Source organism: Glandiceps talaboti, chromosome 18 (genome assembly GCF_964340395.1).
Source record: "Glandiceps talaboti chromosome 18, keGlaTala1.1, whole genome shotgun sequence".
Taxonomy (NCBI): Eukaryota; Metazoa; Hemichordata; class Enteropneusta; family Spengelidae; genus Glandiceps; species Glandiceps talaboti.
The window spans coordinates 21,483,456-21,627,634 of NC_135566.1; the positions used below are offsets into that span (position 1 = coordinate 21,483,456).

General features: G+C 36.2%; 7 protein-coding genes across 8 annotated transcripts in view; 4 read left to right on the forward strand and 3 right to left on the reverse strand.

Annotated features, from left to right (window-relative positions):
- The window catches only part of LOC144448897 (tRNA (uracil-5-)-methyltransferase homolog A-like), a 54,632-nt gene extending 53,299 nt beyond the window's left edge, over window positions 1-1,333 (reverse strand). Inside the window, exons 1-3 of the mRNA XM_078139240.1 lie at window positions 1,250-1,333; window positions 693-1,105; window positions 255-346 (exon numbers count right to left, since the gene is read on the reverse strand). Of these exons, the coding sequence (XP_077995366.1) occupies window positions 255-346; window positions 693-977 (377 nt within the window). The 5' untranslated portion in view covers window positions 978-1,105; window positions 1,250-1,333. The remainder of the gene's footprint in view (window positions 1-254; window positions 347-692; window positions 1,106-1,249) is intronic.
- A 255-nt stretch (window positions 1,334-1,588) lies between these two features.
- On the forward strand, window positions 1,589-14,853 carry LOC144449129 (ran-specific GTPase-activating protein-like). Its single transcript, XM_078139590.1, has 6 exons — window positions 1,589-1,688; window positions 6,267-6,376; window positions 8,729-8,889; window positions 9,344-9,472; window positions 9,899-9,955; window positions 11,788-14,853. The coding sequence occupies exons 1-6, from the start codon at window positions 1,674-1,676 to the stop codon at window positions 12,033-12,035; spliced, it is 720 nt and encodes a 239-aa protein (XP_077995716.1). The 5' UTR covers window positions 1,589-1,673; the 3' UTR covers window positions 12,036-14,853.
- Window positions 14,854-16,730: 1,877 nt separating this feature from the next.
- Window positions 16,731-40,123, reverse strand: LOC144449028 (endoplasmic reticulum resident protein 29-like). 2 transcript variants are annotated; one of them, XM_078139431.1, is made up of 3 exons: window positions 39,980-40,123; window positions 35,868-36,006; window positions 16,731-19,481 (listed from the first exon to the last, which is right to left on the reverse strand). In XM_078139431.1, exons 1-3 carry the CDS (start codon window positions 40,094-40,096, stop codon window positions 18,982-18,984), a joined length of 756 nt encoding a protein of 251 aa, XP_077995557.1. In that variant the 5' UTR covers window positions 40,097-40,123; the 3' UTR covers window positions 16,731-18,981. The 2 variants fall into 2 exon arrangements, with proteins under 2 accessions (XP_077995557.1, XP_077995558.1); XM_078139432.1 differs by lacking the exon at window positions 35,868-36,006 and adding an exon at window positions 36,035-36,173.
- Window positions 40,124-40,505: 382 nt separating this feature from the next.
- LOC144449121 (TBCC domain-containing protein 1-like) lies at window positions 40,506-82,472 on the forward strand. Its single transcript, XM_078139582.1, has 17 exons — window positions 40,506-40,874; window positions 42,349-42,470; window positions 43,140-43,237; window positions 43,973-44,084; window positions 44,745-44,805; window positions 45,036-45,111; window positions 47,056-47,146; window positions 65,022-65,088; window positions 69,406-69,526; window positions 70,021-70,096; window positions 70,663-70,711; window positions 71,704-71,783; window positions 72,713-72,835; window positions 74,364-74,539; window positions 79,409-79,506; window positions 80,542-80,691; window positions 81,565-82,472. The coding sequence occupies exons 1-17, from the start codon at window positions 40,785-40,787 to the stop codon at window positions 81,637-81,639; spliced, it is 1,665 nt and encodes a 554-aa protein (XP_077995708.1). The 5' UTR covers window positions 40,506-40,784; the 3' UTR covers window positions 81,640-82,472.
- A 10,804-nt stretch (window positions 82,473-93,276) lies between these two features.
- LOC144449828 (sulfotransferase 2A1-like) lies at window positions 93,277-94,221 on the forward strand. The gene has a single exon (XM_078140402.1). It carries the CDS (start codon window positions 93,277-93,279, stop codon window positions 94,219-94,221), a length of 945 nt encoding a protein of 314 aa, XP_077996528.1.
- An 8,723-nt stretch (window positions 94,222-102,944) lies between these two features.
- LOC144449829 (sulfotransferase 1B1-like) lies at window positions 102,945-103,858 on the reverse strand. The gene is made up of 3 exons (XM_078140403.1): window positions 103,612-103,858; window positions 103,266-103,469; window positions 102,945-103,168 (listed from the first exon to the last, which is right to left on the reverse strand). The coding sequence occupies exons 1-3, from the start codon at window positions 103,856-103,858 to the stop codon at window positions 102,945-102,947; spliced, it is 675 nt and encodes a 224-aa protein (XP_077996529.1).
- An 8,924-nt stretch (window positions 103,859-112,782) lies between these two features.
- LOC144449022 (eukaryotic translation initiation factor 4H-like) lies at window positions 112,783-142,542 on the forward strand. The gene is made up of 8 exons (XM_078139422.1): window positions 112,783-112,853; window positions 122,990-123,182; window positions 130,376-130,424; window positions 130,916-130,980; window positions 131,766-131,859; window positions 132,213-132,308; window positions 136,308-136,547; window positions 138,474-142,542. The coding sequence occupies exons 1-8, from the start codon at window positions 112,783-112,785 to the stop codon at window positions 138,641-138,643; spliced, it is 978 nt and encodes a 325-aa protein (XP_077995548.1). The 3' UTR covers window positions 138,644-142,542.
- The last annotated feature ends 1,637 nt before the right edge of the window (window positions 142,543-144,179 follow it).

Consider the following 144,179-nt stretch of genomic DNA (forward strand, 5'->3'; position numbering starts at 1 on the left):
AAACAAATGAGATGAGGCAAATAAAGACATCTAGTCACTTTCACCACATCAGATTTTAATCAGATTGGGTAAACTAGTGAGTGTTTTGGGCTAGATACACTAATAGTACAATTGCAACTTTATCACGATTTGTCCAAGAAAAACTTAACAGTAAGATCCATCATGTCAGTCAGCCAGTCTCTTTTATCCTTATATATTGGTTGACCAATTTATTATTAAGATTATCTCAACATTAGAATACATAATAGTCCTACCTGAATGTTACAAAGCAGTGTGTAGCTCTGTTGAAGATTTTGATTTTATTTGGTTTTAGTTTCAGCTGATTAGTTAGCATTTTCTTGAGTTGCTGTAAAAGAATTAAACAATATGGTTTACAAGATTAACTTAAAAAACCACTTCATTCTACACAACACTGTATCAAACAGCCAAACTGGTCTCAAACTGGCAACTACAGAAGGTGTTACTAAGCCATCCACATTTATTTATTTATTTGTATTTATATCTTTATTACTTCAGTGTATTTAGTGCAAGGGTTCACAAATCATGTTAGGAAACACAAACAGTTGTCTTTTCTCCTCTGTCTATGGTTAGGAACAGCACAACAAAAACATCGATAATTAAAAGATTTCTGACATGTATCCTTACTGTAGTCACATCCGCTAAATTGAAAACTTTAAAATATCATACCATACCCCATGGCCATAATGTTTGGGTAAATTTGAAACTTCAATTTTGTAAATTTCCGATGTAAATTGTTTTCGCCTGGTATAGGAATATGGGTCATCCTCATCATTTCCTTTCACAGGATTTCCCTCAATTCCATCATCTCTTTTCTCTACAATTTTTGCGTCTGGTGCTTCTCTATCTCTGGAGCTGCTCGAGACTAAGAGATTCGCATCACCGCTCACTGTTTCCATGGAAACTGTTTCCTCATTGCTACATTCGTCGGTTATCTTAGTGGGAGGGCCACTTTCCATTTTCTGCACTTTAACGGTTCTGGGCTATAATATAAGATCGAAACATTCCCTGGTCCAGACAACGTTCCCTGGCCTATAAAATAAACGACCAGAACCGAGTGATCACTTCGCAGCCTCACACAGGGATCCTGATGATGAATAAAAACCGGAAGTAAATTGCGCAGTATCGGAAACAAGGTCTGTATATTATCCACGAAAGTATTGTGATAGCATTTTCGTACGCTACATTGCAATGGACCATTGCTGATGACGACATGTGGTACAGTACTTACCCCTCAAACACCAATATGTAAATATCGAATTGGATAAAAATATCCCCGCATACAAAACACGTGTTGATCAATGTTATACTTTACCTCGTTTTGGACCACAACCCCCTTGTTTAAACCACCTAAGTTGTTTAAAAAACAATCCATAATTCTGTGAGTTTTTAATGGAATCTTAGTCTTTTCTGCAAGAAATCTACTTAGAATTCAGAGAAAGTAAGTATTTTCTCTATTTGTTCTTGTTTATATGGTAGAAAGTGGCACTTTTCGAAAATAAGCCGTGTCAGCATGAATAAGAAATAATGATTTCTTCATTTTCCTAGGGGTGCTATTACTAGCGGGAACGTCGCCATTCTGGAAACTTTACGGAAGAAGTACGCCTGTCAAGTTTTTAAAAACGTATAATCATCCGTCATCATCGTACAGAATCATGGCTGAAAATAAGGTAAGACTCCATATTTCTTTTCTATGGCGTTTTGTTAGGCCGTATAACTTATTTTTAGAATAATCCTTCTCTTACTTGCAAAACAATTTTCATTCATTTGCCGGTAGTCGAAACCATGAGTTTTCATAGAAACGACCTACTGCAAGATGACGCAGTTGAATATCGACCGTATGCATTTATGGACTGTATACCATGGCAAAGATAATTTTCATCCTATACCATGTATGGAGTTGAAGCAAAACAAGATATCTGCGTTTCGAAATCTTGCGTTGGCAAAACGTATTACTATGGGTATCGTAGTATCGATGTAATGATACAAAGGCCCAAACAGCTGACTCAGTGACTGGATTGTAATGAAAAGTACACAATCAGGGTTGATATCCAAAATATTGAAATTTATCGCCATTTTATTCTAAATCGGCAAGTAAAGAAAATATGTACAAAGAAGACAAACTTGGACACAAGCAGTATAACATGTACATTCAGTAACAACAGAAATTGAGACAATCTCCAGCGATGTTTGACGAGGGAGTTGAACATCTTCAAGACGTTGGGAGTAAAAACATTCGTCTTCTGTATATTATCTATTTCAACGACCCTTGCATGTCATGACCTCGTTGTAACGTTAATAGTGAAACGCCCTTCTAAATACCCATCACCTTTTTACAGTGTCAACGTTTGTATTAATTATTATTGTGTAAAGATAACAGCGTACATGTAGGTTTTCAGACAGGAATGTCATCTATACAAACAAACATGACAAATGAAATCCCCATATAATTACTAATGTATGTATGTGTAAACAGTAGTGCATGCAAAAAACATTTAATGATGTAGGTTGATAGAATTATTATATTTTCTAGCATGTGCAATTTGTTACAAAATTGTGATTTAGCCAGCATAGTTGATGACATTCCCACCAGTTCCTTCAGTTGATGAAACCTAACTATTATTTTAGAAACTGACAAGTCTTAGGCTTATGTCTTATACCACATCAACAACAAAATTTACCCTTCTCTGAAATAATATACTTTCTTGTTCAAAAATGTACTACGTACATCTCTTGTACCATCGTTATCAAAACTTGACAACTTTTCCTTAGAATTATTAACTACATTTTGTTCAACAAATCTAATACAATTTCATTTTTATGTTGTCAATAAATATAAGTTCATGTACAAATTGGAATGAGAAATTTCTTACATATCGACATTAGTCAGATTTTATCATTTATTTGGATGTTTAGTGCTTCCAATCAAAGTATGAATGAAGTACTGCAACATACATGCATTGATATATGTACATGGGTACATTTAGTTTTGTGTCTTTGTACAAAGTGTAGTAGTGTCAGATCAAAGGAGTGTCATTATTAATAAGTGTAATCATAACAAATTCCAAATTTGGTGCTTCATATACAAGGACTCATTCAAGTAGGGCTCTGACTTGAGTACATAGATATATTTAGTCGGTATGACTTCTCAGTCAGAGGTCCAAGTGTTCTCAAACTTGCAATTAAACACTGATGCCGACACTTGTGAGTTCAGCACTGATTTTCTCCATGTAAAATATGTTAAGGTGTCCTTGTACTTCTCTTCCAACCTTCAAAGCAACGTATCAAATGATTTCCAGTCAATTTTGTGAACTGCACAGCTCAAGAAAGATGACTTTTCTCTCCAAAAGTTGACTTCTGGTTTTGAATGATAATGAGATGTTGTAATCACTAATTATTATGTGTAATTAGAACAACATGGCTCTATCGTACATGTACATGTATAGTACATCACCTTATCGTACACATACATGTACAGTACATCACCTTATTGTACATGTACATGTACAGTACATCACCTTATCATACACCTACATGTACATGTACATCACCTTATACACCTACATGTACAGTACAGCACCTTATACACCTACATGTACAGTACACCACCTTATCATACTTCTACATGTACAGTACATCACCTTATCATACACCTACATGTACAGTACAGCACCTTATCATACACCTACATGTACAGTACAGCACCTTATACACCTACATGTACAGTACACCACCTTATCATACTTCTACATGTACAGTACATCACCTTATTGTACACCTACATGTACATGTACAGCACCTTATACACCTACATGTACAGTACATCACCTTATTGTACACCTACATGTACAGTACATCACCTTATCATACACCTACATGTACAGTACATCACCTTATCATACACCTACATGTACAGTACAGCACCTTATCATACACCTACATGTACAGTACAGCACCTTATACACATACATGTACAGTACATCACCTTATCATACACCTACATGTACAGTACAGCACCTTATACACATACATGTACAGTACATCACCTTATCATACACCTACATATACAGTACAGCACCTTATACACATACATGTACAGTACATCACATTATCATACACCTACATGTACAGTACAGCACCTTATACACATACATGTACAGTACACCACCTTATCATACACCTACATGTACAGTACAGCACCTTATACACATACATGTACAGTACATCACCTTATCATACACCTACATGTACAGTACATCACCTTATCATACACCTACATGTACAGTACATCACCTTATCATACACCTCCATGTACAGTACATCACCTTATTGTACACCTACATGTACAGTACATCACCTTATCATACACCTACATGTACAGTACACCACCTTATCATACACCTACATGTACAGTACATCACCTTATCATACACCTACATGTACAGTACATCACCTTATCATACACCTACATGTACAGTACATCACCTTATCATACACCTACATGTACAGTACATCACCTTATCATACACCTACATGTACAGTACATCACCTTATCATACACCTACATGTACAGTACATCACCTTATCATACACCTACATGTACATGTACAGTACATCACCTTATCATACACCTACATGTACAGCACATCACCTTATCATACACCTACATGTACAGTACATCACCTTATTGTACATGCATGTGTCTGTGTAGGCTTGTCAGTGAATGGGGGCCCATTGTCTCATTCAATTATTGATGTTCAAATGCATTGTTCCGAAGGTTAAGACCACTTGGATCCCTGACTGAGAATGGAGTCATCCGAACCAAATATATCTGACTCTGTACTCAAGTCAGAGCCTCCTGTAAGTACATATACATGTACTGCAGGTACCTAGATTTCTTGTTTTTTTTATTGCTCTATGCACCTAGACATGATGATGTCCAGTAGACCGTGTTTAATTGCAAAAATGAATAATTGCGTGTCTATTTGGAAGAGTTATAGAAATAATAAACTGTTATTAAATTTTGCCACTGTGATTACTTTGCACGTACATGTAAATGTAGCTAAATTTGTGTCAAGTTCAGTAACATATCAATATGACATAGTACATTATTGTTCATACTATGATTGGAAGCACTAGTTCGTGGCACCTAAAATAAAATAATACTGCTTCAATGCATCATAAAAATATTGATCATTTGATTTTTTGGTCAACACCATACAATGCAACTTCCGCTCCACACACTTCACATGCATTAGTATACATGTACTATATCCACACACTTCACATGCATTAGTATACATGTACTATATCCACACACTTCACATACATTAGTATACATGTACTATATCCACACACTTGACATACATTAGTATACATGTACTATATCCACACACTTGACATACATTAGTATACATGTACTATATCCACACACTTCACATGCATTAGTATACATGTACTATATCCACACACTTGACATACATTAGTATACATGTACTATATCCACACACTTCACATACATTAGTATACATGTACTATATCCACACACTTCACATACATTAGTATACATGTACTATATCCACACACTTCACATACATTAGTATACATGTACTATATCCACACACTTGACATACATTAGTATACATGTACTATATCCACACACTTCACATACATTAGTATACATGTACTATATCCACACACTTCACATGCATTAGTATACATGTACTATATCCACACACTTGACATACATTAGTATACATGTACTATATCCACACACTTCACATACATTAGTATACATGTACTATATCCACACACTTCACATACATTAGTATACATGTACTATATCCACACACTTCACATACATTAGTATACATGTACTATATCCACACACTTGACATACATTAGTATACATGTACTATATCCACACACTTGACATACATTAGTATACATGTACTATATCCACACACTTCACATACATTAGTATACATGTACTATATCCACACACTTCACATACATTAGTATACATGTACTATATCCACACACTTCACATACATTAGTATACATGTACTATATCCACACACTTGACATACATTAGTATACATGTACTATATCCACACACTTCACATACATTAGTATACATGTACTATATAGGTGACCTTATTCTGTTTGGACTCTTTAGCTTCAGGCAAAATACTACATGTACTGCAGGTATCAAGAATTGATTTGTTATATTGTTTTGTCTATATTAGCATGAAGAAGTGCCACCAAGTAGCCCAGATGTTCATTTTGAACCGGTAGTACAGCTTGCACCAGTGGAAACCAAGACAATGGAAGAAGACGAAGAAGTCATTTTTAACATGTAAGTCTGTTCATATGAATTTGATATTTTTACCTAATATTGTGTTTATGAGCAGAGGAAAATACCATTGACATATTAAAAGGTCTTTTCTCCCAGTCAAAGACTTAATAGCTAGAAACCATTATGTCATATATACATTTATTTGCCTTTGAAAAATAAATATTAGAGAATAATATATTTAAGTATATCTGTGCAAACTTAATTCATGAAAAATCAGGGAAATAATTGCAATACTAAATGAATGTATGTGTATCTAGAGCACCACACAAGCAGTGATGTAAATACATGAAGGGTTCTCCAAGATTTGAAAAATAAAGGGGTGTCCTAATTTGCATTTTATTTGCATATCATTAGCATATTTCCAGATCATAATATTAGGAAGTGAGAAAAGTTTTCAAAATCAAAAACTATTTTATCCATTCAGGAAACTAAAATGCACTGAAATGTGTTTGAGATCACCAATTTCCAAACCTTTAACATTATTCACAATGTAAAAATTTCAGGAAGGAGGTTGACAGTTACACAGACGATGTTACAGTAATGTTGGCAAGCATGTTTTACACACACAACACATGACATTGTTGATGTATGCACCTCTAGGCGAGCTATCACTTTGAGTTTTGAGTTGTTGGTTTCACCTTGTAAATATGCATGTCATTCATAAAATTAATTGAAAACAATTCATTTCCCTTTATTTCTCTAAAATTTGATATCTTTTTAATTTTCATGAATGGAAAATGATTTTTCATCAAAATTTGACAGAAATCCGTACATTTTTAATGTGTGAATTTGGGCTAAGAATAACCGAATATGTGCAAATGTACAGTAACAAACATGGCTGCCACATCAGAGCTACCTCGTGGCGATTCACATCCAAACGTGATCATTTAGGACATTAATTTTACGGTGGAACTGTCTCGGAGTAGTTATTTCTAAAGAACATGTATAAATTTTAGGTTTTTGTTCATATTCATCGATACAATGCGAAAATTGCTGTGACATCATACATTGTATGCGTACTGTATTACGTATATGGGAAGGCTTGGAAATTACCGGGTTGATATACCCGGCCATAGAAACTACGATGGTACTACATGTACTGTTTTTGTTTCGGCTACCATTGTTATAATGAAGGCGATAAATAAGTTCATAAATGATGATAGACACAGTGTCGCTGTTTACTTCCTTCATTGACGGCATTGAATATAATTTCTTGAAGACGTTCACGCCAAAACAAAGGGGCGATGAACGCAAACAAAGGGGTGGTGCTGTAAACAGAGGGGGTCCATGAAAACAAAGGGGCAGTGTGCCCCTCAAAAACCCCTCGTGGAGAACACTGACATGTACATTGTTATGGCATAGAGCACCACAGAAGCAGTGATGTACATTGTAAATGTAGGAACATTTTGTAAACATTGTTATGGCATAGAGTACCACAGAAGCTGTGATGTAAATGTAGGTACACACATTTTTATGGCATAGAGTACCACAGAAGCAGTGATGTTAAATACACATTGTTATAGCATAGAACACCACATACATTGTAAGCTGTGATGTAGATACATTGTTATGGCATAGAACACTTGGAGAATAGAACAACTTTGTGGTCAGCCATGTACATGTACCATTTGATATAGAATGTGTAGATGTGTTACACTTTCAATAAATTCAGTAGTGAATGAGTACAAGAGAAAGTTAGTAATTTGAATACTTAGAACTGTAGGGACACTAATTTGAATACTTAGAACTGTAGGGACACTAATTTGAATACTTAGAACTGTAGGGACACTAATTTGAATACTTAGAACTGTAGGGACACTAATTTGAATACTTAGAACTGTAGGGACACTAATTTGAATACTTAGAACTGTAGGGACACTAATTTGAATACTTAGAACTGTAGGGACACTAATTTGAATACTTAGAACTGTAGGGACACTAATTTGAATACTTAGAACTGTAGGGACACTAACTTGAATACTTAGAACTGTAGGGACACTAATTTGAATACTTAGAACTGTAGGGACACTAACTTGAATACTTAGAACTGTAGGGACACTAATTTGAATACTTAGAACTGTAGGGACACTAATTTGAATACTTAGAAATCTAAATAAAACAAGGCCAATGAGGAAAATGATTGACAATATCAGAAATCAAGATGTATTTTTATATATCATTTGGATGGATTGTATGTCTGTTGGGTGTATATGTGTGCGTGTGTGTGTGTGTGTGTGTGTGTGGTGGGGGGGGGGGGGGGTTAATGTCTATGTGTGTCTTTGTGCTTAGGCAATCTTGTATACAGGTCAGTTTGCCAGAAATGAGAAACCTTCTTATTTTTGTTAATTTCAGGAGAGCAAAGCTGTTCAGATATGCAAATGATGCAGATCCTGCTGAGTGGAAAGAACGTGGAACAGGGGACTTGAAAATTTTAAAACATAAAAATGATTCAAGTAAATTACGACTTTTAATGAGAAGAGACAAAACACTTAAAGTTTGTGCTAATCACTATAGTAAGTATTGTAATATATCGATAGTAACCACTCTAGTAAGTATTGTAATATATCGATAGTAACCACTCTAGTAAGTATTGTAATATATCGATAGTAACCACTCTAGTAAGTATTGTAATATATCGATAGTAACCACTCTAGTAAGTATTGTAATATATCGATAGTAACCACTATAGTAAGTATTGTAATATATCGATAGTAACCACTGTAGTAGGTATTGTAATATATCGATAGTAACCACTGTAGTAAGTATTGTAATACAGTATTAATTTATTGACATTTCTGATTTGTTCAGATGCATATAGAATATTGAAATCCGAGTACTTTCTATTCCAGTAAGTTACATGACAGTTGACATTTACAACAGAATCATTCAAAGTCAAATGCAAATGCAACTTTATTGCAAAAAAACCCTGAGTGTAGAAATGAATGTTTAGGTTTATCTGTATTTCAGTAACAAAAGCCATGGACTTGGTACCAAACTGTGGCAGTGATAGGGCGTGGGTATGGAATGTTTTAGCTGATTTTGCAGATGAAGAACCAAAACCAGAAACCTTAGCAGTTAGATTTGCAAATGCAGAAAGTAAGTTTATATCTGTATTCCATATATCTAACATGGTAATGTAATGGTGTTAGGTTGCTATCAGGATTTCGCCTTCTGTTTTATCCATTTTAAATGAATGTTGTGTGTGAAAATTAAGAATCACATCAGGTGTATCTATGGCCAATATTGATAATCGACAAATAGAACTTGTAAGACTTTCATGATGAGAAATTACAAAAGGGAAAATCTGACACAATCTGTGCTTTTTTCAATTGTGAAAATTCATAAGATTTGAAGTTCATCTAATGATGATTGATGAGACGGGCGGACTGAAGCCAACTGTACAATTATGGCACAAACCGTGTTGAATGTCTCAATTCTGAACTTGGAAGAGAATTTATGAGTGATAGCAAGACATCAATTGCCCAGACTATTTGATCTAATCTTTTGATGTCTCTCCTACAGATGCGCAGAAATTCAAAGCAAAGTTTGAGGAATGTCAAAAATCACTTTCTGAAAAAGGTAACAGTTTATATCATCATATCATAACCAGTGTTTTTGTTAAGAGCTGGGAACCCTGGTAACAGGTAGGGGTAAAACTGGGTAATTTCACATCCCATAATATTGGTAGGGAACCCTGGTAACAGGTAGGGATAAAACTGGGTAATTTCACATACCATAATATTGGTAGGGAACCCTGGTAACAGGTAGGGATAAAACTGGGTAATTTCACATACCACAATATTGGTAGGGAACCCTGGTAACAGGTAGGGATAAAACTGGGTAATTTCACATCCCATAATATTGGTAGAGAACCCTGGTAACAGGTAGGGATAAAACTGGGTAATTTCACATACCACAATATTGGTAGGGAACCCTGGTAACAGGTAGGGATAAAACTGGGTAATTTCACATCCCATAATATTGGTAGAGAACCCTGGTAACAGGTAGGGATAAAACTGGGTAATTTCACATACCACAATATTGGTAGGGAACCCTGGTAACAGGTAGGGGTAAAACTGGGTAATTTCACATACCACAATATTGGTAGGGAACCCTGGTAACAGGTAGGGATAAAACTGGGTAATTTCACATCCCATAATATTGGTAGGGAACCCTGGTAACAGGTAGGGATAAAACTGGGTAATTTCACATCCCATAATATTGGTAGAGAACCCTGGTAACAGGTAGGGATAAAACTGGGTAATTTCACATACCACAATATTGGTAGGGAACCCTGGTAACAGGTAGGGATAAAACTGGGTAATTTCACATCCCATAATATTGGTAGAGAACCCTGGTAACAGGTAGGGATAAAACTGGGTAATTTCACATACCACAATATTGGTAGGGAACCCTGGTAACAGGTAGGGGTAAAACTGGGTAATTTCACATACCACAATATTGGTAGGGAACCCTGGTAACAGGTAGGGATAAAACTGGGTAATTTCACATCCCATAATATTGGTAGGGAACCCTGGTAACAGGTAGGGATAAAACTGGGTAATTTCACATCCCATAATATTGGTAGGGAACCCTGGTAACAGGTAGGGGTAAAACTGGGTAATTTCACATACCACAATATTGGTAGGGAAACCGGGTAAAAGTGGCATAGTACTTCCCTACCATACATGGTGGTTGGAGGAAAGTGGGTTATTATGTAATATACACATGTATAATAAATGTCAGCCTTTTTTCAGCCTTGTTTTAAGATAAAATGTCCTGTGTTGTGTTGTGTATTCTTATCTAATGATGATTGATGAGACGGGCGGACTGAAGCCAACTGTACAATTATGGCACAAACCGTGTTGAATGTCTCAATTCTGAAGACAAATTTGTATATGACTATAATCATTAATTGGGAAGACATCAATTTGCCAGACTATTTCAAAGATAACAAGTCCTCACTACAATAAAGATGATCCTTCAAAGAGCTAAGTCCTCTGAAAGTGTATGATAGATATTACTAGTAGTAAAAAACACTTACTTTCATGTTTTGACCTTTTTTATCAAATGTCAAAATCAACCCCTTTCGCTTTTCTTGCATATCACATTGTAGGTTTCATACGCGACAACCAGTATTGGTGGTTGTATGTCTACAATACAGATACAGAAGCAAGTTTAGCTGGTTTCTTGTCAATCTTGTAGGATGCAAGTTTAGTTAATTTCTATTAAATCTTATACAAATGTAATGTTGGATATATGTATATGAATATCATGTGACTGATATCACTATTGATTGAAGGACAGATATACACTTTAGGACAGTAGGTTGGTTACATGTAACACTTGTTACTGTGGTAGGTAGCATACATCTAATACTTCATTACTCATTTGGTATTGTTTACCATCAGGAGAACTCGAAGCAAATACATCAAAAGATGAAGATGCAAATAAGGTTGCCGAGAAACTCGGCGGGTTGTCTGTCAAAGATGAGGAGACAAAAACAACAGAAACAGATAAATCAGAAGAAAGGAAAGAGGAAATATCACAAGAAGATAAGGAAGATGACAAATCAGAAGAGACAAAGGCAGAAACAAAAGATGACTCAAAACCCAGTGAGGAAAGTGAAGAGGAGAAAAAAGAGGAACTTGCATCATAGTATTTGGGTAGACTTACTCATGTCAGTTTCACCTACTCTAGTGTCACTACAGCTTACCCAACTTGCATCATAGTATTGGGGCAGACTGGTCATGTCAGTTTCACCTACTCTAGTGTCACTACAGCTTACCAAAACAAGCCATCATACCAAACTTTGATTTGGCATTGCTAGCTGTTTCTCATGCATCACAGACAACTTGTAGCAACTCTTGTTTGGTTTTTGTTTCTTTTATAAAAAATGTACCACTCAACTATCACTCTTGTGTTAAATCTTTTATGTGCTGTGACATCATTGTGGTCTGGGTACAAGTCAAATTAGCCATCCCACATTTATCATCGTATCTACAGCAACTGAAGATATTGCGTTCTCTGTGTTTTTACTCACCTGTTTTAAAATGTAATGGTTGGTGCATGTCTTGTATCTGAACTTGAAATCCTATGTAAAATCAATTGTAATGACTCCTTCTTTGGTTATTTTATTAAAGTTAGGAATAATACACAATAGTGAATAATACCATGAAAAAAAAACCCACCAAGATGTCTTACTGGAATATACCTTCACTTGTCATCATCAAGTTATATATATATTAGGTAAATAATTGAATGTACCTTTATCGAGTATTTCCTTTGATTTTGGTCATTATCAATTCTGCTTGGAGGGATGGGTCCAACCTTTTTCTGTGCTAGTTTGACTTGTGGGATGCCCAGGTCTTTTTCCGTGTTGCTGAGATTTCGTTTAGAGAATGAACAATTGTTACAATATTTCCATAGTCTCCCCCAATTCAATGCAGGAGTACATGTATACTGTTATTGCTGCATTCTATGTTCTTGTATGTATTTTTGAAAAAAGCTATCATTCAGAAAAATTCCACATCATCCGTAGGAAATGTTGGTCTGTCAACATGCTGCAGTTATTGTACTCAGCTTGGACAGACACATGAAAAAAAACCTCCTTCAAATCACAAGATTTGAGAGACAGTGCTGAATAAGAATACTAATAATAAACAGGTATAATCTTGTTGAGCTGACTTTAGAAATGTTTACCTTCAGATATCCACACAAAATTATAGAAACAAGACTTTATACCTAGTTGTAGTATTATCCACGCTGGTTTTGTCGTGTGTTACCTTTCATAACATTCATGTAGTAGTATTATCCACGCTGGTTTTGTTGTGTGTTACCATGAAATGGTAACAGTACAATACTTTATGGCCCAGATATGGGTTTTGTTGACCAAGGTTATACGTTGGAAGGGCTTGTAAGCCAGTACTAGAGTTCAGCACAACCCATATCCAGGCCGTATACCCTGTGTACAGAAACCTTACTTGAATCACATGACCACATAAATTGATAGTGAAACATAAATTACTAAGCAAACATATTGACAAGCACGCCACTGACCATAAAATGATTGCATCATGGGTTCAATGTGTGCATGTTCTCCATTGAATTAAATAGGAAAAGATACATGGTATATGATAAACTCATTCAGTGTTCAGATCAGCATGGTATATTTGGCATATATGCATGACATCCAAGTTCACTGTTGGTGAAGTGTTTTGTGAACTATGTAAAGTAATACTCTGACAAAATTGACTTGCTAGCCCATGGTGAACTGCTTCTTTCAAATAAGTCAAATTCAACCAGTTTGGTGACAATCTTAGATGCAAGTATTTGAATGCTGTGAATGTACCTCCAAGGTTCTAGCTATGTCTCAAGTCTTTCAAACAGAATTTTTAGTACTCTAAATTTATAATCACACAGTATAGGGTTAAAATTCAACTCGTCTGTCTACCTGGGGTATTTGTTACTTTGGACACTAAAATCTACAAGTTGTCTGTCTACCTGGGGTATTTGTTACTTTGACAGTAAAATCTACAAGTTGGGGAAAAACAGGATTAAGAATAGTTGATTGTAAACGTGAGAGGTGTATTTATATAGCAATGTATTTGTATAAAGAAGACTAAGATGTTGTAGTTGATGTAAAACAGTAACATTGCACACATGTCAACTCTCCCATCAGATTGTTATCAAAACAATGATGTAATAAAAGAAATATGTCTTTGAATGTTCTCAATTATCCAGGTATGAAGTTAATAACAAAGTTAGTAGTAAAAGAAACTTGTATACTATTGCTGTCTCTACAGATTTTTACATGTCCTTTAATAATGTTGACAAAAATGCAACACGGTAGCGTAATTGTGAAATGTAACAAATCAGATGTTGTAGACAGTGCATCCGAATTTACTTTTTATATGTCAATAGATTTACATTGAGAATTTGAAATGCAAGTACCTGCAGCACTTCTTATATCTTGTCTGTTTAGTCTAGAAGAATTGTGAGAAATATCAAATTAGAAATGGTAAGCTGTACATGATGACAAGTTTTCAGAAATTTACTAGTCCCTTCATTGTTCAACTAATGTAACTTTTCATAGCCGGTCAGGAACATTATCCCAACACCCTTTGTACAAGTCACCAAGTTTGAATCTGAAGGGCTGAGAAAAACAAATAAAGATTTGTAATTGAAACCAAAGCTATCAACACTGCTTTCTGCTGACTTTTTTTAATTGTAAAGAAAACCTAATTCATATATAACTTAAAATGGAGGGTTTAATGTCAAAAGCTGTTCACGTTTTCACATTGTTTTTAAACATTAATAGTTGTTTTTGTTTGCCAAGTTTGTCCAATAAGTTTCATTTCTTTCTGTTTTGGCTACAACAATGTGAAAGGAAAAAAACAAGTTAGACTGCATAGTCAGAGTTTTATTTTATATTTGGCACCATTTAAAATTGCCATTGTAATAAATTATACTTCCAGAAGTGAAAAAAATAATAAAATTGTTCCTTTTAAGTGTATGCAGTGATGTCATTTATTAGCCCCCAACAGGCACTGCCCAGAGGGGACTTGTATGGTGGGTTGTGTCTGTACATGCAGTGATGTCATTTATTAGCCCCCAACAGGCACTGCCAAAATGGGACTTGTATGGTTGGTTGTCTGTGCATACACTCATCCTCCTATGCACCAACTGATTTCAACCAAACCTGGCACATACTATGTGAGATATACGCACCTCACTTTGTTTTACGATCGAATCAAATATGGCTGAATGGCAGCCATATTTGTTGTTAAATTTCACAATATGCATCATAACTTTGGAGGTACCGGGTATAATATGTAGTGACTCCATTCAAGTACCTTGAAAGTCTTCAGGGATAAATAGCCAAATTTGGGTTATGTTTTATAGCTTTATGAATCAAAACATTTCATGTGATGTGAGGCATGTGTAGATCACTTAATTTCACAACCTTGACCTGAATAGCAAAATGGTGGCCATATTTGTGAAACAGAAACATTTTGCCAGTTATCACCAAAAGTTTGATACATATGGACACCATTCAAGAGTATATACCCTCACATTGTGAGTGATGAGCTTTCTGATGAGACTTTGACCTTGACAAACATTTTCAAGGTGAAATGACCAAACTTTTCCTTTCTATGTTAACTCAAGAAATTGAATAAACAAGACCCCATTATGTCTATACCCCAAATGTCAGCTTTCTTTTTATATCTTGACCTTTGCCTTTGATCTCCACGTTCAAGGTCAGATAGTTTTGTACCTAGAGACAGCTGTATAATTGGGAACCTGGTAGGATAGAGGTTGCAATGTGAAGGTTTTAATCTCAATGGGCTTAGAGACTAGTGGTTTGTATGTCTCCCAGGGAGTTGAAGTATGAAAAGGAATTGTTGTAATTTAAAGTTGTGCAAGGAGTTAAAATTATAAAGCACTGAGCAATATATAAAAAGTAACATCATCACTTCCTTTGGCAATTATGTGGGAACAACAGCCTGATCAAAGTATTCCAGTGTGAAAGATAAAAGATTTTGTACTTTGGTCACTGGGGGCGCTATCCAACCGCCATCCAACATTTGGTAAGAGATGATGTTCAACTACAACATTGAAAGTTTAACATTCTTCTTTCATATTATTTCACAAATGTCTGCTTCTCTCTTTAAAAGGTTTGCTTTTACCTTGTTGATGGTACAATATTGAATTCAAATGACTTGTACATTCCTGCATTGTAAAAAGACTATTATAATATACTAACGTATTTTTAGCTAGCACCAATTTTCCCCTGCCATGGCTGGTGAAGTTTAGCACAACTTAGTTGGGTGTCCAGTAGTACTAGAGGTTTGGTAAAGTAAGAGTGTGTGTGTGTGATTGACCTGATCACAAACCAAGTGTCTTGACACTTAGTTTTAGATTCTACTTTTAGATGGGTTCCTGACAAAATCAGTGATAGGACATACGACTACTTGATTGTCAAGAATTTATCAAAACAAGATAATCCCAACAATGATAAAACTGAGATGTGAGCAGGTGAAGAATTTATCAAAACAAGATAATCCCAACAATGATAAAACTGAGATGTGAGCAGGTGAAGAATTTATCAAAACAAGATAATCCCAACAAATAAGACCTTAAAAATGTAAGATTGGAACAATTAATCTGAAAAGTTCAGTAGCATACTGATAAATCTAAATAACCCATAATATAATCATACATTCTCGACTCAATCTGATCAAAATATCACATAGGTCTAATTCTAGACATTCTGACATTGGCATACACATTTCTACAATAACTTAAATAAGTGCAATACAAACAATGTTTTAATACCAATAAATTCCTTTATTTTACCCAATTCTCAGAAAACCCATTCAATTATATACCATACACATACCCTAGGTATATATATATATATTGCCCCACTATCTGATACATGACACGTGTACACATAATTGCACTAAATATGTAAAATTAAAACCAATATCAACTTATGCTGCAGTATAACAAATGTTATAGGGACATCCATGTGATCATTTTCTGGCATAAATATGTGATATATATGTGAAAAATGTTTTGTTTTTTTAAAAAGCGCCGATGGCTATAGCACAACTCTAGGGTTTATGTTTATCAAAGTAGCAGTCCAATTATGCTTAACTTGACCATATATTAATAGACATCAAATCTATACCCTAGACCAACACTGACATTCACAACTATCAATTCTTTGTATGATTTCACAACTTTTACAACTTTTGTAACCTAACATTGTTTTGTTATACAACAAAATGACAATTATCTTTCTTTGGAAAACTTCTCACATAGTGCTCAGAACAGTAACACAAAGTTTATGGTAGGTAAGGACAATGCAGCTAGAGTTGTGATATCATTAATACATCTTTGCAATTTTGACTAAAAGTGTACAGAAAATGTACACCATGGGTTGGATGTTTTCCACCCATTTAGTATTTTAGAGTTATGACATACTGGTACAAACTACTAAATGATAACTTTAAGGCACCTTATATCAGGATTAAAACTTAGGTGAGAAAGAAAAAAAATTGTCTAACAAAGTTAAACAAAACATTGGTCCTGGACAAAGAAATGTTCCTATGTCATCCTTACAGCACTACTGATAAGTTAACACTAGTGCAATGTTCCTATGTCATCCTTACAGCACTACTGATAAGTTAACACTAGTGCAATGTTCCTATGTCATCCTTACAGCACTACCGATAAGTTAACACTAATGCAATGTTCCTATGTCATCCTTACAGCACTACTGATAAGTTAACACTAGTGCAATGTTCCTATGTCATCCTTACAGCACTACTGATAAGTTAACACTAGTGCAATGTTCCTATGTCATCCTTACAGCACTACTGATAAGTTAACACTAGTGCAATGTTCCTATGTCATCCTTACAGCACTACTGATAAGTTAACACTAGTGCAATGTTCCTATGTCATCCTTACAGCACTACTGATAAGTTAACACTAATGCAATGTTCCTATGTCATCCTTACAGCACTACTGATAAGTTAACACTAGTGCAATGTTCCTATGTCATCCTTACAGCACTACTGATAAGTTAACACTAGTGCAATGTTCCTATGTCATCCTTACAGCACTACTGATAAGTTAACACTAGTGCAATGTTCCTGTCATCCTTACAGCACTACTGATAAGTTAACACTAGTGCAATGTTCCTGTCATCCTTACAGCACTACTGATAAGTTAACACTAGTGCAATGTTCCTATGTCATCCTTACAGCACTACTGATAAGTTAACACTAATGCAATGTTCCTATGTCATCCTTACAGCACGACTGATAAGTTAACACTAGTGCAATGTTCCTATGTCATCCTTACAGCACTACTGATAAGTTAACACTAATGCAATGTTCCTATGTCATCCTTACAGCACTACTGATAAGTTAACACTAGTGCAATGTTCCTATGTCATCCTTACAGCACTACTGATAAGTTAACACTAATGCAATGTTCCTATGTCATCCTTACAGCACTACTGATAAGTTAACACTAGTGCAATGTTCCTATGTCATCCTTACAGCACTACTGATAAGTTAACACTGATGTAAAAATCTGAGACTGAATCATGGGGGGCCTTTTAAAAGCTAGTTAAGTACTGACATGTCAACATCATTTACATAATTTTAGCCTATTCTTTCCACTGTAAAATACGGGTGTAAGACTATACTAGTAATCATTTTCAGGTTTACTGTGCCTCGATATTGAATCTTTAATGAGCACGACCATATATGGGTATTGATGCCTAACAAACTAATTAGTAAGATTCCAAACTAAGATTTCAGTTGAGATTTACATCTGTCACTACACTATCACTACATTACATTATGTATAAAAGTGGCCATTGTTACAATGCCTTTTTTATAAACAGTGAACAATTTTTAGTGAATACATCTTTGGTTGCTTGATGGATGTCCCTATTATATTGACCTTTACCATTAGCTGCAATATTAATAATCAAATCAGCATATAATTAAAGAACAACTAAGTCAAAATTTGGCTCCCTTCTTGCTATCTTACTTTGAAGTGTGGCTGTACTTTCAACACATGTTAGAGTTCATCTTTGTTTTCAGATTTGACACTGAATGAATTCAAAATATTCAAACGATCCTTAAATTGCTCCTTTTTCTCTGCCTTCACTTTCTTCTCTTGCATGTTCTTCACTCGTTTGATTTCAGTATCGATGAAAGCATATCCTTTCTCAAGCACTTTTTTCATAGTTTTCACATAGATCTCACCTCTGGCCTTTGTGTCACCTCTGAGTGCTTCCACTTCTTTTTCAGCATCTGACATAATCTTCTGTCTTTCTGCATTGTCACTGGTAGCCATAAACTTCATGGCCTTTTTGTCCAGTGTTTCTATACAGCCAGGCAATCCAATCCATAACCCTGCTTCTTTTTTGATAAATGACAGGATCTCATTGGCTTTGATATCACCATCATACTCAATTTCTTTGTCTCGTCCCTGGATAAATAACTTGTACAGTGGATAGTCTTTTTCTGTCACTCCAAACCGTTCTGCCATGTCACTGTTTTCTTTGTCTCCATACTCTGTAACAAACAAACAAACAAGATATATATATATATATATATATATATATATATATATATATATATATATATATATATATATATATATATATATATATATATATATATATATATATATGTATATATATATGTATATATATATGTATATATATATATATATATATATATATATATATATATATATATATATATATATATATATATATATATATGAAAGTTACTGATAATTATGACTAGTCTGCTACTATGTCATCAGACTACTGTTCATCTACTGTTGTTGTGATGGTGGTGCTGGTGCTGGTGGTGGTGGTGGTGGTGGTACGTGGGGGAGGGCGCTCTGTTGTGACTGGACTAATACTGCAAGTGAACACATTGTTATAGACTTGACACAATGTAGTGAAAGATAAACAAGTCATTGAAAATGACATAGTCCCCACTGTGATTGAATTTTAAGGAACTGGCAGTTTATGTTGTCATTTTCAAACCTGGTTAATGTTGTTTGGCCTCATATGGTTGTTTTTGATATCACTACTCAAGCATGTCTGAGTTATGGCTTTGGACATGAAAACTGCGCCAACAAAATGACTGCCAGGCAGCCATATCGGATTGTATCAAGACGAAAATGGATATGCACATGTATGTCACAGAACACTGTGCTAATACCAACTTTGAATGAGATCTGTTCAAGCATGTCTGAGTTATGGCTTTGGACATGGAAATTTCGCAAACAAAATGGCTGCCAGGCAGCCATATTGGATCGTATCACAACAACAATGAATATGCACATGTATGTCATATAACACTGTCCTAATACCAACATTGAATGAGATCTGTTCACGCATGTCTGAGTTATGGCTTTGGACAGGGAAAATTCACAAACAAAATGGCTGCTAGGCGGCCATATTGGATCGTATCATAAAACAAATTGACGTGCATATGTATGCCATAGTATGTTGCCTCTGTACCAAGCTTGAAAAAAATCGGTCCAGGCATCTCCAAGAAATGGCTGCGGACGGACGGATGGATGGACAGACGCACTGACGCACAGACGCATACACAGACGGAACCCAATCCATAAGTCCCCGTCCGGACTTCGTCTGGCGGGGACTAATAAGCTTTGACTCCTACATTCTTTCCCATATCAGTATCTCAGTGTTTTCTTTCCTTCCTACCACTAACCAGTATGGCTTATATTTTGGTCAAAGTTTGGTGTATGAGATTATTGACTGACTCATGATTGGCTGATGTACTCAGTTGGACATGTCAATCACACTGGTTACATCTACCTTGGCTACAAATATATATAAAACAGCCACTAATAATTCATTGCATACCATTTACCTGGCTCTATGATTTTATTTTGTGACAAATACTTAGAGCATTTATGCTGTACAATGTTACAGATCACTTTCTTTTATCCAATGTTTACCACTGCTGAATGCAATGTAATACATACAAAACCTATGTACCTTGGTAAAACATTTATAGTTGAGTAAAGTAAACTGAATGGCATGATATCAGTATCGATAGTAGTGAAGTAACTTTAATCAAATGATGCAAAGGCTCAAACCTTACCACAGGGGTAAGAGAAAAGTAGTTTAATCAATCACTTAGCCACTGACAAAAATAATTAAGATGTATTCTATACAAAACTTGTTGATAAAGATAAACTATCAATCTGACTGATTAAATAAAGATCTTGCCACCAATTATTAATTAGTTTTAATTGAAGTTTTACTGCTGTTTTTCTAGTATAAGTTTTCCTTTTTATTTTTTTTGATGTCATATACCTGAACATATGAAGTTTTAGTTGCTTGGCATTACGAAATATCACACACACACACACACACACACACACACACACACACACACACACACACACACACACACACACACACACACACACACACACACACACACACACACACACACACACACACACACACACACACACACACACACACACACACACACACACACACACACACACACACACACACACACACACACACACACACACACACACACACACACACACACACACACACACACACACACACACACACACACACACACACACACACACACACACACACACACACACACACACACACACACACACACACACACACACACACACACACACACACACACACACACACACACACACACACACACACACACACACACACACACACACACACACACACACACACACACACACACACACACACACACACACACACACACACACACACACACACACACACACACACACACACACACACACACACACACACACACACACACACACACACACACACACACACACACACACACACACACACACACACACACACACACACACACACACACACACACACACACACACACACACACACACACACACACACACACACACACACACACACACACACACACACACACACACACACACACACACACACACACACACACACACACACACACACACACACACACACACACACACACACACACACACACACACACACACACACACACACACACACACACACACACACACACACACACACACACACACACACACACACACACACACACACACACACACACACACACACACACACACACACACACACACACACACACACACACACACACACACACACACACACACACACACACACACACACACACACACACACACACACACACACACACACACACACACACACACACACACACACACACACACACACACACACACACACACACACACACACACACACACACACACACACACACACACACACACACACACACACACACACACAGAGTATATATACTGTAGGGAGCGAGCGCATAGTGTGTGGTCTTTGCATCCAGCACACGATTGTGAATATATCGCTACATTGAAAAGATTGCATACTCTATGCTTTAATCAGCTGTAACAATGCAGCATCTCATACATTCATTAAGACCATAAAGAGATGTCTATTCCACCTGTGCTGGCATGGGATCTCCCGACTATCACAAATGTGGTGGCTTCCACAGTGATTTTATAGAAACATGGTAAAATTGTACGAGTGTATTTTAGTGGTCATGCACATTCTACCAAATGCTATTGATATTTTCACTAGAAATAATTGCTTTCACAGTGGGAGAGTCTGTACATGTAGTTCTGTAATTCATTACTTATACATGATGTACATTGGACACAAATTAATGGCTATAACTCAATGCACATAATAATCATTATAGCATACCCATAGTTATACTACAATATCAAACTTCTAAATTTTGTAATTAGTGGGTTTCAAAACAATTACAGTAGTACATGTAATTGCTTTAATAAGTGAGTCTCCACTAGTACACACACACACACCCATATACATTATACACTTTAAATAAATCTAATCCATGCCATAGACACTGACCATACCCAATTTGGCAAGTTTCCCCTCCAGCAACATGAGATATATTGCAACAGATGGCTATTAAAACAGGATAATTCTGTACAAATACATAGTGTGTGTAACAGATTGCAAAGTCTGTGTACTACATGTACATGAGTGCATCAGATAAGATTACCAATATGTGAATAATCGTTTTCAATACAAAACACAACAAATATTGACATGTTATCCATGACCATACATTCTAAATTCCAATGAAACTTCAGTAACATAAAGTGAATGTATCAGTGGTCCTGCATTCAATAAGTTGGAATATCTGTCTAAATGCATTATGAGATAGTAACAGATACCTTTGTATATATTTCACTGTGTCTGTAGTAACAACAGAGATCTTTGTATGTATTTCATTGTGTGTCTGTAGTAACAACAGATACCTTTGTATGTATTTCATTCTCTGTCTGTAGTAACAACAGAGATGTTTGTATGTATTTCACTCTGTCTGTAGAAACAGATATCTTTGTATGTATTTCACTGTGTCTGTAGTAACAACAGAGATGTTTGTATGTATTTCACTGTCTGTCTGTAGTAACAACAGAGATGTTTGTATGTATTTCACTGTGTCTGTAGTAACAACAGAGATGTTTGTATTTCACTGTGTCTGTCTGTAGTAACAACAGAGATGTTTGTATGTATTTCACTGTGTCTGTCTGTAGTAACAACAGAGATGTTTGTATGTATTTCATTGTCTGTCTGTAGTAACAACAGAGATGTTTGTATGTATTTCATTGTCTGTCTGTAGTAACAACAGAGATCTTTGTATGTATTTCACTCTGTCTGTAGTAACAACAGAGATGTTTGTATGTATTTCATTGTCTGTAGTAACAACAGAGATGTTTGTATGTATTTCATTGTCTGTCTGTAGTAACAACAGAGATGTTTGTATGTATTTCACTCTGTCTGTAGTAACAACAGAGATGTTTGTATGTATTTCATTGTCTGTAGTAACAACAGAGATGTTTGTATGTATTTCATTGTCTGTCTGTAGTAACAGAGATCTTTGTATGTATTTCACTCTGTCTGTAGTAACAACAGAGATGTTTGTATGTATTTCACTGTGTCTGTAGTAACAGAGATCTTTGTATGTATTTCACTCTGTCTGTAGTAACAACAGAGATGTTTGTATATATTTCATTGTCTGTCTGTAGTAACAGAGATCTTTGTATGTATTTCACTCTGTCTGTAGTAACAACAGAGATGTTTGTATGTATTTCATTGTCTGTCTGTAGTAACAACAGAGATGTTTGTATGTATTTCATTGTCTGTCTGTAGTAACAACAGAGATGTTTGTATGTATTTCACTGTGTCTGTCTGTAGTAACAACAGAGATGTTTGTATGTATTTCATTGTCTGTCTGTAGTAACAACAGAGATGTTTGTATATATTTCATTGTCTGTCTGTAGTAACAACAGAGATGTTTGTATATATTTCATTGTCTGTCTGTAGTAACAAGAGATGTTTGTATGTATTTCACTGTGTCTGTAGTAACAGAGATGTTTGTATATATTTCATTGTCTGTCTGTAGTAACAGAGATGTTTGTATATATTTCATTGTCTGTCTGTAGTAACAACATATCTTTCTTTGTATTTCACTGTCTGTCTGTAGTAACAACAGAGATGTTTGTATGTATTTCACTGTCTGTCTGTAGTAACAACAGAGATGTTTGTATATATTTCATTGTCTGTCTGTAGTAACAGAGATCTTTGTATATATTTCATTGTCTGTCTGTAGTAACAACAGATATCTTTGTATGTATTTCATTGTCTGTCTGTAGTAACAACAGAGATGTTTGTATGTATTTCACTGTCTGTCTGTCTGTCTGTCTGTAGTAACAACAGAGATGTTTGTATATATTTCATTGTCTGTCTGTAGTAACAACAGAGATGTTTGTATGCATTTCACTGTCTGTCTGTCTGTCTGTAGTAACAACAGAGATGTTTGTATATATTTCATTGTCTGTCTGTAGTAACAAGAGATGTTTGTATATATTTCATTCTCTGTCTGTAGTAACAACAGAGATGTTTGTATATATTTCATTGTGTGTCTGTAGTAACAACAAAGATCTTTGTATGTATTTCATTGTGTCTGTAGTAACAACAAAGATCTTTGTATGTATTTCATTGTCTGTCTGTAGTAACAACAGAGATCTTTGTATGTATTTCATTGTCTGTCTGTAGTAACAACATATATCTTTGTACATGTATGTATTTCATTGTCTGTCTGTAGTAACAACAAAGATATTTGTTGAGTTGTACAAATCACAGTTGCACAACATGCTCCTTAAACAATATAGAGTATGATTTGGACTGTCTGACATCAATATACAGTATGATTTTGACTTTCTGACATCAATATAGAGTCTGATTTGGACTTTCTGACATCAATATAGAGTATGATTTGGACTTTCTGACATCAATATAGAGTCTGATTTGGACTTTCTGACATCAATATACAGTATGATTTGGACTTTCTGACATCAATATAGAGTATGATTTGGACTTTCTGACATCAATATAGAGTCTGATTTGGACTTTCTGACATCAATATAGAGTATGATTTTGACTTTCTGACATCTATATACAGTATGATTTGGACTTTCTGACATCAATATAGAGTATGATTTGGACTTTCTGACATCAATATAGAGTATGATTTGGAGAGAGTTTATGGGTCTTAGGTTTGGACATAGATGTTGGATAGAGTTTATAGGTCTTAGGTTTGGACATAGATGTTGGAGAGAGTTTATAGGTCTTAGGTTTGGACATAGATGTTGGAGAGAGTTTATAGGTCTTAGGTTTGGACATAGATGTTGGATAGAGTTTATAGGTCTTAGGTTTGGACATAGATATTGGATAGAGTTTATGGGTCTTAGGTTTGGACATAGATGTTGGAGAGAGTTTATAGGTCTTAGGTTTGGACATAGATGTTGGAGAGAGTTTATGGGTCTTAGGTTTGGACATAGATATTGGATAGAGTGTATAGGTCTTAGGTTTGGACATAGATGTTGGATAGAGTTTATAGGTCTTAGGTAAATGGACATAGATGTTGGATAGAGTTTATAGGTCTTAGGTTTGGACATAGATATTGGATAGAGTGTATAGGTCTTAGGTTTGGACATAGATGTTGGAGAGAGTTTATGGGTCTTAGGTTTGGACATAGATGTTGGATAGAGTTTATGGGTCTTAGGTTTGGACATAGATGTTGGATAGAGTTTATGGGTCTTAGGTTTGGACATAGATGTTGGATAGAGTTTATAGGTCTTAGGTTTGGACATAGATGTTGGATAGAGTTTATGGGTCTTAGGTTTGGACATAGATGTTGGATAGAGTTTATGGGTCTTAGGTTTGGAGATAGATGTTGGAGAGAGTTTATAGGTCTTAGGTTTGGACATAGATGTTGGATAGAGTTTATGGGTCTTAGGTTTGGAGATAGATGTTGGAGAGAGTTTATAGGTCTTAGGTTTGGACATAGATGTTGGAGAGAGTTTATGGGTCTTAGGTTTGGACATAGATGTTGGATAGAGTTTATAGGTCTTAGGTTTGGACATAGATGTTGGAGAGAGTTTATAGGTCTTAGGTTTGGACATAGATGTTGGAGAGAGTTTATGGGTCTTAGGTTTGGACATAGATGTTGGAGAGAGTTTATGGGTCTTAGGTAAATGGACATAGATATTGGATAGAGTTTATAGGTCTTAGGTAAATGGACATAGATGTTGGATAGAGTTTATGGGTCTTAGGTTTGGACATAGATGTTGGAGAGAGTTTATGGGTCTTAGGTAAATGGACATAGATGTTGGATAGAGTTTATAGGTCTTAGGTAAATGGACATAGATGTTGGATAGAGTTTATGGGTCTTAGGTAAATGGACATAGATGTTGGATAGAGTTTATAGGTCTTAGGTTTGGACATAGATGTTGGATAGAGTTTATGGATCTTAGGTAAATAAACATAGATGTTGGAGAGAGTTTATGGGTCTTAGGTTTGGACATAGATGTTGGAGAGAGTTTATAGGTCTTAGGTTTGGACATAGATGTTGGATAGAGTTTATAGGTCTTAGGTAAATGGACATAGATGTTGGATAGAGTTCATGGGTCTTAGGTTTGGACATAGATGTTGGATAGAGTTTATAGGTCTTAGGTAAATGGACATAGAAGTTGGAGAGAGTCTATGGGTCTTAGGTTTGGACATAGATGTTGGAGAGAGTTTATGGGTCTTAGGTTTGGACATAGATGTTGGATAGAGTTTATGGGTCTTAGGTTTGGAGATAGATGTTGGATAGAGTTCATGGGTCTTAGGTTTGGACATAGATGTTGGATAGAGTTTATAGGTCTTAGGTAAATGGACATCGATGTTGGATAGAGTTCATGGGTCTTAGGTTTGGACATAGATGTTGGAGAGAGTCTATGGGTCTTAGGTAAATGGACATAGATGTTGGATAGAGTTTATAGGTCTTAGGTAAATGGACATAGATGTTGGATAGAGTGTATAGGTCTTAGGTTTGGACATAGATGTTGGATAGAGTTTATAGGTCTTAGGTAAATGGACATAGATGTTGGATAGAGTGTATAGGTCTTAGGTTTGGACATACAGTACAGCTCTAACGCAACTTTCCAAGCTCGCTAGCCCGGCGCTGACGCCGGGCCACAGTGGCCCCGGAAAGTGTTGACTGATCGGATTAACCGGCATTATAGAGCGCCTATGCATAACAAAGCAATGTGATTGACCGGTGCTATAGTACGAGGTGCATAACAAAGCAATGCGTTAAATGGACTACATTGACAGGCGCTACAGTGTGTCAATGCATAAACAAAGAAATTGCGCTCTGTGGCGCAACACTACAGAGTGGCAACAGCACTGATAATGTTCATTTCACTAAGTACAAATGTAGACACATAGTCAGAAAGATGAGTGGCATTATATTGTTTCGATTGATTGATTGATTGATTACTAGTATTATAATATTCCAGTTTTCATGAATTAAAAAAAAATAGATGAGTGCCAGTATCTTTAGTGAATAAAAATAAGAATGTGAAAAACATTCTGTATTTTTGAATTTGTGAATTGACAAAACTACGGTTGACTGTTCTCTCCAATTTGATACAATTGATATCAATGTTTATACATGTGCACCTGTTGTTTGTTTTTGTTAGACTTCTGTCATGTCACAGCCGGAAGCAAAATCAGCCATCTACTTGCCGCCTAGACTAGTTGTACCAGAACTGCATCAAAGAACGATTGACATTCTAGGGGATGTTTTTGAATGGTATCTTTCACTTTTTCTCACAATAGTTTTTTTACAAACCCATTGAACTTTGGATGAGTTTTAATACAAGGTGCGATACATGAAGCAACGCGTTGAATGCCTGGGCAAGCAACTGCTTCCATGCTTCATATTATCACAACACGCCATCACTCTTGAATGCATAAATGGGCATGGAAAAGTCATGAAAGGAATGTCTGAACGATGTTCAAAATTTGTTTCCTAATAAATACTAAGTTTTTATAAGTTGATAGGCCAATTTCAGCAATCTAGACTCAGTCTGGTATCCGGGGTGTGGTATTTGATCGACAGAGTACCCCCTCCCCCTCAAAGTTAAATTATGTTCATGCTACTGTTCCATCGAAATGACTATCCAACCCGAAATGGTGTGGCCTTCTACATGTACCCTGTGGCGCTGATTATTGTGCATGTTTCCAATACCAGTAGTTTTTTTTTACATACAAAACAAAGAAGTATACAACACACCGGGAAAGGCAAAATAGGATAATACAGAGAGACAATATTAGACTTGCATCCAATGAGTTTGATTTTGTGAAATAAAACTTCCACTAATTATGTGTTCTTCTTGTATTGTGCACAGAATTGAAGTTGGAATTATGCCAGAAGTGGAGAGTGCACCCACAGTTTCCAATCGGAGAAACCAAGTTGTTTTGACGAGTAACGAACTCTCGTATGTGAACAAATTAGTCGACAAATACGCGGCGGAGCACAACATTAGGATATCAAGTTCTGTAGGCACACAGACAGAACAACATACACATAATGCAGAAACACAGACTGACTTTTATACAGTAATTTCTTTAAACCATGTTGACAACGACAACGACAGAAGACGATTGACAGTATTAGAAGACAAACTTGACATAGTGTTATCGAAACTAGAAGGTATCCAGGGACCATCAGCAACATCCTCACCGTTGTCCGATGTTATCATATCACCACCATCAATAAACCTGCAATATCCACCACCAATGCACCCGCAATATCCACCATCAATGCGCCCGCAATATCCACCACCACCACCACCGCAATATCCACTACCACAATCGCAATATCCACCACCACAATCGCAATATCCACCACCACCACCACCACCACTACAGTTTAACAGCAACCACAACATGTCAAATGATATCGTCCATCTTGATGAAGACTACGTCGTACCAAAGGAGCTGGCAGAGGGAGAGTTGGCGTTGGCTACCAGCTTTACGAACTACGCCAAGAGGCTAGTTTACGCGGTATTTGCACCCGACGAAAGACGTAACCGAACCGTATCCGGAAATTCGACCAGGGGATTGGCCAAAAACCCTCTTTGCCCAATAAAAATGAGGGCAGTCAGAGAGGCACTCTTCGCATACCACCCACAGTATGTTCCGGCCGATAAGAGAGAAACAGAGTGGAAGAGATGCATTGTTGGAATAGACAAAGCGTTAAGAAAATATTAGTTAAAAGTACTAGTAGTTAGAAAAAATTATTCGCTGAATCAAAAAGGCCTATTGAGTTGAAATTTTGAGTGGTGTCTTTAAATGCCCGGATCTAAGTTTGTTTGTTTTGACGAAGTTTTTAGAAATAATATTGAATGACTTGTACATGATTTTTTCCCTTTAACTTTGCTTTGATTTTAAATGTGTTGTTTTTTTTATTACTAATGATTGTGTTATGTCTCATAGTAATAAATATGTTTTGTTACTGTAAACTACTGGTAGTCGTGTGGATGTTTATTAATGATATTCAAAATCCTATCATAATGACTGTATGGAATCGGAGTATCATGTTTGTGTTGTGAACTAGGATCTTCACATCGATCATGTCTAATGACGAATCAAATGTTCCGTTTTCAATAATCAATGAAATTTCCCTTAAACATGTCAGGGAAAATTAACTGAAACGAGTCCTCTCGGTCTTTGTCTTGAATCAGACCTTATGGTAGTGAAGGGGCCTGAAGTGATAATTTGTTTCCTTTTTTAAAAAAAATCTCATAGCCATGCACTTCTTTCGTGCGCTCAAGAAAATCGTGCTCAGGCCACGACCCCCCCCCCCCCCCCCCCCATTACATATGGTTGTGCAGTTAATTGCTGGCTCGCAGGCGTTAGCAACAAAGTTGATCTCTATTCAGTCTGAATACCCCAATGTCTTAGGTCTCCATTGCCGTACATGTATGTAGTTCATTGACATCTGGCAAGTTATCAAGGGCCTGTGTCCCCGATATAAACTACAGCTTTCGTATAGCCCCAACCCCGGCTACACATACTGGTACATGACATGTGTTATTTCAAAGAAGCCCCGCCACTACTATAACACTAACAGTATGGTAAATTATAGGAAATCAACTGTAGCAACCACACATGACGAGATGTTTTGTTACAATTAATATACGTAGGATTTGTGGGGAAAATATCTGAAATTGGGCTATAAACTGAAAAGTATCACATATTACATTGTTAAAACAAATTAAGTTACGTCAAATAGACTACTAGTATTCCTATTGCGAGAGTTCGGAACGCGACAAACACTGAAGTGGTAAGTACTGACGTATGTGAAATGCGGGGCGAGCATCAATGAAAGGTTGTGAATTAATTTCCCGTCTTCCATTTCTGATTTTATTCCCTAGTAAGTTATCTTGATGAAATGCCAAGTTTATTTCGCTTCTTGGTGGAATATATACCAGCTGCAACTGAACCGAGGCACAACGCGATGTCATGGCTGAATGAACTTTATGGGGTGAACGAACTATGTTTCGATGGATCGTCAACATTCAACGAGTGCACGCATTTACAAATATTACATACCGAACGTATAATGTAACAACCCAAAGTCTCTTGTCAGTTGTATTCAACAGGCGCTCTTTCTGACAACTCACCCGAGCGTACTGAACATTTTTTTTTCAATGACCTATTCTAAACTTTTGAATAATGTCATACAAAGTACACATACACGTAAATGTAATGTCTTGTTAGTTTCAGATTGCGAATTTTGATGACGAAGCGTAAATGCTGCACCAACAATCTTTATTCTACTTATTAATCAAAGCACGCATACGTGTATATCATTTTCATGGCCGTCTCAGGAGAAAGCTGCACAAGTGAAAGGACTGGGTATACGCCAACATCGCCTGTCATACACAAAAACCAATGATCATTTAGATAATAAATAAATATTGTTCACATGTAATGTCTTCGCATACCACCCACAGTATGTTCCGGCCGATAAGAGAGAAACAGAGTGGAAGAGATGCATTGTTGGAATAGACAAAGCGTTAAGAAAATATTAGTTAAAAGTACTAGTAGTTAGAAAAAATTATTCGCTGAATCAAAAAGGCCTATTGAGTTGAAATTTTGAGTGGTGTCTTTAAATGCCCGGATCTAAGTTTGTTTGTTTTGACGAAGTTTTTAGAAATAATATTGAATGACTTGTACATGATTTTTTCCCTTTAACTTTGCTTTGATTTTAAATGTGTTTTTTTTTTTATTACTAATGATTGTGTTATGTCTCATAGTAATAAATATGTTTTGTTACTGTAAACTACTGGTAGTCGTGTGGATGTTTATTAATGATATTCAAAATCCTATCATAATGACTGTATGGAATCGGAGTATCATGTTTGTGTTGTGAACTAGGATCTTCACATCGATCTTGTCTAATGACGAATCAAATGTTCCGTTTTCAATAATCAATGAAATTTCCCTTAAACATGTCAGGGAAAATTAACTGAAACGAGTCCTCTCGGTCTTTGTCTTGAATCAGACCTTATGGTAGTGAAGGGGCCTGAAGTGATAATTTGTTTCCTTTTTTAAAAAAAATCTCATAGCCATGCACTTCTTTCGTGCGCTCAAGAAAATCGTGCTCAGGCCACGACCCCCCCCCCCCCCCCCATTACATATGGTTGTGCAGTTAATTGCTGGCTCGCAGGCGTTAGCAACAAAGTTGATCTCTATTCAGTCTGAATACCCCAATGTCTTAGGTCTCCATTGCCGTACATGTATGTAGTTCATTGACATCTGGCAAGTTATCAAGGGCCTGTGTCCCCGATATAAACTACAGCTTTCGTATAGCCCCAACCCCGGCTACACATACTGGTACATGACATGTGTTATTTCAAAGAAGCCCCGCCACTACTATAACACTAACAGTATGGTAAATTATAGGAAATCAACTGTAGCAACCACACATGACGAGATGTTTTGTTACAATTAATATACGTAGGATTTGTGGGGAAAATATCTGAAATTGGGCTATAAACTGAAAAGTATCACATATTACATTGTTAAAACAAATTAAGTTACGTCAAAACTTGGCAATCACTATATTATTATTGACGATCAAAGTAATGACGTGTTGTATTTACATGTAGTGCAGGTGAATTACCGTCAATACCGATATTTTTAAAATATCGTAAATTCAACTAATAATGTCATTATTTTATATAATACAAATCATAGACAATATAGTCTCTCTCTAATGTCTATGGGCACATCAAAAGGAAATAGTATTCATCTACTACGTCTCCAGATCTACATATTTTACATACTCTGAGTTGTGAGACAATGCCTTGGTGACGCCGCCCCCCAACTTTGGCGGTAGTCCCATGAGAGTTATGTGAATACATTAAAAGTGTAGCTTGTCAATCATTCAGCTAAAGTCTCTTATTTTTATACAGTCTCTATTGCTATTCGTATGCCGTTACACAACTATAAACTTGTTGCAAAGGAGAACGACAACTTTAGCGGTAGTCGCAAAATGCCCATGAGAGTTATTTGTACAACTTACATGAATAAATTAAAAGTGTAGCTTGTCAACCATTCAGCTGAAGTCTCTTATTAATATTATTATACAGTCTCTCATTATAGCAACACACCCTAACACGGTATCTCACAGAGGGGACAAACAACTTTGGCGATACGTCGAAATTGCTAATTTTCGATGAATAAATTGAACATAATGTCAATCATTCTGCTGAAATGTTTTGATTGGTTGCTATCACTATAAAATGCAACTTTCCAGAGACAGATACAGTAGTGTTCGAACTGCATTCACATCACAGCGTGAAATACAGTATGGTCCATGTCATAACCAAGTTAATTCCTGTTGTCTGGATGTTGCTACGAAAGCAAGGAACTTTGAGTCGGCGGTGTCTATACCATTCACATCAACATAACAATCTTCATGACAAAAATGCCGTTGCTGTACACGCGAAACTTATGTCTGCTCTGATGGATGCCAAACTGTCGTCTAACACCAAATACTATTTAATAAAGCTGAAGAAAACAGCATCCTATCACTCACCCACATTTGGCATGTTGCAGTATTGCAATGTTGCCAAAACTAAAGAAATAATACGGGACAGTTCGCCCGAAATTCAGTGTCCTTTACCACTGAAATCACTGATTGTATCAGCACAAACCAAAAGGCCCTTTTCAGCCCACTACATACTCCAAAAAGAGAACTACCAAACCATCTCAATGTTAGCACAAACAACAAATCTACAATAGTATTTTACATCATTCTTTTACTAGTCACACATCCATCCATTGTACAACCACTTCCAGTGAAATTTGTAATGGGAGGGATGAGCTTATGTTTCCATTGAATAGACTACTAGTATTCCTATTGCGAGAGTTCGGAACGCGACAAACACTGAAGTGGTAAGTACTGACGTATATGTGAAATGCGGGGCGAGCATCAATGAAAGGTTGTGAATTAATTTCCCGTCTTCCATTTCTGATTTTATTCCCTAGTAAGTTATCTTGATGAAATGCCAAGTTTATTTCGCTTCTTGGTGGAATATATACCAGCTGCAACTGAACCGAGGCACAACGCGATGTCATGGCTGAATGAACTTTATGGGGTGAATGAACTATGTTTCGATGGATCGTCAACATTCAACGAGTGCACGCATTTACAAATATTACATACCGAACGTATAATGTAACAACCCAAAGTCTCTTGTCAGTTGTATTCAACAGGCGCTCTTTCTGACAACTCACCCGAGCGTACTGAACATTTTTTTTTCAATGACCTATTCTAAACTTTTGAATAATGTCATACAAAGTACACATACACGTAAATGTAATGTCTTGTTAGTTTCAGATTGCGAATTTTGATGACGAAGCGTAAATGCTGCACCAACAATCTTTATTCTACTTATTAATCAAAGCACGCATACGTGTATATCATTTTCATGGCCGTCTCAGGAGAAAGCTGCACAAGTGAAAGGACTGGGTATACGCCAACATCGCCTGTCATACACAAAAACCAATGATCATTTAGATAATAAATAAATATTGTTCACATGTAATGTAATACAAGCATATTCTCTCTCTCTCTCTCTCTCTCTCTCTCTCTCTCTCTCTCTCTCTCTCTCTCTCTCTCTCTCTCTCTCTCTCTCTCTCTCTCTCTCTCTCTCTCTCTCTCTCTCTCTCTCTCTCTCTCTCTCTCTCTCTCTCTCTCTCTCTCTCTCTCTCTCTCTCTCTCTCTCTCTCTCTCTCATAAGCATGACTTTACTTCACTCTGCTGTTTCCAAATGAACATGCTTTTGACACTAATTTTCAAAGTAGACACAGCACACAGGACGCGTCACTAGTCAACATTAGTGATGCGTCTTTACACTGATTGCGATAGGAATATATCCTTATTTTGAATAGAAAAAATCGACTCTCAGTACACGTCGGACATCTGAACATACAATCAGACAACAAACCGCATTTTGCACAACATATCCATCACACACTGCAGATGATTTACTATAAACTTACCTTCTAGTAGTCAAGAAACATCCATTTACAAAGCAATATGTCTGTATTCTGTTGTTCTGCTTTAAATCATAGCCAAATCAAGTAAATTGATGAGGAACCCCTGAAACTTGCATAGACTAAACTAGCCTTAAAAGCACTGACTGGATTATTTATTATACATATTTGTCATGTTATATTATTGTTTCACAATTTATCGTCATCATTCATGTCACCGTCATACGTGATTTTCAGGTCGATTTGATAGTGGGGTTGTACTTCCATGATAGTACAAAGTTGCACTTATAATGAGGTCAGTATTTGCATATGAACAATGGACACATTCAAAGAGTTACGTTAGCCTTTTGTGTTGCGCCTCTTCTTTCGCCAGCACTCAATTAATGAGGTTGATATTTGCATATGAACAATGGACAATTTTTAAGCTTAGCGTTAGTCACTAGAACACTTTGTGTTGCGCCACTGCTATTGTGAACGTGCGTTAACCCGGCGCTAGCTAATCGGAAACTTGCGTTAGAGCTGTACTGTAGATGTTGTAGAGAGTCTATGGGTCTTAGGTTTGTACATAGATATTGGATAGAGTTTATGAGTCTTAGGTTTGGACATAGATGTTGGATAGAGTTTATGGGTCTTAGGTTTGGACATAGATGTTGTAGAGAGTCTATGGGTCTTAGGTTTGGACATAGAAGTTGGAGAGAGTCTATGAGTTTGGATCATATTCACACAATGTACACACTTCAGGAAAGAATCCCACTAGGTCCTCTGTCACTGCTTCCAACAATCCTTACAGTAATAAAAAGATTCTCTTGGTTCAGAAAAGTACAATTAGTGACACTGACTGGTCAAGAGAGGACTTGGAGGAAGTGTTACCATGGTAACTTACTTGAAATAGGGATTTCAGCAATAAGAAGATCTTCTTGTGAGGATGCCATACCAGCTATGGTTTTGAATTCATCTTGTTTTTCACCGTAGGCATAACTTTCATCAAATTTCACCAAAACTGCTTTGTGTTTGGAAATGACCTGAAAGTGGAACACCATGTTAACTTACTTGAAATACCAACTTCAGCAATTACAAGATCTTCCTCAGTAGAAGCCATTTTGGCTAAAGATTTAAATTCATCCTGTTTTTCCCCATAAGGATATTTTTCATCTATTTTGACCATAACAGCTTTATGTTTTGGAATAATCTGGAAGTGGAAGAATACGATTCCATTTATTCTGTAAACTTTAACAATGAGTTGTACACCAAGACTATCGATACTTTTACTTCAACATTTTTACTTTCTCTTTTACTTTTAATATTATATGAAAAATTCTTCCACAGCATGACACAAGACAGCACAACACTGTTACAGAGCACAAATTTCAGGCCACAAGATGCACACAACAGTACAAATGTGCAAATTAAGCAAACTAACATGCAAAGACTTGAATAAAATAAGACTATCTGAACCAAGATTGATCAGGCAACGAGTTCTTGAAGATTAATTGATGACATTGGTAACAGTTACAACAGCTCTTTCCTTCCAAAGCTAAAACCTTTCAATGTTTACTTCATTTTTTTTTTAAATGACTCTATTGAACAAATATTCCTTTAACTGAATGGGTTCAATAAAACATTAGCTATCTAAATGCATGACTGTTTTGTGTATTAATTTACTGCAGCAGTAGATAGAGAAACATATACATTGTGTAGTAATTTACTGCAGCAGTAGACATATAGAGAACGATATACATTGTGGAGTAATTTACTGCAGCAGTAGTAGACATATAGAGAACCATACATGTATACATTGTGTAGTAATTTACTGCAGAAGTAGACATATAGAGAACCATATACATTGTGTAGTAATTTACTGCAGCAGTAGACATATAGAGAACCATATACATTGTGGAGTAATTTACTGCAGCAGTAGACATATAGAGAACGATATACATTGTGTAGTAATTTACTGCAGCAGTAGTAGACATATAGAGAACCATACATTGTGGAGTAATTTACTGCAGCAGTAGTAGACATATAGAGAACCATATACATTGTGGAGTAATTTACTGCAGCAGTAGACATATAGAGAACCACATACATTGTGTAGTAATTTACTGCAGCAGTAGACATATTGAGAACCATATACATTGTGGAGTAGTTTACTGCAGCAGTAGACATATAGAGAACCATATACATTGTGGAGTAATTTACTGCAGCAGTAGACATATAGAGAACCACATACATTGTGGAGTAGTTTACTGCAGAAGTAGATATATAGAGAACTATATACATTGGGTAGTAGTTTACTGCAGCAGTAAACATATAGAGAAACATATACAGTACAGAACAGTTCATATGTATTGTTATCCATACAAAACTAAACCCTTGTATTAGAGAGTCTATTTTATCATTTATTTTTGTCAAATTGTACATAAGTTTTTAGACTGGTGCCACCATCATCCTGCCCTATTAGGTAGCACGATTCCATTTACTACAAAATGGAAATATCTTAATGAATTAAACTCCACCAAGGAAGTAGAAGTATGATCCTCCCACATTGACTGACCACATCACATATTGTCAATTCTGATCCATGACATTTTTAAAAGCTCAATAAAGAGTTGGATTAAAATTCAGATGTCAAAAATAGTTCTTTCACTATTTGTAGAAAAAGTTGATCAAAAAAGAGAATGAGTTTTTGTAATATTGTTGGCTAAACTGATATTTTATACTAATGCAAGAACCTGTGATTGAAACCCAGGCTGCAAGAACCTGTGATTGAAACCCAGGCTGCAAGAACCTGTGATTGAAACCCAGGCTGCAAGAACCAGTGATTGAAACCCAGGCTGCAAGAACCTGTGATTGAAACCCAGGCTGCAAGAACCTGTGATTGAAACCCAGGCTGTAAGAACCTGTGATTGAAACCCAGGCTGCAAGAACCAGTGATTGAAACCCAGGCTGCAAGAACCTGTGATTGAAACCCAGGCTGCAAGAACCTGTGATTGAAACCCTGGCTGCAAGAACCTGTGATTGAAACCCAGGCTGCAAGAACCTGTGATTGAAACCCTGGCTGCAAGAACCTGTGATTGAAACCCTGGCTGCAAGAACCTGTGATTGAAACCCTGGCTGCAAGAACCTGTGATTGAAACCCAGGCTGCAAGAACCTGTGATTGAAACCCAGGCTGCAAGAACCTGTGATTGAAACCCTGGCTGCAAGAACCTGTGATTGAAACCCAGGCTGCAAGAACCAGTGATTGAAACCCAGGCTGCAAGAACCTGTGATTGAAACCCAGGCTGCAAGAACCTGTGATTGAAACCCAGGCTGCAAGAACCTGTGATTGAAACCCAGGCTGCAAGAACCAGTGATTGAAACCCAGGCTGCAAGAACCTGTGATTGAAACCCAGGCTGCAAGAACCTGTGATTGAAACCCTGGCTGCAAGAACCTGTGATTGAAACCCAGGCTGCAAGAACCTGTGATTGAAACCCAGGCTGCAAGAACCTGTGATTGAAACCCTGGCTGCAAGAACCTGTGATTGAAACCCAGGCTGCAAGAACCTGTGATTGAAACCCAGGCTGCAAGAACCAGTGATTGAAACCCAGGCTGCAAGAACCTGTGTTTGAAACCTTGGCTGCAAGAACCAGTGATTGAAACCTTGGCTGCAAGAACCTGTGATTGAAACCCTGGCTGCAAGAACCTCTGATTGAAACCCTTTCTGCAAGAACCTGTGATTGAAACCCAGGTTGTAAGAACATGTGATTGAAACCCAGGCTGCAAGAACCTGTGAGTGAAACCTTGGCTGTAAGAACCAGTGATTGAAACACCACACCCCCCACCCCCCCACCCCCGGCTGCAAGAACCAGTGATTGAAACCCAGGCTGCAAGAACCTGTGATTGAAACCCAGGCTGCAAGAACCTGTGATTGAACCCCAGGCTGCAAGAACCTATGATTGAAACCAAGGCTGCAAGAACCTGTGATTGAAACCAAGGCTGCAAGAACCTGTGATTGAAACCCTGGTCTTTAAATGCCTTACAGAATGAAATTCAAAGTTCCCTGCAACAGATGTTTGTTATCTGCATAATTAGTTGTGACACTTCTGTACTCTTAATACTGACAACTAGACATGTAAATGATGTAGGGACAATTCTATCAAATACTTCAATTTATTACATTTATACTTCAATCTCAATATTTTAGTTTTAGTTTTTTAAGCTGTTTCATACGTTATTTAATTACCTTACTCTGTCAGTTAGTTGGTAAAAACTGGATTTTCCCTTATCAAATTAAAATTTTATTTTCATTTCTATGATAGAACTATTGTAGTTTTATAGCTATATATATATATTTATTTTCTCATGAGCAAAATTTGTTTACATAGCACAGCCACTTTACACTTACATGTATACACAACAAGCATCAAGGTTTTTTTTAATGAAACAAAACAGCAAATATTTGTTTAAAAATCTATTATTTACTTACGAAACACAAAACAATCACTGAAAATAACACTACAATGAATATATAATATTTTACAGTGAAATTAATATAATGATTTACATTTATTGAGTATATGTCGCAATTCGACATCTTCAAGATACAGCAACGTTTGCATTTTACAGCATGTGTTCACCAATCAGAGACGACCACGTGTGTGACCAGTCTGTATCGAGTTTATACCAACTGCTGATACTCGCTAAGTAGCCATTGATAATAATTTAACACATTGCATTGTATATTGTAACAGTTGTACACAAAAACTCTTACAACCGTGTCTTCATTCGTGTGACGGTTAGGACAGAATCGCTTTAATAATAGTAGCGCTTTATACATACATGTATGTGAGATATTTTTAGCTTGAAAAATACACAATGAATTGGAGAATGATCATCTCGCGACTTCCGCGTTGCCGTTGTGTTCGTTGTGTCGTGTCTGTCTCACCACCAAAATCACGACCATAAATTTTGGTACCGTACAACGATAAAATACATGAGAAAATATCGAGCTTACCTTGTCGAAAGTGAATGAATCAAGTTGCACTGACCCTTTAACGTTCAATGTCAGTGCATCATTGAATAGAGAACAAATCAGTAAAAGAGATACAATAACACATGATGAGTTCGCCATGGTTTGTAGTTTGAGATGCTCTTGTCTGCTACATGCACTGAAAAAGAACATCTAGGTGACTGAAATTTAACAACTTTGAGGTCACACCGGGGTCAATAATATCACCAGTGCCTGCAACTATCAGTTAGTTTAGAGTATAGAGATATAGTTAAATCCGTAGGATTGTATATTTGATATGCTAATATTAGAGTTGGATTCAATGGTGAGATGTGTCATAAAGAGTGTAAGCAGAGAATCAAAACGATGGAACTTTGAGGATAAAATATGTTAATTTAGGGACTCTCAGTTTTTAGCCAATAGAAACACGCTATATAGATTGACAGATTGCATATCTCAACGACGTTACGCTCATTATGATTCGTTTAGACTATTTGACATGGCGATCGCCGCTCAGGTGTGAATGTGTAGATCTAATAGTAATAGGAGAAAAGACGATCCACTTGACCGGCTGAGGTTGTCATCCTCCGTAATTCACACAGGGAATATCAAGTACAGTGAAACAATATTTCATTCAATCATACTAGTGTTCAAACCCGGTTTTGGTGACGCTGGACGGACGATGATCGCAATCCACGTTTTACCTCAGCACCGATACGTCTAACGGTAACGGTGTCAGTATCGGCGGTACATTGAAGTGTTATTTTAGTACTGTATATCGTTTCAAGTGTGATCAACCAAAGTTAACACTATGGCGTTGGGGTTCACGCTATGGGTTCGACCAGAACCCTTCAATTTCGGTGCATTACAAATCCCACCTCATCCAAAATTGTCGTTGCACGTAAGTAGACACAAATACATGTATAATATCATGATGTAAACATGAAAAGACATGCCCTTGTATCATGCAGTGAATAATTTTTAAGAAGTTGAATGAGGCGAAGTTAGCATACCTACCCAGGGTGTGAGGGAATGATTGGCCTATAGTATAAGAAGATATAGAATGAACTATCAAATTTATAAATAACACAGTGAAAAATTAATTAAATGTTGCCATATAAGTGGAAGAATGAGTCAATCCAAGCTTTCATATATTAACTTAACTACATCCATCATTGTGCAATTATGACAGAGATGTATTTGTTGTGTAATCAGAAATTGTGTCAGAAGTATTATTGAAATATTGTGTTGTGAAAATAGTTTGTCATATTACAAGAAAGTTGAATTATAGATGTATATGAATACAATAGCTGTGACTGCTGTAACAGGTGGTTGTCATGGATGATGGGGGGGGGGGTGTTGATTGCAGTGGTACAGATAGTAGGCTATCTACAGGTATTGTTGTGTTTTGAACTCAATGTGAAAAAGTCAGCCTGTTTGTGTTAAAGTTGAAAAATGAATAAAGTTGTTGAACTAATAATAATCGACAGAAAATTACTATCGAGTATAACTTAAGTGTGATCAATGCATTCAATAGGAATAAATATTATGTGAAGGGGAATGTCAGGATATCACTACAATCTACAGGATATCACTTTCTTCCAATCTTGGCAGTCATGTTTGTTATCTTATATATTTTACTTGTTATGATTTAATTTAGAGAGATCTATGTATTTGCCAACCATACTGCATTTCAATATCATCAGTGAAATGTGAACATTTTGATATATTGCCTGCCTACATGTGTACATTGTGATGTCATTTTGCTTTGCAATGCTAGTAACAACAGATTAATTTAGTCACTGCAGTTACTGAGTTATCAGCATGCTTGTTTGTAAATTGTAGATATTTACATAATATTCACTATATGTAAATTATGTCACTTGTGTTCACTGAGGGCACATTTACATATTGACTTCATTTGAATATAGTCAATTAGGCTGACGTACAAGGTATCACTCCATATTGTGACCAATCAGTTTGAGAGTATAATTTTCAAACAACATTAATTGTTTACCTTTTCTAGCAATACAAGCAGTTTATGAGAGTGAATCACAGATGGCAATATAAACAGGCCAGTCAGTATAATGATATAATTACAATACTTAAACGAAACAGTTACAGTTCACAGTACTAATCTATCAGCATAACATGTAGAAGGCTGAGTTCCCCTACAGAAGGACCTGCCCTACATTTGACCATTGGTCTAGTGGTAGTAATGGTACTTATGGTGATAGTGGTAATGGTAGTTATGGTGATAGTGGTAATAATTGCATTACTGGTAGTATTTATGATGGTGACCAGTGTGATTATCAATCCTAATTTGTAGTGAATTACGTAATCAATAAAATGACAACAAATTGTGTATTTTGTAGTACCTGAAGAAAGTTGCTGCATATGCTAAAACCAAGCAGACAGGCTTCCCAAGGATGAGTTATACTACCTGGAAGTATATTGCATGTAATAAAATGGGATTGAAAGAAGAAGATGCATGGCTGTAAGTTCACATCACTTTTCACATGATTAGTTTGTATGGTTGTAAGTTTACATCACTTTTCACATCATTAGTTTGTATGGTTGTAAGTTTACATCACTTTTCACATGATTAGTTTGTATGGTTGTAAGTTTACATCACTTTTCACATCATTAGTTTGTTAGTGCATGAATCTTGTGTATTCAGCTCATGTGGTAACTGGAACAAAGGTGTGTACTAAATTTCATTTCAGTCTGCCCCGGCATTGTTTTGAAGAGTTATCGTGTATATTCAGTATACACACAGATGGACATACAGAGTGCAAACTACATAACTTCTCTGATTGTGAGAGAAAAGTGCCCTCATCTACAATATATGAATTCATGTAAATTGTGACAAAATTGACTTTCATTCTGACAAGGTACAGGTTTCTGGAATGAATTCTTAATACTTAGATAAAACAATATTTTGGAATAATATGTAGTGATAATATGATGGAGAAAAATGATGTATTGGCAGATTTTTTGTAGCAATTGTAAGTGAAATTGTTGTTTATTGTTGTTGTTTTTTGTCGTTGTTTTCTTAGATTTAACAATAAAAGTTCACAGTGAATTGAAAATCCATTCACAATTCCCTTTTTTTCTCAACACAAACATTTTAAAACACAAAAATTAAAAAATTTCCAATTTACAGATATTTTGAAGGTTTTGATTTACTGTGTGAGCATACAGCAGTAGAGAGATTACAACTTGCTGAAAAATTCACTGACTGCAAATCACAGGAAGATACAGGTATGGCAAATACTATGACAAATATGTTATCAGTTTGAATGAGTACTACCCTCTTCTATGAAATTCCTCATTACTTCCTAAGATAATATGCACTCAGTTTATAATATAATAATAATAATAATAATAATAATCTTTATTTATACTCCTAATACTGGATAGTTCTTTAAGTATATAAACACTGTCTCCCAAGAAGTCCAGTGAGGGCCATCCCTCATGGGTTCAGTGTAAGTGCAGGAGGAAACCGGAGTACCCGGGAAAAACCTGCGTTGTTCGATAGAGTCAAACTGAACGACACTCTTCTTACTAACAGCGTGGTAAATTTAATCGAACTCTGAATGGGGGTTCAAACCCGACTGCAGTGGTAAGAGGCAAGTGGTTTAACCACTCGGCCACCGATGCCTTTTAACTGAAACTTTGCCTTCTTGTGCTGAAATCATATTTTGTAGGACTTCCCAGAGCATAAATAATTTATGTAGTACATGTATATTCATTTCACAAGTCAATAACAGTTGAAGAAGGCTGAGAGACTCAGTTGAAATGTACTTCAGGTAATTTCAGACCATAAATAATGTACATTTTTAGTACGGAACTAATGCAAGGAATTGTTACTAACATTATTAATTTGTTAATGTACACTCTGAGAATGGAACTATTGCAAGGAATTATTAATTTGTTATAAATGTATGGTCATTGCAATATTGTTTAATTTTTGTTTTCTTCATCTTCTTTTTCCAGAAAAAGTGAAAAGCCAACTATCAGTGAGCACATTCCAATTTCTTTTGTATTTATTTATCCAACAAATTTATAAAATATCGCTGAGAGTTTCACTAGTCACTTCAGGAGAAGAGTATCCTTTTACTACAAGAAATCTGAGCTCATTATACATTTTATTTGTTCGTAAGTCTGTTTTCCTTGAGGGCAGGGCGTTGTTTCTTGAAAAAAATGGTTTAAAAATCAGATCGCACCACAAAACTAGTATTATTAACATGACACTAACTAACTAACATCTACCTGTGCCACATATTTCAAGTATAGCCATTTATTTGTTGTTTTGCACTGAATGTAATCCTAGATTTACTGATTTGCTGTATCAATTTGTACATTTTTTACCGAACAGAAATAAATCAACCATGGCTAGAAATTAGTGAAATATTAATAAATGTGATAACTTTTAAACCATGATTTTGACAAAAATGAATAACTAAACATTAATTTTGTGACTCCAGTCACAAATTGAGTAAAAGATTTAGAGATATGATATAGAAAAATAAGAATTTATTTACCTTAATTTTGACGGGAAAAATATCATTCAATTTTGAAGAATAGTTTGATAAATTTGATCACTTTTGACCTCAGTTCTAACACGGATGAATATGTAAAAGTAATTTCTCTAACACCTGTCAAAATTGAGTAAAATAGTTAAAAATATTATAGAAATTCTATCATTTGGTCACTCTAGTTTTGGCGGGAAACTGATTAGTATGCAACCTTAACTGTACACGTTTAGATGGCCAATGAGGGCACGGTCTCCAGACATAGAAGGAAGATCCTCAGGAGTAGGTGCTAAGGTAAGACATGCACAGCCTGTGACTCTTCAGATTTATGATTAAGAATTCAATTTATAGTGTAGTGTATGTGAGGATGAATGTTCATAATCTTTGACTTCATAACTTTGCAAATGAAAATTTCTACCCACAGAGTCAAATCACAAATTTTCAACATCATCAACTGTCATCATGTGATTTTATAATATCTGGTTTTGTAAGTTATTTCTGTATTTTATTCTACTCCCTAATAGAGTCTGGATGAAAATGCTCATATGACATTTATATTGAATAATTTGACTGATATCCTGCAGTTGTTGGTTGAAGCAGGTAAGTAGACTAAAGTGAGTTATGTATTAAAGAGTCAGTAAGATAAGAACTTTAGGTAAGTAGACTAAAGTGAGTTATGTATTAAAGAGTCAGTGAGATAAGAACTTTAGGTAAGTAGACTAAAGTGAGTTATGTATTAAAGAGTGAGTGAGATAAGAACTTTAGGTAAGTAGACTAAAGTGAGTTATGTATTAAAGAGTGAGTGAGATAAGAACTTTAGGTAAGTAGACTAAAGTGAGTTATGTATTAAAGAGTCAGTAAGATAAGAACTTTAGGTAAGTAGACTAAAGTGAGTTATGTATTAAAGAGTCAGTAAGATAAGAACTTTAGGTAAGTAGACTAAAGTGAGTTATGTATTAAAGAGTCAGTGAGATAAGAACTTTAGGTAAGTAGACTAAAGTGAGTTATGTATTAAAGAGTGAGTGAGATAAGAACTTTAGGTAAGTAGACTAAAGTGAGTTATGTATTAAAGAGTGAGTGAGATAAGAACTTTAGGTAAGTAGACTAAAGTGAGTTATGTATTAAAGAGTGAGTGAGATAAGAACTTTAGGTAAGTAGACTAAAGTGAGTTATGTATTAAAGAGTGAGTGAGATAAGAACTTTAGGTAAGTAGACTAAAGTGAGTTATGTATTAAAGAGTGAGTGAGATAAGAACTTTAGGTAAGTAGACTAAAGTGAGTTATGTATTAAAGAGTGAGTGAGATAAGAACTTTAGGTAAGTAGACTAAAGTGAGTTATGTATTAAAGAGTGAGTGAGATAAGAACTTTAGGTAAGTAGACTAAAGTGAGTTATGTATTAAAGAGTCAGTGAGATAAGAACTTTAGGTAAGTAGACTAAAGTGAGTTATGTATTAAAGAGTGAGTGAGATAAGAACTTTAGGTAAGTAGACTAAAGTGAGTTATGTATTAAAGAGTCAGTGAGTTAAGAACTTTAGGCAAGTAGACTAAAGTGAGTTATGTATTAAAGAGTCAGTGACATAAGAACTTTAGGTAAGTAGACTAAAGTGAGTTATGTATTAAAGAGTCAGTGAGATAAGAACTTTAGGTAAGTAGACTAAAGTGAGTTATGTATTAAAGAGTGAGTGAGATAAGAACTTTAGGTAAGTAGACTAAAGTGAGTTATGTATTAAAGAGTCAGTGACAAAAACTTTAGGTAAGTAGACTAAAGTGAGTTATGTATTAAAGAGTCAGTGAGATAAGAACTTTAGGTAAGTAGACTAAAGTGAGTTATGTATTAAAGAGTGAGTGAGATAAGAACTTTAGGTAAGTAGACTAAAGTGAGTTATGTATTAAAGAGTCAGTGACAAAAACTTTAGGTAAGTAGACTAAAGTGAGTTATGTATTAAAGAGTCAGTGAGATAAGAACTTTAGGTAAGTAGACTAAAGTGAGTTATGTATTAAAGAGTCAGTGAGTTAAGAACTCCACATATGTAGACAAAAGTGAGTTATGTATCAATAAGAGAGTCAGTGAATTTTTTAAATAGGAGTGCCACCAAACAGTTATTACTAGTCAGTATGTGTTTGTTGACACACACACACTTCGATAGTGAATAAGAGATCTGTCACTTTCTTCCTTGCAATTACTATAGGTGAAATCTACCCGAGTATCATAGTTACATTTCATACCAGGGTTCACCTTGAAAATACTGATGGTTGAACAGATGAGAAACAGTATGCACTTATTAGTATTCCAGCTTTCACTAATTTTTCATACCTTTTTCAGAGATTCTGTTTATAAATATAAAACTGTATAATGTATATATAAGGAAAACAACACTATAGAAAGGGGGTACCCGTTCTGATATATACAAATATGTACCAAGTCAGTGAATTTAGTTTTATGTTATATAAAAATTATTCAGTATGTAAAGTTTATGTTGATAAAATACTAGATAATATATGTATATGTATTTAATTGGACTCAATGAATGAATTCTTTTACAGATTCCTACATTAGTCCCAATGATATGTTGATCAGTATACCAGCTGTTGAAGCCCTAGGTTTCCTGATTGCAGCCTGTACAGATAGAACCAGGTTAGTCAATAATTTTTACTTCAAGGTTTTATCTCTGATCATTGGAAGCTATATCAGGTTACTTGTTTGTAGTATCATCTGTCTAACTCTGCAAGTTAATATTTTCAGAAGAGATGTGTTCGTGGGTGAAAGTCTGTGTGTGTGTGTGTGTGTGTGTGTGTGTGTGTGTGTCTGTGTGTGTCTGTGTGTGTTTGTGTGTGTGTTTGTGTGTGTGTGTGTGTGTCTGTCTGTCTGTCTGTCTGTCTGTCTGTCTGTGTCATCGTTTTCTCCAAAACGGCTGGCTCAATTCAAACAAAATTTGGCACAACTGTTCCATTGAGTAATGGCAAGAACTGAATATTAATGAGCAATTTGCGTAATTAATCGATCAATCGTCTGGTCGCACACGCGCTTCGTTTCGAAAGTGCGCCACCAACGTCGATGTAAGGTAAACCTGAAGCTAGAGAATAGATACAAACTGTTGTTCTACACTGAGAAAGACTCTGTTTTCAGAGGTTTCAAGTGTTTGTATTGATATTTTCATTTAATCTGAAGATTATTACATCAAAGCAAGGAGGTGAGCACTGAAAATATACATCATATGTAAGCTTTATTGCAAAAATAAACAGTCACGATTGTCTGCTCACTTCACACCTTTCACGCATGTATGCGATTTGGAGCAGATGGTGCATCTGTCAATCTTGATCGAAACAAGAATGTGTACACTTTACCCAGGGACGAAGTAGGGCAATAATACCTTATCACTTCACTGTATTAAAGTTGTTCAACTGTTATGATGCGTACCATGAAGTATGTAAACTTTCTGATGCGTAATAGTAATGTTATGTGGGTTTCAATTTCGTTTATTATTTGCCATGGAAACGGGTGTACATATCCCGGGTATGTAGGGGATCACGAAAGCCGAGTGTAGTCGAGGATGGCATGCTGTCCTGGCATTTAAAGCGGAGTGTCGGGTATAAAAGGCCCCCTAACTTCGCAGGGGTTATTGTCATATTTGAATGCAGACTGTTAACAACGTCTTGATTCCTCTCTGAAAAGCCGTGATAATAATTAGCAGCTGGTGATTTTCGTAAAAAAATTTGTATGTGTAGACTTGTGAATGTCTGTTGAATGCGGGTATGGTCACAGAAAGGTGATATTTAAACATGGTAGAGACAATTTCGTACAAAACACGGTCAAACTGGGTCTGTTCGTTACTAGTGAAAAGCCGTTACTTTTCAAACCCGGGATTAAAACGCCTGCCAATCACACTTGTTCAAATACGGGTACGTAAATCCACGAAAGTTTGTGAAGCGATCAATGTTATCTTGAAGTAAACATGATTTGTAATTAGTACCTCTCCATGCCCAAGCATAACGGTACATGCATGTTTGCTTTCATGAAGCATTGGCTTATATTTACGGTGTGTATGCATAAAGTAACGTTGTTGAAACGAAAGACTTCAAAAACATGAATAGCGAACACTACTACAAGTCACTATCACTGTAGGCCTATAGAGTTGATTGTACTGTTCAAGGAAACAATATTTTTTCAACAAGATTTTTGTTGATAGTGTTTACACTGAGCCATGTACTTCCACTGATACAGAACGTACAGGGATAGTCCTGGAGTTGTACTAATTGTCCAATTAGAATAGTAAATAAATGAAACTTGTTCCGGTATACGGCATTTCTCTTTTTGGGATATACAATGCTTTCGCACACGTTGTATGGCAAATTACAACGTTGTACTATATATAACCAACGTACGGTCATATCGTAAGACGTATAGAGAACCCATTGATTCGATGACGCACTCTGGCATCACATCTCTTTCGACAACGCAAACCATTCGCATTAGACGCCCATTTACTTTCAAGTAGCGGTCGTCTCTTTATGCCCCACGTCTATCCATGAGGGTCCAATACTTTTTATACCCGATTTTACGGAGAAAGGTATTGTGATCGTGTGCTGGCTGACCTGTGCCGAACCAACTACATGCCTGTGAACTTATCAGAGATATGGTAAGCACAGGCAGTATCTGCAGACATCTGCCGCGATACGTCGAGATACATATATAGTTCTGGTTCAGAGCTGGTTATTTTGACTTGGATCTTCAGGGCGGTCTTTTGACCTGTCAGCTATATGTAAGCCGAGTCCCAATCAAAAAGGCTAAAAAAAATGCCATCGCACATTGTCCTTTGCTGACTCAGGATTATTATGGTTTGCGATGTTTTTATGGAGACAGCAGGGCACCAATTTACTCTGCAATTTACCACGAAAGTGAAATACAATTTACTCTGCAATTTACTACGAAAGTGAAATACAACACATGTAATACTTTTTTAGAAATCATGAATAACTGGTGTGAGAATTTGTTTACATTTTGTTTGTTTGTTTTGATTCAGTAAAACGAAAATGATATCTCGAAATATATTTTTATTTTGCTTTGGATGGGCGAGTTGTAATGTTAGATTTCAGAAAACGAACGGCAATGTTATATCCGGTCTTGTGAATTTTTCCTTTACATTTTAAAATAATCTCGAGGTAGCTTTTGCATTCACAAATTGACGTTATCTCGAATATAAGTTGCTTTCGACCGGAAAATGATTAAACTTGTTGACTCTCTTGATAACAAGAAGGTTTCTCGACGTCTCTATATCTTGAGGTCAGATTATGTATTTGTTGCCGTTTCTGTTGAGATGTGAAGTACAGGCCGTTTGCGTAAAACAGCAGACCTAACCACACATTTCGTCGTTTATAAATCCTTGGGGCATATGTATCATGGGTAGGGTTCTTTATTTTTATGAATTACAATATGGACAATTGTATGTTTATATTTGTTTCCCCATTTGACCCGTAGTGTCATGTTCGATTGAATGTCAACCGCCAACACATATGGAACATGTACTAAAATGTTGTATAGAACACGCAGGCCGGTGGTGATAATTGGTCGATCATTTATACATTGTCATAAGTGTAATGAGATGATAAACAAGTGGTCCCCACATATTGTAGATTTCCTGTGCATTGAAATATAGACAAAACTTTCCCACTATGGACAAGTTTATCTATCAAGTAATATAAAAGTCGAGTGTAAACCTATAGTCTTCCTGGTCCTAAAATAAACTTACAGTGTATGGTTGAGTTTTGGGCTGAAAATCGCCACAGAACATGACCTTACAGCAGGACATAGAAACATCTTCACTGAATAATTCCAACAGATGTGCTCGTGGAGTTTGTATTTTAGCAACTCCGCTTGTGCACGGTGCTGACTGGTTGGGAGAATTTTTTCTAAATCTCTTTAACAGAAAAAACTTTATTGTGAACTCGGTTTTGAAATCTAAACAAAAGAAGTCATCTGAGTATTTCAGAAGAACCGGGTCAATACCATTTACAAAGGTGTCAACCGTCTTTTGCCGTAGCGTATTGTAGTGTCTATGGTACCTGTTGGTTCTGACTCAGACCACTAACAGTTTGATAGTGACATAAAGTAGACTTTTTTCGGCACCCTCAAAGCCAATTTTCATTGTCCATCACTGATACAACTACGTTCGGATCAGAGGCGTTTCTATATAACTCCAGCAATGGTTGTATTTGTGACAGCCCGGAGTGGCTGATAGTACGAACATGTAACAGTTTGATCGATCAGACCGTGTAACTCTCGGTATGCACACTCGCGTACTCATATACATTAATCGTAATAATAATTTATTTTTTCTGGTATTCATGGAGTCGGCATGCTCAACACTTCAAACTTGGACAACAATATTTTTATTTTTATGTCATAGTTTTGGTCGGTAGTCTTTTGGGAGGCTTTTACAAAATTCCCAAATGTCCATCTTGTTCTGTGTTGATGAACTTGTAGCCACATTGACGTTGTTACACCGTGTGCTGGGTCTATGGTCACATGGACGTTCTCTATATGTTTGATTCAATGCAAATTCTCGCAGTTTCTTGTAATAATGTTATGCTCTGACATCGAAAAGACTCATCAAGAATCAAATCAAACTCTGAAAAAAAATTATTTTATGTGACAATCGAGCATGTTGGTGGTAATCATGATCAGAACCTAACACTGGATGTATTTGCGCCGCGATACTACGACATATGATTGGACTATCGGAACACACATTATAGGACTGAGAGCTAGATCAGAACAGGCCACAGTAAACAGTTGTCAACACATAGCTCAGTAGCATGCGTTTGCGATATAATTATTGGCTCGGAATGTTTTGGGTATTTTGACAAATGACACAATGTCTTGGAATATTTTTAGTCAAAAAGTTTGAACGGTAACTTATGGAACGTGGAAAAAAAACATTTAGTGTTCTGTACAACACAGCCGTGTGAATACTCGAGTCGCGGGACATGCAAGTACATTTACAGTTTATAAATTATATAAACGCACAGTATACAAACCTGTATTCAACTCATTCAGTATATTTCAACCAGGTAAACAGCACTGTTACTCTCGGTAATCCAATTCAACCCTTGTTTTATTTCTTTTTGTCTTACGTCTTACCAGTATTTACCGAGAAAGATAGTGATTCTCAGCTTGGTCGTTAATTATTCAGGATTACGTTAGGATTACGTCGTTTGGGTGGAGAAGTGCATAATTGCATGCGTAATGAACCCATGTGATAAACTTACAGCCCTTTAAACAACATTTTTGACAACTAACTTTCATTGGGATTTGAAAAAATCACAGATGTAGAGCTAAATTTCTTGCATAAATCATGAAATTGAAAGACTACCCTACTGGAAGGCATTCACTTTAAATCTGGTCTTCTCTTTTTTTTCTTTTTCATTTCTTTAGTAGTATTAGTATAATCATTGTTAGTGACTGTTCAAATTTTTGTACATGGGTTTCTATAGATAGTACAAATTTTAAATATTTTATGTAAATTCTACAAATTTTAAATTGTTATTCTATATTGTTGTGCAAGAATCAGATGTCAAAAGTCAGTTTAAGCATTTAAATGCTAAAAAGGCTCCAGGACCAGACGGCATTTCACCTCGTCTACTAAAGAACTGTGCGGATCAACTGTCGGGTGTCTTCACAAACATATTCAATTTGTCTCTTGAACTAGGTAAAGTTCCTGAATGCTTCAAAAAATCAGTCGTCATTCCTGTTCCTAAGAAACCGTCCATATCGTGCTTAAATGACTATAGACCTGTAGCATTAACATATGTTGTTATGAAATCATTCGAACGTTTAATTCTAGCATTTCTGAAAACCATTCTAAGTCACAAGTTTGATGCTTTTCAATTTGCATACCGCCAAAATCGATCTGTTGAAGACGCAGTCTCGCTTGGTCTCCATTTTGCTCTTGAGCACCTTGAAAAGTCAAATAGATATGTTAGGATCCTTTTTGTTGACTATAGTTCAGCTTTTAATACAATTCTCCCATTCAAATTACTAGAGAAACTTCAAGAAATAGGTTTTCCCCAATCCATTAATTTGTGGATTCTCAATTTTCTATTGAGGAGACCTCAAATTGTCAAAATCGGCAATAACGTGTCGTCGTCAATTGTCCTTAATACAGGTGCACCGCAAGGGTGTGTTCTGTCCCCACTTCTATATTCATTGTACACATACGATTGTGTTTCCAGTCAACCAAGTACATCAATAATTAAGTTCGCGGATGATACTACTGTGGAAGGTCTTATTGAGAACTCAGACGAAAGTGCGTATCGCAATGAAGTTAATAATCTCGTTAGCTGGTGCTCAGAAAATAACCTTGATCTCCATGTTTCAAAAACAAAAGAAATGATCATTGACTTCCGGAAAAACAAATCCCAGCTAGAACCACTTGCAATCAATGTCAACCCCATAGAAATTGTGAACAACTTCAAGTTCCTAGGATCTATCATTTCGGACGATTTAAAGTGGGATAAGAATACTGATAACATCCTGAAAAGGGCACAGCAACGTCTTTACTTTCTGAGGCGATTAAAAAAGTTCGGAATCAACAAAAGTATAATGGTTCAATTCTATAGAGCAGTTATTGAAAGTTTACTAACTTTTTCGATAACAGTTTGGTTTGGAGCCGCATCCAAAAGTGATAAATTGAAGCTGAACAAGATCGTGGTCACTGCATCGAAAATAATTGGCACAGATTTGCCATCTCTTGAAAATCTCTACCACCAACGAATTGTCCGCAGAGCCTCTCTTATTGCTACTGACAGTACGCATCCCGCAAATGACCTTTTTCAGTTGCTCCCTTCTGGCCGCCGCTATCGATCCTTAAAAGTCAGGTCGGTACGTTTTACCAACAGTTTCTTCCCACGCGCAGTTCAGTCACTGTCATGATAATCTTTTAATTCACTATGTATAGTTTTAACAGTCTTAACAGTTTTACTCTTGTCTTATGAATGTCACCAGTTTTGGTGTTGTCTTGTATGCATTGTAGATTGTTTGTTCTGAGCGACATCGCAACATTTTCCTAGTGTATTCTTTTTAAATGATGCACAATGGCAATACATATATTATTATTATTATTATTATTATTATTATGTTATTTTGTGTAAATTGTTCTACTTTTATAAGAATTTTATAAATGTTGTAAAAAAGTGAGTTTAATTATTAATTATAATTATATACTTTATTGTCATCCTAAATTTACATGAAATTTGATGTACATTGGCAGGTGGAAAGGGAAGAACACACAGAGACTAATTCAAGTTACTTTACCGACATACATATACATAAACACACGTCAGGCTGCTACTGATTCAATAGATGGATTGACCTTGGTACAAAACTGTGCTTAAATCTATTTGTGCGAGAATGTGGAACCCTAAGGCGACGACAACTTGGAATGAACACACTAGAACACACTAGAAATTATAGCTATCACACTTACCCTCTCATACAGTTTTATTAGAACACACGAGAAAGTATAGCTATCACACTTATCCTCTCATACAGTTTTATTAGAACACACTAGAAAGTATAGCTATCACATTTACCCTCTCATACAGTGTTATTAGAACACACTAGAAAGTATAGCTATCACACTTACCCTCTCATACAGTTTTATTAGAACACACTAGAAAGTATAGCTATCACACTTACCCTCTCATAGTTTTATTAGAACACACTAGAAAGTATAGCTATCACTCTTACCCTCTCATAGTTTTATTAGAACACACTAGAAAGTATAGCTATCACACTTACCCTCTCATAGTTTTATTAGAACACACTAGAAAGTATAGCTATCACTCTTACCCTCAAATGAGCATAATGACCGACGCCATATTGGAAATCAGTCCGCGAGACTTTAGGTAAAGTGCAACTTTTCAAAAGACACTATTGACGTCAAACAAGCAATGTAATATGTGCTATAGTCTTAATTCTACGCATTGTGCGCCCAAATGACAAATATTTGTTCGAAAAAGGTTTGTAAACTTCAAATCCAATTCACACACCACCCCTCCTACAGAATGGTTCATTCCAGTATATGATCATTGTGAGAAGTCTTCCATGCCTGAACTGAAGTGTTTTTGACAGAGTCAGTCGTCAATAAAAACGATAATACTCTTTCTAAAATTACCACATTTTGAAAGGGAAAGTACTTTGTAGTTCATTTATGGAGTTTTGTTTTTGTACGATCAATATTGGTGGCAAAATTACAGCGTCAAAATTGCCGATGTGGTAATAATGCACGACAATCCCAAGTACCCGGATGCACGAGGGACTAACCCAGAAGCAAGTCGTTGTCAGCCATACGTTACAGTGCAGTGGTAACATCGTCCGAGAAATCGCTGCGTTCAGTGTCATTATTCACAGAATTGTTGTTTTCGAGTGACACCCCGTCTTGAATTGTATAACTCTAACAAATGAAGACATGTCAAGTTATATTTTGAAAGTTGTATCGCTAGTTTGAGACGATTTTCTCACGTACTATCGGGGCTTACTTGGACTTGGACCTTACTCCAGTTCATCGGGAAGTTTAGCCAGCCCGATAATTCTTTCTGGTTTAGTTTACAACACTTTTGATCGCGCAGATTTTGTTGTTGTGATGAAAAGAAATTAAAAAAAAGATCACTTCAACCATTTCGTTGTGTTTTCTTTATGAAAGGTAATCGAACATGAACGAGTGTTACCACTGTAACCAGGAGGGTCTATGCTCTAACGTATGGCAAGGGTTCGACATACACGCTGGTCCGCTATCCCGCGAGTCTAGTAACTTTCTGTAAGGACCATGTACCAGTAAAGGTTACTAAATAAAATGCCCATTGCAGGTAGTCTGACGGGATAGTGACTTTTCGATAGGTATATCAGGGAGCTCAGAATTCAAACCACCGGCTATATGATGAATTCACGGTCATAGTAAAATTCATTTGATTTTTAATTTGCTATTTTGACCAACTCCGGTTGTCTATTCGCGATAAAATTACGATTAGTTTGGATTTTCTATGATTCCGTGTCATAAAAGCATGTGTTGTGTAGTTTTCGAAAAGCACACCCGGTGGGAAAGTCGCCCAACAGACGATCTCGCGCCATTGCTGTACTACGTGGCACTTTATTCTGGCGGAATGTCTCTTGAAAACGGGAATAGCGAACGATGAGCCAATCAAGTGAGACCTTTCAAATGTAGCTAATATTATAGCCAATAAAATTAGTTGTACGATGATATGTGTATAATAAGTCCTCTACACTGTAACAAGTAAATAGTAAAGTTGAAATCTTTGTCGCATGAATTCGTATTTATGTACGGATGCGTAGTCTTTCTGAACAGTAATTCTTAGATCAGTTAGTATTTAAACTACGTTTCTGAGTTAATTATTCGGTAGGTTATTGACGAGCTCCCTTTGTAAAAACGCTGTACAAATTGGATGTCGGCGTTCGCCCGGCCACGTTCAACGGAACTAGTGAAGCTCAATCATAACAATGGTGGCTGTCAAAATCGAAGACGCAATTTGACCGTGTTGTTATTTCAGTGAGTTTATTCAGCAAGAAAACAACGTGTTCTATGTTTTTGTACTTCCTACATGATGTGATGATCGTTTTTTTTTACCGGTACAACTTACAGCCTACAATGAAACTGCTAACTTACTTAGTAACACGAGTCCGTGTTCCGTGTTCCGTGTTCATGTTTTGGTATTCAGTTTGAAAAATTAAAATCCTGAACTTTATTTTGCGAACGGTTTTGTCATTTCTTAGTAATTATAGGGCCGACTGTATCACGTTTAACGTTTATGTCAACCCGGAAGTACATAGACACGAAAATAGACGAAGTGACTTGTACATGTAATTAGTAACAAAATTTTGCTGTAACTGCTGGTAACCTTCAAATTTATTTATTTTTATGTTGTAAATACATTCTAATATGCACTAAGGACAACACTATAAAGACTTGCTCTATGGGAAGGTAATTTTTTGTCTTTTAAAAATGCAATAGTTAGATCAATGTGTACCAGAAATGTTATGTAGTATTTAAGCTAGAAATAAGACCACATAACATCTTATTACTCCCCCCCCCCCCCTAATTAAGACAAACTACTCACAGAAAGCAACAAAAAAAAAGAGAAGAAGCTCCAAAACATAAAAAAGAGAATAAAATTACAGTAAGGAGTTGATGATGCACAAACAACTACAACGAAATAGACAGTTCAATTACAACAGTGTTTGAAATAAATATGGGGTTTGGAAAAGTGAATTAGAAGTAGAGCAAAAACAAAGAGAGATGAAGAGCCTAAGTGAACAAGTGAAAGCACTTAAAGATAGGACCACCAAATTTTTTGCAGGACTACTACGTTATCAATTTTACTAGTCCTGTGGGATAGTGACTTTTACTCCAGTGTCGAACCCTGTTGGCTGAGAATGACTCTCTTTCGGGTACTTGGGGATTGTCGCCGTACGGAAACTAAGATGGCGATTAATACATTTCTTCCCTATATATATATATCTACTACAACTAGTACAAGTTGAATGTTGTTGACTTGGTAAATTTGTTAGAAAATTGAAATTCAAATTGCCTCAAAATTATTTTAGATCCCTAGTTTATTTCATTCATCATTAAAATTTTCCAGGGTTAAAGCTGTAAGACACTGGAATTATTTATAGCCAACCTCAAAATCCTCTTTTTTTCTTTTTTTTCTTGTGTGCATTTCCCAGTCATTTTTTTCCTGAGATTTTGTGCAATTTTTCATAACAGTAGATTTTTGTTATAAAATGGTGACTATGGTATAAAAGTACAATACATTACCAACTTCTGTGTAAAATGTGTTTTATAGTGAGACATCATATGAAACCACTAACCACTTTATTGCATCGCTATTAAAAACAAAACTGCATAGTAAAGAGCTGAAGAACTGAACCACTTCTACATGTCACCAAAATAAAAAAAAATAAAAAAAAAAAAAACAGCGGAGCTATTCTGACCGATAGGTCGCTTGTTAGAACACACTAGAAAGTATAGCTATCACACTTACCCTCTCATAGTTTTATTAGAACACACTAGAAAGTATAGCTATCACACTTACCCTCTCATAGTTTTATTAGAACACACTAGAAAGTATAGCTATCACTCTTACCCTCTCTACAGTTTTATTAGAACACACTAGAAAGTATAGCTATCACACTTACCCTCTCATACAGTTTTATTAGAACACACTAGAAAGTATAGCTATCACACTTACCCTCTCATAGTTTTATTAGAACACACTAGAAAGTATAGCTATCACTCTTACCCTCTCTACAGTTTTATTAGAACACACAAGAAAGTATAGGTATCACACTTACCCTCTCATAGTTTTATTAGAACACACTAGAAAGTATAGCTATCACTCTTACCCTCTCATAGTTTTATTAGAACACACTAGAAAGTATAGCTATCACACTTACCCTCTCATAGTTTTATTAGAACACACTAGAAAGTATAGCTATCACTCTTACCCTCTCTACAGTTTTATTAGAACACACAAGAAAGTATAGCTATCACACTTACCCTCTCATAGTTTTATTAGAACACACTAGAAAGTATAGCTATCACACTTACCCTCTCATACAGTTTTATTAGAACACACTAGAAATTATAGCTATCACACTTACCCTCTCATACAGTTTTATTAGAACACACTAGAAAGTATAGCTATCACACTTACCCTCTCATAGTTTTATTAGAACACACTAGAAAGTATAGCTATCACTCTTACCCTCTCATAGTTTTATTAGAACACACAAGAAAGTATAGCTATCACACTTACCCTCTCATAGTTTTATTAGAACACACAAGAAAGTATAGCTATCACACTTATCCTCTCATACAATTTTATTAGAACACACTAGAAAGTATAGCTATCACACTTACCCTCTCATAGTTTTATTAGAACACACTAGAAAGTATAGCTATCACACTTACCCTCTCTACAGTTTTATTAGAACACACTAGAAAGTATAGCTATCACTCTTACCCTCTCATAGTTTTATTAGAACACACTAGAAAGTATAGCTATCACACTTACCCTCTCATACAGTTTTATTAGAACACACTAGAAAGTATAGCTATCACACTTACCCTCTCTACAGTTTTATTAGAACACACTAGAAAGTATAGCTATCACTCTTACCCTCTCATACAATTTTATTAGAACACACTAGAAAGTATAGGTATCACACTTACCCTCTCATACAGTTTTATTAGAACACACAAGAAAGTATAGCTATCACTCTTACCCTCTCATACAATTTTATTAGAACACACTAGAAAGTATAGCTATCACACTTACCCTCTCATACAATTTTATTAGAACACACTAGAAAGTATAGCTATCACACTTACCCTCTCATACAGTTTTATTAGAACACACAAGAAAGTATAGCTATCACACTTACCCTCTCATACAATTTTATTAGAACACACTAGAAATTATAGCTATCACACTTACCCTCTCATACAGTTTTATTAGAACACACAAGAAAGTATAGCTATCACTCTTACCCTCTCATACAATTTTATTAGAACACACTAGAAAGTATAGGTATCACACTTACCCTCTCATAGTTTTATTAGAACACACTAGAAAGTATAGCTATCACACTTACCTTCTCATACAGTTTTATTAGAACACACTAGAAAGTATAGCTATCACACTTACCCTCTCATAGTTTTATTAGAACACACTAGAAAGTATAGCTATCACACTTACCCTCTCATAGTTTTATTAGAACACACTAGAAAGTATAGCTATCACACTTACCCTCTCATACAGTTTTATTAGAACACACTAGAAAGTATAGCTATCACACCTACCCTCTCATAGTTTTATTAGAACACACTAGAAAGTATAGCTATCACACTTACCTTCTCATACAGTTTTATTAGAACACACTAGAAAGTATAGCTATCACACTTACCCTCTCATAGTTTTATTAGAACACACTAGAAAGTATAGCTATCACACTTACCCTCTCATACAGTTTTATTAGAACACACTAGAAAGTATAGCTATCACACTTACCCACTCATACAGTTTTACTAGAACACACTAGAAAGTATAGCTATCACACTTACCTTCTCATAGTTTTATTAGAACACACTAGAAAGTATAGGTATCACACTTACCCTCTCATACAATTTTATTAGAACACACTAGAAAGTATAGCTATCACACTTACCCACTCATACAGTTTTACTAGAACACACTAGAAAGTATAGCTATCACACTTACCTTCTCATAGTTTTATTAGAACACACTAGAAAGTATAGGTATCACACTTACCCTCTCATACAGTTTTATTAGAACACACTAGAAAGTATAGCTATCACACTTACCCTCTCATACAGTTTTATTAGAACACACTAGAAAGTATAGCTATCACACTTATCCTCTCATACAGTTTTATTAGAACACACTAGAAAGTATAGCTATCACACTTACCCTCTCATACAGTTTTATTAGAACACACTAGAAAGTATAGCTATCACACTTACCCTCTCATACAGTTTTATTAGAACACACTAGAAAGTATAGCTATCACACTTACCCTCTCATACAGTTTTATTAGAACACACTAGAAAGTATAGCTATCACACTTATCCTCTCATACAGTTTTATTAGAACACACTAGAAAGTATAGGTATCACACTTACCCTCTCATACAGTTTTATTAGAACACACTAGAAAGTATAGCTATCACACTTACCCTCTCATAGTTTTATTAGAACACACTAGAAAGTATAGCTATCACACTTACCCTCTCATAGTTTTATTAGAACACACTAGAAAGTATAGGTATCACACTTACCCTCTCATAGTTTTATTAGAACACACTAGAAAGTATAGCTATCACACTTACCCTCTCATACAGTTTTATTAGAACACACTAGAAAGTATAGCTATCACACTTACCCACTCATACAGTTTTACTAGAACACACTAGAAAGTATAGCTATCACACTTACCTTCTCATAGTTTTATTAGAACACACTAGAAAGTATAGGTATCACACTTACCCTCTCATACAATTTTATTAGAACACACTAGAAAGTATAGCTATCACACTTACCCACTCATACAGTTTTACTAGAACACACTAGAAAGTATAGCTATCACACTTACCTTCTCATAGTTTTATTAGAACACACTAGAAAGTATAGGTATCACACTTACCCTCTCATACAGTTTTATTAGAACACACTAGAAAGTATAGCTATCACACTTACCCTCTCATACAGTTTTATTAGAACACACTAGAAAGTATAGCTATCACACTTATCCTCTCATACAGTTTTATTAGAACACACTAGAAAGTATAGCTATCACACTTACCCTCTCATACAGTTTTATTAGAACACACTAGAAAGTATAGCTATCACACTTACCCTCTCATACAGTTTTATTAGAACACACTAGAAAGTATAGCTATCACACTTACCTTCTCATAGTTTTATTAGAACACACTAGAAAGTATAGCTATCACACTTACCCTCTCATAGTTTTATTAGAACACACTAGAAAGTATAGCTATCACTCTTACCCTCTCATACAATTTTATTAGAACACACTAGAAAGTATAGCTATCACTCTTACCCTCTCATACAATTTTATTAGAACACACAAGAAAGTATAGGTATCACACTTACCCTCTCATACAATTTTATTAGAACACACTAGAAAGTATAGCTATCACACTTACCCACTCATACAGTTTTACTAGAACACACTAGAAAGTATAGCTATCACACTTACCTTCTCATAGTTTTATTAGAACACACTAGAAAGTATAGGTATCACACTTACCCTCTCATACAGTTTTATTAGAACACACTAGAAAGTATAGCTATCACACTTACCCACTCATACAGTTTTACTAGAACACACTAGAAAGTATAGCTATCACACTTACCTTCTCATAGTTTTATTAGAACACACTAGAAAGTATAGGTATCACACTTACCCTCTCATACAATTTTATTAGAACACACTAGAAAGTATAGCTATCACACTTACCCACTCATACAGTTTTACTAGAACACACTAGAAAGTATAGCTATCACACTTACCTTCTCATAGTTTTATTAGAACACACTAGAAAGTATAGGTATCACACTTACCCTCTCATACAGTTTTATTAGAACACACTAGAAAGTATAGCTATCACACTTACCCTCTCATACAGTTTTATTAGAACACACTAGAAAGTATAGCTATCACACTTATCCTCTCATACAGTTTTATTAGAACACACTAGAAAGTATAGCTATCACACTTACCCTCTCATACAGTTTTATTAGAACACACTAGAAAGTATAGCTATCACACTTATCCTCTCATACAGTTTTATTAGAACACACTAGAAAGTATAGCTATCACACTTACCCTCTCATACAGTTTTATTAGAACACACTAGAAAGTATAGCTATCACACTTACCCTCTCATACAATTTTATTAGAACACACTAGAAAGTATAGCTATCACACTTACCTTCTCATAGTTTTATTAGAACACACTAGAAAGTATAGCTATCACACTTACCCTCTCATACAGTTTTATTAGAACACACTAGAAAGTATAGCTATCACACTTACCCTCTCATACAGTTTTATTTGAACACACTAGAAAGTATAGCTATCACACTTACCCTCTCATACAGTTTTATTAGAACACACTAGAAAGTATAGCTATCACACTTACCCTCTCATACAGTTTTATTAGAACACACTAGAAAGTATAGCTATCACACTTACCCTCTCATACAGTTTTATTAGAACACACTAGAAAGTATAGCTATCACACTTACCTTCTCATAGTTTTATTAGAACACACTAGAAAGTATAGCTATCACACTTACCCTCTCTACAGTTTTATTAGAACACACTAGAAAGTATAGCTATCACACTTACCTTCTCATACAGTTTTATTAGAACACTCTAGAAAGTATAGCTATCACACTTACCCTCTCATAGTTTTATTAGAACACACTAGAAAGTATAGCTATCACACTTACCCTCTCATAGTTTTATTAGAACACACTAGAAAGTATAGCTATCACACTTACCCTCTCATACAGTTTTATTAGAACACACTAGAAAGTATAGCTATCACACTTACCCTCTCATACAGTTTTATTAGAACACACTAGAAAGTATAGCTATCACACTTACCCTCTCATACAGTTTTATTAGAACACACTAGAAAGTATAGCTATCACTCTTACCCACTCATACAGTTTTATTAGAACACACTAGAAAGTATAGCTATCACACTTACCCTCTCATACAGTTTTATTAGAACACACTAGAAAGTATAGCTATCACACTTACCCTCTCATACAGTTTTATTAGAACACACAAGAAAGTATAGCTATCACACTTACCCTCTCATACAGTTTTATTAGAACACACTAGAAAGTATAGCTATCACTCTTACCCACTCATACAGTTTTATTAGAACACACTAGAAAGTATAGCTATCACACTTACCCTCTCATACAGTTTTATTAGAACATACAAGAAAGTATAGCTATCACACTTACCCACTCATACAGTTTTATTAGAACACACTAGAAAGTATAGCTATCACACTTACCCTCTCATACAGTTTTATTAGAACACACTAGAAAGTATAGCTATCACACTTACCCTCTCATACAGTTTTATTAGAACATACAAGAAAGTATAGCTATCACACTTACCCACTCATACAGTTTTATTAGAACACACTAGAAAGTATAGCTATCACACTTACCCTCTCATACAGTTTTATTAGAACACACTAGAAAGTATAGCTATCACACTTACCCTCTCATACAATTTTACTAAAACACCCCATTTTTTTAAGTGCTTATCAAGTTTGTTCTTACAGTTCGCAATAAAAACGTCAGTTTTTTGTAATTTGTGTACAAAAGGTTTAAATGCTATAAAATTGGGTAATTTCCCATTACAGCGACTCACATAAATATATCTCTTAGCTATTAACAGAAAGGACATTTTAAAAGAGTTGGCAATAATGTATTCCTCAAAAGATGTTGCTCTGCTGAAACCACAGTTCGCACATGGAAATGTTTGCCCCAGATTACAAAGAAGTTTTGCCAGAATGTTTTTATCATTCCACAGTTATAAAATAAGTGAGGAATAGTTTCTTCTTCCAGACTACAAAATGTACCGGCTGCAGAGGTGTGTTCCTCTTGGTCTGAAGCAGTCCAATGTGACAAAATAATAATAATAATAATAATAATAATAATGATGATGATGATGATGATGATGATGATGATGATGATGATGGTGATGGTGGTGGTGGTGGTGGTGGTGGTGGTGGTGGTGGCGGCGGCAGCGGCGGCGGCGAAGACGATGATGGGTTCTTATATAGCGCTTTCCCACTTCGTGCACAAATCGCTTTAAAATTATTACCCCTGGCTCGGATCAGAACGGCACAATGGCCCTTTAGTCTTCCTCAACTCCCTGGGGACCATACAATCCATTGCAGCCATTTAAGCGCATAGGATTAAAGCCTTCACATTGCAACCTACATCCTACCAGATCCCCAGTTATACAGCTGGGTTGACTGAAGCACAGTTGTGGTTCAAATCTTGCCCAAGGACTTTAGCCAATCAGAAACAAACAGCAGGCAGAGACGGGGCTCGAACCTGCAACCTGTAGATTCCAAGCCGGTCACGCTAACCATTCACCCATCATGACTCCACATGTCAGTATTTTCCTTCCACTTTTTTGGAATGGACAGAATGATATCCCACCATTTAATGAATGCATGGTGAGGTAAAATATAACAAACATGATTATCCCAATCTAAATGTTTCCCTCTTCTATCCAAGTGTTGACCAATATAAGAGAAACCCAGCTGCATCATAAAAATCTTTGTAAAATACACCTTTACCTCCAACAACCACATTGCAATTATTCCATATACTCTGATTCATAAAATGTTTAACAGGATTTGGAAGCTATCACACTTACCCTCTCATAGTTTTATTTGACCATCATACAACTGAGCATGAGTTAGATTGGAACTGATCAGAATCCTTCTTGCAGACAATCAAATACATGTACTAACTACTTCATTCAAATAATTCTCAACAAAACTTAATTTCATCCATCAACAGTGCACTAGAAATCTCATTGACTTCCAATATTTTGATGACTGACAGTCATCTTCATCTGGGAATGAGGCTATGACCCAGAAAGGTCATGACCTCAAGTCTAACTAAGGTGGTGTAAGTTGAAGTAATCTTTATTTGGGACCCACAGGAATCAGTTGGTGACACCCACACCACTCTAAGCTTGAGATCATGACACCTTTTTGACACTTTAATCCCCTGATGGCCTTGTGATCAATTGTGTGTGATAATTTATAGTAATACCAACATAGAAAACAAAACATTTAGAGTTTAGATTTATTTACAGTTCTTTTTTATTCTCATGTACAGGTCCTTAAAGCAGTTAATAGATATAGCATTAATGCAACATGTCCAATCAAAAAGTGGTTTTTCAAAGGTGAGTAATTCCTTTATTTTAAAGCTGTTTTTACGAGTTACTGTCACAGCTATTAGTGAAAATGGTATGTAGTAGTTACAGCCATAGTGTAAACATTGTAGGGTAGTTATAGCAGGGGTCGACATAATGAAAAAATTTCACTTGTCCACTGGGCAAGTAGAAAACAAAAAGTACTTGCCAAATCAAAAAGTGCTGGCCATTCCAAATAGTGGGGTATTTTTGTGTGGCTTACAAATGCACTGTTGTGATTGATTGGTCTTTCTTTTGTTTATTGTCAAAAAATGTCACTCTGCATGACATTCACAAGCCATTAACGGTCCAAGTGCAACAAACCCGCGGGCTTGCCTGACGAAAACGGGTGTCATAAAAGTTGTTTGCATCTCTAAAGCTGTTTGTAGTGTTACTTATAATAGCCTAATAAATTGATAACAACTGATATAAGACGGAGATAAGGTTTGCCTCAATAGAGTATTTTCCGTCTCGCGGCAGATCTCGCGAGATATGCAAATAAGCTAGCAACGGTTGCTACGGAGGTCAAGCTTTGCGGAGTGGCCATGTTGTTCATATGAAAGTCAATGCATTAGTCTGAAAAAAATACTACCGTTTGTGACCATCTACAATCCTAAGTCATCATGGAAGACATTGAAAAATTGAAAGTACACGAACTAAAGAGCATGTTGCGAAAATATAGCGTGTCAACATCAAGTTAAAAGAAAAATACGCCAGTGTCACACTGTCATTATATTTCCGAACTGACTGTCATTTCTGGGAATACGTTGTCAGTGCCAAACTTATGCAGCATACTAGATGGCTATAATATTTCAATCTTGAGAAATGGTAATTAATGACAAGCAAAATCGAGTAGTTTTGATTATTAGTACACATGTACATGGTGGAAACATTTCCCGTCACCAATATTCAATATAAGTATATTAGAATGCAATGCACATGAAGTGTGGCGTAGTACTACTACACATCCACCAGCCGTAAGCCCTTATGAACCGTTGACATTTACGCTGTTGACAAATACGGACGAAAAATAAAAGTCTTACACATTTTTAGAGTGCCAATGTCCCGTTTCGGTCCTAGAGTTCAGAATTGAAAAGTTCTTAATTATCGTCACAGATCGGGAAATCATAGTCAGTTCCTGACAATCGTATTCCGATTTTACCACATGTTATCTTCATACAACAATATCTACCAGTCTAGTTCCCAATGACCGTATTCCAATTTTAGCCTACCTTAATAACGTAGAGTAATATCGGAATACGGTCGTCATGAACTAGACTAGTACTGTATGAAGATAACTTAGAGTAAAATCGGAATACAATCGTCAGGAACTAGAATTGGGAATCACCGGCGATGCGTGAAACACGTGTACGTGTCAGCCATGTTTATACTTGAGTTCGATGAACATGTTGTAGAACTCATAGTCCAAATTCGTAAAATAAAACGACATAGTATCTCTAAATTTTAATTTTAAATGCATATATATAGCTCATTTATAATGTATATGATAGAATCAAAGACAGCGAAAAAAATTCTCAACCGATTTCAAAGTTTTTAGCGGACCCTGACGAATTTAGCTGACGAATTACGGACTAAGAATTACATCATTGCCAACTATTAACAGCACGTTATACAGTAAAGTGATCGCGTACACGTTGTTGTGTTGCTTTTTAGACGACGCTACGCGACGTATAAAAAGTCTATGGAAGAGTTATGACATTGTATCAAATTTTAGACGTTGTTTAAAAATAGGAATACAATATTCGCGACCTGACATGCAAGTTTTCAACCATAGGGCCTGCGATCCTCGAGTGGATCCAACTCTAGTAATATTTTCAAGTTCATGTTGAAACTGTCAATCTCAACCGCTCTTCATCTGCGCCCAGACGGCCAAAAATCACCGTCACGTCTGACGGCTAGTTATGAATTTCACATACGCACATCGTTTTTACAACCATACTTTAAAAGTTTGCTTCCCTTGATCTATCATACCATGGAAGTATACTTCCATGATCATACGTATTGCACTGTACGTGACGTCGAGAACAATGGTGTTGCTAAGCGGTTGACACTTCAGCTTGACCACCCGAATGTGGTTGCTATGCACTCAATGGCGTCTCCCGCGAGACGGGTAATGGTCTATTGACCCACTCCTTAGAAATGATCTTACGCTGTGAACTACACTGTTTACTTGTGTTATGTAAGAGCCCATCATCACATGTGTAAATATTGGTACTCTTTGATAACAAGTGGACTTGCTTCTTTAATGGCTTGTCCCAGTAATGGAAAGTTTCTGTGGGTACTGAAAAGTTTTCTCCACAATAAACAGGAGTCCTAAATAATATTAATTTTCATGGCCTAATTAATATTCATACTATATAGCATAGCATACAATTTTTTGTTCACTTGTAAAAAGTAGTTGTTAAAATAATCACAAGTTTTTCAGCACTTTCATAAGCTATCAATATAAAAATGAACATTTATTTCAACACTGATGTAAAATCTTTCTAAGTATTTCCTTTTGCACCATGTCAATTTTCTTTCCTTCCTCCTCCACACCATGGAAGTATGTGGGTTATACTTACACGTCCACCTCAACTATTTTTCTCCCAGTATGATTTGTTTATATTCCTAGTAGTATTTTTAAATAAAATGACTGTTGTAAAATTTACAGTTGATTCAAACACCCAAAACCTGAAAAATCATTACTATTGATGAATGATATTCAATGAGTCACTGGTCATTCCAGGTATGTTTTCTTGTTAGAGTAAACAAAGTACATCAAGGACAGCTTGTTTTGAAAAGTGGTCAGTCAAGAAAGAAGTCTACAATGTTATCATTTTCCAGACTTGTTGGCACCATGGTTATACAATGTATCCAAAAGGCAAAAATACATCCCTGATCAATAGTCAAATTCTCCTTGCCCCTTGGGACAAGTACTTTTCAAAACAACTTGCCCAAGCCTTGAAATCACTTGCCCAGGGCAAGTAAAAGACCATTATTTCCAGCCCTGTATAGACATAGTGTAAACATTGTGGGGTAGTTACAGTCATACTGTAAAACATTGTGGTGTAGTTACAGTCATAGTGTAAACATTGTGGGGTAGTTACAGTCATACTGTAAATAGTATGGGGTAGTTACAGTCAGTGTAAACATTGTGGTGTAGTTACAGTCAGTGTAAACATTGTGGTGTAGTTACAGTCAGTGTAAACATTGTGGGGTAGTTACAGTCATAGTGTAAACATTGTGGGGTAGTTACAGTCATAGTGTAAACATTGTGGGGTAGTTACAGTCATACTGTAAACATTGTGGGGTAGTTACAGTCATACTGTAAACAGTATGGGGTAGTTATAGACATAGTGTAAACATTGTGGTGTGGTTACACCCATAGTGTAAAACATTGTGGTGTAGTTACACCCATAGTGTAAACATTGTGGTGTAGTTACACCCATAGTGTAAAACATTGTGGTGTAGTTGCACCCATAGTGTAAAACATTGTGGTGTAGTTACAGTCATAGTGTAAAACATTGTGGTGCAGTTACAGTCATAGTGTAAAACATTGTGGTGTAGTTACAGCCATAGTGTAAAACATTGTGGTGTAGTTACACCCATATTGTAAAACATTGTGGAGTAGTTACAGCCATAGTGTAAAACATTGTGGAGTAGTTACAGTCAGTGTAAACATTGTGGTGTAGTTACAGCCATAGTGTAAAACATTGTGGTGTAGTTACAGTCAGTGTAAACATTGTGGTGTAGTTACAGTCATAGTGTAAAACATTGTGGTGTAGTTGCACCCATAGTGTAAAACATTGTGGTGTAGTTGCACCCATAGTGTAAAACATTGTGGAGTAGTTACAGCCATAGTGTAAAACATTGTGGTGGTGATTTTAATAGCTATCCTTTAAGTTTTACCCCAGTCAACCCACCTGTATCATTTGTGACCTGATAGGATAGAGATTGTTATGTGAATGCTCTGATTATACATAATTTATGTGCTTACAGAGGCTGCAATGATTGTATACTATTCTTGTTTGTTGACAATGACAATCTCTAAAATCATGCATATGTATATTGTGTGTATTGTGTGCATTGTGTGCATTGTGTGTATTGTGTGCATTGTGTGTATTGTGTGTATTGTAACTGATCTTTTCAGACCTTATACATACCAGCTTTAATATTTTTTATCGGCTTTCATATTTTTTACCATCTTTCATATTTTTTACCATCTTTCATATATTTTACCATCTTTCATATTTTAGTATGATTTTAAATCTCCAAATATAATTTGAAATGTTTGTTTTTCTATAGATATCACAGATGTTTTCATTCAGGACATTTGGGTCTTGGTTGAGGTCTAGTCTTTCTAGCAATCCATTTGGTCTGTCAGCATGTATCACGTCAGGAAGACGTCTGTCCTGGCCGACATCTGGTAAGTTAAGTTTGAGGTCTAACAATCCATTTGTCCTGCCAGCGTGTATCACTATCAAGTCAGGAAGACATCTAAATTGCACATAACTGATTGACATAACTGCAGGTAATGTGACCCAAATGAGATAATGTGTACAACTTCAATATGAGAGAGAGGGGAACTCACATAACTTTGTATTTAATATATCTACCAAGGTTTACAACTTCAATAAGAGAGAGAGAGAAGAGAGAGAGAGAGAGAGAGAGAGAGAGAGAGAGAGAGAGAGAGAGAGAGAGAGAGAGAGAGAGAGAGAGAGAGAGAAACAGAGAGGAACAGACAGGCAGATAGATAGATAGAGACAGACAGAGAGAGAGAGCAGTGGGTTTGATTACTGGTTTTACTCAATGAACACATCTCAACATTGTCCAATCAGAGTTTTCCTTATATCTGGCCATACTGCCTAACATTTTACAAATCTGGAAAGATCGATGACACCATTTGATGGTTATTTTCAGGTGGAGATACAGATAAAGAAGATAGTGGTAATAAAAGAGGACGTATAGCTACCAATGCACAGTATACATCTCAAGGGTTAGTTAGCAGTTAGCAGTTACATTATTGTATTGTTTTAACCAAGATGTAAATATGAAATGTACAAAGTTGAATTATGATGCACAAATAGTTCAACTTTTCAGCATTGGTCTTTTCGTCTCTCCTGGTCAACAATTCAGGACATATCACATTAACACTTCTTGCTGAAAATCTGCACTATTTGTGAATTGTAACCTTTGTTATTCATTTTATCTAGCAATGTGGTTAATAGTTTTAGTGATGAAATCTACAGTAAACATAGTACAACTCTCAGGTTACCATGGTGATGGGCACAACAAATAGTTCATGTGTATAAACAGAGCTAAAGTGATGTTACATACTTTTAACATGATGTATGCTTTTTATTACTTCAAAACAGAAGTGTTTTTGTGAGACGGGAACTATTCTGGAAAGACATATATTAGTATGGAGACTTAGTTCGTATGACAGTTTATAACGGATATGTCAAATCATATAATAATAACAATTAACACTACAAACAAGTTGCATATAATAATTTCTATGACTAAATTTGTATTTATACCAAAATTTGTTTTGTCTAATAGGTGTAAAATAGTTATCATTTCCCAAGTTGGTAAACAGACGTTAGCCAAGGTGAGTTTGGAAACACAATAGATGCACACTACAGGGCATGCCTTTTGAGGCGAATGATCGCTCCGCTCGCCTACCGCTCGCGCAAATTAAAATCCACGAGAGCGATTTTCCACTCGCGTAGGCCCCAACCAACCTGTACAACAGCCTGATGTTATTTTATATCATTTTTCAGTATGTGGTTATCATAAAAATCAACGTTTGTTCGGTAAAATTACGTGGTGGGAGCGTGGAACACTTCCGTGTTCATAATCGTCGATCTCCAGCTGAAGTCAGCACTGTCATTCATGACCTATATCATGTATCTGAAATTTGCATTGTACTACTTAGTCAAATTAGTCAAATTAGTAAGCAATTTAACGTTAACATCAAAGTTCAACATCAGGAGGCATTTGTCATCTGGAGTACGTTAGTTTTTGTCAATTCATTATAGTTTTGAACAATCTCAAGTTTGAATTAGCTGCATTTTAAGCGAAATAGAAGTGGTGGTTTCTTCAATGCCCTCCAAAACATGTACTTTGTAGCGACTATAAATTGTTCCGGAGGAGATATTCAGGTAGGATGTTTTTATAAAAACGTTCTAAGAAAACAAGACCAGTTAGAATTTGAAATTAAAAACATATTTTTCTATTGTACTACTTGTAGTCACAACAAAAAACTGAATATTTTTTCAAGATTTTGATGTGCACATTGTTGCTAATTGTTGTACAAATAACCAAACAAACTGTTACTTATAAATGTATTTTTGCTATTGGGGAGATTCCCCAATAGTTTTCTATGTTCAGCCAAGGAAAATACAAGTGACTTAAGGGGCCTTGTCACTATTTTATTGTCTGCTACAAGATTGAACTCTCACTGAGACAGTAGTCAAAGAACAATATAAGTTATATAAAAGACATAAATGTAATTTATAATGTTTACACCACTCATAATTCATGTTGTGTTTTACACCACTCATGAATTTACTCATTCATGTTGTGCTTGTTTTTTAACAGTGCTCCAAGACACTAGACGATGCAGCAGTGAAGATCCACCGATGTCACTATTCTTATATCTATCTACTATCACCTCTAAGGTAAAATGGACTTGTCCATTATATCAATCTACTATCACCTCTAAGGTAAAATGGACTTGTCCATTATATCAATCTACTATCACCTCTAAGGTAAAATGGACTTGTCCATTATATCAAATACTACATTGTTTAACCAATCAAATGTCTTGTTTATCCAGTCAAATGTCTTGTTTAGTCAATCAAATGTTTAGTTTATCAAATGCCATCTTACTTACCGTATAAAAGGGCTACAAACTGAGTTCATACATTTTGGGTCATAATTTTTGCTGCATATTTAACAGCTACTTACAGTATTTTACTTACTGAAACTTACTTAATGTTATAGAAGACAATTGTATGTAATCTTATAGAAGACATGTATCAACATTAACACTAGTTTATTCAAAGTTTTATGTCAGTATTTTCAGTCAAGTGAAAAGTTGATAAACTCATTTTGTGTGACTTGATGTATTTTGTTAAGGTATGTAGTGTATCAAATAGGTTAACTTTATTTGAAATGTTCACTACTTCTATACTGAGGGTGTAAACATCCAAAAAGGATTATAACACACAGGTCTGATACTGGCAGCATCCTTTAGATCTCACTCATGTTCAGTTGAGCACATCAATCTATGAGATCAGTGATATCAATGCTGGAGAGGGCAGATTTGAAACTGTCTATTGTCTTTGCTTGTTGATATCCAAAAAGGATATCTAATATGAAAGGATATCTAATATGTAGAGTATGAAATACTAGTACATGTAGAGTATATGAAATACTAGTACATGTGAAATGAAATGTAAAGTATATCAAGTCCACATCAAGTCTTTTGTCTTGTTTACAGAATGAACTGGTTTGTTTGATTTATCAACTATTATCATTTCAAGTATGAAATAATCATATTACAATTTAGAATGAAACAGATGAATTTTAAATTGATTATTTTCAGATCAGTGAGTATAGAGAAATGTCGTCATTCTACAATAGTGCTAGGAGCTGTACAAACCACAGTACATGTCAATGCATGTGAAGATGTGACACTAATAACACCCTGTAGAAGACTCTCTGTCAAGTAAGTGTGATAACAAGATAAACAGGTAGAAAGATCAAAGTATTGATAATATATAGATTTTACCTGTACAGTGTTTGGCTTAGTTTGTCAGGTTTGATCACTTTGGTGTTTATTGTCAACTGTACTCTCCACAACTACAGAATAACCTCTCTATGTCATTGACTGTACACTCTCCACAACTACAGAATAACCTCTCTATGTCCTTGACTGTACACTCTCCACAACTACAGAATAACCTCTCTATGTCCTTGACTGTACACTCTCCACAACTACAGAATAACCTCTCTATGTCCTTGACTGTACACTCTCCACAACTACAGAATAACCTCTCTATGTCATTGACTGTACACTCTCCACAACTACAGAATAACCTCTCTATGTCCTTGACTGTACACTCTCCACAACTACAGAATAACCTCTCTATGTCCTTGACTGTACACTCTCCACAACTACAGAATAACCCCTCTATGTCCTTGACTGTACACTCTCCACAACTACAGAATAACCCCTCTATGTCCTTGACTGTACACTCTCCACAACTACAGAATAACCTCTCTATGTCATTGACTGTACACTCTCCACAACTACAGAATAACCTCTCTATGTCATTCACTCAGACACCACCCCTCACCTCCTAACTATTAAATTGGCCAAAATTGAAAATGTTTCAGACAGCACAGTCAATTTCAAATCAGTATGTAGTAGTATGTACTATAAAAGTACTATGAACATAAAGCCAGTATGTAGTACTATGACTACAAAGCCAGTATGTAGTAGTATATAGTGCTATGAATACAAAGCCAGTATGTAGTAGTATGCAGTGCTATGAATACAAAGCCAGTATGTAGTAGTATATAGTGCTATGAATACAAAGCCAGTATGTAGTAGTATGTAGTGCTATGAATACAAAGTCAGTATGTAGTAGTATGTAGTGCTATGAATACAAAGCCAGTATGTAGTAGTATGTAGCGCTATGAATACAAAGCTAGTATGTAGTAGTATGCAGTGCTATGAATACAAAGCCAGTATGTAGTAGTATGTAGTGCTATGAATACAAAGCCAGTATGTAGTAGTATGCAGTGCTATGAATACAAAGCCAGTATGTAGTAGTATGTAGTGCTATGAATACAAAGCCAGTATGTAGTAGTATGTAGTGCTATGAATACAAAGCCAGTATGTAGTAGTATGTAGTGCTATGAATACAAAGCCAGTATGTAGTAGTATGTAGTGCTATGAATACAAAGTCAGTATGTAGTAGTATGTAGTGCTATGAATATAAAACCAGTATGTAGTTAAGAAAAAATAGTTCTTTTGTCGACACTTTACTTTATTTTAGTGCTATGCATTTAATTACTACCCCGGTATAGCAAAAATTCTTCTTTTTCTCAATTTGACAACATTTTTTAGACATATTTGCATGTAGGGGTAGAAAACAGATCCATTAAATGTAAATCTATTTTGTAGGATGAGAACTAAAAGTGCTCCCTCTGTTAGTAAGCGAGAGTAATACTTTTGTTTTTATCTACAGTGCATCTACTCTGTGTACCTTTCACATTCTGACCTCTACAAGACCATTATTACTTGGTGGCAATGACAGCATAGTGCTGGCACCATATCACACACATTATCCATTACTAGAAGAACACATGGCCAAGGCTGGCATTGCTGCCACACCAAACCTATGGGACAAACCACTGTGTTTAGGTAAGTTAATCTGTGCCATACACCAAACCTATGGGACAAACCATTGTGTTTAGGTAAGTTAATCTGTGCCATACACCAAACCTATGGGACAAACCACTGTGTTTAGGTAAGTTAATCTGTGCCATACACCAAACCTATGGGACAAACCACTGTGTTTAGGTAAGTTAATCTGTGCCATACACCAAACCTATGGGACAAACCACTGTGTTTAGGTAAGTTAATCTGTGCCATACACCAAATCTATGGGACAAACCACTGTGTTTCAGGTAAGTTAATCTGTGCCATACACCAAATCTATGGGACAAACCACTGTGTTTTAGGTAAGTTAATCTGTACCATACACCAAATCTATGGGACAAACCACTGTGTTTTAGGTAAGTTAATCTGTGCCATACACCAAACCTGTGGGACAAACCACTGTGTTTTAGGTAAGTTAATCTGTGCCATACACCAAACCTATGGGACAAACCACTATATTTAGGTAAGTTAAACCTTTTTAGTGTTCTACTCCTAGTAAAAATACTAGACTAGTGTCATTTTAGTGTTCTACTCCTAGTAAAAACACTAGACTAGTGTCATTTTAGTGTTCCACTCCTAGTAAAAACACTAGACTAGTGTCATTTTAGTGTTCCACTCCTAGTAAAAACGCTAGACTAGTGTCATTTTAGTGTTCTACTCCTAGTAAAAATACTAGACTAGTGTCATTTTAGTGTTCTACTCCTAGTAAAAACACTAGACTAGTGTCATTTTAGTGTTCTACTCCTAGTAAAAACACTAGACTAGTGTCATTTTAGTGTTCTACTCCTAGTAAAAACACTAGACTAGTGTCATTTTAGTGTTCTACTCCTAGTAAAAACACTAGCCTAGTGTCATTTTAGTGTTCTACTCCTAGTAAAAACACTAGACTAGTGTCATTTTAGTGTTCTACTCCTAGTAAAAATACTAGACTAGTGTCATTTTAGTGTTCTACTCCTAGTAAAAACACTAGCCTAGTGTCATTTTAGTGTTCTACTCCTAGTAAAAACACTACACTAGTGTCATTTTAGTGTTCTACTCCTAGTAAAAATACTAGACTAGTGTCATTTTAGTGTTCCACTCCTAGTAAAAACACTAGACTAGTGTCATTTTAGTGTTCTACTCCTAGTAAAAATACTAGACTAGTGTCATTTTAGTGTTCCACTCCTAGTAAAAACACTAGACTAGTGTCATTTTAGTGTTCCACTCCTAGTAAAAACACTAGACTAGTGTCATTTTAGTGTTCTACTCCTAGTAAAAATACTAGACTAGTGTCATTTTAGTGTTCTACTCCTAGTAAAAACACTACACTTGTGTCATTTTAGTGTTCTACTCCTAGTAAAAATACTAGACTAGTGTCATTTTAGTGTTCTACTCCTAGTAAAAACACTAGACTAGTGTCATTTTAGTGTTCTACTCCTAGTAAAAACACTAGACTAGTGTCATTTTAGTGTTCTACTCCTAGTAAAAACACTAGACTAGTGTCATTTTAGTGTTCTACTCCTTGTAAAAACACTACACTAGTGTCATTTTAGTGTTCTACTCCTAGTAAAAACACTAGACTAGTGTCATTTTAGTGTTCTACTCCTAGTAAAAACACTAGACTAGTGTCATTTTAGTGTTCCACTCCTAGTAAAAACACTAGACTAGTGTCATTTTAGTGTTCTACTCCTAGTAAAAACACTAGACTAGTGTCATTTTAGTGTTCCACTCCTAGTAAAAACACTACACTAGTGTCATTTTAGTGTTCTACTCCTAGTAAAAACACTAGACTAGTGTCATTTTAGTGTTCTACTCCTTGTAAAAACACTAGACTAGTGTCATTTTAGTGTTCTACTCCTAGTAAAAACACTAGACTAGTGTCATTTTAGTGTTCTACTCCTTGTAAAAACACTACACTTGTGTCATTTTAGTGTTCCACTCCTAGTAAAAACACTAGACTAGTGTCATTTTAGTGTTCTACTCCTAGTAAAAACACTAGACTAGTGTCATTTTAGTGTTCCACTCCTAGTAAAAACACTACACTAGTGTCATTTTAGTGTTCTACTCCTAGTAAAAACACTAGACTAGTGTCATTTTAGTGTTCTACTCCTAGTAAAAATACTAGACTAGTGTCATTTTAGTGTTCTACTCCTAGTAAAAACACTAGACTAGTGTCATTTTAGTGTTCCACTCCTAGTAAAAACACTAGACTAGTGTCATTTTAGTGTTCCACTCCTAGTAAAAACACTAGACTAGTGTCATTTTAGTGTTCTACTCCTAGTAAAAATACTAGACTAGTGTCATTTTAGTGTTCTACTCCTAGTAAAAACACTAGACTAGTGTCATTTTAGTGTTCTACTCCTAGTAAAAACACTAGACTAGTGTCATTTTAGTGTTCTACTCCTAGTAAAAACACTAGACTAGTGTCATTTTAGTGTTCTACTCCTAGTAAAAACACTAGACTAGTGTCATTTTAGTGTTCTACTCCTAGTAAAAACACTAGACTAGTGTCATTTTAGTGTTCCACTCCTAGTAAAAACACTAGACTAGTGTCATTTTAGTGTTCTACTCCTAGTAAAAACACTAGACTAGTGTCATTTTAGTGTTCTACTCCTAGTAAAAATACTAGACTAGTGTCATTTTAGTGTTCTACTCCTAGTAAAAATACTAGACTAGTGTCATTTTAGTGTTCTACTCCTAGTAAAAATACTAGACTAGTGTCATTTTAGTGTTCTACTCCTAGTAAAAATACTAGACTAGTGTCATTTTAGTGTTCTACTCCTAGTAAAAATACTAGACTAGTGTCATTTTAGTGTTCTACTAGTAAAAACACTAGACTAGTGTCATTTTAGTGTTCTACTCCTAGTAAAAACACTAAACTAGTGTCATTTTAGTGTTCCACTCCTAGTAAAAACACTAAACTAGTGTCATTTTAGTGTTCTACTCCTAGTAAAAATACTAGACTAGTGTCATTTTAGTGTTCTACTCCTAGTAAAAACACTAGACTAGTGTCATTTTAGTGTTCTACTCCTAGTAAAAACACTAGACTAGTGTCATTTTAGTGTTCTACTCCTAGTAAAAACACTAGACTAGTGTCATTTTAGTGTTCTACTCCTAGTAAAAACACTAGACTAGTGTCATTTTAGTGTTCTACTCCTAGTAAAAATACTAGACTAGTGTCATTTTAGTGTTCTACTCCTAGTAAAAACACTAGACTAGTGTCATTTTAGTGTTCTACTCCTAGTAAAAATACTAGACTAGTGTCATTTTAGTGTTCTACTCCTAGTAAAAATACTAGACTAGTGTCATTTTAGTGTTCTACTCCTAGTAAAAACACTAGACTAGTGTCATTTTAGTGTTCTACTCCTAGTAAAAACACTAGACTAGTGTCATTTTAGTGTTCTACTCCTAGTAAAAATACTAGACGTGTCATTTTAGTGTTCTACTCCTAGTAAAAATACTAGACTAGTGTCATTTTAGTGTTCTACTCCTAGTAAAAATACTAGACTAGTGTCATTTTAGTGTTCTACTCCTAGTAAAAATACTAGACTAGTGTCATTTTAGTGTTCTACTCCTAGTAAAAACACTAGACTAGTGTCATTTTAGTGTTCCACTCCTAGTAAAAACACTAGACTAGTGTCATTTTAGTGTTCTACTCCTAGTAAAAACACTAGACTTGTGTCATTTTAGTGTTCCACTCCTAGTAAAAACACTAGACTAGTGTCATTTTAGTGTTCTACTCCTAGTAAAAATACTAGACTAGTGTCATTTTAGTGTTCTACTCCTAGTAAAAACACTAGACTAGTGTCATTTTAGTGTTCCACTCCTAGTAAAAACACTAGACTAGTGTCATTTTAGTGTTCTACTCCTAGTAAAAACACTAGACTAGTGTCATTTTAGTGTTCTACTCCTAGTAAAAACACTAGACTAGTGTCATTTTAGTGTTCTACTCCTAGTAAAAACACTAGACTAGTGTCATTTTAGTGTTCTACTCCTAGTAAAAACACTAGACTAGTGTCATTTTAGTGTTCTACTCCTAGTAAAAACACTAGCCTAGTGTCATTTTAGTGTTCTACTCCTAGTAAAAACACTAGACTAGTGTCATTTTAGTGTTCTACTCCTAGTAAAAACACTAGACTAGTGTCATTTTAGTGTTCTACTCCTAGTAAAAATACTAGACTAGTGTCATTTTAGTGTTCTACTCCTAGTAAAAACACTAGACTAGTGTCATTTTAGTGTTCTACTCCTAGTAAAAACACTAGACTAGTGTCATTTTAGTGTTCTACTCCTAGTAAAAACACTAGCCTAGTGTCATTTTAGTGTTCTACTCCTAGTAAAAATACTAGACTAGTGTCATTTTAGTGTTCTACTCCTAGTAAAAATACTAGACTAGTGTCATTTTAGTGTTCTACTCCTAGTAAAAACACTAGACTAGTGTCATTTTAGTGTTCTACTCCTAGTAAAAACACTACTGTCAACTGTACACAAACAAGTTCAGTAAAGAAAACTAATGTGTTATGTTTCCAGTGTCAAATAATTAGCTTGTTGAAATTACTACTGACAACAAAATAATACAAGATAAAGCCAGTGAGTGGTCTCAACGAAATTCAACTCAAAACAGTTTCAAAAACTACAGCTAACTTTCACCCTGTTATCAGCTGGTCAGCAAGAAAATAACCAAGTACATTTTGTAAGCAATACAGTGATAAAAATATTTTGTGTACATTGTCAGATCACCAAGCAGGTGGACCTGTATGGCAACTGATATTAATACATAACTTGGTATATTTTGTGTACAGGGTCAGATCACCAAGCAGGTGGACCTGTATGGCAACTGATATTAATACATAACTTGGTATATTTTGTGTACAGGGTCAGATCACCAAGCAGGTAGACCTGTATGGCAACTGATGTCATCTAAAGAATTCTACACATTCGTGATACCTTACAGTATGGATGGACTGACAAGGGTAAGGATTGACATTGACTTTGACATTGGACAAGTGTATATGGTGAAAGGATTGAAAACACAGTGTTCTATTTTTGACAGTAACTTCAATATTGAATGAAAAAGAATAGATATCAAGATTGTGACAATGACGATGATGATGGTTGTGATGATGATGATGATGATGATGATGATGATGATGATGATGATGATGATGATGATGATGATGATGATGATGATGATGGTTGTGATGATGATGATGATGGTTGTGATGATGATGATGATGATGATGATGATGATGATGATGATGATGATGATGATGGTTGTGATGATGATGATGATGGTTGTGATGATGATGATGATGATGATGATGATGATGATGACGATGATGATGATGGTGGTGACAATGATATGGAAAGCTGGTTGGGACCATCATCGACAATGCAAAATTCCATAGAAAAAGCCTATCAAACTTGTCTTCATCATCGGGCTGTGTATATTGGTGTGTAGCAAGTTTCACTTATTTTTTGATGACGATGACTTTGATAGGCTTTTTGTATGGAAGTTTGCATTGTTGATGAAGGTCCCGACCGGCTTTTACATACAATGATGATGACAACGACGACGACGACGACGATGATGACGACAACGATGACGACAATGGTGGCAGAGCAACAATGGTGGTGGCAATGATGATGCTAACTTTTTATCACAACGCAATATCAAAGCATCCATGTCATTCTGAAATTTCAAATGTACTAATTGACTGCAGACCATTCTAACAATTTCAGTTTTTATTCAAATAAACAAAGGTGATCTAATTTATCCACAAACTAGTGTTCAGATAATAGTTAGTACAAGGACAAAGTCTAACAAATATTCAGAAATGATAAAAATACATAATTAAAAATTGAATATTATCCATTATATTTGTTTTATCATCTTCCCATACATTAAAGTCAGGGGTATGAGTGAAGTATCTTCTTTAAATTCATGGTGTATGGTAGAAACTAACTATGGAATAATTCACTTATTTTTTGTAACATTTGCTGTACAGGACACACCTGGTGGTCTGCCAACCAAATATGACAGGGCCTTAACTCATAGAGAGAAAAGTCTACAAACCTGGCAGAAAACTGTAAAAGAAGCAGGACTAACATCATCACAAAGGAAAGAGTTCCAAACACTAGTAGAGACGAAGTTTCAGGTAAATCAGATTTGGATTAACAATACTGGATGTCTCTGTGTGAATATTGTCTACGTTTGATGTCTCTGTCCTCATCTTTGTCTGTTGCTGATGACTGTTTCCAAATTTCTTTCTCACTGCATCAGGTTCTTTTTTTAGTCATCCGGACGGGGACTTACGGATTGGGTTCCGTCCGTCCGTCCGTCCATCCTGCCGTCCAGAGCCGTTTCTTGGAGATGCCAAGACCGATTTTTTTCAAACTTGGTACAGGGGCAACATACTATGGCATACATATGTACGTCATTTTGTTTCATGATACCATCCAATATGGCCGCCTAGCAGCCATTTTGTTTGCGAGTTTTCCCTGTCCAAAGCCATAACTCAGACATGCTTGAACAGATCTCATTCAAAGTTGGTATTAGGACAGTGTTCTATGACATACATGTGCATATTCATTGTTGTTGTGATACGATCCAATATGGCTGCCTGGCAGCCATTTTGTTTGCAAATTTTCCATGTCCAAAGCCATAACTCAGACATGCTTGAACAGATCTCATTCAAAGTTGGTGTTAGCACAGTGTTCTATGACATACATGTGCATATCCATTTTCGTCATGATACAATCCGATATAACTCAGACATGCCAGAACAGGTCCCACCCCCACCCCCGTGCTTGTGTGTGTGTGTGTGTGTGTGTGCATGTGTATGTGTGTATGCGTGCGTGCGTGTGTGTGTGTGTGTATGTTCCGTGAGATCTTGTCTGTATCTATGTATGTCTGTGCAATTATGCACAGAAAAAAGATATGGGGCATTCATACAATGTAGTTATGTATAATTGTAGACTGATATTTGAAGAGGAAGTCATATTTCTGACAGTAATAATCCAATTTACAGGCCTGGTTAGCAGAGAGTGGTCACAAACGAGAACTAGATGGATTAGTGGCACCATCACCTAGCAAATCAACATGAAACTGTGAACTTTATGATGGATTAGCAGTCTCATCACATAGCAAGGCAACATGAAAATGTGGACTTTATGATGGATTGGTAGTGCCATCACATAGCAAGGCAACATGAAAGTGTGGACTTTATGATGGATTGGTAGTGCCATCATGTAGCAAGGCAACATGAAACTGTGGACTTTATGATGGATTAGCAGTCTCATCACATAGCAAGGCAACATGAAAATGTGGACTTTATGATGGATTGGTAGTGCCATCACATAGCAAGGCAACATGAAAGTGTGGACTTTATGATGGATTGGTAGTGCCATCATGTAGCAAGGCAACATGAAACTGTGGACTTTATGATGGATTGGTAGTGCCATCACATAGCAAGGCAACATGAAAGTGTGGACTTTATGATGGATTGGTAATGCCATCATGTAGCATGGCAACATGAAACTGTGGACTTTATGATGGATTCAAAATATATAATTGCAGTTTGACTATAGCAGACATAGTGACCAAACAATCAATCCTGTATTTCTGTTTGAATTCTCCAATTCATCATATTGCATGTCATAGAGTGGTAGAGAGTATGAAATAATGAAGCAATAGATATCACAGACAACTGAATTCTACCAAGGTATCACAAGCAAAGCTAGTGTTTATTCAAAGCTTTATTACTTAATACATAAAGCTTTTATTAAAGAGGCGCAAACTGAGTTTATATGTGTTTAGGCGTAGTTTTTACTGCATTATTTAAAAGGTAGTCACAGTATTCTACTTACTGAAGCAAACATAACAACCACTTACAATTGACTGAACTCAAACCTGGTATCAAGATATAACTCGTAAACAATCCGATATCATAATTTATAATATGTATCAAAAAATACTCAGATAGTTATTGTCTACTGTGTATGCGGTATACTAGTTACTGTCTACTGTATACATGGTATACTAGTTACTGTCTACTGTGTACGTGGTATACTAGTTACTGTCTACTGTGTACATGGTATACTAGTTACTGACTACTGTGTACATGGTGTACTAGTTACTGTGTATGTGGTATACTAGTTACTGTCTACTGTGTATGCCGTATACTAGGTACTGTCTACTGTATACATGGTATACTAGTTACTGACTACTGTGTATGTGGTATACTAGTTACTGTCTAATGTGTACGTGGTTTACTAGTTACTGTCTACTGTGTGTGTGGTATACTAGTTATTGCTACTGTGTATGTGGTATACTAGTTACTGACTACTGTGTACGTGGTATACTAGTTACTGTCTACCATGTATGTGGTATACTAGTTACTGTCTACTGTGTATGTGGTATACTAGTTACTGTCTACTGTATACATGGTATACTAGTTACTGTCTACTGTGTACGTGGTTTACTAGTTACTGTCTACTGTGTATGTGGTATACTAGTTATTGCTACTGTGTATGTGGTATACTAGTTACTGACTACTGTGTACGTGGTATACTAGTTACTGTCTACCGTGTATGTGGTATACTAGTTACTGTCTACTGTGTACGTGGTATACTAGTTACTGTGTACGTGGTATACTAGTTACTGTCTACTGTGTACGTGGTATACTAGTTACTGTGTACGTGGTATACTAGTTACTGTCTACTGTGTACGTGGTATACTAGTTACTGTCTACTGTATACATGGTATACTAGTTACTGACTACTGTGTATGTGGTATACTAGTTACTGTCTACTGTATACATGGTATACTAGTTACTGTCTATTGTGTACGTGGTATACTAGTTACTGTCTACTGTGTACGTGATATACTAGTTACTGACTACTGTGTACGTGGTATACTAGTTACTGTCTACTGTGTACATGGTATACTAGTTACTGTCTACTGTGTACATGGTATACTAGTTACTGTCTACTGTGTACGTGGTATACTAGTTACTGTCTACTGTGTATGTGATATACTAGTTACTGTCTACTGTATACGTGGTATACTAGTTACTGACTACTGTGTATGTGGTATACTAGTTACTGTCTACTGTGTACGTGGTATACTAGTTACTGTCTGTGTATGTGGTATACTAGTTACTGTCTACTGTGTACGTGGTATACTAGTTACTGTCTACTGTGTATGTGGTATACTAGTTACTGTCTACTGTGTACATGGTATACTAGTTACTGTCTACTGTATACATGGTATACTAGTTACTGTCTACTGTGTATGTGGTATACTAGTTACTGTCTACTGTGTACATGGTATACTAGTTACTGACTACTGTGTACATGGTATATTAGTCACTGTCTACTGTGTATGTGGTATACTAGTTACTGACTACTGTATACATGGTATACTATTTACTGTCTACTGTATACATGGTATACTGTGTACATGGTATACTAGTTACTGTGTACGTGGTATACTAGTTACTGTCTACTGTGTATGTGGTATACTAGTTACTGTCTACTGTATACATGGTATACTAGTTACTGTCTACTGTGTACATGGTATACTAGTTACTGTCTACTGTGTACGTGGTATACTAGTTACTGACTACTGTGTATGTGGTATACTAGTTACTGTCTACCATGTATGTGGTATACTAGTTACTGTCTACTGTATACATGGTATACTAGTTACTGACTACTGTGTACATGGTATACTAGTTACTGTCTGTGTATGTGGTATACTAGTTACTGACTACTATGTACGTGGTATACTAGTTACTGTCTACTGTGTACGTGGTATACTAGTTACTGTCTACTGTATACATGGTATACTAGTTACTGACTACTGTGTACATGGTATACTAGTTACTGTCTGTGTATGTGGTATACTAGTTTACTGACTACTATGTACGTGGTATACTAGTTACTGTCTACTGTATACATGGTATACTAGTTACTGTCTACTGTGTACATGGTATACTAGTTACTGTCTACTGTGTACATGGTATACTAGTTACTGACTACTGTGTACATGGTATACTAGTTACTGTCTGTGTATGTGGTATACTAGTTACTGACTACTATGTACGTGGTATACTAGTTACTGTCTACTGTATACATGGTATACTAGTTACTGTCTACTGTGTACATGGTATACTAGTTACTGTCTACTGTGTACATGGTATACTAGTTACTGTCTACTGTGTACATGGTATACTAGTTACTGTCTACTGTGTACATAGTATACTAGTTACTGTCTACTGTGTACATGGTATACTAGTTACTGTCTACTGTGTACGTGGTATACTAGTTACTGTCTACTGTGTACGTGGTATACTAGTTGCTGTCTACTGTGTACATGGTATACTAGTTACTGTCTACTGTGTACATGGTATACTAGTTACTGTCTACTGTGTACATGGTATACTAGTTACTGTCTACTGTGTATGTGGTATACTAGTTACTGTCTACTGTATACATGGTATACTAGTTACTGTCTACTGTGTACATGGTATACTAGTTACTGTCTACTGTGTACGTGGTATATCAGTTTTCTAGTATTATACACGCACAACTTTTACCAATGAATGGGTAAACTATATTTACTTGAAAGCTTTGTTTTAATTTACATTGATTTTTTCTTATTTACAATTCTTGATGAAATTTATAATGTTCATTTATATAATAATTGTATATTACTATTAAACTTTGATGCTTCTTGGTTTGTAAATATTGTGACTTATTTTATTTGTAATAATTGTGTATAACACTTCTATCACTTGATGTATTATGAATGATGTAGGGCTGTCTAGAGAATGCGATACAATTTTTCTCTCTGTTCAAAATTTCCACATTTGGTTGTAAACAGTACAAGGTAGAAAGATTTGAAAGTTTTCATGTAGACTTCATATTTCATGTCCTTGCAGTGCAGTGCACTCTGGCAGTTTTACACAGTGTCGCTGTTTTACACACTCTGGCAGTTTTACACAGTGTCGCTGTTTTACACACTTGCAGTTTTACACAGTGTCGCTGTTATACACACTCTGGCAGTTTTACACAGTGTCGCTGTTTTACAAAGTCTTGCAGTTTTACACAGTGTCGCTGTTTTACACACTTGCAGTTTTACACAGTGTCGCTGTTTTACACACTCTTGCAGTTTTACAGTGTTGCTGTTTTACACACTCTTGCAGTTTTACACAGTGTTGCTGTTTTACACACTCTTGCAGTTTTACACAGTGGCGCTGTTTTACAAAGATACAATAACAATGAATACTGACTTTACTAGAAAGCCAAATTCAAACTTTCATGTCTCTCCAAAGCAATGTTCTCTCTTTTTCAAACATCCACCATTGTGAAATTGTATCATGATTGATTGAAAAAAAAAACAGGTGCCAGACATATTCATGTGTGAGGTTCATTTATCCATATATATTCATGTTTGATTGTCAGGTACAATGTGTATTGTTTGATTATACCATGCAGGAGCCATTTAGAACTAAAAATATGGAATATATACTCTGGTCGTTCTATGTCACAACAACACACGTCTATGTCATGACAACACGTGTCTACATCGCTGGTTCTGCTGTGTTCAAAATTGCCATTACTTTCCTGAATTTTTCTTTGATATTACTGGCACTGGTATAATTATGTTGATTCAGCTGGAAAACACTCTTGACCTCTAAGGGTTGTCACTATAAGTTGATAGAATATCGACTCATAGTGACAAAGACTGCTTAGGTCACTCATATTTGCCTTGAATGGCTGAACGAAGAAAAATATTGGGGAATGACATCTAATTGTCAGGTACAATATCCATTGTACCGGTATATGTTTGGTGGAATGACCTCAGTCCTGATAATGTGGGTAATGTGCCCATTTAGTCGTTGTGAGTTCTGGTCTTCAGCTCTGCATGGCATGAATTAAATCCAAACACATGTATTAATTGATGCAGTACCTTCACACAAACTCACTGTGATGGTCATAGTGGGAACAATCAATGACTTTGAAATTACTACTGTTGTGGTAGTAGTGGGATCAAGTCCTTACAATTGATTCTGGGACTCATAGATCATGTTTCTTTTCACCTCTGACAGCATTTTTACCGCCTGTAAGAGGAAGTATTGAAATGATGATGTCTGTCTGTCTCTGTCCATCCATCCGTCCATCTGTATGTGTGTGTCTGCCTGTCTGTGTCATCATTTTCTTTAAAACGGCTCGCCCAATTATAATGAAATTTGGTAGATATAATTTGAGGGGGAATGGCTAGAACTGATCGGTTTTTGAGCGAGATCTTTTCATATTAATTAGGGCAATTTGCATATCAATGAAATTGACTAATTAAGCAATATCTTAAGACTGCATACTTCAATTTCAATATAATGTATTACATATGTTTAAACATAACAAAGTGCATTTGACCTTTAAAGTTTGGTGTACCTTACAGTGTTAATGAATAATTTGCATAATTAATTATTTTTAGTTAGGCTATATCTTAAGAATACATACTTCAGTTGCAATATAATTTAGTACATACGTTAACTTTGAGAAAACGCATATGTCCTATAAAGTTTGTTGATTTCGCTTAAAGATTTAGTGAATCATTTGCATAATTAATTATTTTTGGGAATTAGGCTATATCTTAAGAATGCATACTTCAATTTCAATATCATTCAGTAAATATGTTAACCATAACAAATCGCATATGTCCTGTAAAGCTTGTTGATGTAGTGTAGTTTTAATGAAACATTTGCATAATTAATAATTTTTACCTCCTGTAAGGGTACGGGAGGTATTAAAATACTAATGTTTGTCTGTGTGTCTGTCTGTCTGTCTGTCTGTCTGTCTGTGTCATCATTTTCTAAAATTTGGCTGGCTCAATTGTAATGAAATTTGGAATATATAATCTTTAGGGTAATAGCTAGACCTGATTAGGTTTTGAGCCAGATCTGTTAATGTTTAATTAGAGAAATTTGCATATTAATGAAATCAAATAATTAAGCAATATCTTAAGACTCCATACTTCAATTTCAATAAAAATTAGTATATTCATCATACATAAGAAAATACATTTGTCCTATAAAATTTGTTGGTGTACTTTAAAGTGTTAAGACAATATGAATTAATTGATATAATTACGCTATATTAATTTGAGTAAACTCAGAAGGCTGCCTTCAGTGGCCGGTCGCTGTCAATGGTTTTATGATATGGCATCTAGTCTGCCCAAATTAGTGGTTCGAACAGACCAAATCCGAAACGTTTGGTGAGTATACAAATACTATATATTTTTAGCACAACTGAACTGAGGTTCAGTAGTGCTATAGGGATCGCCCGGCGTCTGTCTGTCTGTGTGTGTGTGTGTGTGTGTGTGTGTGTGTATGTGTGTAAACAACTTAAAGTCAAAAACCGCTTGATGTCTAAACGATATTTGGTGGGTCCATTACCTTGGGTGTCTAGTTGGGAAATTGTTCAAATCAAAAAGATCGCATCACAGGTGTGTGATTTGGGTCAAAAAATGTGATTTTTGGTCAAAAAACTTAAACTCAGAAACTACTGGGCAGATTGGTGCGAAATTTGGTGGGAACATTCTTAAGGGGGTGTAAAGTAAGATTTGTTCATGACGGGATGATTCCATCAGTGATATGCAAATTAGAGCTAAAAATGTGTCTCTTTGGTTGAAAATCTATAATTCCAAAACCACTGAGCAGATTGAGCTGAAATTTAATGGGAATGTATCTAGGGATGTATGGACGAAGATATGTTACGCATACCATGATTCCATGAGTGATATGGAATTAAGGTGTAGAAATGTGAATTTTGGTCAAAAACTTATATCTCAAAAAGTACTAAGTGAATGAGTTTGAAACTTGGTGAGATGTTTCTAGAAGTGTTATTCTATATCATTGCTTTTCCTCAAAAATCTTCAACTCTGAAATTACCCAGTAGATTGAGCTTAACTTTGTTGAGAATGTGTAGATTTGTCCTCATTAATAGCTGACACAGTGAGAACAGTACATTGTTAATTAACTATAATGTTTACTTTACTATTTCCTCTGGTGGTAAAGCCTGTAGCATGGCCAGTTTGGTTTATGACTTGATTATGTAATATGTTGTAAGACAGCTGTTTCATCACCTACCCATATAAACTGAATGTAGCTTGTGTTTAAAATATTACAATAAGACAACCAAGAAAGTTAAACATGTTACATTGGTATGACTTGGTTCCAAATTGATTTAAAAAAATAAAGAAGTACAAAACCTTGTAGACACATCCCTTTAAAGTTTGATTAGGATGTTGCTATACTTGTCTTGTACACTTCCAACATAGGATGGCTGGATTATGATGATGGAAATTAGGTATGAAAATTTTGTTTTGGTTACAACTTTAAATCTTCAAAAAATTATATATCTATCATTGCCCTGAACATGAAGTTGTGCGGCAACGCAATATTTGCGCTATTTTTTAGATCTTCCCTTTGGCTCTAGTATCTACATTTCAATTGAGTTATACCTTTACGAAGTTCAATTCCGTGAGAGAATGTAATGAAGACAAATGCGTATGCATGAACCATGAGTGTAATATGGCAAGATGGTGTCCATGACGCGATCATGTTGACAGTATACTATAGTATATTGTAGTAGGTAGCGTTTGCTGTTATTTTGGGGCTTCTTCTTCTGTGTTTGTGACATTGAATTTGGCGTGAACCAAATCCTACAATTCCTACAATGTAAACGCAAATAGAAGTGATTCACATCTAAATTGCAAAGTTGAGTGGGTTTTCAGCTAAATTACGCCTTTACTTGGCATAAAATCAAACATACTCACGCTAAGTCTAACCCTAGTCCTGCTTGCATACAGAGTGAGTCGTCCCTTCCTTCCCTTCATTGAGGGTCGTGTCAGTAATAGAGACTTGCCAGCATAACTATAGCTATTTTTCAGCGTAATTTCATCTACGTTACTGGAATTGTGTTGTTTGGTTCAGAATAAACATCGAAAACTCAAAAGGCTCAAAAATAGAGAAAAAACGTTCAAAATTATAACAGGAGGTAAAAATTATTGCATAGCTGCTAGTTGATGGCATTAATTATGTACATTTGTTAGACGAAAGCTATACCTGAATTAAAAGCTGACACAATTTGACGAGAACATACTTTAAATTTGGGGTGGGAGATATGAGTCCATCCATTTTATTGGGGGACGGGGTATGAGTCTGTTTTGTTTTGCATCTCACAGAATTGTACACAGTAAAGGGTTTTGGATTGATCACAAAAATAATGTGCTTCATTATGTGGATATAAGTTGACCAAGGTTACACTTGGCTGTTCAGTACTAGATTAGTAACTTTTTATAGATCTTGTTAGTGATTCCAAAAAACAATGACAACAATAAAATATTGTATTCTCAATATCAAGCTGGAGGTATCCTGAAATTTTTCAAAATGAAATATTCTACATTCATTCATACAATTTTGATCCCATAAATTCATGATTTAAATAAATACATCCTGATACACTTGTATTTCATTTTGGAATAATTTATTAAAGTACAATGTTTGTATTGCAAATTTGGGCATGCACAATTATATTTTGCTCAATAATTTAACCACAACAACCCCCCCCCACACACACACACACACATTATACCACCACTACATACATACATACATACATACATACATTATACCACCACTACATACATACACACATACACACATTATACCACCACTACATACATACATACATACATACATTATACCACCACTACATACATACACACATACACACATTATACCACCACTACATACATACATACATACATACATACATACATACACACACACATTATACCACCACTACATACATACATACATACATACATACATACATACATACATTTGTAAACCTGGGGGTTTGCCTTGAGTTGTACTGTGACCCACACAAAAAGAAATATATAAAAGAATAGGAAAGTGTTTCAATTAAAAGAAAGCTTTTTAATTAGATTTTTGCACTTAATATACTGTAACTTATTTCTCTACATACACAACAACAACAACGATGATGACGATGACGACGACAACAACAACAACAACAACATAACATAAAAGAGTGGTTTAGTTACAAATCAATCCTATGATCTCACTCAAACCGGAACCTTTTTTTTCAGCTTCGTTACCGGATCGAACACATTACTTGAACTTACAATTCACTTCATGCTCTTCGAAGATTCATTTGAGGTTAACCATAGTTCACACGTACACATCGTTCAGAAATAAAAATTATCATGGTGTATACCAAGTTCACAGTTCTCCTCAGCAACACAAATTTGTTTATACCATAGTTTTTTTTTAGTTTAATTTTAATAATTGGTGGTTCCCTTACGAGAGGCGCTCAGTTTACATCTGGTAAGTATTATAAGGCTGTATCTTAATAATGTAAACTGAAAATGTCATATAATTTGGTACATATATCAACCATAACAATGTGCACATGAGGTTTCTTGATGTAGCTTTTACTTTCAATGAGTAATTTGCATTATTAATGATCTTCAGTAATTAAGCTATATCTGTGAAATACATAGACCATATAATTTAGCACATACATCAACCGTGAGAAAACACTCATATCCTCTAAAGCCTGTTGGTATAGTTTTTAATTTTAATGGGTAATTTGCATAGTTAATGATTTTCAGTAATTACGCTATATCTTAAGAATACAAACTTCAAAATTTTATTTAACTTGATACATTCATCAACCATAAAAAATAATACGTTTTGATGTAGTTGCTTGTGTAGTTTTTAATTTTGATGTCTAATTTCCATAAGTAATCATTTCCATAATGAGCTAAATGCTTAATTTGCATAATGAATGTCTTTTTATTACTAGACAATATGTTAACCAAATATTTGGAGTCATGATGGGTGAATGGTTAGCGTGACCGGCTTGGAATCTACAGGTTGCAGGTTCGAGCCCCGTCGCAGCCTGCTGTTTGTTTCTGAGTGGCTAAAGTCCTTGGGCAAGATTTGAACCACGACTGTGCTTCAGTCAACCCAGCTGTATAATTGGGGACCTGGTAGGATGTAGGTTGCAATGTGAAGGCTTTAATCCTAAGCGCTGAAATGGCTGCAATGGATTGTATGCTCCCCGGGGAGTTGAGGAAGACTAAAGGGCCGTTGTGCCGTTCTGATCCGAGCCAGGGGTAATAAATTGTAAAGCGCTTTGAGCACGGTGTGGGAAAGCGCTATATAAGAACCCAACATTATTATTTGACTATTTCTATAGTGATATAAGATAAACCTTGCTACATGTCTTTTACACATCTCTCACATAGTCTGACAAGAAAGTTCTTTTAGAGATACATATAAACATAGACATAAATGCCGGTTCCTTTAAATTTGTTATGTGGTTGTTGATGTTATGCCAGAGAAAACCATCACAGCACATTGTTTCCTTTTGATGTAATCATATGATCTAAAAGATCAGATAAGATAAGATATAGTTTTATTACAACTGTGTAGAAAATATACAATTCTATTTGGGTGTATTAATGTACTAAAGATATTAAAGAAGACTCCAATGAAATAGGCTAATGTTAGAAGTATATAAGTAAAATAAATTTCTTGATTAAATATTTTTACATGAGTTTAGATAAATACAGAGAGCAATTATAATCTCTTTTTTTTGTTATTGCATTCTAATTAAGTCTTTTCTATACTATTGAAATCTGAATTGATATTATACTAAATTACACTAAATAATTGATTTCTTTGTTTTGTATTTACTTTGCAATGTATCAAATCATGTCTTCTGTTGTATTACAATGTTTACTTTGTCTATTTTCAAATAGAGTGTTGGCTTGTGTGTGGCGTCCCTTCTCAATTGCAAGACTATTGCAGCTTATCCTGAATTGTACTTATGTTTTGATGTCTTGTCTGTTATTGATAACTGTTATGTAGTTTTTTTGGTTCCAGTGAATGTTTTTTAGGTACTGTATAAATGCAACTTTGCATTTTCTTGTCTTTTGTCTGTATTCCATCTATTACAGTAGTATTCTTTCTTTTATTCAAGTACAGAGTTCTTGTTTAGTCATATTAGTGACAGTTATATACTTTTACAATGTGTTTTTGAGCTGAAAGCCATGACCCTGTGTATCGATCAATATGTTGCGTTACTAAACAACTGCAAAAACAGTGTTCCACATGCATGTCCTTCAGGTGTATTACTATACTATACTATCATAAAGCGTACCTTAAAATCTTTGAAAAGGTGTATATAATACATTAAAGAGAGAGAGAGAGAGAGAGAGAGAGAGAGAGAGAGAGAGAGAGAGAGAGAGAGAGAGAGAGAGAGAGAGAGAGAGAGAGAGAGAGAGAGAGAGAGAGAGAGAGAGAGAGAGACGTTTAGTATTAAGGCATGCCTAAAAATAGTTTAAATCAGCATGACAACTCGCGCGCTGTTTTGCCAGCGTAGTAAAGTCACGCAATAAAAAGCCTCAGCTGCAACCTCAAAAGTGAAAAATCGCAAAGTATGGAGTTATGCCTTTATGGTACTAACCCCTTCAAATAGAAATCCTAATATGATATCTTCTATATTTGAAATCGTGTGTTATCGTCTGATGAATGTCAAACAGCAATGTGAATCTAAATCGTATTTATTTCCCACCATAAAAAGGGTGGCACTCCTTTCCGCCTGTCCAAAATTCTGTCTTTCAATCATTCAACAACAACATGGCGTCACTACAGAAAGAAGAAACTACCCAGGCTGTAGAAACCACACCACTCGTAACATTTCAATATCGGGATGTCTGGTTTCCATCCTTAATGGATGAGCAAAAGGTGAAAAGTGATCTCGTTGATGACTTTTCATGGCGTCAAAGTGACGTTGTTGTCATTGGATACCCAAAGTCGGGTTCGACGTGGGTTTCAAACATTCTCCAGAATATTCAAGACTTTGGTCTGGTCAGTCGGGGAAACAGTAAGCAATTTCTTCCATTTGATTGGTTGATAGTTAACCCAACATCAATGCCAGGAGTACGTGGAGAAATAGCGGCACAATTTCAGACCGGGCAACTTGACCTCAAATCACCTCGCTTGATTCGATCTCATTTGCCATTACACTTGTTTCCATGGAAACAGGCAAGAGCCAGCAATGTAAAGACAATCTGTGTCATTAGAAATCCGAAAGATGTCTGCGTCTCAATGCACCATTTTATTAATGGAATTGGACATGGAAAGATGGCACTGGAATGGAACAAAACTGTGGAAGAATTCGCGAAGGGAAGAATCCCTTTAGGTCCATGGTTACAACATGTCATTCAATGGAAGACAGTCGGTATAGAAGACAACGTCTTGCACGTAACATACGAAGATGTGAAAGAAGATATGAGCAACGCTATCCGAAAATTTGGAAATTTCTTACAAGTTGATTTGTCTGATCAAGATATTCAGCGAATTGAGATAGCATGCTCTGTTGAAGGAATGAGAGAGTCCATCCACAAATACGTCATACACGATTGGGGCTTTGTAGACGGAGATGTCAAGCAATTTGTTAGGAAGGGAATTGTTGGTGATTGGAAGAACCATTTCTCGGTTGCTCAGAACGAAATGTTTGACGAGGAAATTGTTAGCAGATTAGAGGAAGCAGGCATACCTATGAAGTATGAATTGCCATAAACTACGTTTATGACAAGGTGGTGCAGTGAACTTTGAACAGATCAGCCTTAGTTTTGGTGTTAGATTTTCCACAAATTTAGTACACTGATTTGACAGTTATATAGTCGTGGATATAATTTGTTTCATCAACTGAAATTGTACAGAGCCTTTCCATTGATAATCAGAGATTAAGGGCCGGTCTAAACGTCGAAATGGTGGGACATGGTACATACGTCACAGATGTCACACATACCCCATTTGATAATTATATTTTGCGGACACTGAGGTTGGCGGTTCTCTCTTTTGGATATATTAAAGACAAACTATACTCGTCGATTGATGAGGTTGCTTTTCTAGAAATTTTAATCGATTGCAGAATTGTATTATATATCCCTCTCCCCCCCCTCTCTCTCTCTCTCTCTCTCTCTCTCTCTCTCTCTCTCTCTCTCTCTCTCTCTCTCTCTCTCTCTCTCTCTCTCTCTCTCTCTCTCTCTCTCTCCATGTAATGGACTTTGAACTGATTATTTTTTACATGGTTTGGTTGTTACTGTTAATCATTTGCATTCAATCCTATAAAGTATACTTTCATACTGATTTATAATAGTCACATGAGTGTTTACATATTGAAGTGGTGGTGGCACATGCATTGCACGTATACATACACATAATATATTATCTTACGTGCATAAATATTATCGACAAATAAACAGATCCAGTGTGTGTTTTGATCCGACCACTTTATTCCAACAAATTATTTCAAACTTAGCACCCAACTCGGATGCGTGAGGTTGAAATAGCGAAATGATAGGTCTATGGATTTGTGAAAATTGTTCAAACATTGATAACAAATAAATAGAAAATGTATATATGGGGTGGCTCACTTGATGAGGTATTTTTAAATCACGCGAGAGCTGTCACATGACGTGGCATTGCCCATTGCAGCGTGTAGCAAGCTCGGCAGCGCAGACTGTCAGCCGTACACAATGTTTATCCTTTTTACTACCATAAACGTAAGCTCAGAAAATGTTTAACAATTCCCTCCACCCAACTCCCACCACGCACCCTCGGTATGAGTTGTGGATAAAGTTTATTTACCCTCTCTAGTTTTATAATGTATTTCTCATGTTCTACAGTATGGATCTAAATGATACAATGTAACAATTATTAAACAATTATAATCATGATAATAATCGGTTCTTTCATCTTAAAAGAAACGCTGCCCGTCAATAATAAAACGATCATATATAGTTAAGAGTGGCACATTTATTCTCTTCTCTTGCTTTCAGCATTACTACTACAGTATCGTTATTTTGTGGGTCAACAGGCCTAACTGCGGGTCAATTTGCGGGTGGTTCACACGACAATTATTTGTATAAAATCATCCAAAACATATATAAGTTTACAAAAAATAATGACAAATGAATACATATATACATAAATAATCTGTATGAGCACATAAGTATTCAGTCAATGGTGGTCAACCTCACTATGATGATGATTAATTTTTTTGGAGCTCTGTTGTGACAATAATAGAGACAAAATTACTGGATGTACTGATTATTCAATTATTCATTATTCACTTTCAAGGTTGTGGCTGTTCCACTATTCCTTTCTGTTCCTCAGTGATGTATTAAACTACTGCCTGACTACTGGTTGTCATCTTACTGTGGTCAGGATAGTGTGTGGGAGCCATTGTGTCACTAGTCAGACTAATTTTATTGTATAAGGTAGATTTCAGCCATAATCTTGACTTGGTGTTTTTTAAAACAACAGGACCACTTCCTGTTATCAGTAAGAGTTGTTTCAGAGATAAGTTGGTCCACTATCATCTCTGTTACAGTAAATAGTTAATGTTATGTAATCATTTAAAGTACATTGTAATAGTGGAATTGAGATATTTTCAGAGGTCAATTCTATGCTAACTATAATCATTGTTTTAAAATAGCCATCACGTTTAGGGGTGGGGGTATAATATACAAAATTATGTGTGCAGTTAGCCCAACACATAGGTTCTATTGAATAATACAGTGCATGTCGCATGTGACCTGCACAATAAGTTACCCCCATTGGCCAGCCAAACAACAAGTTTTGAAAAGTAAGTAAAAATAGCAACCCGCAGCCTGCACAATAGTTAAACTCACTTCCCCACAGTAACCCGCAGTGGCCCGCAACAGTTACATTCCCAGGCCCGCAGCGACCCGCAGCAGCCCGCAACCTGAACAAAGTTACCCGCAGCGACCCGCAGCAACCCGTAACCTGAACAAAGTGGCCCGCAGCAGCCCGCAACCCGCACAATAGTTACACTCTTACTACTAATGGTATTAGCTTACGGCGACTATTACGTACCTTTGGCCAAAAGTCTTCGACAATTCTTATATCAGAGTTCCGTTGTAGCGTTTTCGCAGATTGAATAACTTTCGACAGAGTTTTACATTTTAGGAATTTATTTCACATACAATGCCGTCATCCCTTCTATAATTAAGTCTATGTGTCCGTTCAATGGCGTTTTCATCTTCGGCAGCTTCCATGTTTAATTTATCTTTCAAAATTCCGCGAACTTTTCGTTCACAGCATCCCAGCTTTCAGACTCATCTTCCGGTACACCTTGAATAATTACGTTACTCTGGCAAGATTCACTTCTGAGTTGATCATATTTGGTATCCAGATCTTCAACCTGTTTTGTCAAAAGTTCGTTTTCTTTTGCCAGACGCTGATTTTCTTGTTGAAGTTTTGTAATGTCTTCTGCAGTTTTTCCTAGTTTCCTAGTTACTTCTGTACGAAATGTTCTCATTTCATTTTGTTTGTCTCCGAGCACTGCTAGTATGTCACGATTGCCGACCTCCACGTCACTGTCTTGTGATGATGTAGGTAATAATAAATGACCAGTCGAGGAAAGTGTCGCCTGTCTTCTGTTTCTTGCTGTGGCAGATTTTTGCCTATCCTTCCCTGTTGTTATCTTTGTCATATACACCATCATTTGATGTTGCTATGAGTGTGATCTTGTTGGTGGGCATATATATGTGTCCATTATATGAAAGTTTGTGACTTGTGTATTCATCCCTGTCTTTGCATAATGCACCGTTATTTCACTGTTGCTGTGGGCATGGTCTTGTTGCTAGGTATATTTGCATACAATTTTTGAATATTTATTCACTTCCCTGGCTAAGTGTTTGCTAAATTTACTGGCATTTACCTGTTGCTAAGGGGATAGGCATGGTTGCTATGGCCAGTTGTGTTATTTTCACTTAAACATCTGCACAATAACTCTTCTAGAAACATTCAAACCAAATTTAAGCTCCCATTCACCAAGTAGGTTTCTAGATATAAGATTTTGACCAAAATTCCTTTGTTTCGACCTAATTCCATATCATTGATGCGATCATCATTTCCTGAATACTATTCTTCATCTACATAGCCCTAGAAACATCTTAATCAAAGTTCAGCTCAATCAGCCTAGTAGTTGTAGAATTAACACTTTTTGACTAAAAAATAATGTCATCAACAGTTCTTCATCTATATTCCTAAGGACATCATCATCATATTTCAGACCAATCTGACCAAGTGATTTAAGTTTAAGATCTTTAAATCAAAATGTGTGTATTTTTGATCCAGATAACACACCTGTGGTGCTATCATTTTCATTTGAACATTTTTCCACCTATAGCCCCTAAGTAAGCAACTGGTTATTTTCCCTGGCCTGGGGTGGGTCAACGAATTTTTCCATTGGGCTGTCAAAAAGTCTTTGCCCCTCTGTTAAAGCAAAAACAGGATGCGCCCCCCCCCCCATCAGCTATTCGTAACACATGAGGACAGCCCCCCCCCCCTCTGTAGATCATATTCATATGCCATGATTTTCGTCATGACACTAAAGAATGGACTGTTTGACTATGTGTCTCACATCAAAAAATAATTTGCAAGACAACACCGTGATGTAATAGCAATGAATGAAAAGGTATACAGGAAGAGTTTGAGAGGGGTGTAATGTCCACCTCTCATGGCGTTCCTAAGGGTCTCCTCCTAGTGGTTCTAAATTTGTTTTTATTTAACTTGTTAAGGTTATTTTAGACTTAGTCTAGCAATTTCACAGCCCTACAACACAACAGCAGTAGGTAGGGACAGAATTGTTTTACTCCATGAGTCTTTCAAGGCTGTTGATAGCCATTTATGCAAACTCTCTATACATAGGGTTGAAATGTTCAAGAAACGTTTAATAACACCATGACAGTAAAAGGTAGTATATTTGATTGGTGGTTGACTAATCCCACTCACCACACACATACACTCATCTGGGAGTCCTAGAAGTTCTGGAGATTTGTTGACTTTATTAACTTAAAGGTAATTTTAGGTTATCCTTATCCTTTGACAACTTCGAAAAGTTAAAGTTAATGTAAATTTTAATAGTATATACATGACATATAATAGATTGTACAATAGCTGAAATATATATGAAAAATACGAATCGGTGGTTAACTTTCAGTGTGAGTTTGCTTTAACATGAGATACATACTATCATGTCATGTCATGTCATGTCATATCATATCATATCATATATCATATCATATCAATTAAAGCTATGAAGGCTAAGAGCATATGAGCTGATCGTGAGTCAAATACCAACAATGAAACAGTCAAATTTTCAATAGACTGAGCGTGTATACAGTTACTACTATTTGTGCACATTTGAAATCCCATTTATTGATGTCAAATACAAAGTATAGTATTAGGAACGTGGCGCTATTGAATTTATGCCATAATTATACAAATATTATACCTCATATTTATTTAGTATAGATACCTATATATACCTTATATAAATAAATAAATTAACTTGAACTTGAACAACCCCACTGTGAATACCATCTTCAATGGAGACAAGAAGAAAAGATAGACAGTTGCTTAGTTACGAGATAGATAGTTATTAGTTCCTTGTTTACCACTTCTATTCCTATTTTGTAGTCGTTATCTCACAGTCATCACCACAATATCGTTCTCAATAGCGACTTGAATCTGTCACTTTATTTGAAAGCCCGATTAGTTGTTCATTACACTTCAGTCCAACAAATATGTTTGGTAGTCTGTAGATTACACATACATGTACACTGAAATATCGCCCTCTCTATCTTGGACAAGGTGGCATTGCTTTGTGTCACAAATGTCCTCTTGGTTTAACGCGACTATGATTTCGAAAGACTTTACTATAGTAATGCAATGGTTGAGAATGGAAAATGTTTTGAAAAGTCAAACATTCGTAATAGTTAAGAGGTACAAGGGTATCGTTGATTACTTGTTAATTGCATTATAAAGGAGTGAATCCAGTTTCGATACTCACTGTTCTGTACATGTGTCTTGGAATCTTGTTTTCTGACCATATTTTTTATGATTTGTAATCTTTCTCCTATCACCATTATCTTCTCCATTTTCTTTCTTCACCTTACATGATTTTTAAATTTCCTGCGTGTCTCAAGAATTGTCCTGAATTTACGTTTGTTTTACATTACAGACAGAGAATAACTGTACAAGTTTGAACATAGATGGTTTCTTCCAATAATATGGTTTATTGTATTTGGAGTGAAGGTCTGTGTAACAAAAGGGCATAAAGAACACAATGGAACTCGTTCTCAATGTCATTGTCACATTTTGGGCAATTTCTCAAATTCCTGGCTATATACCTTGATAGCGTCCGGGTTCTATGGTTAAACTATGTGACGGCAATCTGTATTTAGCGATTAATTTCTTAAAATGCACTGGTAAGAATTTGCACGATTAATATTGAAAGCAAAACAAATCATTTCAATGCTTATAAAATACACTTTGGTGAAGCTTCAATTGGAATCTTTCATAAGTCTGTCTATTTCATTTGTGTTGCCTTGGTATAATAGACTATAAGCGGCAAGAATTTCGTTTCCTTTTGTTATCTTCTTATTCAGGACGTGGCATAACATCATCACACCAGTTACTAGATACCGTATTGTTATACGACTGAACAAAATCGTCGGTAACAATAACCTTTGTCTATTTAATACTGTAATTCTTAGAGAGAGAGAGAGAGAGAGAGAGAGAGAGAGAGAGAGAGAGAGAGAGAGAGAGGGGGGGGGGGGAGGGAGGGAGGGAGGGAGGGAGGGAGGGAGAGAGAGAGAGAGAGAGAGAGAGAGAGAGAGAGAGAGAGAGAGAGAGAGAGAGAGAGAGAGAGAGAGAGAGAGAGAGAGAGAGAGAGAGAGAGAGACATGTTGTTAATATTGACAAAGAAGCTCGTCTGGAGAAAATCATTGTCAAGGTAATAGAAGGGGATATTATACGACATATAAGTTTGATATCACTGCAAAAATAGTCCAACATTTCCACGTTCTATTTACATTGACAACTTTCATTGTGCATAGTAACTACATTGGAACTTCCGAAAGTCTCGAAGAATATCGCCAGTTCACGTGAGTTTCTATTCGAACACATCTCCGACGTTCTCCGCAGTACGGACTGACTCTTCCAGTAACAGATATACAAACTTTACCCGCACAACGATGACAGTTATAGTCATTCCCCTAATTGTAACAAGGGTCTCAAGGATATGAACAACTAAGTTTGTATCCGATCGCAATGATCACATCTAATACTAAACGAATGCAAAATCAATATCAGATCAGTATGCATTTGAAATGATAATTAAAGTCAGATGGAAACTATGAACATTGAGTTATTTATAAAGGTCCTGAAGTTTTATCGAAGAAATTTTGTTGAATTATTACAACTGTATAGATTTCTACATGTAATGTATATGCGACAACTGATATATGATTATGATTTTCTCCCATATACAAACTTGTGGTGTCGCTATTTTACAATCTTAGTGACCGTATGATTTTCCCCGGTCTGGCCGTACAGGGCGTTATTAAAAAAATATGTTGTAGGACAAAAGAAATAATTAAAGACGAGAGAAATTTTGCATCTTTTTCCTGTTTATAGCAACATAAATTATTGAATCATATGATAAGCCGTACAGGCCAACATTATTACTTTTGTTCCTTTCTGTATTTCTTTGGTATTTTAGACTATTTTTAACCATTTATTTGTAGTATTTCGAAGGAATACACATTTCTATTTCATGTTAACATTATTTTATTCAGATAAGTTTTCATTTTCGTTGAAATTTTTGGTGATTTACCAGATTTATTTTTCCAACCGGTATTTTTCGACGAAAGTAAATTTTTCAAGTAAATTGTTGTCGACAATAAACTCTATTTGCTCACGTGCACATTTGATTTGAATACATCGGATGTGGCATTCCCACTAACAACACACATCTTTCTTTTCTAACTGCTCTTTTTCTAACAGTAAAATTCAATACTGCAGTGAACGTCCTCATTCAATCTGCTATTTTTCTTGTTCTGCCCGAGTCAAAATATGGAAATGGTCGAAGTTAGGGTCGGGTTATCTTCTCCGGCGGAGGGAAAATCCCACAGGGACAAACAAATGACTTTTAACCCGTACCCCGAGGTTTCTGACCTCCTACCACCTACCTATAAAAACCAAAACAGGATGACCCCATCATTGATTGTTCGATCACTACGACGTCCTCTACCGATCTGTCACACGCTCAATACCATTGTGACTCGTAGAATAGACTGTTTGACACTCATTGACATATGCAATAATTTTACAAGACTGTATTATCATTATAGTTACCAACAACAAATCAACTCTCTTATCTGGTGAGGTCCAAGTTAATGTATATTCAGACATGAATATATGAACGACCATACTATAGTCACTGGCTACATTTCACACTTTATACTGTTCAGGAGTAAATGAATACAAAAACAACTTAAATCTTAGGGCCAGTTTTGCTTCCCAGGCAAATACTGACCTTACATTAAAGTGGCAAGTAAAATTACTTTCATAAAATTTAAAATAAACTATTCTAAACCCACTCCCAATGAGTACCATTGATTCTAGGACTCATGACCTTTCAAATAATTTAACTCATCTTTTGAATGGGGAGGGTCATGTTTTAGAGAAAGAAAGTTGAGGGAGGGACACTTTTTAGCATGATGAAGTCGGGGAGGGTCACATTTTATGCAACAGTCCAAGCCCGATCCCCCCCCCCCCCCGGCCCCCTCCTTGTAATTATTGAAAGCTAAGTTACATAGCGCCAACATTCTCTGAAAATTTCGACGACTGTCTGATCGATCACATAGTTTGTCTTGGGGATATATCGCAAGATATATAGCCTGTACCCATCTAAATTCTGAACCTCTTTCGACTCGAATCGAATTCAGTTACAAACCGGTTTGACTGAATCGACTCGGTTTGATTCGATTGGAAATCAATTCATATGGGGACAGGGCTATAGTCACCATCCTCAATGGCTGTAGCTATCAAATAAAGTGTGTGTCATGTGACCTATGTACTAACCTAAAGATATTACGTTTATTTGTTCATGTTCACAAAACGTCAAATTTATTTGACGTTCTTTTCTACACAGTTGCCTGAGTCCCTAATTAACTATCTTATGTATACCCGTTCTTCGAGTTTCTAAAAATCCCGGATTGTCACTGAAAGGATATGACTGTACTATTGTATTTCTACTAATCTAAAAGTAAAATCGTATCTATAACAGTCAAATCATATCTGTAACTGTCAAATCATAGCTATAACTGTCAAATCAGTGTACTAAATTTGTGGAAAATCTAACACCAAAACTAAGGCTGATCTGTTCAAAGTTCACTGCACCACCTTATCATAAACGTAGTTTATGGCAATTCATACTTCATAGGTATACCTGCTTCCTCTAATCTGCTAACGATTTCCTTGTCAAACATTTCGTTCTGAGCAACCGGGAAATGGTTCTTCCAATCGCCCACAATTCCCTTCCCGAAAAATTCCCCATCGTGTATGACGTATTTGTGGATGGACTCTCTCATACCTTCAACAGAGCATGCCATCTTTATTCGCTGAATATCTTGATCAGACAAATCTAGTTGTAGGAAATTTCCAAATTTTCGGATAGCGTTGCTCATATCTTCTTTCATATCTTCGTATGTTATGTGCAAGACATTGTCTTCTATACCGACTGTCTTCCATTGAATGACATGTTGCAACCATGGACCTATTAAAAGGGATTCTTCCCTTCGTGAACTCTTCCACAGTTTTGTTCCATTCCAGTGCCATCTTTCCGTGTTGAATTTTTTTATTGAAATGGTACAACGAGACGCAGACATCTTTCGGATTTCTAGTGACGTAGATTATCTTTACATTGCTGGCTCTCGCTTGTTTCCCTGGAAACAAGTGTAGTGGCAAATGAGATCGAATCAAGCGAGGTGATTTGAGGTGACTGCAATTGAGCTGCTATTTCTCCGCGTATGCCAAAGACTGGTGTTGAATTAACCAGTAACCAATCCAAGGCAATATATTCGTTACTGTTTCCCCGACTGACCAGACCAAAGTCTTGAATATTCTGGAGAATGTTTGAGACCCACGTTGAACCCGACTTTGGGTATCCAATGACAACAACGTCACTTTGACGCCATGAAAAGTCACCAACGAGATCACTTTTCACCTTTTGCTCATCCATAAAGGATGGAAACCAGACATCTCGATATTGAAATGTTACGAGTGGTGTGGTTTCTACAGCCTGGGTAGTTTCTTCTTTCTGTAGTGACGCCATGTTGTTGTTGAATGATTGAAAGACAGAACTTGGTCAGGTCGAAGGACCCGTCAGGTTGAGAACAAATCATATTTGGATTCATATTCCAATTTAAATGATATTTGGATTCACATTGCAATTTGAATTATATGATGACCACACATCAGAACTTAAAGTTAAAGCCCGTTTTGCTAGGATAAGTAAGAAAATCTTATTCATTCTTCGTTTTTTGAATCTTGGTCTTAGCATAGTACTGAGAATTTCTTGTTTCGAGACTCAATGGTTATTTGACACACAGCAAGTAAAGTTATGTACATCTGGATTTCGCCATGCAAAAATTATATATTGTTTTTTTATTTTCTTTTTCCCTTCAGTGTAAAACAATATCAAATTGTTCAAAAATGAATAAGTATTTCTGTTGAACAGTACGGGTGATATGTGAAACATAAAAACTCGCTTTTTTCAAAACGTCGATTCAAATTGACGACGATGAAAGTGATACGAATGAAGATATTCCTGCAGAATTGGTCACTCAGACTAAAACAAGAAGTTCGAAACAGAACCAACAGAAACTAAACAAGAGTGCTAATGCATCTGCTGAAGGAAAAATATCCATATCGTAATATTCAACATGTCAGTCTGATAGTACTGAGTCGAGAGGAAAACATTCAGCAAGAAAGACATATGAGGTAGACCATTTGATATCCTGGGAGGGGGAGGGGGGGGGGCTTTGAAGATTGATGGAAAGTCATTATTTTTTCCCACCTGCTTGCCTGTGAATTTTTTTTCTCCTTCGCCTATGCTGGCAACTTTTTTTTCTTTCCTTCTTTGAGATATCCGGATTTTTTTATGTCAATATTGAACACCTACATTTGTTGCCACAATTTTCTGTTTGGTTTTCGCACAGGGTAATACAGAGAGTAAAAAGATGCTGTTCTATCACGCACATATTATATTTAGAAAACTACATATTTCAATACATGTTTGATTTTCAATAAACATCATTGACAGTTTTTATGCCATGGTATGATGACACACTGAAATTGCAAATCGGAAACTTGATTGGTGAGCTCAAACATTCAGACAGACTGGTCAGTTTCTCCAGCCTGGTGGTGGTCAAAGGTCAAAGGTGAAAAGAAGAAACAGTTGTGAGATCAGAGAATCTCAACCAGCTATAGTCACGATTTCAGAGGTAAAATACCGTGGCCGATAACGACAAACCGGTCTTCTAATTCAAGTGTCGGTCTTCTAGTTCAAAAAACCGGTCTTCTAATTCAAGTGTCGGTCTTCTAGTTCAAGTGTCGGTCTTCTAGTTCAAGTGTCGGTCTTCTAACTCAAGTGTCGGTCTTCTAGTTCAAGTGTCGGTCTTCTAATTCAAGTGTCGGTCTTCTAGTTCAAGTGTCGGTCTTCTAACTCAAGTGTCGCGTCCGTCTTCTCAGTTTTCTATACTATACTATACTATACTATACTATACTATACTATACTATACTATACTATACTATACTATACTTTACTATACTACTAGTATATACTATACGATACTATACTATATACGATACTATACTATATACGATACTATACTATATACTATACTATACGATACTATACTATATACTATACTATACCATACCATGCCATGCCATGCCATACCATACCATACCATACTATACTATACTATACTATACTATACTATACTATACTATACTATACTATACTATACTATACTATACTATACTATACTATACTATACTATATACTATACTATACCATACTATACTATACTATACTATACTATACTATACTATACTATACTATACTAGACCAATGGGATCTCATGTGATGATGTCCGGCTTTTGAGATATGTCTTACACTTGCACAACGTGTATCATCACATCATGGTATCAGAAACTACTGTAGTTCCTGAAAATTTGATACTAGTCACTTTAGACGTGGTATATATGTACACAAATATGTTGCAGTCTGACGCAATGCAGTAAGTTGTCAAAGCACTTGACTCGCCAGTTACACAAACAATCGACTGTAGCATTCCAAAACCATCTCCTAAAACTATTATGTGATTCTCACGAAAAACATATTTAAATTTAATGGAGAATTCTACACACAAACATGTGTATGTAGCATTGGCTCTTAGGCATCACCCGAAATAGTCGACATAGCATTCCATGAACTGGAAAGTCGCATTATTGAAATCTATACGTCGAATAAATTATCACTCTGGACACGTTTCAGGGATGACGTTTTCATGATATTTTGTGGCACCCAAGTCGAACTAAATAATCTGAGTGAAAAAATAAACCAAATACATCCAACTTTCAAAATTTCGTTGGAAAGCTCAAATACGGAAGTAACATATCTTTTCAATCCAAAAATGTCAACGACACCAATAACACAAAGTATTGGATATCAAAACTCATTCCAATATTTACACAGGCAATCATGCCACCCAGACTCGGGTCCATTAAGGGTCAAACGATCAGATAGATACGAACATGTTGTAACGAAGAAGAATTTCAAAGAAAGTGAAATTCTTCACCGGGAAACTGGCGAAAAGAGGCTATAATGAAACATAAATAAATACTAGTAACTTGGGTCCACCATCATAATCCTGGCATCTCTATTTGATGAACAACACAAGTAAACTCTGGGCAAACAAATACGGGAATAGTATACTATACTATACTATACTATACTATACTATACTATACTATACTATACTATACTATACTATACTATACTATACTATACTATACTGTACTATAGTGTAGTATAGTATATAGTATAGTATATAGTGTATAGCATAGTATAGTATATAGTATATATTGTATAATATAGTATATAGTATATAATATAGTGTATAGTATAGTATAGTATAGTATAGTATAGTATAGTATAGCATAGTATAGTATAGCATAGAATAGTATAATATGGTATAGTATAGTATAGTATAGTATTATTAGTATAGTATAGTATAGTATATCATATCATAGTATAGTATAGTATAGTATAGTATAGTATAGTATAGTATAGTATAGCATAGAATAGTATAATATAGTATAGTATAAAGTATAGTATATAGTATAGTATAGTATAGTATAGTATTATTAGTATAGTATAGTATAGTATATCATATCATATCATAGTAGAAAACTGAGAAGACGGACGCGACACTTGAACTAGAAGACCGACACTTGAACTAGAAGACCGACACTTGAATTAGAAGACCGACACTTGAACTAGAAGACCGACACTTGAGTTAGAAGACCGACACTTGAACTAGAAGACCGACACTTGAGTTAGAAGACCGACACTTGAACTAGAAGACCGACACTTGAATTAGAAGACCGGTTTTTTGAACTAGAAGACCGACACTTGAACTAGAAGACCGACACTTGAATTAGAAGACCGGTTTTTTGAACTGGAAGACCGACACTTGAATTAGAAGACCGGTTTGTCGTTATCGGCCACGGTAGTAAAACCTAAGTCTGTCAAGCGTGAAATAATGCAATCAGAATATAATATAAATGGTTATGAATCAATGTCTCTTAATGTCGAGAAAGGTTCTAAAGGTAGAGGAATGCTTCTATATGTAAGAAACAATGTGAAATATACTCCTTGGAGACACCCGGACATTAATTTCGATGAAGTTATTGGCTGTGAAATCGAGCTCCGTAATTCGTTCGTTTGTTGTTGAAAACTTGTAACAAAATTGCCGACCTTTGTAATAAACTAACGATAATTCTAATAAAATTGCCGACATTTGTAATAAACTTTGACATTTGTAATCAAATTGCCGACATTTGTAATAAACTGACGACATTTGTAATAAAATTGCCGACATTTGTAATAAACTGACGACATTTGTAATAAAATTGACATTTGTAATAAACTAACAACATTTGTAATAAAATTGACGACATTTGTAATACAATTGACGACATTTGTAATAAGCTACCGACAATTGTAATAAAATTGCCGACATTTGTAATATAACGTTGTCGACATTTGTAATAACTTATTAACGACATTTGTAATAAAATTGCCGACATTTGTAATAACATTGCCGACATTTTTAATAAACTAACGACATTTGTAATAAAATTGCCGACATTTGTAATAAACTAACGACATTTGTAATAAAATTGACATTTGTAATAAACTAACGACAATTGTAATAAAATTGCCGACATTTGTAATAAAATTGCCGACATTTGTAATAAACTAACGACATTTGTAATAAAATTGACGACATTTTTAATAAACACCTGGATCTAAGAAACTTTATCAAAATTCCGTGTAAGAACTTATTCTACAAGTTAAGCCAGGGAAGTTTTGCGCCGGTATTTAGCACCAAAAATTGATACAGAACTATATTGTTATGTATTTACTTCTATGATTCAAATCCAAAATTCTTCCTTTATATATCAGAGTTTATCGTTGGTTGGCCTGTCATAGGTTTGTGTTAATAAAACCATCAGGCAAATATTGGCAAGCGATTATGTTTCTTTTTAATACATAAGTACAATTAGTTCACAGACCAACAATAATCGAACCTGGAAACTGGTATGTGTGTCACTAGACTTTGGTGAGATATAGTGATATACAGTATCCATAACACCAAGTGTCCGTAATGTATGATGTTTGAAATATTCGCCTTTATGCATATTAATCTCTTCACATTCACGGACAAGAATATCTCCCTGTAGACTTATTGATATACTAACTAATTTGTTTTAAAAAAATACTCATACCAATTACTTCTCAAGCCATTATGAATCTTTCAATTTTTGCCCCCAAATGCACTCTAAAATTGGTTGTGAAATCGCCGTTTCTAAGATTTCTAGAGAAATCAGTTTGTTGGTAGTCAACCGACCAGCTAACCAACCAACCAACCAACACTTTGTCCGCAATGATTAAAATATATACATTCGATCATACAACCACGAAGTGGTGATCAAGTGATGGATTGATGATGCTAGTTCGTATATTCACTCATCACTCAGAAGCCTTCACAATCACAAACAACTCATACATTCGCCGCTTGTACACTAGAGGAAGTAAGATTTAAGAACTAGATAAAATCAGGTTAGAAAACAGATTGAAATTACTTTTTAGCTACCCTCCATACGCCCGTCTTTCCATCCCTCCCTCCGTCAGTCAGTCAGCCAGCCAGTCAGTCAGTCAGTCAGTCAGTCAGTCAACAAACCAACCGACCAGCCAACCAGCCAACCAACCAGCCAACCAACCAACCAACCGACAAGTTATCTTTTGACAAAGTCAATTTAACAACACGTCCACCAATGATCAAAATTTACATTCGTTCAATAAAGCACGACGTGTTCATCAAGTGAATTATGATTTGAACTGCTGGGTATATAATGTAGGTACTAGTAGGTAAGTAAGTAGCTAGGTAGATAAGTAGACTTATTATTGACTGACTGATTGATTGATTGATTGATTGATTGATTGATTGATTGATTGACTGATTGACTGATTGATTGATTGATTGATTGATTGATTGATTGATTGATTGATTGATTGATTGATTGACAAAGACTCAAAGATCCAAGTGGCTGACATAATTGTTGCAAATTAATTCTAGGAAGCCTGTAATGACGATATTTTAAATCCTTTCTAAGTTTACAATGAGTAATTCCATTTCTTTGAAAGTCAGAGAGGAACCCCCTTAACCTTTTTTTTATTACAAATTTCGGCAGGTTTATTACACATATTTTCTGAAATTTATTACAAATATCGGCAATTTTTATTACAATTGTCGTTCACAGAATTTATTACAAATGTCGTCAGTTTATTACAAATATCGGCAATTTTTTACAAATGTCGGCAATTTTATTACAAATTTCGGTTTATTACAAATTTCGGCAATTATTACAAATGTCGGTTGTACAGGGCGCACAGTACAGGGATACTGGGATACTAGTATACAAATACAATTATGCAGTAGATATCGGTACATACAAAATAACCCAAGTTTTAGCTAATTTATGTGAAGCTCAGAGGACTGTGAGAGAGTCTAACATATACGCTGCACCAAAAGTCAATGAAAGTTGGTGCAAAAAATCTAGTCAGGTGATGAGTACATTCTATGCTTTGTAATTGTGGATTTCTATTATTGAAAGTACATCTACCATTTATACTCTCTTATTCTGTATGCAATGTAACAAACAGGCTTTGTTCCACTTGTCTACTACATGTACACTCTATGACACATCAATGCCCATGCTCCTTGTGAGTCATAATTAAAATTGGTAATTAATGGTTGTCAAGAAAGATGTTGTTTGAGTGGTTTATCAAAGACGTTTTCAACAGAATTGGAACAATAAATATTTGAGTATTTACATTGTTGAATTAGCATTTACAAAAGAAAAGGTGAAATTTGCCATGAAAATCAATATATATTGCAAATAAAAACAGATGACGGATCTTTTGATCCAAATGTGAATGTGAATCCCCCCAAAATACTCAGTCTAAGATTCTTTACCTGACCTGGTCTGTACCTGTTCTGTACCTTGCCTGTACCTGGTCTGTACCTGTTCTGTACCTGGTCTGTACCTTGCCTGTACCTGTTCTGTACCTGGTCTGTACCTTGCCTGTACCTGGTCTGTACCTGTTCTGTACCTGGTCTGTACCTTGCCTGTACCTGTTCTGTACCTGGTCTGTACCTTGCCTGTACCTGGTCTGTACCTGTTCTGTACCTGGTCTGTACCTGTTCTGCACCTGGTCTATACCTGTTCTGTACCTGGCCTGTACCTGTCTTTTGTACCAACCGATTTCTTTTAGACTGAATAAAGCAAGAATCTCAGATCTTGCTATGTGCAGCTTCTTATTCGTTTCTGCGTAAAAAAAGTGAACAGCAAACTGCAATGTACTCTCGAATGCAAGTAAAATCGAAAGAAGGTCCGTATTTATTTCTAGGTTTCTCATCGCAACACCATAAAAACTAAATTTCCATTATTTTGTTAAAGGTATAAGGGCATGAGTATATGTTGGTGATCTTCAATTCGTAATAGTATAGCTGCAACGGGATGATTTTTCGAAATTCTTTTGTTAGTTACAACGACTTACTAGTAATATCGTTCATCCTAAATAGTTGAATCAGCTGTGTACAGCTATGGGTAAGCGTATTTGTGTAACTTTACGCATAACAGCATCGTATCGTGGTACAATAAATCCTATCAAATTGATTTGAGGGTTCGTATAGTACCAATAATCAGCGTAATCGTCAATTTCATCCTGTCACTAGAGACTGCTTACGGATATCGAGCTCTAATTACCATCTACAAAGTCTAAATATTTAAACAATAATGTACGCCCTCCCAGCCCATAATGGACGAAAGCAAACTTTGAACGACATAATGGGCGAGGCGACAGCCGAGCCCATTATGGAGTGCAAAGTTTGCTTGAGTCCATTATGGACTGGGAGGACGTACATTATTGTTATTATTTTATAGTTTTGCCAATTACAGTGAATTTGTAGACCGAGAAACGCAAAACAACGTATAATATACACAGCGCTGAACATCGTCTGCCATGTTCGGCCCGGAAGCTGAATACTAATCCTAGCGACACACGTACGTACATAAGCTTGTATTGTTATGCTCGTTCCAGGGCTGCGATGCCCAATAACGGAGTACATTATCAGTAATAATGTACAGCGATGACGTCACAAAATTCACTGGAATTGGTAATGCTATAATATAATGGTATTTTAACAATTTTAAGTGAATTGTTGGTTGTCTGGTCGAAAAATTATACTCCAGTTAGGCTGGGATCAGAATTTACGGCGCGGGGGGGGGGAGTGATTAAAAAATTGAAGATTCAAAAGTCATGAAAGTGGGGCCATGGAAATTCTGATGGTCTGAAACAAAAGGGGTGGGGATATTTTGCTCATGATTTGAACCAAATTAAAACCTCAGGAGTGGTCGTTCACCGAGTAAATTAAACATATTCAGTGATGAGTTGGGTGACAGCCATGCGAATGCATTTGTTTACATGTATGCCTTCCTCTGTCTGTCTGTCTGTCTGTCTGTCTGTCTGTCTGTCTGTCTGTCTGTCTGTCTGTCTGTCTGTCTGTCTGTGTGTGTGTCTGTCTGTCTGTCTGTCTGTCTGTATGTCTGTCTGTCTGTCTGTCTCTGTCTCTCTGTCTCTCTCTCTCTCTGTCTCTCTCTCTCTCTCTCTCTCGCTCTCTCCATGGAGACTTTTTTTGAACAGTCAAACCTCAGGAGCAGTCGTTTACCTTGCACTTTGCAAAATTGTTCATTTCATTTACCTACCATACATTTAATTACGAGCCAAGCGAATGTGTGTGTGTGTGTGTGTGTGTGTGTGTGTGTGTGTGTGTGTCAGCCAATATATCTTTGTATAAGTTAAAGTGTAGGTAATATATAGCCGTACAGTTGTATAATAATGTATTGAGAGTAAAATTTGGGTATTCAAGTATTCTATGGCTTCCGATGACAAATAATTTTTCCCTAGCCCCCCCCCCCCCGGTAAATTCTGACCCCATCCTTACAGCAAGTGAGGTTTTAACACTCTGAATAACATAGAAATGACAATTGATTGTATTACATTAAAGGAAACTTTGAACTATGGGTTTTACTAAATTTCCAGAATTTCAGCAATATGCATATAATTTTTGCTCAGATGCGGCGCTCGTGAATGTGACGTTAAGATATTTTCTAATGCTGCCGTAGAGGGCGTCAATTACATTAAAAAAAAAGAAGACATATCATTATCAGAGAAATAAAATGGGGTCCGTCGGGTCATGAGAAACAGAATACTAAAGTAAGACTGTCCTAATGGAAAGTTGTTTATATGTGATACGTGAAACGATGTAACATTTCACATGACTGACCTTTGACCCGGTGTACGAACCAACAAACCTATTATTATGGGCTGCATCCAAGATGTCGGACAGCTATGGTTCTTATCAAGACGATTTTTCCCGCGGATCATTCGGCGGAGGTGGTTATCAAGGGTAAATATTTATCTGTTGTCTAGTAAAATCCAAGTCTAGGTAAATGGGCTTCAGATCTATCCCAAAATTTGATTTGTTAGTCGTCGGGTAACGTAAATAACAGGCAACGTTGTGTGGCGATATGCCGATAGCGAGCACCGCTTCATTGACATCACGCATGGAAATGTCAATGACTTGAATAGTGATTCACGCTCGTAGTTACAAATATTATGGCCATTTTCACTAAACACACATTCCACCGGGAGAAATTTGACACGCCCCAGGCAATCTGAAAACCTCATCCTTATGTGTTTCTTTTTATGTATCTCGATTTTAAATGTGTTCGTAATGTGACATTTTCGTGTGCTGTGACGACCAGCTGGAAACGAACAGTACCGTGGCGTAGAGAGCATGCTATACTGCATGTATCATTTGTATGTGATTGCCAAGGCTATTGACCAGGGACAAAGTCAAAGCACACGGCGGGGAAATCGAGATCAACCAACAACACTAAATGAGATGAATGATAAAAATGAATGACCGCAGATGATGAAAATGTAATTAAGTTAGTGAAATTATATTATAATTGTATTTAATTTTATGTTAAACAGAAAATCTAATGAATGGATGGAGAATACAGTGTTCTCCCTGAACAAGGTAACAGGGGCGCAGCGCCCTCTTGTAAATTCTTGGCGCCCCCTTGTAAGTTTTGACGAAAAAAAAATGAATTGAATATTTTTTCAACAAACGGGGCAAAACGATTTTAATTACTTCTCTCGTGGTTTCGCTACGATCTCATGGTCGCCATTTTGGAAAGTCAAATATCTCAGTAAAGAGGCTACTAATGTCAAACTTTGTGCGAATCACATTCACGCATACTTGTTTCAAACTTGTCATTCATTCTATAGCTTTCAAACAGTCAACATGTCTTTCCTCTGTCATTTAGCTCAACGAAGATCAGGAGGTACACGGAATATTTTCCACATGGGCCCTTTTCAGGGCAAACTTGAACTCAGATCGCTGGATTGTTTGCATGTAAACACACACTGTCTCGTGTTTACGGTACAAAAACAAAATGAAATGTGAAACTTTGAAAGGCTCGTGTTGTTCACCGACACTACTTAGATGATACTAAATAAAATGTCACTAAAATGAACAAAATGGTACATTCTAGTTCCTTAACTACTGAATTGTAATCGAAACGAAAATGGACTAATATTTTCATATCCATCGAACCACGACCGAACTTACAGAGATATCGAGTGAGAGGCTTCACTTGAAGACAACACAGATAAACACGTGGTGTCAATGTGGGCGATTCCATTGTTCATGGATAAGTGGGCCGTGACAAAAGTCTCAGAACGGTCTGTTTTTACGTGTACACTAAATGTACTACAAAATCTATGGTTTGCAAAGTCGCTATGTCTCTGAATTGCTTCTCTTAATAAAAAATACGCAAGTAAGATTTTCCATGGCTACGTCAGTATTGAAGTTGAACACTAAGTCCCCCCTCTATCCCTTCCCTTTAGTTTAATAGTTCAGACGTTGCATGTGTCATCATGTACAATCTTTGACCTTTCAAAATCTTAGTGAGTCGTCGTAGCAGAAAGTTTTGTCGGATACCTGTCCCACTTGAAAACTATGTATTCCGATTCGTTTTATTTCATTTTCTTTTGATTGACTTCATTACCACCCATACAGTGACACAAAGCGGTTTCGTCTTCTTTCAAAAAAGACCTGTGCTAACTGAAGGTGCCATGCCGTATTGTCTCCGACTATTTTTGTTTTGTAAAAAAAAAAACGAACATGCTGAAGAGAACTATATCACATGGCTAGGCATGTCTTACAGAGTTTTTTGACGTGGGAGCTTGACATGTTGAGTGTCCATTTGAACCTGTGCAGCTGTGTTTGGCATGTACTAGTAATTTTCCAGTTAGACACAACAATGGCAACAAAAATTGCAACATTAGTGTTGCGTCTTTTTTACACTGATTGTAACAGGGACAGGGTACAAGTTCGTTAGTGGTCTATAATAATATTATGTATCAAAATAAAAACAATCAACTCTTACTCAGTACGATACCATATCGTCAGTCGAGGGGTATGGCAAATGTAACAAAATTCGTTGCGTATAGGATACGGATCAATCGATCAAATATGCGTAAAATTGATTTCCATTGCGTATAATGCGCATGATTTTGTGTCAACGCGAATACTGGTGCGTCATTCTGAGCAGTTCTCAAATCCGGGAATTAAATGGTAAATTTAATGAGAAGTCAACTAGAAACAGTACATTTAGACTAATTGAATCACTATGGGAATATCAATAGATGGACCAAATCTGACACTTTTGACTTTGAACAAGCAGTCACCAATGGGGAAATTATAAAGACAGGAGAATTCTCCTTTGAGGAGAACAGAAGTGAGACAGGTTACTCAGCTGTCATGCATAAAGGCAAAGTTATCTTTACCCTTATGTGTTGGACTTTTGTTTGTTTTGGTAGTGGTATGGTGATGATGCAATGAAGCTTTTGAAAATGGATTTCATTTTGTAGTAAACACTACAACTGTCTTGAATCATCTTGAAATTTGCTGCAATTTTTTACAGAAAGTTGAAGATTTTGTTTTGTTACACTCTTTCAGCATTTGTGCTGAAAAGAGCTATTTGAGTAATTTGAGACACAGGTAAATTTGGCTTAATTCTGTCACTATTTGAACATTGAGATATCAAAACCCACTTTGACACTGCAGTTGTGTTGAAATTCACATGATTAAAATGGGTTAAAATGGCTAAAAAAAGTGCCACCAAAAGTCACCATTTCAAAATGCAAATTTCAAAAGCTCCTAGGCAGGAGGGGGGACCTGACCACCCCCCAGCGTGTGCTGCGCGCATGCAGTGATTCGCTCCGCTCAGCAAGAATTCCCCCCTCTAGTGACAAAACCCTGGGAGAATACTGCAGAATATATTGTTCATGGTTCCAAAGTAACTATATTGTACTGTCCTTGTGAATGGATGTTATAATATGAGTACTTTGATAATGACAATGAGTGATATAAACATTTACCTCCAAAAGGAATATGCACTGCATATATCTGTCCAAAACTAGAAACAGGGTTCGCACGGTCCTGGAAAACCCTGGAATTTCAAACCCACCCTTGAAAAACCTGGAAAAATGCTCCCTACCCCTGGAAAACCCTGGAAAATGATCGTGATCGATTAATATTGATGATCAACATGTCTGTGCTCGAGCCACACATTCATATGATTCACTACACTGAGTCTCGTTAATGTGAAGTCTTTCGCCACCATGGTGAATCATGCTGATTAAACCCAGTCAACCGATCGTTCCACGAGACACTTTTGCCCACAGACCGTGCCTATGCGTAGTTGAATGGCCGCCGCTACGTTTGTTTCGATCTTGCGTATTGCTACTCCGATTCCAGTCGTCATTTCAGCGACATAATAGTGTAACAGTCCCGGGGGTAACAGTATGTCTGTTCGCAAGATTATCGAAAATTGTAGTGAGTATCAAAGCATCACCAACCATGTTTAGAAATTGTTACAAGTTTGGCGCATGAGTCGATATACTACAAGCTCATGCATGGCAATACTAGGGCCTTGGGAAGTGCAGTTGAATTTCTGGGTTGTGGAAGTATGGTTTTGACTTTTATGTCATCGGTAAATGGGTATTTGTTTTACATGTTCTAAAAGAATAAACTACTTTTTTATGTTTGTCAGTACAGTATATTAACATTCCTAAATGGTCACGTTGAGTTGATGTTCGTGATGTTCCGCAACACATGGCGTCCATACATAAACATTGAGATGCAATGGATGAATATATTCAGTTATTCATTCGCGCTATTAGCGCAAAATTTCGTTACATAAATGACGTTTTAATTCAAAATTTTGAAGAAAAAAAATTACTTTGGTAACCTCTAAATGTAGTCACATCAAACCGTACAATAATGAGGACAAACTTTAGTTTTTAATTTGTTTTTTTCTGGATATGTCTGAATTAGACTGACGAATGTTAGACGATCAATGCACCAGCTTTAACGAAACGACTACTTAGGGGATAGGACAGAGGGTTTTTCGTTAATCTTAGCGTGGTTTTGAAACCAACGTCTTGCTTAGTGTCGATTATCTTTAAAATGTTTTGTGACATATTATAGGAACCCTTGTTAATTTCTTCTCGTCCACATCAGACAGTTAGATGTCATTCAAAAATATACTTTGGAAAACTGACAAAAAAAACCTGGAAAGTCCTGGAATTTGTTTTGTTATAAGTGTACGAACCCTGTAGAAACAAACATTGATCAAATGTGTCCTGACAGATTCAGAAATTGTGTTTCCGATTATTTTAAGGCCATGAGGCTAGATACTTCACTTACATTTTCACATAGAGGGCCTGAAGATCAAGGGCTTTCTAAACATATATGGTGTATTGGGTGTTTACAACTGGGGTGGGGAGGGGGGGGGGGATGTAACTCCATGGGTAACATTACGAGGCGGCTCCTCACAAACATTGAAACCCAAAGTGTTGCGATACCAATTTTTATGCAAAAAATATACCCTTTCTGATACCTGCATTTTAATTAGTAAAAATAAGGGCTCCCAGGGGAAGCTTGCCCTAGATCTAGTGTGGCATGAGCGATGAGTGTACAGAAGTTCTGAAAGTAGATACACGAGGTTGAAACGCTTCCAGTGTTGACTGCATAGTCTCTGTTAATTAACGCCAATTTTGATTCACCTGACCCTTTCTCATACCACCACCTCATGAAAAGTATACCCTTTTGATACAAACCTGCATAAAAGACTGACCTCTTTCACGCGAACCCTCCCCGTGTTGCCGTCTATGGGAGTTGCCCCTTCCCCGGGCTCACATCTACGAAAGGTATAATCTTTGAAGTTCAAACAAAATCCAGTGAAAGTTAGTAGAATCTGTTAAAGGTGATTCAAAATGCTCACATTCACTATTGGTATTTTGCAAGACGACATGTTGTGAAATGTATTCTGGTTTTAAAACTTTAAAAAGCGTCTGCAAACACCTTAAAATGACCTTATTTCAGTCAGTTCCCTTTGGATTTACTTCGAGAGTTTTCGGGTATTTCCAGTCCCACCTAGACCACAGGATTTTATGACGTCATAAGGAGTACTGGTTAGCACTAAGGCTATGTACACATGTAATATACACAATAGGTACAATTTTTGTGTGCATAAAGCTATCTGGAAGGTACCCATGAACGAAAAAAGCAGTGAAGCACAAACTGAGTAAAACATAAAGGATTGGATTCGCATAGATAAAATGTTCTGCAGTTATACCATCTTTTCCCATTGCTTTACCCTTTTCTAACTTAAAAGTCGCGTCTCTAATTTCTTTAGGAGTGACAATCATTTCATCATGAAAATTGACTTCCAGTAGAGCAGACTGTACAAATTCCTTATTTTGAGTACTTGTAACAGAATTAAATAAAGACTCATAGTGAGAGTCGATTGTTTTTATTTTTATTCATAACATGCATGTACAATGTACCCCTGACACAATCAACGTAAAAAGATGCAACACTAATGTTGCAACTTTTTTAGCTCCGCTGTTAGCGAAAGCTGAAAGCGTAGCTTTAGGTATAGGTGGGTATTGAGGTATAGAGAGTAGAGTGAATCATAGGTGTCCGTCAAACTTTTATATTTTCACTATCTACTCTGAAAGTGACAGTCGGAATTCTTCGATATTTGGTGTGCATGTTCCCTGGGGGGAGGCTATTCAGATTTGTTCATGCCAAGTTGATCTGTGCCATTTTCAATTTTTTATGATTTTTTTTCCAAAAATGACATTTTCATCAACTCCTCATAAACTTCAAGTCAGATTGCTTTGATATGTGGTGTGTTGATGCACAGAGGGTAGCTTACTTAGATTTGTTAATTTCAAGTCAGCACGTCTTCTCTTCTATTTTTTATGATTTTTTTTTTGAAATTTGAAAAAAAAATGAATATGTTAATGAGTATTATGACCGACGCCATATTGGAAATCAGTCCGCGAGACTTTAGGTAAAGTGCAACTTTTCAAAAGACACTATTGACGTCAAACAAGCAATGTAATATGTGCTATAGTCTTAATTCTACGCATTGTGCGCCCAAATGACAAATATTTGTTCGAAAAAGGGTTGTAAACTTCAAATCCAATTCTCCATCCACCCCTCCTACAGAATGGTTCATTCCAGTATACGTATATGCACCTCATCATGATCAAGTTTGAATGCCTGAACTGAAGTGTATGGGACGATTTTTGACAGAGTCAGTCGTCAATAAAAACGATAATACTCTTTCTAAAATTACCACATTTTGAAAGGGAAAGTACTTTGTGGTTCATTTATGGAGTTTTGTTTTTGTACGATCAATATTGGTGGCAAAATTACAGCGTCAAAATTGCCGATGTGGTAGTTCCGTATGGCGACAATCTCAAGTACCCGGATGCACGAGGGACTAACCTGGAAGCAAGTCGTTGCCAGCCATACGTTACAGTGTTAACATCGTCCGAGAAATCGCTGCGTTCAGAATGTCATTATTCACAGAATTGGTTTTTTTTCGAGTGAAAACCCGTCTTGAATTGTATAACTCTAACAAATGAAGACATGTCAAGTTATATTTTGAAAGTTGTATCGCTAGTTTGAGACGATTTGCTCACGTACTATCGAGGCTTGGACCTTACTCCAGTTCAGCGGGAAGTTTAGCCAGTCCGATAAATCTTTGTGGTTTAGTTTACAACACTTTTGATCACACAGATTTTGTTTTTGTGATGAAAAGAAGTTTAAAAAAAGATCACTTCAACCATTTCGTTGTGTTTTCTTTATGAAAGGTAATCGAACATGAACGAGTGTTACCACTGTCACGTATGGCTTAGTCCTGCTTGCATGCGGAGTAATCCGGGACTCGATTCTGACAATTGTCCCTCCTACCTCCGTGTTTAGAGTCAAGTCAGTAATACAGACTCGTGCACCGTCATGTAAGCAGGACTACGTATGGCTAAGAATGACTCTCTTCCGGGATACTTGGGATTGTCGCCGTACGGAAACTAAGATGGCGATTAATACATTTCTTCCCTATATATATCTACTACAACTAGTAAAAGTTGAATGTTGTTGACTTGGTAAATTTGTTAGAAAATTGAAATTGAAATTGCCTCAAAATTATTTTAGATCCCTAGTTTATTTCATTCATCATTAACATTTTCCAGGGTTAAAGCTGTAAGACACTGGAATTATTTATAGCCAACCTCAAAATCTTCTTTTTTTTTCTTTTTCTTGTGTGCATTTCCCAGTCATTTTTTTCAGAGATTTTGTGCAATTTTTCATAACAGTAGATTTTTGTTATAAAATGGTGACTATGGTATAAAAGTACAATACATTACCAACTTCTGTGTAAAATGTGTTTTATAGTGAGACATCATATGAAACCAGTAACCACTTTATTACATCGCTAAAACAAAACTGCATAGTGAAGAACTGAACCACTTCTACATGTCACCAAAGTAAAAAAAAATTAAAAAAAAAAACAGCGAAGCTATTCTGACCGATAGGTCGCTTGTTTGCAATAGTGTTGTGTCTACCTGGAAAATTACCTGCATCATGCAGTGATTGGGAAGTCAACGCGCCCCGCGCCATAGTCGCATTTAATTGAAAATTGGCACATTGAAATCGACTTCTTGGCGCCCACAAAGGCGCATTGTGGCTAACAGTGAAATTTAGACACTTCAGTGCTGGAGTGCCGATTCGGTAGAGGCGAAGTACGGAAGTACATTGTAAACCCAACTCACATCAGCTGTTTGAAATGATGCCCCCACACGTCGTCTTTTGCAAAGCAAATCTGAATACTTATACTGTTTCATGTCCCTCTATCCATGTTTGACTATTTGAATACACGATACATGCGTGACCATTCCCCGGGTATAGTGAAACAGATCAAACCAATACGATTCAAGATATTCAAATTAGTATGCCCTTTGATGACCTCGCCTGGCCGTCACTGCGTTCATCATGCATGGGAAAAGATGTCAACTCCTTGAATGAATGTTACGATCAGTGCTTATGATCACCGATGTTTTAGAATAAATACTTGAAGCATAAATTTATCAACACAATTACTTATCTTGTAGGTAACAACTCAAATCGCTACCACAGAAAACTACCGTCGCGATGTCAACTTTTGCCTGTACACTGTAACAAGTAAATTAGTGAGATTGAAATCTTTGTCGAATGATTTCGTATTTATGTATGGATGCGTAGTCTTTCTGAACAGTAATTTTTAGATCAGTTAGTATTTAAACTACGTTTCTGAGTTAATTATTCGGTATGTTATTGACGAGCTCCCTTTGTAAAAACGCTGTACAAATTGAATGTCAGCGTTCGCCCGGCCTCGTTCAACGGAATGAAGCTCAATCATAACAATGGTGGCTGTCAAAATCGAAGACGCAATTTGACCGTGTTGTTATTTCAGTGAGTTTATTCAGCAAGAAAACAACGTGTTCTATGTTTTTGTACTTCCTACATGATGTGATGATCGTATTTTTTACCCGTACAACTTACAGTCTACAAATTATACAATGAAACCATGGTATTCGTACTGCTAACTTAGCTCGTAACACTGACACCATTCCGTGTTCCGTGTTCGTGTTTTGGGGGACATTTCTGAATACACGAAACCAGTTATTGAGTGTGTAGTGGATATTGATATTCAGTTTGAAAAATTAAAATCCTGAACTTTATTTTGCGAACGGTTTTGTCATTTCTTAGTAATTATAGGGCCGACTGTATCACGTTTGACGTTTATGTCAACCCGGAAGTACATAGACACGAAAATAGACGAAGTGACTTGTACATGTAATATTAGTAACGAAATTTTACTCTAACTGCTGGTAACCTTCAAATTTATTTATTTTTATGTTGTAAATATATTCTAATATGCACTAAGGACAACACTATAAAGACTTGTAAATATATTCTAATATGCACTAAGGACAACACTATAAAGACTTGCTCCATGGGAAGGTAATTTTTTAGTCTTTTAAAAATGCAATAGTTAGATCAATGTGTACCAGAAATGTTATGTAGTATTTAAGCTAGAAATAAGACCACATAATATCTTATTACTCCCCCCCCCCCCCCCCCCCCCAATTAAGACAAACTACTCACAGAAAGCAAAAAAAAAGAAGCTCCAAAACATGAAAAAGAGAACAAAATTACAGTAAGGAGTTGATGATGCACAAACAACTACAAAGAAATAGACAGTTCAATTACAACACAGGGTTTGAAATAAATATGGGGTTTGGAAAAGTGAATTAGAAGTAGAGCAAATACTAAGAGATATGGAGAGCCCAAGTGAACAAGCGAAAGCACTTAAAGACAGGACCACCAATTTTTTTGCAGGACTACTACATTATCAATTTTACTAGTCCTGTGGGATAGTGACTTTTTTACTCCAGTGTCGAACCCTGCCATGTCAGGCTTACAACGGTTGCATGGCTTCATACGGTACGGACTTACGGTTCGCGACTTGAACATGCTTCCCTACTGTACAAACAATAACAAGCAGAAATATTACTTTACTTATTATGGTTACTTCATTTTAACTATTTCGCTTTATTGTTGGATCATGAATGCTAACTTGGGCTCATTAGAAAATCTGAATGGCCCATTGAAATTGAAAATGGCCCATTCATTTTTGCTGGAATGGGGCCATTGTCACATTGGTGTTTTGAGACTTCCCAATCACTGATCATGCCAAACACAGGTTTATGTACACGTATAGGAAAATTTGGTCTTGAGCAAAAGAATGATCATATTTAGTCTTTATCAAATATAGTGTTTTATGAGAATGATGGAGTCAAATGATATCAGTTGCCAGTATCACCAAACAAGGGAGTGCTCGTGAATATTGATTTAAAGGTTAGAAGGTCACCACTAACCAATCATGTTTCAGCCAATCAGATTTTATCTTAGGCCATCAAAGCATTGATCACATGCATTTACTGTGAAGTGATGGTTATTTATTTATGTAAGATGTAATCTCCTGGGCTGAATCTTGCCTTTTGAGGGCAGGGCACACGTTGACTCATATTGTAATACTAGCAACTAAATATGACCACTCTTATTTAATTCAGACGCAGCGATTATGATGACCGCGGTAGACGTGGCGGTGGATATGGCAGTGGTTACGGCAGTGGAGGTGGCAGTGGTGGTGGTGGAAGAGGACCAAAACCATTGCCAACAGAACCCCCTTTCACTGCATTTGTAGGAAACCTTCCAAATAATTGTGTTCAAGGTGATTTGGATCATATATTTAGTAACCTGAAAGTAAGTATATTTTCATTTGCTTTTATAACTCAAAATATGTTCATTTTTCAACACAGTGTTCTCCCCAGCAATTTTTGTCAGGATATCAACTGATAAGCATAAATTGATATAACAAAATAATTAATATGATGACTAAATTAATCATAAAATCAAAGGACAATATAATAACAATAACAAAAAAAATAGTACAGAAAAAAATTGAAAGGCCAGTTTATTTCTCATACCACAATATTAGCACTAGTAAGAACTCTAAATCAATCTTTACATATCAGTTTTTTCCAACCAGTGTTTTCAATTAGTTTTCTTAGGAAAGGTGAAATTATTGTAGTCTAAGGGGCCGTGTCATTTTAAAACTGACGCACAAGAAACGTAATTTCTTCGTTTTAGTTTAACCCCCCCCCCTCCTCTCAAAACGAAATGTCTTAATGCGAAATGGGAAAATGAACGACCTGTCCTACATGTATGTTTATATCTTATCACATAAATACGTGCATATCTTCTACTGTGTGACGTCAAACAGGGGTGATTTCAGAGCATATCACCCCTGTTCTACCGAACTATTTTTTCTCCGTACTGTTCGAGTCGAGTGTTCGTGTCAATCCTACGCTATGATCAAGTTTATCGTAATAATTATGTGCTTTCAAAACGTAAATGCATACATTACGTTACACATATCCTTGGATGGCATGAGTTTGATACATAGAAGTCCTTTTATTTTTATTTGATACATTTTATTCTATTTAAAAATCACGTAGGTTATCGATGTAGCAGCCGGCAAGCTTACTTCCGATTTTCCATCGAGCTCAGATCTCCGAACTTACACAACCCGAGAAAATATGAATAAAATGACGGCACAAAATCGTATTCAGACAATTCTACTTACGTTTCAAACTAAATTCGATATTACATGTACATCGCAAGGTTATAACCGACAATTTTGGTTGAGAAACCACACAACAGTATGACCAATACCATTCATATGGTAAGCTTTACCTCGCGACAGGTCACGCGATTATGTAATTTGCATAACCATCGGGCGCCATTTTTTAATACGCGATGAAGAATATAGTGCGATGAAATGATGCAGTATTCGTAAAATACAATTTAAAATTTTAGAAAAATACGGGTAAATACTTAGTTATGTGATAAATATATAATTCCATGAAATCAATGTTAGTGTTACGTCATAATGCTCCGAGTATGATTCCGCGGACTAATACAAATTCGAGCCGGTAGGCGAGAATTTGTAGTCCGCGGAATCATACGAGGAGCATTATGACGTAAAACTAACATTGATTTCATGGGATTATATATAAATATACCATGACATCACTAAACACAACACTCTAATTGCAATTCAACTTGTAAAACATTTTTATTCTCTGCAAAACACAGTTTCAACTGGAAATTGTATTTACCAGTTCTCATGCTTTTTAGCCTTCAAGTTGTTTCTGTCGAGTCGTTTATATTCGCAAGTTTCGTAATTTATACGAGTTGATTTTGACTGTGACGTCGCACCACAACGTTGATGAACACGTTGACGCGGCGCCGGCTTTCACGTGCATGTTTCAACTATCACGTGAAAACTATAAATCTGGTTGGAATCACTAAACTATTACTGAATAATTATTTCAGGCGATTGAACTTTTCATTTTCACGTTAATAGAAGGATTGAATCAACATCAGTCGAACGATCAACCTGTTACTAGTGCCGAAATAAACGTTCGCAATACCACGCTATCTACGATAATTTAGTCCAAGTTTTAGAGGTCACGACAAACACGTGACATCTCATTGGCAATTTCCGGATTTACATTCGTATTAGTTTCACGTTATACCCCAACCTGGCCTAACTTAGAACCTTCGCGTAGGTGGATTTTGGCAACGTCCTCTCCACATAGTCTATTCAAATCAATTATCGTGAAGGTCCTTTAAAAGTTGCCACTACGATTGAACGATCGGCTCTTTTCACGCACCCACTTCGTTAACTTTCGTTGACAAGATCACATGGCGTTACCTATGTTGTGGCGTGCAGTGTTGTTTATATTTGGGTACGATAAATCTCCTCATGTCTAAACAGCTAACCCGTCTAGAATTTGGAATTAGGTAATCCTAAAACGTAAAGCTATGTCGGATCTGGACGTTTTAAAAACCGAGAGTTGCAGGTACAAGTATTAAATGAGGTAATGTCTACATACATGGCTTGCTTGGGCTGTACGCTTATCATCCTAGTCGCAAGAAATTGGTTGACATGTGCGTTCGTCACGTACCATCATTTATAGTTGTGATATGACCCAACAACGGAAAAAAAATCTCTTGAATTCAGGAACTTCTGTTTTGGTGTTGGTGAATAATAAATCCATGGTTTCGCAGCATTCAAGAGGTTGTTTTTGTGATTCATTTATTGTACATCACTCCCAGACTAGGTGGGTTACTTGGCCATGCGGTTATTTTTAGAACAACATGCATCTCTCTTCGTGTATGTCGGCAAAGTTTCTGACTGTCATTTTCAAGAAAAATAGCATTGCCTCGTTTGATTCCATTTTTAATAGTAAGAATGGAAAATCCTTATTGCGATTTTGACGCACGCAAAACGAAATGAACTCTTACCCCCTCCCCCCTAAACGAAGGAATTACGTTTGTCGTGCGCCAGTTTTAAAATGACACGTCCCCTAAGTGTCCACAGACAGAGTAGACTTTCAAAACAAAAGTTTGTGTACTGCTTCATGTACAATGCTGTGTCACGCGAGACTTACCATACTTTACCATTGAGACTCATAAAACTAGTTTTGACATCATTAGCCGCCATTTTGCAAGATATATGCTGTCACTGTCACTACAAACTTTGCAATAATGATGTCCAACTCAGTGTTCTCCCCAGAGGGTTTCACATATCGGGCCCGATATCCTTTAATTTTCGTGATACGCAATCAGATTGCTTAGGGTTCGATAAATTGCACGTTGATGTTGTTCATCTGTCACTGTCAGCTGACGCCTTTGTTGTTTCCCAACATTTGTATTGATCCTTCACACATAAGTGGCAAATAAAACTAAAGAGTTTCTTATTAGTTCAAATGACTATTCAATCCTCTACCACTACCAGACAGATTTCATTGAAGTTTGCCGTCAGTATTGTTTTCGATAGGAATAAAATGCGTCCGTCCGTCCGTCCGCAGCTGTTTCTTGGAGATGCCTTGACCGATTTTTTTCAAACTTAGTACAGGGGCAACATACAATGGCATACATATGCACGTCAATTTGTTTCATGATACGATCCAATATGGCTGCCTAGCAGCCATTTTATTTGCAAATTTTCCCTGTCTAAAGCCATAAATAAAATTCAAAGTTGATATTAGGACAGTGTTTTATGACATACATGTGCATATCCATTTTCATTGTGATACGATCCAATATGGCTACCTGGCAGCAATTTTGTTTGCGATTTTTCCATGTCCAAAGCCATAACTCAGACATGCTTGAACAGATCTCATTCAAAGTTGGTATTAGGACAGTGTTCTATGACATACATGTGCATATTCATTGTTGTAGTGATACAATCCAATATGGCCGCCTGGCAGCCATTTTGTTTGCGATTTTTCTATGTCCAAAGCCATAACTCAGATATGCTTGAACAGATCTCATTCAAAGTTGGTATTAGGACAGTGTTGTATGACATACATGTGCATATCCATTTTCGTTTGATACGATCCAATATGGCTGCCTTGCAGCCATTTTGTTTGTGAATTTTCCATGTCCAAATCCATAACTCAGACATGCTTGAACAGATCTTATTCAAAGTTGGTATTAGGACAGTGTTCTATGACATACATGTGCATATTCATTGTTGTGTAATACGATCCAATATGGCCGCCTGGCAGCCATTTTGTTTGCGATTTTTCCATGTCCAAAGCCATAACTCAGACATGCTTGAACAGATCACATTCAAAGTTGGTATTAGGACAGTGTTCTATGACATACATGTGCATATCCATTTTCATCGTGATATGATCCCCCATACCCGACCAATCCTTTATTGTTGTAGGCATGTCCAACAAGCAGACACAACATATCTAAGTCTGTTTGATTTAGGTTCACAAGTGTTGTTGCGTGATCAGAGTAGTGATAATTCCTTAAAACCCAATCATAGCGGGGACTATGTCATTCTCAATGACTTGTTGGTTTATTACTCCCATGTGCATTCTTCAATGACGTGAAAAGAGTTGAACAGACTAATGTACATTTACCTTTCGATAAAGTGGCGGTTATCTCCAATTATCAGTTTCATGTTCAATTTTATTCTTAAAACACTCTTAGTTTGTAGTTTGACATTGTAGACTGGTACATCATACGACTTCGATGAAAGCATGGATTTTCCAATATGGCGGCCATGACATCACAAACTATCGCGAGTTTTTGAAGTCCTCCATAGGGAAGTATAGTAAGTCTCGTGTATCACGGAAATTTCGGACTAACACGATGTCTTCCGGTAGCTGTACACAAACTTTTCGTGTTTCGAAAGTCTAATTTATCTGTGGACATTTAGATTGAAATAATTTCAGCTTTCCTGAGAATAATAATCAATAACACTGCTTTATGAGTTTCTTATTGGTGCTAATATTTTGAAGTAATAAATTGGCCTTCAATTTTCCTTTGGCCATATGTACATGTACTACTTGTTTGATTTTATGATGTACTTTGATTTTATCATTAAGTTACGCAGGAATATGATTATTTTGGTATGTAAAGTTATGCTAATTTATGCTAATGAGTCGATATACTATGAACAAATCCTGAGGAGAACACTGCAACTACTAATGAGTAAAACTGAACCTTGCTGGCCCTTACTTCCAGTTCAAAATGCCAGAGAGAACAGCGCTACTCATGGCTAAACCATGAAATCTGTGATATGGGATATTGTTTACAGATAGACAATGAAATCACCAACAGCTCTGCAGTGCAGATATGAAGGGTTATTTGTCACCAACAGCTCTGCAGTGCAGATATGCAGGGTTATTTGTCACCAACAGCTCTGCAGTGCAGATATGCAGGGTTATTTGTCACCAACAGCTCTGCAGTGCAGATATGCAGGGTTATTTGTCACCAATAGCTCTGCAGTGCAGATATGCAGGGTTATTTGTCACCAACAGCTCTGCTGTGCAGATATGCAGGGTTATTTGTCACCAATAGCTCTGCAGTGCAGATATGCAGGGTTATTTGTCACCAATAGCTATATTTATTGTTTGTTGTATCACATGGTTGTTATAAACAAACCTCACAGATATCCAGAAAGCCAGCTATAAACCGTGTAAGGGGCGTCATCGAAATCAAAAGCATCGTAGTTACGCGTCGTAACGAGTAAAGACTAGTAACTACTAGTAGCTACGATGTACTACGAGAAGCGGGAGATAATGAGGTGTTCAAGTTCATGAATAACTGACAATAGATAATAAGTTTACCTTTCTTTGTTTCCCTTAACGATGTCGTCTTTACGCGTAGATACATGTAATTTGTGGTTGCCGACACACAATAGATAGTGATTCTCACCTTCAGTGTTTCCAATGATGACATCGTCTTCTATCGTAGTTGATCGTAGTTTGTCATAATTTTCGATCGTCAAAGAAAACCACGTACTCAGCCAGTAATATGCTGATGAAACTAGTACTGCACATGTTTTTATGAGTGCAAGTTCATGGGCGATATTCATAAAAAAAAAAAACAACAATAAGATACGCACGAAATCAAAGTTTCAATATTCAGTAAATCTTTTCACGAACAGGACGGTATGTATTCGAAATTTATTGTGATGGACGCATGGACGTAATATTGTAACAGTCCTGGGTTAACAGTAAATCTTTGAGGAAGATTAACGTACAATTGTGTGGCTCTCAAAGCATCAATCGCGGTTAGACTTTCTTTTTTGTTTTTTGCACGGCCGACAAACTAACAGTACAACTTACAAGCTCACACTTGACGGCCATGGTAGGGCCAAGAAATGCTGTTGAATTTCCGGGTTGTGGAAGTGCAGTTTTGACTTTTATATCATCGAATAACGGGATTTGTTTTATATATTCTAAAACAACAACTATTTTGTTATGTTTCTCGGTACAGTAACATTCCTAAATGATGGGGTTGAGTTGAGAAATCGCAATGTTCGGCAACACGTGGCGTAATGCATGTTGTCGGTAGATATATAAACATAGAGACGCAAGTGATGAACGTATTCAGTTATTCGTAGCCCAAAATTTCGTTATATAAATGACGTTTTTCCTCAAAAATTTTGAAGAAACAAAACCTTTTTAGGTGACTTCTAAATCAATCAAATCAAACGATATATTAATGCGAGACAAGCTTTAGTTTTTAATTTGTTTTTGTGGACAATGTTCGAATTCGACTGACGAATCCTGTGACTAGAATCTAACACGATCAATGCACCGTTGACCAGCCAGACGAAAATGGTCGACATGTTTGTTGACCAGCCGAGAAGTGCATAAGGAACTTGTGAGGCAGTCCGAATAAATAGATGTAAAATCCGACGTTTCGAATAAAAATTCTTCTTCAAGGTATTTTTAGGCAAGACATATTAGGTAAACATCTGAATATATCTGAAACACTTAGTTGACTAGCCGACTGTACGAATGCCATAGAAGGCATCGAATGAATAACAAATAACATTGAAAAAAGTAAGCGTGAAACTGATTTGCACAGGAAAGAAAATCTTTTTGTTTCGTTATTTTTTTAACGATGAAGACTACGCGTAAATGGTCGTAGTTTGGGCTCATGAATAAACGGACAATAGGTGTTTACTTTTTATTGTCTCCAACCTAAAGTACATGAATATGCGTTGAGACTTATGAATATTCACCGTAGTACATCGTAACTACTAGTAGCTACTCGTCTTTACTCGTTACGACGCGTAATTACGATGCTTTTGATTTCGATGACGCCCCTAACCCAGCATTTTAAGTTCAAATCTGGTATAAACCATACTAAGATATCAACTTGTTGAAACGTACATAATGATACATGTACATACTACATGTATCCTTAGCATGAACTATTTGACTACCAAGTGAAAGCAGTCAAGTAGTAGAAGAGAAATGAAAAACACAGCCAGTATTATTGATTTGTTTACAACATGTGAGATTGAAAGAAGACATTCTGAACTGATAAGTTATGTCATTTTGTTTTAACAGGTTAAGAGTGTCAGACTTGTCAGAGATAAAGAAACAGATAAATTTAAAGGTAAGTGTAAACTTTGCTTACTTGTCACACTGTACACTTGTCAGACATAAAGAAACATGAATTTAAAGGTAAGTGATTGTGTAAAGGCACAGTTCTGACAAGGTTTAAAATATAGATGTGAAATACAGTTGTTTGGCAAATCCATAGAAAAAGTTGGCCCAGATTAAAATAATGGAAATTTATTGATGGCCTGACTGATATCATAACACCAAATGTATCTACTGCGATAACCTGGTATTGAAACATTGGTCTTTAACACATGATTATCAATGCATGTCCATAGATATGTAACCACCATGAATGCAATTATGAAACAAACAATCTTTTTAGTAATCTGGTCTACCGCTCCAAACAAGAAACCAATTTTTTTGACTGGTAGAAATTTTCATTACTACATATGAAGTCTGAGTCCAAGAACATTGATTCTTGCAAGAAACTAGTTTGTTATGTGAATTATTGTAATGATTATGATAATGTTGTTTATTATGTAGGTTTTTGCTATGTAGAATTTGAAGATAGGGAGTCACTTGCAGAGGCTCTCACTTACCATGGTGCTGTAAGTATTGACTACAATGCAATACATACAACTAGTTAACATAGAGTTGGGTTCCATTTCCTCGCAGACTTTTGGGTTCTACTCTTGAATCTTGTAAAGTGTTTGCAGTACATGTAGTTCCAACTATATCACTACCAAAGTACATACCTGTATTATTAAAACTTGAAGCAAATTATAAATATTACAATAACTGTACATGTACATGTAAGTACGCATAGTTTGACTGACAGCCGTCATTGGAAATACTGATGAATAACATCCAAAGTACATGTATATGTATATGTCAATTTTTAAAAGTAAAGTTAGCTATAAATAGTTCCATATTTTTCCTCAATATTTTTCTTTGTTCAGCCAAGGAAAGTACTTGTATGAGTGAACTTACACTTGTAGTGGACAAACCCTTTGTTATGGGTTATGGTTATTTTCTGAATGAAGAAAAATATTGGAGAATAATAAAATCATACCACCTCAAGCTTGATTGATGAAAAATTGGAACGTTTTGACTCATATTTTGGACACCATACAACCAGGGACACAGGTTTTCATGATGTAGACTGACCAGGGTATATATGTCCATATTTTCTGTGCAAAAACAATAACTTGGCTTGTGCATGGTTTAATTATAGATATCCAAGTGCATCCACAGGAAAAGAAAGTGATTTTTTAACATAAATATTTTTTTGTGAATGCAAGAATACTCTTGAGTGACCATTCATCATGTTATACTCACTGACTAAATCTACAGACCCAAGTCTTTACTTATTATTATGATTTTCTACCCACAGGAATATGAAGAACGTCCTTTACGAGTCGATGTTGCTGAAGCACGTCGTAGTGACAAAGGGGGCTTCAAAGGGGGACAGAGGGGAGGAGCAGGAGGTATGTGTTTATCATTCAGTTCATGTTTACGATATTGTTTATTTATGGAAATGTTCCTAAATTATGCTAAGATATTAACATTGTCATTAGAATTTAGAGGCAAGTGAAGTCAACATTACCGATACTAATATATGTTTCTCCTAGCCCTGTTTGTCACCTTCTTATAGTGGAAGCATTAAGTACTGGTATACGAGAGATTTCATAATTTTGAATAATAGATACTAATAGATACATTTGGAGTTATGGGTTTGGGCAAACCTACCTGTACTACCCAGTGAATCAACATGTAATGTAACACTGTAGATGTTTATGTACTAGAGTTGTCTAACCAGATAACATATTCTTAAATTCAGGCTATAGAGGAGGTGGAGGAAGAGGCGGAAGGGGAGGTTACCGTGGTGACCAAGGATTTAGAGATCAGGGTGGCCAGGGCCAGTTTCAAAGTAGTGGTGAGTGTAGTATGTGAATACTGAAACTATGAAGTGTAAGAGACTTATGTGACATGGGGAAAGACACAATTAATTTGTTACAATAGTCCATATGTATTAAGATGCTCTCTTGTAACATGTAGTAAGATAAAGCTGCATGTAAGATCATTTCCTGTGGAACTATGGAAGTGCTCCTGAGATATATGATATATAGGAAACATGTCTACAAAGTGTCATCCACAATGGATGTCATCATTATAGAGCTGTAAAATTATTACTCCTGCACAGACCTATTGCAACACAACACCCCTTTGTACCCTCAACACCCTGAGGAGCATACAATCTATTGCAGCCTCTATGAACACATACAACCATCGACAGGCAAGCATTTACAAGCAGAACTTGCCATAAACAGTGAAAGTAAGGAAATGAATTGGATTAATAACACTTGGCTCAGTATGTTGGAAATAAAGAGACTTGTATTACATTTCATGGTTTGATAAGAACTGTTTTATGGCCTCTTTATATGTACATGAAATGCCAGGGAAACTGGAAATTTGTTTATGAATGGTGAGGTATTATGTAAAAAAGCCACAAAACTGTTCTTATCAAACCATCAAGTTCCAACATGCTGTGTCATTGTATTGTTAAGCCAATGCATTTAATTACTTCCCCAGTTTGTAACAAATTCCATTTGTAAATACCTGCCTGTCACTGTTTGTAACAAATTCCATTTGTAAATACCTGCCTGTCTATGTTTGTAACAAGTTCCATTGGTAAATACCTGCCTGTCACTGTTTGTAACAAGTTCCATTTGTAAATACTTGCCTGTCACTGGTTGTAACAAATTCCATTGGTAAATACCTGCCTGTCTCTGGTTGTAACAAGTTCCATTTGTAAATACTTGCCTGTCACTGTTTGTAACAAATTCCATTTGTAAATACCTGCCTGTCTCTGTTTGTAACAAATTCCATTTGTAAATACCTGCCTGTCACTGGTTGTAACAAGTTCCATTTGTAAATACTTGCCTGTCTCTGGTTGTAATAAATTCCATTTGTAAATACTTGCCTGTCACTGGTTGTAACAAATTCCATTTGTAAATACCTGCCTGTCTCTGTTTGTAACAAATTCCATTGGTAAATACCTGCCTGTCACTGGTTGTAACAAGTTCCATTTGTAAATACTTGCCTGTCACTGGTTGTAACAAGTTCCATTTGTAAATACCTGCCTGTCACTGGTTGTAACAAGTTCCATTGGTAAATACTTGCCTGTCACTGGTTGTAACAAGTTCCATTTGTAAATACCTGCCTGTCACTGGTTGTAATAAGTTCCATTTGTAAATACCTGCCTGTCTCTGGTTGTAATAAGTTCCATTTGTAAATACCTGCCTGTCACTGGTTGTAACAAATTCCATTTGTAAATACCTGCCAGTCTCTGGTTGTAATAAGTTCCATTTGTAAATACCTGCCTGTCTCTGGTTGTAATAAGTTCCATTTGTAAATACCTGCCTGTCACTGTTTGTAACAAATTCCATTTGTAAATACTTGCCTGTCACTGGTTGTAACAAGTTCCATTTGTAAATACTTGCCTGTCACTGGTTGTAACAAGTTCCATATGTAAATACTTGCCTGTCTGTGGTTGTATAGATATTTATAAAGCAGCTTGTATCATCCATGATGCCAGGTCCCCAAATTGTACAGGTTAGTTGACTGGGACACAATCATGATTCAGTCCTTGCCAGATGACTTTATCTATTCAGAAACAAATGGAAGTGGTGAGGCTTTCCAGTGTGGAAGACTAAAAGGGAAGGGAAGCTTAGAGCACAGTGTGGAAAAGCACTGTGTAAAAACTAATAATGTATTCAATGTTCTCCACAAGGGGTTTAGCAGGGCACTGCACCCTGGTATCGATGGCCAGTGGCAGTGCCCTGCTTCAAATGTTTTGCTCCTTTGTATATCAGTGTGTCCTTTTATCACAGTGTCCAACTACACCTCCTGTATTGTTCCATGAACATTTGTATATCAGTGTGTCCTTTTATCACAGTGTCCAACTACACCTCCTGTATTGTTCCATGAACATTTGTATATCAGTATGCCCTTTTATCACAGTGTCCAACTACACCTCCTGTATTGTTCCATGAACATTTGTATATCAGTATGCCCTTTTATCACAGTGTCCAACTACACCTCCTGTATTGTTCCATGAACATTTGTATATCAGTATGCCCTTTTATCACAGTGTCCAACTACACCTCCTGTATTGTTCCACGAACATTTGTATATCAGTGTGCCCTTTTATCACAGTGTCCAACTACACCTCCTGTATTGTTCCATGAACATTTGTATATCAGTGTGCCCTTTTATCACAGTGTCCAACTACACCTCCTGTATTGTTCCATGAACATTTGTATATCAGTATGCCCTTTTATCACAGTGTCCAACTACACCTCCTGTATTGTTCCATGAACATTTGTATATCAGTGTGCCCTTTTATCACAGTGTCCAACTACACCTCCTGTATTGTTCCATGAACATTTGTATATCAGTATGTCCTTTTATCACAGTGTCCAACTACACCTCCTGTATTGTTCCATGAACATTTGTATATCAGTATGCCCTTTTATCACAGTGTCCAACTACACCTCCTGTATTGTTCCATGAACATTTGTATATCAGTATGCCCTTTTATCACAGTGTCCAACTACACCTCCTGTATTGTTCCATGAACATTTGTATATCAGTATGCCCTTTTATCACAGTGTCCAACTACACCTCCGGTATTGTTCCATGAACATTTGTATATCAGTATGCCCTTTTATCACAGTGTCCAACTACACCTCCGGTATTGTTCCATGAACATTTGTATATCAGTGTGCCCTTTTATCACAGTGTCCAACTACACCTCCTGTATTGTTCCATGAACATTTGTATATCAGTATGCCCTTTTATCACAGTGTCCAACTACACCTCCTGTATTGTTCCATGAACATTTGTATATCAGTATGTCCTTTTATCACAGTGTCCAACTACACCTCCTGTATTGTTCCATGAACATTTGTATATCAGTATGCCCTTTTATCACAGTGTCCAACTACACCTCCTGTATTGTTCCATGAACATTTGTATATCAGTATGTCCTTTTATCACAGTGTCCAACTACACCTCCTGTATTGTTCCATGAACATTTGTATATCAGTATGCCCTTTTATCACAGTGTCCAACTACACCTCCTGTATTGTTCCATGAACATTTGTATCCTTTAACCTGTCATTGCCATCATTATTTGTTATCACATGTTAAACCCTCTAAGACAACAAATGCCCTAAAACAAATGATCATTCACACCTATTCTGAAGTAAAGTGACACCGTTGTGCCAAGCGATAACGTGTTTCCCCTCCACTGTATGATTACACGAATTACACATGGCAAACATACATGTAATGCTGTAGACTTTTGACTTATATTCTTAAACATAGTCAAAAATGTATAACTGACTTGTATACCTTTTGATAAAGTGGTGATGCTGTGTCTGTTCATTAGTTTTATGTTCAAATTTACTCTGAAATCACTTTTAGGTAATAGTTGGCCATCATATATTGCGAATTTCGACCAGTTCGACTGTATACAAAATTCCAACATGACGGATAATTACGTCACAAACTCTCATGAGGTTTTGAAGTCCTCAATTATAAAGTATAGTAAGTCTCTCATATCATTAGATTTCGGCCAGATGCGACACCATACAGGTATACACAAACTTTTCAATGTTTTTTTGTAAAGTCTACTCGTCTCTAGTCATTTAGTTTGAAATAATTTTAGCTTCCCTTGGAAAACTAATCATTATTGTTTGCATTAATTTGAAATAATGCAAATATGCAAGTTATGCAAATATTATGAATAAATTATGCAAATGAGCACCCAACTATCAGAACAATCCCTAGAGAACACTGATATTAAACAATGGGATGGATAGCCTTTCACATACTGGGTATCAAGAGTGTTGTCATTGTTGATCACCAGGATATGGCAGTGGTGGTAGCAGTGGGTATAGAGATGGTTATCAGGATGACTACAGGCCAAGAAGTGGAGGGGACTACAGAGGAGGAAGGAGGGGAGCAGCAGGAGGGACAGGAGGGACAGGAGGGACAGGAGGGGCAGGAGGGGCAGGAGGGACAGGAGGATCAAGACAGGGACAGGGTTACAGAGATAGAAGGGATGGACCTAGTAAACCAATTGAAGATCTCAGAGAACCCACTGCAGGTAAGTGCTTACCTCATCAATCCCTGAAAGGAATATGCTACATAACTGAGATGTATACAGGACATAATAGTGTATAGAAAAATAGACTGTTTCTCTATAAAAGATACCCTTAGACAAACACAGATGAGATTTGGGTTAATTACTTTTCACATATTTCTCAGTGTTACAAACTGAAATTCTAACTCATTAAAAGTCTATCTCCAAAGAGGGTAGTGAAGGGGCCAGGAGGATGGGGGGGGGGGGGGGTGACTATCCAGATGAATTATGCAACTAATGGTCACCCCTTTTATTAGGCCAGCGAAAATTACTGTTTCTTTATGTTCTGCAAAAAAACCCTGATTGTTTGCAATGATTGTCGTACAATAACATTTTTGATAAATCTCATGTACTTGGTATAGAAAGTAGTACTATTTGATGAATTACATTGAAAATAAATGATGTATGAAGGTGTTATAGACATCAAATTAAAGAGTGAGGACTTGAAATTTTACAGTTAAGGCCATTATGATTCTTAGCACAACTGAACTGAGGTTCAGTAGTGCTAAAGGGATTGCATGGTGTGTGTGTGTGTGTGTGTGTGTGTGTGTGTGTGTGTGTGCGCGTGCATGTATGTAAACGACTTAGTCAAAAACTGCTGGACCGATTGCTTTGATATTTGGTGGTCATGTTACTTCTGGTTTCAAATTGTTCAAATGAAAATGATTGCATCAGAGATGTGGGTTTTGGGTCAAAAATATGATTTTTGATCAAAAAACTTAAACTCCCAAAGTACTGGTCAGATTGGCATGAAATTTGGTGGGAACATTCTTAGGAGTGAGCAAATTAAGATTTGTTCATGACATGATGATTCCCTTAGTAATATGCAAATTAGGGCTAAAATGAGTCTTTTTGGTCAAAAACCTATAATTCCAAAACTACTCAGCAGATTGGGCTGAAATTTAACAGGGATGCATCTGTAGATGTATAGATGGAGAAATATTAAGCATGTAATGATCTTATCAGTAATATGCAAATTAGGTGTAAAAATGTGAATTTTGGTCAAAAATTTATATCTCAAAAAGTACTTGGTCAGTGAGACTGAAACTTGGTGATATGTTTCTAGAAGTGTTATTCTGCAGATTTTCTTCAAAATATTTTCATACAATTGGCCCTAGCAACCATGACCACGCACTTAGCAACAACCAAATGGCAGTATATTTTGGTCAAATAACATCATCTGGTAGGCAAGTGAGTAACATTCAAGAAATATATGCAAAATATCCCTAGCAACCATGACCACGCCCATAGCAACAGTCAAAACGGTGGTGTTTTCGCTAAGATAACAGGGATTAATAGACAATTGAATAAACATTCAAAAAAATGTATGTAAATTTGCCTAGCAACAAGACCACACCCATAGCAACAGCCAAATAATCATGTGTATTGCAAAGATAACAGGAATAGAAAGACATGAATAAACATTCAAAAAATGTATGCAAATGTGCCTAGAAACAAGACCACGCCCATAGCAACAGCCAAATGATCACATATATTGGGAAGATAACGGGGATTAATAGACAATTGAATAAACATTCCAAAACTGTATGTAAATTTGCCTAGCAACAAGACCGCCCATAGCAACAGCGAAATGATCAAGTATATTCCAAAGATAATTTCAGGAATTCATACACAAGTGAACAAAAACATTCAAAAATGTATGCAAATATAACTAACTGCATGACCAGTTTAAAAAAAAACTGTACAATTGTGCTACAATGCGATTGGCGGTATTTTTATTGACAATTAAAACTGTACAGTTGTGCTACAATGCCATTGGCAGTATTTTTATTGACAATGAAATCCTTAACTCAAACCACCCTTTCTGAAAGATAGCTTGAAATACGATACCTACCCATTCATCTTTTTAAAAATCTTGTTGTTTTACAGAGGAAGCGGCAGCAAGACCACGGCTTAAGTTGCAACCGCGTACTGTCAAACAACCTATTAATCAACAAGCCCAATCAACAGCATCTGCTAGTATATTTGGAACTGGAAGACCCCGCGATGAACGAGAACAGGATTCAAAACCTCGGAGTGCAAGTGAAAGCAGCAACTGAACTGAACTTTTAGTGGACAGGGTCATTACTAGGGTTTCTTTACAAATTATCAACAGATTCATTATTTGCCGTATGAGATAAGAGTTTGATTATCCAGTGCATTTTGGTTGTAGGCATTGGTTGATGTTGTGGCGACTGTGGTTGGAATGCTTGTACATGGAAAAAAAAAAACCAAACGAACACAATAGTTTAGCAACTTATGAGAAATAGTGCCCTCTTGTGACAGATTCTTGCAATGAGTGAGAACTGATACTCCTGTGAAGGTCCTTTATCATTGAAATATGGTTTCAAGGGTGTTAGTGATTGATCAGTCTGTGTCACATGACAAATGTGCCTTACGTCAATTGCTTTGTTGCAGCGAGTACAACACTTTCCCCTTTCACTGATCTATCACTAGGGGGTGCCATACTACCTTGATTTAATCCAAATTTACATGTAGATGTACACTCTTTCCAGTGCCATAGGTTGTCCCGTTGTGTTGTAAGTACCATTTGTCAGTAGAGTGTAGTAGAAGGTATTTGTAGAACGAGTACAGAATAGTTATTGGTGACTTTTCTTCATCCAGTCATTGGTTCTTCCATTTATTTAAAACATTCAAATATTGACTGCTATCATAGGCAGCTACAATCAGAGAGGTACACAAATAAAGAGGCTTTTTATCATCCAGATCACAGCAAACTCCTGTTGAAAAAGTTTGTGTAATTCCATTTCACTCTCATGTTTATTGCCATTATTTTGCTTACTTCTGTATTCAATGAATTTTTTGTCAACCTGCCATGGAAAACAATAGTAGCACTGGTACATTTAATTGACACTTAAATTACTCAGGGTTGTATTCTGATTGGTTATTGTCAAGATGGTCTATCTTTAAAAAAATGCAATCTTTGAGATCTCAGAATTGTTTGTGTGATTCTAATGAAAAAGTAACTTATTGATCAGACTGAGACTTTGGCACAGTTAAGATGTGTGAGTAGTTGGTTGTGGGCCAGATGTTCTATTATAAAAACCAATCAGAATCAACCTTTGTACATGGTGCAGTACAGTACAGAATATATTATTCCAGAATTGAGAGACGTTAAAGATTGGTGGAAGTGAGTCCATGAAAGGGCTCAAAAAGTGTTTGAAATGATTCCATAAATTATTTCACATCAAATAAATTATATCAACTTTATACTGTCTGGTATAATGTCTGGTACTGATGGTCATCTGTTTTGCTAAATTCCAGGAAAAACATTTCCATGTTTGAAGAAATAAACATGGCAAAAACAATGATTACAAAGTTTGATCATTTCCATCTTTCACTTACTGACCTCTGACCTAACCCAATATACTCACCTTTGACCTTTGAAGAGAATGCAGACATAGTTATGTACATGTCTGTTGATCTTAACTCCTCATCCAGTAAAATGTTTGCCAAGAATACAATGCAAATTTTGCTTAGTGACATCCTAAACCATTGAATATAGTGTACTTAAAATATTGTAACTTTCTCAATGGTATATGTTCCCCCACAAGACATTTCTTGTCAAGGTGTGGCAGCTTGTTTGGTTTTAATAAGACATGGTTATGTACGTCAACTTCTTCAATTCCTAATCATCACTTTTCATTCACATCTGTGAAATGTTTGAAATGAAATCTAACAACTTCATTTTTTCTTAAATAAAAGGAGTGGAAAATTGATAAAAATTCACATGAACACTTTCTCAATTTGAACACCTCATTACCATGAGGTGCTTTTTGTTTGTTTTTTGAATCAAGAATTTAGACAGTGTGTGTGGACTATATTTAATAGGGAAATATCTAAATCTCCATGGATAGGTTTCATAGAACAGTTTTTTAATAAAAAATCAATCAATTTGTTATGTACATTTTGCCAGGTAAACTGCTGCTTGTACATTTCACTTAGATTTCTTTGAAATTAACAGTGTTAACATTGAATAAAAAAAATATGTTTGAATTCAGTTCTATGAGTAGCATTTAAAGGTGATAAGTGTTTTGTCATGCAATGTAGATATTACTCAGTCACAATTTTTATTTGCACTAACCAGACTTTTTTGATCTCCAAACAATGCAGGATTTTTAAAGCTGCACTAGCTGTAACTGACAAATTCTTTTTTTCAATCAGACAACCCACAATATATTCACTGAAAATTGTTATAAATATACCGATATATACATACAGACATTGTACATGTTAATGAAATGCTGGCTTTATCCAAAAGTTCTACAGTAACAAGTTGAGTTTATGATCGTGTGACAGTCAGGGTGCTGACCCCAAAATCAATTGGATTGAATTTACTGTAACATACTATGTGTACAAGTACACAAATATGTTTACCACAGGTGATTCAATACTGTTCAGGGTATATGATATTAGGAGTAATTCATTAATCTAACAAAACAGTTCCAGTTGCAGCTAGTGCAGCTTTGAAAGTAAGTTGTACCATACTCTGATGCTGCAGTACATTGCAATGGCTGCCATAATAAAGTTGTACCATACCTTGATACTGCAGTACATTGCAATGGCTGCCATAAAGTTGTACCATACTCTGATACTGCAGTACATTGCAATGGCTGCCATAATAAAGTTGTACCATACTTTGATACTGCAGTACATTGCAATGGCTGCCATAAAGTTGTACCATACTTTGATACTGCAGTACATTGCAATGGCTGCCATAATAAAGTTGTACCATACTTTGATACTGCAGTACATTGCAATGGCTGCCATAAAGTTGTACCATACTTTGATACTGCAGTACATTGCAATGGCTGCCATAAACTCCTCCCATTCATGTAATTCATCATACACAACTTTTATCTTGACCGTCATACAAAGTGTTGTGCAATTTAGCAGTTTTAAACTCAGTCAGTTGATACACTGTGTTGGTATTTCTATGTACCAAGTCGAGAAAGATTTTGAGTTACACTGCCTCTACAGTATATATGGTTTATTAAGGGCAAAACTTGTAAATCAATGATATTTTGTTAATAAGTGGAATAATCATCTTCCACTAAATATCTTTCATACCTAATCCATAAATATGAGTTTCTTATACTTTGAATGCATTTTGAAAAAAATAGTGAAACTTACGTCTGACGTTCTTTAATCTGAATTTCACGTGCATTTTATGAAAATTTTGATTAGCATATTAAGTTGAACATCGGTGGCATGTTCGTAGCAAAATTGTTGCTTTACAAGAGGATAGTGTCAAAAAATGTTGCAACTCTTTTCATCAGGTGTACAGCAAGTTTGAATTGCCTCAATAGTTTTGTATTTTACAGATTGTCTAAACAAAATTTAAAAAAAGGTACAAAACAAAACAAAGAAAGGACATTAAAAAATAATAGTCAGCATATTGTTTTGAAAGTGCTATACTAAGTATAGTGTTAGTTTCTTTCCTGAAATGTCAACCGTCCTAGGCTCATATATTGTGCAGGGTGGATATGTTTTGACTTAAAAATGGGTTTTAGATTGTAGATATAGTAGATAACCACTGTTATGTATAAAATCTCCCCACTAAAACTATTTTTGCTTCTAGTTGTCAGGGAAGGCTATATCATCCACCATTTGTATTCAATTCCTGAAGTTTAGTTTAGTTTAGTTTAGACTTAAATAACCATTTTATGGTCACAGACCTCTCTTTGGGTGAACATACGTTCTAGTAGATGTGACAGCACAAGAAAATCTTGAAAAAACTCCAAAAACAGTCCAAAGTTTACATTGTAACATTTGTACTCGTTGATGTCACTCTGACAAACTCGAGAAGGAACAAAGAAAAATAAGGACCCTGTATATGTAGTCAGTTCCATTCTTGTTTGGGATAAGGAGGAAAAGAATTTTCACTTTGGTTTCCTTTCCTAATAAAACTTGTTACATGAATAGACCATAATAAAGATTTGCAATAAAATCTAGAATTGACTGAGAAGCTGTTTTAACATGTCTGCCATGGCAGTAAGGTGTGTATACATTGAGTGTCTGCCATGGACAGAAAGGTGTGTATACATGATTGAGTGTCTGCCATGGCAGTAAAGTGTGTGTACATCGAGTGTCTGCCATGGACAGTAAGGTGTGTACACATTGAGTGTCTGCCATGGCCAGTAAGGTGTGTACACATTGAGTGTCTGCCATGGACAGTAAGGTGTATACATGATTGAGTGTCTGCCATGGACAGTAAGGTGTGTATACATTGAGTGTCTGCCATGGACAGTAAGGTGTGTGTACATTGAGTGTCTGCCATGGACAGTAAGGTGTGTATACATCGAGTGTCTGCCATGGCCAGTAAGGTGTGTATACATTGAGTGTCTGCCATGGCCAGTAAGGTGTGTATACATTGAGTGTCTGCCATGGACAGTAAGGTGTGTATACATTGAGTGTCTGCCATGGACAGTAAGGTGTGTGTACATTGAGTGTCTGCCATGGACAGTAAGGTGTGTATACATTGAGTGTCTGCCATGACCAGTAAGGTGTGTATACATTGAGTGTCTGTCATGGACAGTAAGGTGTGTATACATTGAGTGTCTGTCATGGACAGTAAGGTGTGTATACATTGAGTGTCTGCCATGGACAGTAAGGTGTGTATACATTGAGTGTCTGCCATGGACAGTAAGGTGTGTATACATTGAGTGTCTGCCATGGACAGAAAGGTGTGTATACATGATTGAGTGTCTGCCATGGACAGTAAGGTGTGTATACATTGAGTGTCTGCCATGGACAGAAAGGTGTGTATACATGATTGAGTGTCTGCCATGGCCAGTAAGGTGTGTATACATTGAGTGTCTGCCATGGACAGTAAGGTGTGTATACATTGAGTGTCTGCCATGACCAGTAAAGTGTGTATACATTGAGTGTCTGCCATGGACAGTAAGGTGTGTATACATTGAGTGTCTGCCATGACCAGTAAGGTGTGTATACATTGAGTGTCTGCCATGACCAGTAAAGTGTGTATACATTGAGTGTCTGCCATGGACAGTAAGGTGTGTATACATTGAGTGTCTGCCATGGACAGTAAGGTGTGTATACATTGAGTGTCTGCCATGACCAGTAAAGTGTGTATACATTGAGTGTCTGCCATGGACAGTAAGGTGTGTATACATTGAGTGTCTGCCATGACCAGTAAGGTGTGTATACATTGAGTGTCTGTCATGGACAGTAAGGTGTGTATACATTGAGTGTCTGTCATGGACAGTAAGGTGTGTATACATTGAGTGTCTGTCATGGACAGTAAGGTGTGTACACATTGAGTGTCTGCCATGGACAGTAAGGTGTGTATACATTGAGTGTCTGCCATGGACAGTAAGGTGTGTATACATTGAGTGTCTGTCATGGCCAGTAAGGTGTGTATACATCGAGTGTCTGCCATGGACAGTAAGGTGTGTATACATTGAGTGTCTGCCATGGACAGTAAGGTGTGTATACATTGAGTGTCTGCCATGGACAGGAATTGACTACTAGCACAGGGTAATAGCATTATTGCAAGAAATGTGGGAATTGAATACTAGCACCTGGTAATAACATTATTGCAAGAAATGTGGG

Bases quoted from the DNA above. Each gene is read 5' to 3' on its own strand.
- LOC144449828 (XM_078140402.1), top strand. From the start codon at position 93,277: ATGGCGTCACTACAGAAAGAAGAAACTACCCAGGCTGTAGAAACCACA.
- LOC144449028 (XM_078139431.1), bottom strand. From the start codon at position 40,096: ATGGCGAACTCATCATGTGTTATTGTATCTCTTTTACTGATTTGTTCT. The intron at 36,007-39,979 runs GTAAGCTCGATA...TTCCACTTTCAG, and splicing joins ATTCATTCACTTTCGACAAG to GTCATTTCCAAACACAAAGC. The intron at 19,482-35,867 runs GTAAGTTACCAT...TGTTTGTTACAG, and splicing joins TGCTGAAATCCCTATTTCAA to AGTATGGAGACAAAGAAAAC.
- LOC144449121 (XM_078139582.1), top strand. From the start codon at position 40,785: ATGGCGTTGGGGTTCACGCTATGGGTTCGACCAGAACCCTTCAATTTC. The intron at 40,875-42,348 runs GTAAGTAGACAC...TGTATTTTGTAG, and splicing joins ATCCAAAATTGTCGTTGCAC to TACCTGAAGAAAGTTGCTGC. The intron at 70,712-71,703 runs GTGAGTTTGGAA...GTTTTTTAACAG, and splicing joins GTAAACAGACGTTAGCCAAG to TGCTCCAAGACACTAGACGA.
- LOC144449022 (XM_078139422.1), top strand. From the start codon at position 112,783: ATGTCGGACAGCTATGGTTCTTATCAAGACGATTTTTCCCGCGGATCA. The intron at 132,309-136,307 runs GTGAGTGTAGTA...GTTGATCACCAG, and splicing joins GGGCCAGTTTCAAAGTAGTG to GATATGGCAGTGGTGGTAGC. The intron at 136,548-138,473 runs GTAAGTGCTTAC...GTTGTTTTACAG, and splicing joins TCTCAGAGAACCCACTGCAG to AGGAAGCGGCAGCAAGACCA.
- LOC144449129 (XM_078139590.1), top strand. The intron at 6,377-8,728 runs GTAAGTCTGTTC...TGTTAATTTCAG, and splicing joins GAAGAAGTCATTTTTAACAT to GAGAGCAAAGCTGTTCAGAT. The intron at 9,956-11,787 runs GTAACAGTTTAT...GTTTACCATCAG, and splicing joins AAAATCACTTTCTGAAAAAG to GAGAACTCGAAGCAAATACA.
- LOC144449829 (XM_078140403.1), bottom strand. From the start codon at position 103,858: ATGGCGTCACTACAGAAAGAAGAAACTACCCAGGCTGTAGAAACCACA. The intron at 103,470-103,611 runs GTAACGAATATA...ACTTGTTTCCAG, and splicing joins TCTGGTCAGTCGGGGAAACA to GGAAACAAGCGAGAGCCAGC. The intron at 103,169-103,265 runs GTCGGTATAGAA...TCCTACAACTAG, and splicing joins ATGTCATTCAATGGAAGACA to ATTTGTCTGATCAAGATATT.